At 46.0% G+C, this 141908-nt stretch overlaps 5 protein-coding genes across 16 annotated transcripts; 2 read left to right on the top strand and 3 right to left on the bottom strand.

Annotated features, from left to right (window-relative positions):
- Positions 1 to 27169: 27169 nt before the first annotated feature.
- HSD11B1L (hydroxysteroid 11-beta dehydrogenase 1 like) lies at positions 27170 to 47469 on the bottom strand. Of its 3 annotated transcripts, none has more exons than XM_008168810.4 (9): positions 47328 to 47469; positions 42314 to 42459; positions 41274 to 41457; positions 36068 to 36198; positions 34503 to 34614; positions 32462 to 32553; positions 30777 to 30870; positions 30042 to 30207; positions 27170 to 29684 (listed from the first exon to the last, which is right to left on the bottom strand). In XM_008168810.4, the coding sequence occupies exons 3-9, from the start codon at positions 41356 to 41358 to the stop codon at positions 29498 to 29500; spliced, it is 867 nt and encodes a 288-aa protein (XP_008167032.2). In that variant the 5' UTR covers positions 41359 to 41457; positions 42314 to 42459; positions 47328 to 47469; the 3' UTR covers positions 27170 to 29497. The 3 variants fall into 3 exon arrangements, with proteins under 3 accessions (XP_008167032.2, XP_008167033.2, XP_042697448.2); XM_008168811.4 differs by having other exon boundaries at positions 42314 to 42412; positions 47328 to 47460; XM_042841514.2 differs by lacking the exon at positions 41274 to 41457 and having other exon boundaries at positions 42314 to 42412; positions 47328 to 47460.
- A 66-nt stretch (positions 47470 to 47535) lies between these two features.
- MICOS13 (mitochondrial contact site and cristae organizing system subunit 13) lies at positions 47536 to 50921 on the top strand. The gene is made up of 4 exons (XM_005281152.4): positions 47536 to 47711; positions 48719 to 48875; positions 49601 to 49652; positions 50701 to 50921. Exons 1-4 carry the CDS (start codon positions 47680 to 47682, stop codon positions 50796 to 50798), a joined length of 339 nt encoding a protein of 112 aa, XP_005281209.1. The 5' UTR covers positions 47536 to 47679; the 3' UTR covers positions 50799 to 50921.
- LOC101953463 (disintegrin and metalloproteinase domain-containing protein 10-like) lies at positions 50735 to 78303 on the bottom strand. The gene is made up of 16 exons (XM_005281259.5): positions 72938 to 78303; positions 70048 to 70198; positions 68183 to 68301; positions 67268 to 67426; positions 66689 to 66780; positions 64846 to 64968; positions 63488 to 63580; positions 63030 to 63198; positions 62188 to 62348; positions 60191 to 60362; positions 59245 to 59389; positions 57468 to 57651; positions 56437 to 56536; positions 55813 to 56033; positions 55306 to 55402; positions 50735 to 52135 (listed from the first exon to the last, which is right to left on the bottom strand). Exons 1-16 carry the CDS (start codon positions 73005 to 73007, stop codon positions 51999 to 52001), a joined length of 2193 nt encoding a protein of 730 aa, XP_005281316.2. The 5' UTR covers positions 73008 to 78303; the 3' UTR covers positions 50735 to 51998.
- Positions 78304 to 78441: 138 nt separating this feature from the next.
- Positions 78442 to 104589, bottom strand: LOC101953748 (scaffold attachment factor B1). 2 transcript variants are annotated; one of them, XM_065578407.1, is made up of 21 exons: positions 104252 to 104589; positions 103215 to 103302; positions 101869 to 101930; positions 101581 to 101787; positions 100485 to 100547; positions 99337 to 99364; positions 97952 to 98450; positions 97504 to 97550; positions 90560 to 90660; positions 88758 to 88907; positions 88581 to 88660; positions 86895 to 87034; positions 85721 to 85812; positions 85323 to 85429; positions 83346 to 83639; positions 81991 to 82128; positions 81271 to 81313; positions 80557 to 80678; positions 79347 to 79456; positions 79133 to 79212; positions 78442 to 78810 (listed from the first exon to the last, which is right to left on the bottom strand). In XM_065578407.1, exons 1-20 carry the CDS (start codon positions 104438 to 104440, stop codon positions 79157 to 79159), a joined length of 2616 nt encoding a protein of 871 aa, XP_065434479.1. In that variant the 5' UTR covers positions 104441 to 104589; the 3' UTR covers positions 78442 to 78810; positions 79133 to 79156. The 2 variants fall into 2 exon arrangements, with proteins under 2 accessions (XP_065434479.1, XP_065434478.1); XM_065578406.1 differs by having other exon boundaries at positions 79161 to 79212.
- A 32-nt stretch (positions 104590 to 104621) lies between these two features.
- LOC101954033 (scaffold attachment factor B2) lies at positions 104622 to 129464 on the top strand. Of its 9 annotated transcripts, none has more exons than XM_065578401.1 (21): positions 104622 to 105101; positions 106167 to 106254; positions 108535 to 108599; positions 108687 to 108965; positions 110178 to 110240; positions 111464 to 111491; positions 112416 to 112905; positions 113314 to 113360; positions 114352 to 114452; positions 116602 to 116751; positions 116858 to 116958; positions 119168 to 119313; positions 120482 to 120573; positions 121130 to 121266; positions 122987 to 123280; positions 125576 to 125713; positions 126704 to 126743; positions 127615 to 127736; positions 128541 to 128650; positions 128832 to 128898; positions 129113 to 129464. In XM_065578401.1, the coding sequence occupies exons 1-21, from the start codon at positions 104913 to 104915 to the stop codon at positions 129237 to 129239; spliced, it is 2874 nt and encodes a 957-aa protein (XP_065434473.1). In that variant the 5' UTR covers positions 104622 to 104912; the 3' UTR covers positions 129240 to 129464. The 9 variants fall into 9 exon arrangements, with proteins under 9 accessions (XP_065434473.1, XP_065434476.1, XP_065434474.1 ...); XM_065578402.1 differs by having other exon boundaries at positions 104762 to 105101; positions 108687 to 108893; XM_042841511.2 differs by lacking the exon at positions 104622 to 105101 and adding an exon at positions 105225 to 105252.
- Positions 129465 to 141908: the final 12444 nt, after the last annotated feature.

Below are 141908 nucleotides of genomic sequence, written 5' to 3'. Positions count from 1 at the left end.
GAGAACCTCTGCACTAGCCCACACCACTGCACATCCTCACCTCAAGTACCTATCTTAGTCACTGTAAACCCCCAGCCACTGCATGACTACCTTCCCCAGCTCCCTCAGAGAAACTCCGGTTCTGAACGTCCCAGAAACCCTGCAGTTCTGACTTTCGCACAGACCCTCCCACGAGCTGACCTCAACCCAGCTGTCTTTTGGACGAGACATAAAATTGAAACCCTGAGCACTTGCGGTCATTCAAGATCTCATGGCACCTCAGGCAAGACCAGGTGTTAACCCTGCCGGATTCCTGTTCGCATAATTACCTTCCACCATCTAAAATCCACCCGCTGCAACTTTATTTGGATACATTCTCCTTCACGCCTTATCCTATAGTGAACTGTTAAACAGCTGCCATGTTCCATTCCAGAGGTGACTGCATTTTAGTGGTTGGCGGAGTGACGACTGTGCAGATTGGGCCAAATCCTGAAGTCCTTACTCAGTCGTCACTCAGGTGCAACTCCCGCTGACGTCAATGGGAAGATGAGCTATTACCCTGCCCTTTGTAGTTCTGTTACTTTGGACTCTATTGCACCGACCTGCCTGTTCACTGGGGGGGCTGGTTCACCATTGCCCTGTAGCTCTTTTACATCAGCCAGGCTGACACAAGGGGGCCAGGAGGAGGCATGAAGACCACCAGGCAAAGGAGGCCTCTGTGCCTTTTCTGAGGATTGATTTTGGAGCAAGTTTCTCCCGTCAGGAGACGCCATACAGGGACCACTGAAGGATCAGATTTACCTCCTCCCTACATGGCATTCGCTGCTGTGAATCAAAGCGCTTGCCAAAACCCCTTTGTCTCCCGCTGGGTGGATACAAATAAGCAGCGTCGGGGGATCCGATCTCCGCACTCTCCCTGCAAAGAGACATTGAGTTCACATCTTCATTCAAAGCAGGCGGAGGTGGGATATGATGACCAGTCAGGAAGAGCCCATACAGGAAGGCTTTGGGGGGAGCTTGCAAAAAGTAATGCTGCGTACTGGCCTCTGTCCAAGCTAGGACTGATGGACAGACCATTCATCTTCTCCGGAGTAGCTGTTCTCACGTTCTTTGTCTCACGCCATCACCATTTTAGGGAATATTTTTAACTCCTCAGGCCAATTTTAGTCCTGGTGCTGTGCCTGCTCACGCCAGGGCTGATTTTGGTCCCCTGTCCTCAGGTGTCTCTGTGACGAAAGGATTGTTTCTATTACCCAGGGACCCGGATTATTGTTTGTAGGGTGCGAAGTGAAGTTGTGCCCTTGCATAAAAGGGTTAACGGAAGCCATTTGGAGCTGGAGGTTGCATTAGTTCTGCTGCGATTACTGGAAACGCTGGGGACAACTGTTTGACAGCACAGGCAAATTCAGAGGAGGGTCAGGGCACTCCTGGCTGATGCAGAACCCAGGTAGGAACTGTGACCTGCCCCCTCACCTTATAGGAGGGAAGGGCAGGAAAGTGAGACTCTAACGAGGAAGCCAGTGTGGTCTAGTGGTTAGAGCAGCAGGCTAGACATCATGAAAGCTGGATTCTCGTCCTCTGGCTTTGGGCAAGTTAGTTTCCCTCTTTGTAAAACAGCGATCACAATTCTCAGCCCATCTGTGTGGATCCCAGCCCCACTTTCTCCATGTAACTCACCCATCCTTTATTACCTGTCTCTAACCTCCCTTACCCACAGAGCCACGTTTTGTTCTTCTCTTCCTAACGGGGAATGACGCTATATGGTGGCAGCTTCTCTCTTGGTGCACCTAGTTACATCCTAAACTGAACTGTAACGGGACAAGCAGGGCATTACATCCATCCATGGCCCCTGCAGACTTGTCCAGGCCTCTGATCTCATCTCGCTGGCACCATTTTAGACTCAGGCTTGCCTGGGGACCCTTTTGTTTCGCAGATGAAAAGCCTTTCATTAATCTCTGCCTAGTCTTTTAAACAAGCTTTGCTTTAACAGCCGAACTCAGCCCCGCCTGGAATTCCTCTGCTTGAAGTGGAGTTCCAAAGTATCTATCGATCCACGCATTTATAACACGCTCATCCCACTCGTCTCTGAGCACCTAAGAGCTCCCTAAAATTCAGCCGGGACTGAACGTCTGTGCAGGAGACCAGCTGAGAAGCAGCAGCAAAGCCCTCACAGAGATTGCTACACAAATGAGCACGGGATGAAAGAGAGAGAGGGGCCGGGATGGAGGAGTGAAGGAGAGAGAGAGAGAAAGGAGGACACCTGTGATTATTTCCCGTGCCGGGCCAGCGTGGCGATTAGACAGACAAGATAGGTGTGAGGCTCGCACATCTACAAGGAGGTGCTGCAGACAAGTGGACAGAGGGAAGGAAATAGACCAATCTGTCCCAGTCAGCAAGGGGCACTGAAGTCAAGAATGGGGGGCGGAAGGCACAGGAATCAACCAAGTTCTGCCTCATTGTGCTTTTGGTCATTAGTGTCTTAAATCCCGTACGTAGACACTCTCCAGCTTACCCCTTGGACCTCATCTCACATCACATTCTCCCCGACCTCAACCCTCCAACATGCCAGCTCCAGTGCCTTGTTCATTTCCTGCTCCCACTCCCTTCTCCGGGCCTTTTACCAGACAACATCTTGATTCTATGCAGGGAGATCCCTCTGCATCCTCCAAACCAGCACTCTCCCAGTCATTCAAGCCCCTAGACTGTAAGCAATGTGGGGCAGAGACCGTCCACTTTGAGCCATGTGCAGCAGTGACCACAATGTCTGTGTAACACATTGATAAAGCGTGTATAGCATCCCTCTCTCGTGGCTGGTGCACACTGAGGATAACAGCCTACTACTCCTACCAGCTCTGGGAGTGGCTTCTTTAGCTCAGGTGGTAGAGGTCCCTTTCCCTGCAGCACCTTCTGCTAGATCTGCCTGTGTCCAATCCCCATGCTGGCCCTTCACTCCTCCATCCACACTCCTCTGTCTTTCATCCTGCACACAAACGATCACGCTCATTTGTGTAACGATCTCTGTAAGGCCTCTGTGGCAGCTTCTCAGCTGGTTTCCTGCACAGACATTCTGTCCCAACGGGAGATCATCTTAATTTTAGATACTCAAATATTCAGTACAAACCTTATTGACCACAGGTGTTGAGGGTCTTGACATCTGTGCTTAACAAATAATACTACCACCAGGCCTGGGGGTTACAGTCCTGGGGAAAGCCATAGTCTAACTCAGCTTAGTAATGAAGGCCATATTTCCCTCGTAATGACTGTTTTGGGGCCACCTGACTCAAACACCCGAGGCCTGATTTTCAGAGGTGCCACGTATCCCCACATCCATTAACTACACCTAGAGCTGTGGGTGCACAGCACCTCTCAACATCAGACCCTCTCAGGGGCCTGAAAAAAGTCCCTCCCCCCAAATAGAGGCAGACACTTCCCCAAGCCCCCAGGGTCACAATGGAAGCAGCTGAAACGCAGAGGAAAAGCTGGCATCATGGTGTTGAGGGATCAGGTCTGCCCCATGCTTTTCCACCTCCATCAAGCAGCCTTCCCACCCACCCCAGCCCCCTTTGCACACAAGGGAAAAAGCCAGTTACACAAAAAGACAGAGAAGGCAGTAGGGCCTGCCTGTTTATGAGGTTTTCCCTCTGCTATTTTCCAGGTCTCAACTGTGAAAGGAGGCTGAGCCCAAGAGGGCGTTCCCCCCTGTCCCACACCCCTGCGCCCCAGTGAGCTGCTAATCCCAATGTGCGGGAATATCAGGCAGCTTCCCTCCTGGAACCCCAGGCTGTTTTCCTCCCCCCTCCCGGCTGTAAAGCCGGACGACGGGGGATTTTCCACCTGACTCTGCACAGGATGGGATCCACAACAACAAACCGAGAAGGAAACTTCCATTCCAGGTGGAACGATGTGACCCAGCTCCAGGCAGGGTGGGAAGGGAGACGGGGAGAGACGCCCAGCAAGATGGAGGGCAGGCAGCGCTCCTACTCCAGTCTCTGCATTGACCACAACTATCTGCCTCCGCCCACCGCTGAGATCAGAGCCGGCCTCGTTATCTGCAGGCACCCTAATTTGCTGCAGGGCATGTGTGTGTGGGTAGGGGCAAAAGTCATCTCCTTCTCAAGGCCTGCTGCTCACGGGGGGACATGGGGCACTGTTCGCTTTCCCCCATCCCTGATCCTATCCCCAGAGGTAGAACCCACGCTGTGTGTATGAGTGGCAATGCCAAGCTGTTGCCTGTGCCCGACCCTGGGACACCGTGGAGTTGACATCCCGCAGTGATTTAGCGATGATGACATAAGTATAGATCTTAGTGGTAAAGGACCCAGCTAGCTCACCAATCGCCTCTTCCTCCGCGGCCGCTACCGTCAGCTCGGACACGGCAGATGATAATTCTCATAGGGTACCATTGGAGATCAGCTTGATAGATTAGCTACACACTTAGATAGAAAGGTATGGATGGCGACAAACAGATGGATACTCCAAACACAATATCCCCAAGCGCCTTCTCTGACTACTTGTCTCATGAGCAAGAAACCTGCGCCATGTACCCCACAGGATACAATGTTTAATTTCCAGAGGACAGCATTTTTTACATGGACTGGCCAGATTTATTGACATTCCGCCAAGCCTCCCATTCCCAGGCGGCCCTCTCTTTTTGTCTACTTGCTATCTGTGTGATCACAGGGCACATAATGGCAGGTCTGACGTCGGGGGGGAGGGATGGTTATGGGTGAGCTGCAGGCTGAGCGGCGGGAAGGGGCAACGGATGAAAAAGTGTGGTTATCATTTCTGAACTGCTGTCTGCGCTCCCCGTTTCTTCATGTAGGAGAAACAGCTCTAGGGGCCAGATCTTCAGTGGGGGAAACCGGACATTGCGCCGTTGAATTCAGCAGAACTATGCTGCATGACACCCGCTGAGAAGCAGGGCCACGAATTTCAGATACTGTCCCAACTCCTAATTCTTTCCCCCACCCCCTGCACTCCTCTTTCCAGTGGGTTTGACACCCCCATCTAGTGCCCAGTGGCCATTTGCTCCCCCACGACAGGCTGTCCTTTTTCACAAGGATGGGTGGGTCACATTGGAACTTGAATGGGAGATCTCCATGCTACACGAAGTGCTGATGGCGATTCTGATGAATCAACGCCCCCAGCCTGTGGGGAGAAGACACCGTGCTGATGGAGGTGCCCTCTTTCAGGAGAGACATCAAACCAAGCCCCATGTCACTTGGGGTCAGTAAAGAGCCAGCGGCAATTTTCATTGTGGCTGGGGGATTAGCCCCGGGCACGCTGGCCAAATTCCAAGATGAGCAATTAAATTCCGTCTAGCCATAGTCCGCCTTCTGGCTCCGGCTGGATACGTGTACTCTTCACTTCCTGCGCTAAGCTACTGCCATGCTTCACTCCAGAGGTGGCTGCCTATCAGTGGTGGGGGTGGGGTTTATAAGTGGATATTAATATAAATGATGCATCTATTTTGCAAATCAATTGCAGCCTGTGAATAGGAAGTCCAGCTTGGAACCCCACTTCTCCCTATAGGTCCTTCCTTCCCTCATGGAGGCCAAGAAGAACCTTTTGCAGCTCTTGAGGAATTCAACCGGAGGCAGTAAACTGGGGAATGCAGCGAAGGAAAGGGGGGGGGCATGTGTGTGGCAGCTGCTTCTTTCCTGCAGGTGGCCGAAGCATGGAGAAGGCGGGGGGCAGGGGAGGGAAAGTGGGGAGAAGGGACGTGGGAAAGCAACAGGAGAAGAACACGTCCTTGGTTGCAGAGCTGCCCAGCATGCTTGACCCAAGGAAAGAGCTGTATTTTAACCAAGGTGTCTTTGGGCCTCCCCGAGGGGAAAGGACAGAGAACCTGAACCCTCTAAAGGCAATGGAGACAAGCAGATCGGGAACCTGGAGCCCAAAGAAGCTAGCAACAAAAACCCAGACATCCCCACCTGTTAGCGTTTAAAAAGAGAAACCACAAAGCCCTGACATCACAAAGCATTAACGAGCAAAGGCTATTACAGGCTGCCTGGTATTCCTGCACAGGAAGTTAGGCCTCAGGAATTCTTAACTCACAGCTCTGCAGCTGTGCAGATGGTTTCCTCATAAAGCCCTGAACTGCAAGTGCCTCTGTCCCCGTCGGCTAACCTTTCACCTCCCGTTCTCCACGCCCCGCCAATGGCGGAGGGGACCGTGAAGCCGCGGCCCCGCGCTGAGGCCTAGCTGCGAGCCAATCTGTCACGCCTCCGCCCCGGGGGTCTCAAAGGACGGCGGTCGAGAGCGAACCGGCTACATTATCACCAGAGCGGCGATTAACCCAAATTAGCAAATTGGCGGCTGCCCTTGGAGTCTGTAATTATTGAAATCGGTTGCGGGGGGAAAGGAAAACATTAAAAACCCAGGCGGGATAGGCCTCACAGTTAGCCGGGATGGAGACGTGTGCAAAGCCAGATACCACGGCAGCCTGAAACCACAGGCCTTTAAATCACTGTCTTGGCTCCGCTTTCTCCCCACCTTGAGTTTCTTAGCTCTTGTTACTGTCGCCCTGCCAGGTCTCGCTTTAAACTGAACAGAAAAAAAGAAAAAGCCCAGCGGAACTAGCGTGTTTTGAAAGACCTGTCTCTCCACAAGGCAGGAGGCCGGGGAAGAGAGAGGAGTGCATGCCGGGGTGTGTGAATAAACTCAGACATCTGGAGAATGAAATCGCCTCCGCTGGAGTCTGGTTTCAACGCTACAAATAAACCTCCTGGGAACCTGATGTCCATCCCGCTTCCCCCCGTCCCTGGGAACAAAGGAGCCTGGCTTTCTGGCTCGTGATCGTACCACGTGCTTTGATGGTGGCTGTTGGTGATGGATGGAATTAACGCCGCTGAGCTGTTCACGGGGAAAGCTGTCACACGTGCAGCAGCTGGGCTGCACGGCTTGGGGGGACTGGCAAAACGGAGCCTTTCCCAGGATTCTGCTAGTTCAAATCCACCTCAGGGTGGTAGCAACTAATTATCGTTACGTGTATTACCAGGGGGTCTAGAAACAGCTCTGTTGTGCTGGGCGCTCCATAGCCCATCCCCTGAAGATTTTATAGTCTAAATAGACAAGACAACAAACTGTGGGAGAAAGGAAGTATTATTATCCCTATTTAACTGAGGAATGGAGGCACAGAGAAATTAAAGGCACCTCAGCAAAGGGGCCTGGGATTGAGTGGGCCAGGAGACGTGAGCTCCACCTAGCCGGGATAGAGGAGCTGAGAGTCACTCCTTGTTTCCTGAAGGCCTGGCGTCTACCAAACTTTGTCTAGAAACCAACTCAGAGATGATTCCCAGCTGTTCTCCTATCCTGCAACTGCCCCAGGATCCTACCCACCCAGGATCCAAGCCAGGGGACTGGTCTCAGTGGGGCCCTGAAGTAGAGGATAATAGGACGAATATTGCTCTGCCCGACTTTCACCCCCCACAAAATCCTCAGCCCCGTCCCTCCCCTCTCGAAACCACACTCAGAACTATGGGCCTTTTCTCCTCAGATGTTTGGTCACAGGCATTGATTCCCGCACTGCTTTCAGCCAGTTCTTTTAACCCTTGGCCCCAGGCGGGTCAGCTTCGCTTGGGCAGAAGGCTAGGGTTACAGCGCTGCCACTGACCCCACCATCACCCTTCCACAAGGCCCCTGTGTCGTTGCCAGCAGCAATGCCTCCAATTTATCCCCACTTGTCAAAGCAAAGCCAAATCCCCATATCAACCGCCCCACCCCGAGCCGCCATCCAGCTGCCTCCCCTCACCACCCAGGTATGGGAGGAGGAAGGAACAAGGGGCTTGGGTGAGCAGCGAGGAAAGCTGGAGACACCGTACCTTCCCCAGGCAGATTCCTGCTGCTTCCCTGCGGGTTGGGGCTATCCCTGAGGTAGGCGCTGCAGGTGAAACATGCCATGGGGCAGGGCTTGTACTGCTGAGAACGTACACGCTAGAGAGAGAGCCCCTGCCAAACATTGAGGGCCTCATTCCGCTCTGACTGCAAAGGGGCCTTGAAGGGGACGGGAAACACTCCCCGAGATGCCCACCACATGGGACTTCTCCGGGTTATGCAGAAGTGTTGTTAGGCTCTGGAGCAAATCAGGGGCCTGCACGGTGGCTATTCTCAGCGCGTAAATTAGAGCAGCCCCAAGACGCCCTATATTTTGCTGTGGCTCCATTCCCCCATCTATAAAACGGGGATAACAGTGCTTCCTTCCTCCTCCGGTTTCTGTCTTGTGATGCTCTTCAGGGCAGAGACTGTCTCTTATTATGTCTGTACAGCGCCAAGCACAACAGGGGCCTGATCTCAGCTGGGGCTTTTAATACTTACACTTTAAAACCACTATGTGAAAAGAACGTTAAGGTTGAAAAGTCAAGAACTTGGAATTATGGCCCTCCGTGCACCCTTAATTTGGCCTCCTTGTGCACCTGCATTAAAACCATCACAAGTTCACATACTATTTTTTTCCCCACAGGACCCCTGCCTCAGTCAGGGCACAGGGTAATTTCACAAGTTTTTTAAAACCTTAAAAACTGGAGGTGGTGTGTGTGTGGGAAATCATCACATAGGACCAGCCTGACCCCCTACATAGGTCATCAGCAGGGTGAGCTCTTTATCCACAGCACCGACCTCTGACACTTGAGCCAACAGAGTAAGTGTGTTTCACAGCTGTTCGCTAGACAGTAGAGGAATGCTGAGACTCAGGAATAAGGGGGCCAGTTCCATGTTCGGGGGGCAGCATGTCTAGTGGTTACAGATCCTCTGTGCCTCTCGGACTTTTGCCCATCCCAATTCCCAGCCCCTGGCCCTGGCTCTGGCTCCAGCCCGTTCTCATTTCCTACCATTTTCCTCTCCTGGTCCTCTCCTCCCCCATCCTTTGTTCCTATCCCCTGTTTTAGGTCCCCCTCTGCTCTTACCTCTGTCCCTTCCCCTGGCTCCTGCTCCCAACCCTCTTCCCCCCCACCATCCTGCATCTCTTTTCCATTCCTCACCCCTCTGCCTTCAAGTCAGGCTGTTTCCTCCTTCCCCTCCTCCATGGCACCAGGGGATGGTCTCCCAGACTCTCTGTTCCAGTGTCCAGCACCAAAGCTGGCTTCCGGGTCTCCATAGTTGAGAGCAATAATTGCAGAGAAAGTCCTGCTTAAGCCCCTCCACCCCCAGGCTGCAGCAGGCTCAGTGAGGATGGTGCATGCAGTCTGGTCACGTGTAGGAGCTGTGAAGGGATGGAGCGTGCTCAGTGCAGACAGACTCTTCAGAGAATGCAGCTGCAAAACTCTAACAAGTCTCTACTGAGCATGTGCAACCTGAGACGTTTAGAGACTTATAACTTGGCCAAATTTGGGTGCCTTTCACGAGGAAAGCAAAAGGCATCTCCCTGGCATAAAGATGACCCCCCGTGCCAAATTTCAGTTCCTTGCTCCAAAGCCTGGGGGCGCTAGACTTTCTCACCAAAATGGTTGTAAGAATTTTTTTTTAACATGGGCAAACATCATATTTTTCCTTACTTCGTTTTTCGAGATGGCTGAACCGTTTTAGCTGAAACTTTCCAAAATATTTCAGCCTAGGGAAGACACCTCAGGCATGGAAAATTTTAGTTTGACCCGGTTCAAGTTTGCCAAAGTTATAAACAACTGAAAACAAAGTCTTATAATGGAATATTATGAAAACAAAGGCTTTATAATGTGCCAGGCGATCTTAACTACAGGTGTCACTGCTTGTGCCACCGCTAATATTTTTAAAGTAATAAGCTCTTTGGGGACAGGAAACATCTTTTTGTTGTGTGCTCGTACCGCGCCTACCACCCTGGAGCCCTGACTCATGACTGGGGCGACTAGATGCTGCATCAATACAAATATTACAAACTAATATTTAAAGCATGCAGTTATATTGCCCAGTTGGTGGTCATTACGAGCCACAGAGCTGAGAAATACAGAGAGGGGGAAACAGAACTGCCAAATTATTCATAGACTTGGCGCTCAAAGGAAATGCCCAGGAAATTGGGTCGTGGGGGGTGGGCGGTGTTGGCGGTGGAGGGGATGTTTGGGGTATTAACGTACTTTGTACACACACACTCCAGAGTTGCTGTTAAATTATCGGGTCTCCTCAGTGGTGTAACGCAGCATAGCGCCCAAGTAGACCTGTGCTCCTTTACAACAACTGAGGATCTGGCCCCGATGCCGTCAATTAGCCGATTGATCGTTCGAAGCTATTTCTGAATGTCAGAACTTCTCCCCCTGCCTTCGAGGAAGAGAACGTCTCAGACCCCCACGGCAGCAGCACAATTTCCCCTTTCATTGCACAGCTGCCGGAGTTTGGCTGGTGTCTCCACGCCGCTACAGCTGGTTCACCTTTCGCACAGACTCAGCAACTTCCCATCCCGCCCCTCACCCCCCCCCCCCCAGCGCCGTCCCGGAGAAAATGGGTTATTTATGAGGGGCCAGAGGCAGGAAGAAGGGGGCCTGCAAAATATTACAGGGAAGAAATTCCTCGTGGGTGGAATGTGTGCAGGATAAATGAGGCTTTTTATGCCTCTTTTGTACGATCTTGGAACCGGTGGATTTCTTGCACCAGGGAGCAAAAACATAACAGCCGCTGCTGGAAATGGAGCTCTCTCCTCCCCCTCCCCCACCTCTCCCTAGCTCCCCTGGTTCACATGTGTTACCGGCTCGTCTGGCGTTTTCCTTTTCCGACCCCGGCTACACTTAGGGCTAAATCTTCTTGAGTCCCCTCGTGTCGCCATTTCCACCAGTGCAAAGGGAGCAGCGTTTCACACAAAGTGCAAGGCAATAGGGAAGCAGCTAAATCCCTTAGGGTCGAGTTCATCGCGCTCCCGCCCCTCACTCTCTGGCCCTCACTGGGCCGAGAAGAAGATGGGGAGGGGGGGTCTCTTCATGGCCAGGGGAGGGGAATCCTGTTCCCAAGGCTGTGGAGATGCTAATCTAGCATCAGGCTTGCTGGTTTTAACCTCCCTCTCTCTGCTAGGTCTTTGTGTGCCTGGCTCTGAGCAATGGCTCTTCAGCCCCACCCAATATCTCCTCCGGGCAGAGTTTCAGGGTGTGCCCCATGCGAGCCCTCCAAATCCTGCTGCTCCTGTGGAGGAGGGGAAGGATTTACTCGCCGGCCTAGGAGCTGTTGCAGGACTATCAAATCCATGACACAGGCGGTTGCCACATTTTTCCTTGTAGTCGTTAAGGCAACCACGTGCCAACATTCTTCCTGACTGACCCATCCATGAAATTACATCTGGGCCTTCTGGGACGCTTGAAGCATCTCTCCCATGATACCCGGTGCTGTTGCTGGGGAACAGTGGCTTTTGGGTAATTTCCAAAGGGGAAGCATTGGATGGGGTTCGGAGGACGAGATGAACTAATGCAGCTCTGCAATGCTTGCGGCATCCCGTCCGCCCGGGGATGAGAGCCTCGGGCACAGCTGCCCCTGAGTTAAACTCATCCCAGCCCTTGCAACCAACCGGGACGACCAACACTTGCCAAATGCCTGGGATGGATGGATGTTACGTGTGAACACAGCAAGCCCCAGCCGTTCCAAGCACTGGCTTTCTGCAACCTCCTGACGGATCCCCTCACTCACCCCACAGAGCTCTCCCCTTATCCAGCCGGCAGCTGGCTAGAGACACCTCCATCCCGCTTGAGGGGTAGGGGCAGGCTGAGAGGCCTGGGGCATGCAGACAGCAGGCGCAAGGTGAGGGAATCGCAGGGAGGTTAAGGCAGGAAGCGAGAGCAGCTGGGAGCAGAGAGGGCGGATGGAGGCCGCTGGGGTGGTGAGGAGCTCAGTAAAGTCTCCACTTTGCTGTGCACCGTTTCCTTTCTGCCTGCTGCTCTCTGCTGGCAGGCACCATCGCTCACTTCACACCCACCCTGCCCAGCTCCCCCTCCAGCTAGCAGGCAGGGGAAGTGCTCAGCTGGTGGGTGGGGACGGGGAGCAGAGTTGGCCCAGTGGCTAATCCGCACCTCCTGCCTCCGGGGCTGCTGCAGGGGTGCCCCTAGGGTGACCAGATAGCAAGTGTGAAAAATCGGAGTGGGGGGTAATAGGAGCCCATATAAGAAAAAGCCCCAAATATTGGGACTGTCCCTATAAAATCGGGACATCTGGTCACCCTAGATGCCCCAGAGATGGCAGAGGGTTTGAGTTTGGGTTTAGGTTGTGGATCTGGGTTAGGGCCAGAGGTGTGGGTTGGGAGGAAGGGACTGAGCTGGGCTTAACCTCTTAGCTACAAGCCTCTCTGGGTTATTATTCGCATGTTTCTGACACCGTCCTCGATTCTGGTCCCTTGTTCACGGACGCTTTTTCTTGCTGACTCTGTCCCAGGGCTTGGACGAGGGACTGGTTCAAAGCACCCTGTTGATTTTTTTGGAGGGCAGGTGGGGGAGGGGCTGACGGTGGGATTTCCATCCTAAACCAATGGGCAGCAGATGACATGGGAATGACACCCCTGGGAGAACCTCTCACACTGAGAGGCCCTTTCACCCTGGAGACGGGGGTGTGGGCTGACCCTATTTTGTGGCGCAGCAACAGGTGTGGAAAGAAGCCGCCTGTCACTCAGCTCTGCTTGTGCCCTCTACACACACACACACACACACACACACACACACACACACACACACACACACCTCACCCTCTCCTTCCAGGGACAACACAGCTCTGCCTCATGTTGGCTTCAGTCAGGCAACTGGAGAGAAACTGCCCAGAGAGAGAAGTAATTGTTAAAAAAAAAAGGGGGGGGGAAATCATCCATTGAGGTGCTCGGCCATGGAAAGAAAAATCCCAGGGACTGTCCCATCTGGAAATCCTGCTGAGCAGGGGGCCAAGTGGGAGAGGAAGAGAGGGGCAGGCAATGAGACCTTCATGGCCGGGGGCAGGAGATTATCCTACTGTGGGGGTTCTCACATATGCCTCTGAAGCATCTGGTGCTGGAGATACTGGGCTGGATGGACCAAGATTCTGATCCAGTCTGGTAGTGACCAGGTTCCTTTGAAGGCACGATCAGGCCCCCTTGACACGAACACAGGCTGGTTTAGATCTGCTGGCACCTGGCCACTGTGGTGTAATTTACATGCCAAGGAGGCAGGATCACAGAGCTGAAGAAGGCTGGAGGGAAGGGTGGGGGTTACTGCTAGCGCCTTTCCTTGCTATGCCCCTCTTCTCTGGCCCCTGGGCAATTGAGTTACACTCGCTTGGGCACTTTGACTCCGGGCACCAGCTCCTTAGCACAGCATCACAGAAATCAATGGAGCTATGCCAGCTTACACCCGCTGAGGATTTGGCCCGGCAAGCCAGATTCAGAGGTGATGTGTAGTTGGAGGGGGTGAGGTAGACGGTAGTCAGTGGCCCGGCTGTCATGGTGCTCGGTGGGAGGTGTAGGTCACACCAGCTCAGACTCCTTTTAGATCTCCTCCAACTCCCTCCTGGTTTTGGTTGATCACCTGCGAGAGGAGCGTTAAGCATCCAGGCACCATTCAGGCCTTGGCTTTCTTGGGAGTCTCTGCAGACAGGTAACCTTTGGTGGCGTTTTCTGCGGCACGGGCCCACGGGCACCAGATAGGCGATAACTCCTCTGGGTCACTGGGCTGGTGATTTGTTCTGCACCCCAACCCCGTTAGCCAGCTCACCCCACCCCTGTTCCTTTCCTCAGCGTCCACGGACCCACGGCAATGCTGAAACGAGAAGGGAAAAGCCAGACTTCAAACGACCCTTGAGTTCACACTGTCACGGAAAGGCTGGGGGCTCTCGGACCGACGGAGGCCGACACCGGGGCAAAAAAACGGAGCTGCCGCCGGTCTCCTGGGAAACGGGCCGTCCATCTTTTTAATGCGACGCCCCCTCCGCACAGAGTCGGGCCATTCTGGTGCAGCTGGGGAGGTGCCTCGGTGGGGTTTACACGGCGGCGGGATGAAAATCTGGGCCTCTCTGGCTCGTCTCCAGTGCTACTCAGCTCCTCGTGTGGGAGTTGGAGGTGCCTGAAGCCCTTGAATGGGACTGAATCCCAAGGGGATCCCAGATGGAGAGGCGAGGGGGGGGGGAGTTTCCCCTCTATTGCTGGGCTGAATACGGCACTGGTCGATGCTAAAGCTGATGACTCAACTCCCCTCCGCTAGGCATTACTAAGAATGACTCCCCCCCACATACACACACATTTGCACCCCATTGTACCCTCGTGCTAACCGCTACGAGCTGGAATTGCTGCCGGAAAAGCGAAACGATCCCAGCTACGGCCCCCTTGGGGCAGTGAGACACATCCGCCGGGGGGAAAGAGGATCCGAACCATTTGCTGCTGCCTCTGGGCTCCCGCAGTCTGCTCTCCTGCACTGGGCCTGCAAATGAAAAGCATCTGGGGAAGGTTTCTCTTGTACCTCGTGCGTCTCTTGTTGCCTCAGTATCTGGACGCCGGGGGCGCGGGTTTGGGAATAACAAAGAGGCTATTGAGAGGGGGCTGGGAGCGCTTCAGGGAAGGAGAGCTTGTTTCAAGGATGAATGAGATGTTCTCTCCGGAGCAATTTGTCTGCTCTCATCAGCATCTGCTGCAAACACATGGCAGCGCCCCATCGAAATCAATCACCCCTAATTGGCAGGGCCCACTCTAAAGAACACACAGGGGCCCCATCTCTCGTTGGCGTCACAGGGGCAGCCCCCCCCTCTAGCTGCTTATCTGGCACCCATCACCATCATATCTGAGCACCTCATGAACACAGACAGGTCTAACTGCACAACATCTATGTGACATAGGTCAAAATTGCCATGCCCATTTTACAGCGGGGTAAACTGAGGCAGCGCCAGTTTAAATGACTTGCCCAAGGACACAAAGGAAGCCTGCAGCAAAGTTGGGAATTGAAACCAGGTACTTTGGAGGCCAGCTGAGTGTTGTAACCACAAGACCTTCTTGCACACTTCACAACAGGTGGCTGAATAATACCTGTGATTTTCCATGGCTATTCAACTGCATTTTGTAATGCTGTCACTTCGTCTGTGCTCACACTCCCTTGTGCTTCCTTCAAGCTGAGTTTTACGGGCATGGGCTTCTGAATCCTCCAATCAGGGCAACAGAAACATCACAGCCTGTCTGAGGTAGCCAATCAGAACTGAGCAGATATTAAAAGAAACCGTGCTCAATCCAAAGGGCATCATGAATTACCCCACTCGCTGCCCCTGTGATCTCTCACCTTGGGCGCTCACATCCGGCCAGCCCTGGGCAACAGCAAGTTGTATGAGGTTTCAAAGTGGGCAGAGCTACTCAACCTTAAAGAACGGAGAGGGGGAGATCTCCAGAGGCCCCCGGTGGGGAAAGCCGGGCGTCATGGATGTGCGAGGACGGCACTAGAGATGGGCAGGGCAACACGGCTTTGGTTCTTTGCAAATAGGGCTGGTGAGGGGAAAATGGCATTGGAAGAAAAATGGGAAAGAAATGAAAAAAGATGGTATTTTGAGAGAATGTTAGATTTTTCGTGGAAATAATATTTTGGGGATAGGGTGACCAGATAGCAACTGTGAAAAAATGGGACGGGGGTGGGGGGTAACAGGCACCTATATAAGAAAAAGTCCCCCAAAACGGGACTGTCCCTATAAAAACGGGACATCTGATCACCCTATTTGGGGAAGGGTCATTTTTAGGGGAATTTGGGGTTCCCTCCCCCTTGTACAGAAAATGTACACATTTTGAACGAGAGGAAAATGGTGTGTGAAAAATTTCGTCTCATCCAAACAGCCATATTTTATCCAAAAAACCCAAAACCTTTTCAGCCCTCCCCCATTTTGACCAACTCTATTTGCAAATTGAAACCAGGCTGGTTCGATGTGAACCCCCACATTTTGAGGAAGTGGGCTGGATAAAGCTGATGGTTTTGTCTCATTTTGGGACAATGGGGCCCCCCTCAAAAGAATGGTCTAGGAAAGGCCCCTCAATAATCCTACCTAGGGCCAGCACTCCCTTTAATCACAGCCCATCCTTCTCTTCACAACACACTCGAAGAGCTGCCCTATGAAGTGTGCATATGTGACTGCATATTTGAGACTTTTTGTGTGTGTGAACATGAGAATGTCAGACGTGTGTAGATGAGAGTGTGTGATTGTGTGTTCGCTTGTGCATGTGTGGAAGTGGTTGTGTGTGTGTGACTGTGTATTTATGTGGCTGTGAAGCTATGTGGTGTGTGTACTTGAGCTTGTAGTGTGTATGTGTGTGCATGTATTCTGTGTGCGTATGTATATGGGTGGTGTGTGTGTGCGAATGTGTGTTGCGTGGGTATTTGCACATGTCAGTGTGTGCATATGTGTATGTGAGCTATTATGTTAGGTATTAGAGTGTGCAGTGTGTGCATGTGGGTTAGTTTATGTGCTGTGTGTTTGTGTGTGAATATAGTGAATGGGGGGGGTGTTGTGTGATGGGTGTAGTGAATGTATATGTGTGTGTGATGAATGTCTCTCTGTGTGTTGTTTTGTATTGCATGTAGTGAATATCTCTGTGTGTGGTGTTTATGTGTGTGTATTGTGTGTGGTGAATGTCTTTGTGGTGTATGTAGTGCAGTGGTTCTCAACCTATTTACCACTGTGGGCTGCATCTGCAGCTCTCTGCATGTTATGTGGGCCACATCCACACAATATATATACTACCCGTGTGGCTCTGAGGATGTCACATGGGCCGCAGCTGTGTGCTGATTGGGCGACAAGTGGCCCCCGGACTGCGGGTTGAGAACCACTGGTGTAATAAATGTCTATGTGTGTGTGGTGAATGAGTGTGTAGTGTGTATTTGTGTGTGGTGAATGTGTGTGTTGTGATTGTGTTCTGTATATGCTGTGTGTGGTGAACATGTGTGTGTCTGTGTATGTTGTGTGTGGTGAATGTCTGTGTGTGTGTGTGGTGAATGAGTGTGTAGTGTGTATTTGTGTGTGGTGAATGTATGTGTTGTGGGTGTGGTGGGTGTATTTGTGTGTGGTGAATGTATGTTTTATGTATATGTTGTGTGTGGTGAATGTCTCTGTGGGTGTGGTGAATGAGTGTGTAGTGTGTATTTGTGTGTGGTGAATGTATGTGTTGTGGGTGTGGTGTGTGTATTTGTGTGTGGTGAATGTATGTATTATGTACATGTTGAGTGTGGTGAATGTGTGTGTTGTGATTGTGTTGTGTATATGCTGTGTGTGGTGAATGTGTGTGTGTCTGTGTATGTTGTGTGTGGTGAATGTCTCTGTGGGTGTGGTGAATGAGTGTGTAGTGTGTATTTGTGTGTGGTGAATGTATGTGTTGTGGGTGTGGTGGGTGTATTTGTGTGTGGTGAATGTATGTATTATGTACATGTTGTGTGTGGTGAGTGTGTGTGTGTCTGTGTATGTTGTGTGTGGTGAATGTATGTGTTGTGGGTGTGGTGTGTGTATTTGTGTGTGGTGAATGTATGTGTTATGTATATGCTGTGTGTGGTGAATGTGTGTGTGTCTGTGTGGTGAATGTCTGTGTGTGTGAACCCTAATTTAGGGCAGCATTTACCCGCAAAAGGAATAAAGCTCCACCGGACAGGCATGCCAAGGGGCAGACAATTAAGCCCGGCAGACTGCAGAGCTCTGGGATAATGGGAACTGACAATTAGAGACATTTAATCAGCCAGTGTGAAGCCAAGCGAGGCTCCGTCACGGAACAAGTGTGAACCAAACTTGAACCCGTCCGGAGCGCCAAGGCCCCTGCTTGGTGGATAATTAGAGGGACCAAACTTGTCTCTTTACAGGGATCTTGGCTTGAACTTTTCACCTTCTTCACACACCAAGTGCTGGTTGTCTTTTCAGGAGGTGTGAGTTCTGAACAAAAGCCGGGAGTCAATATGGGACTGCCGTCCAAGCAGGCGAGGACCAATGGGGCACGGGCAGGGAACACATCTCCGAAACCTGAGCAGCTGGGGGACAATGCTATTTACCTTCCCTCTGTCCCTTCCCTTCTCTTTCCCTCCGATTCTCTTTTTCTCTTCCTCAGTCTCCCGCTGTTTTCAAAAGACAACCTGAAAATTAAGCTGGGGGGTCAGAGGGAAGGTGTGAATCCGGAATGCCTAGCACAATGGGGACCTGGTCCGGGACAGGGGCCCCTCATAGCTACGGCAATACAAATAAAATAATAATCATACTAATCAATAACAAAGGAAGAGGAGTCAGACACCTCCGCTTGAAGAAGCAACTAGGGAGAGGAAAAGCCTATAAAAGACATAGATGGAAACCCTCACTGATTATTTATTCAGAGTATTATTATTATTCATAGGGCAGTAGCGTCTACAGGCATCAACCCCCCCCCCAATGGAGCCCCATAGGATGGGAGGGGAAACTGAGGCACAGAAAGGGGAAGGTCACCCAGCAGGCCAGTGGCATTGCTGGAGAGAGAAGCCAGGTCTCCCAACCCCTAGCTCTGGGTAACCTCTATAAATATCACAGGGGCTGAAGTCATTGTCCAATGCTCTAGGCCAGCTGCTCAAGGATTCTGAGGGACGTCCATCCCCTCAAGGGAAGCCCCAACACATCTGCACGAAGCCCTAAGAACCATCCGTGAGCGTTTTTGTGTTCCTATGGCAGTGGGCAGCCCTGGGGCTGACACCCCAGCAGCAGCCATATTGTATGATGGGAACAAGCGGTCACGACTCTTATCAACTTTCCATCCCTGGCCATAGGTGCCGACTCCATAGGTGCTCCGGCGTTCAAGTCCCCATGGGGAAAAAAAGCGGTTCCGGCCCAGGGCTGGCCACCGATCAGCGGGCCCCGTGGCAGCCAGCGGAGCAACGAGTGCCTCTTGGGAGGCACTCGGGGAAGGCGGAGAGGAGTGAGCAGTGGCCGCGTGGGGAGGACCTCGGGGGAGGAGGCGGAGTGGGGGCAGGAAGAGGCAGAGCAAGGGTGGAGTCTCAGGGGAGGGGCGGAGCAGGGGCGGGAACAGGCTGGGGGCGTGGCCTTGGGCAGGGCAAGGGTGGAGCACCCACCGGGAAAAAAAAAGTCAGTCCCTGTGCCTGGGCCAAACTCAGGTGGTGGGGTAAGCAAGGGTAATTCCATGGCAATCAGCGGAAATGATCTTTCTTACAACCGGGCTGGATTTGGTTCTAAAACCTGGTCCAGGTCCTCAGACTCAATAGAGCTACACCACTTTACACTAGCTGGGGAACTGGCCCTCCGATCTCTGTGCCGCAAGGGGAACCCCACTCGATTCTCTTTCACCGCATACGGTACCTTCGTCTACTCTCAATCTGCCGACCCTTCCGAGGAGGGAATCTGGCTGCCCATCGTCTCTGCAGTCCCTATGGTACGTGCCTCTCCAGGCTGCAGTGGCATCTGGACATGGGGGTGATTTTGAGAGCTCAGCTGTGCAGCCCCAGAGAGCAGTGGAGCCGAATCAAAGGTGACTAAAGAAGTGGGGGGCTGCCAGTGTGCCCGTCCGCTGGAGTCTGACACTTCCTCTTCCAGATCAAATCACCACATGCAGAGGCCGGGGGAGAAGGGGAAAAAAGGGTAGGAATGAGGGGAAAAGCTATTGGCATTTTTTCAAACCTGAAAAAAGTTTCATTTGTGGCTTGGGGCAAAGGGTGGGTTCAAACTGGTTCATCTGTCCTTAGTTAGGCTTGTCTACACATATGAGCTGTCCCGTTTTAACGATACCAGTGTAATTAAAGCAATACAACCACCCTAGCTAGCGTGGTTGCAGTTATCCTGGTGTAACAGTGCTTTATTCCAGTATCGCTATATCGCTAACAGAAGGCGAACAACTACACTGCTATCAGGCGTCTTTATAATTGTGTTCACACTAGAGGCTGTGGCGGTATAACTATAGCAGTAAAAAAAAATCACAGCACTAATCCACATTGGCATTACGATATAAAAACCAGGTCTTAGTGACACTGCACCTTCCTCTGTCTGTTTCGAACAGGCCCCTCACCACAATATCTAGGGGTGAGATTTTCCAAGGTGCCCAAGTAATTTAGGAACACAGGCCCACCGATTTCCAATGCGATGTGTGCTCCTAAATCACCTGGGTGCTTTGCATCGTTCCATAGATTTTAAGTCCCAGAGACCATCAGATCATCCCACTGGTTTCTATCCCCTCATTTCTTATGATTTTGAGCTCCCACTCTAGGTGTCTAGTGTCCAGCCACCCAATTTAAGATAAAAGAGACAATATGAAGTGAGGTTGTTTCAAGGAGGAAACAGCCCCTTGGGGATACAAGAACTAGGGGTCACCAAACGAGATTAATGGGCATCAGGTTTAAAACAAATAAAAGGAAGTTCTTCTTCACACAGCGCACAGTGGAACTCCTGGCCTGAGGAGGTTGTGAAGGCTAGGACTATAACAGGGTTTAAAAGAGAACTGGATAAATTCATGGAGGTTAAGTCCATTAATGGCTATTAGCTAGGATGGGTAAGGAATGGTGTGTCCCTAGCCTCTGTTTGTCAGAGGGTGGAGATGGATGGCGGGAGAGAGATCACTTGATCATTAACTGTAGGTTCACTCCCTCTGGGACACCTGGCATTGGCCACTGTCGGGAGACAGGATACTGGGCTAGATGGACCTTTGGTCTGACCCAGTACGGCCGTTCTTATGTTCTGATGGATGCTTAGATCAGAACTTATCCCTCCCTAGCTAACTGACCTCCACTTTCCTCCCTTGTACCCCCTAATCCTCCTCCCCACAGTTAGCGGTAGTCCAGATTTTTCATCTGAAAAACTCCAGTGGTTTCACTGACATTTTCTGTGGGGAAACAGTGATGGAATTTTTTTATTTTCGGCTCAGGAGAATCAAAATGGACACATCTCGTTTTGATCGAAACGTCAATTTGAAAGGAAAATTTTCATTTCTCCAATGTGGCTTCAAAAGACAATATTTTGTTTCAATGTGTTGAAATCACTTCATTCCGATGGAAAAACGCAGAATTTCCCTGGTTTGACGTTCCCTATTGGGAACTTCTGGGGATTTTTTTCATGTTGCAAAAAGTTTTTCATGGTTCAATTTTCTGCTCCAACGTGGAACAGAAATTAATTTGAGATGCTGAGATTTCCCATGAAAGGAAAATTTCGTTTTTCAAACAGCTCTGCCCTTTTCTTGCTTGTCTTTCCTATTAACTAACCCTCTCACGCTCTCCTCCTTACCCCATTGAGTGTGATTATGCAGCTGTCAGCGTGTGTCTGGGACTGTATGAGAATGCGTGGTGTAGTGCATCTATGTTGTGTTTGTGCGGTGTGTTGTGTGTGTGTCTATGTTGTGTGTGTTTGGGTCTATGTTGTGTGTGTGGTGTACGGGTGGTATATGCAAGTGACTGTGTGACTAATGTAGTTTGTGTTGCATAAGTTTGTTAGTGGTGCTTGTGTGTCTGGTGTGTGTATGTGTGAGTGTCTATGTATGATTGTGCAAGTATGTGTATGGTTGTGTGTGTGTGTGTGTGTGTGTGTGTGTGTGTGTGTATTGGGGGGAGGGAAAGAGAGCAACAGAGTGTGTGCCTGGTGCATATTCATAAAGCAAAGAAAAATAAAATACCCTCCACAATCATCGTGAAACTAACATAATACTTACTAACCATCACTGATTGCTCTATGGGTGCATACCTCCCTTTCCCCTGGTCTCGCCTGTTTGATGTAAGCTCTTTGGGACAGAGACCTTCTATTGTAATATATATTTGTTGTCCAACGCCCAGCACAATCCTCTGGGTGCTAGAAATAAACACAACAACACTAATCATTTTCCCCCAAAGTCCCATTTTCCTTCCCTTTCCCTTTGTGATTTCTAATCCACGCAGCCCCCTTTGGCCACATGCTGAAGTGATCCCAGGAGCAGCACAGAATCCCAACAAAACTTTTTTTCTTCCTTTCTTTCTAAATAAAAGGGGAGGATGGTGGCGGGGGGAGGGGGAAACCCATGCTCTGGAGGGAAACGAGGCATTTCGCATGCCTCTGTGTTCCCGGCGTTTGATCCCTGTAGTGGAGCAAACGCCCTTTTGTGGCAGGTGCATTGAAACTTCTGGCGCTTCAGAGGGAGGCACCTTGTGAATGGCAGGAGAGGAATAATAAGTCATTCACTCACCCCGGTCGGCTGAGTGGCAGGAGTTGGGCCGCAGTGCCCCTAGTTTCACCCTCTGGTGCTTTGTCTGCAGCCACCGGGAGCCCTGGCTATGAAAGGAGGCTGCAGGAATCCGGCTGATCAGTCCAAAGGTTTGTAACGCCACAGTGGGGGATCTTTGGTGTGTCCCTCTTCACGTTAAGGACCAGCAAGATAATCTCTAAACCCTGGGCCCCTCACTCCCTTTCAGGCCAGTGGTGCAACACCCTCTGCAAAGACACAATTTCCACCCGCAGAGCTCGATTTGCATCGGCGCTGGTTACACCTCACCCACCAAGGTGCACTGGTGCAAATCATGCTGCACTGGTGTGAATTGTGTTTACACTCGGGGGGTTGCAGCATGCGGCAGATGAGTCCCATGGCTAGGATGTAGCCAGAGCGGTGCGTGCGATGGAGTTCCATTTTGAACAGTCCCTTGCAAGCCTTCGTCCTTCAGCAAGAGTCATTATGGGAGGATTTAGGTTCCTTAAATCCTTCCACGTTGCATCTTCCAACCTTGTTCGAGGTGGGCCTCATGTTCTACTTTCTTTGACCTCCGCACGATAAATCTTCTGTAAAAGCGTACTTTCTTCTGCGGTCTGGACATGACCCCCCCACACACACACACTGCACTCATCTAGTTCCCAACTGCTGCAAGACTACAGTGCGCCTGGATTGTCTAAGTGTCTCCTCCTTTGTGACAAAATCAAGCCAACTGATGCAATGAATATGCCGTAACTTTTGACACTGAAAACTGTTCCATTCCTCTCCCTGGCCATGTTTCTGCCCCATATGACAGTGTCATCATTACGCCATTGAATACCCATATCTTCCTTGTCACTCAGACATCCCCGCCACCCGAACAGAGGCCTCTGACACAAAACCAATCCAATGTGTGACGTCTTCAGATGTAGAACCTCCAGCTGGCAACTGACTCCCCAGATAAAACTATTCCCCCGACCCATCCAGTGTCACTGCCATGGGCTTACATTTAAGGGTTTGCACTGGAGGCTAACTCCCACTCTAGAAGACCATGCTTTACTTGGTGCTTTGCATCTCGAAGGATCCCAAAGCACTTCACCAACTGTGGTCCAGATCCCGCACCCATTGAGGTAAATGGCAAAACTCCCCAGCCATCACTTCTCCCAACTCTGGAATGCAGCCACCTCTGGGGAGGAATGCAACAGCTGTTCAACAGGCCCCAGCAACAGGCCAGGAATAGCCTATCTGGATTATCATACTGGAACATATGTATGTGATTTAGCAGGATGGGTCCCCAAATCTAATAACCTTGAGTCTAGATTTAAGCAACACAAGAAAACACACATAGGAAAGTTACCAGAGGTTGCATGAACCCTAACATCTCTTATTCCTCTTCCACAGGGAAACCAGCTCCCTGGGCTATGTCAGGAGCAAATATTCTACAACAGGAAACAGTTGAGACAAACTTTCAAGTGAGCCTGTTAGAAAAAGGTCTGCATTCATGAGAGCACCAAGTCCCTTTTTGCTGGGACAGATGGGCAAGCTGGCAAATCTGAACTGGCACATTTGAAAATTTGCCCCAAGATGGCACATGCAGCAAAGGTCTGTTACCACCCCAACTGCTGCCTTGGGACCCATGCGCTAGCCAGCTGCATTGACCTGCCTGGTCAGCCAGGCCCCGGGGTGAAACCCAGATCCTACTTAAGTCAAGGTGAATTTTGCAGGGGAGGGATAGCTCAGTGGCTTGAGCATTGGCCTGCTAAACCCTGGGTTATGAGTTTGACCCTTGAGGGGGCCACTTAGGGATCTGGGGCAAAATCAGTATTTGAGCCTGCTAGTGAAGATAGGGGGCTGGACTTGATGATCTTCTGGGGTCCCTTCCAGCTCTATGAGATAGGTGTGTGTGTATATGTATTATCATCGATTTGAATGGGGCCAGAGTTTCAGCCCTGATGCTAACCACCAGAGGGATCTAACGCTAGACACTTGTGAATGGATTGTGGTCCACATGGGGAATGCCCCACGCCAAGGACCAAGCCAGTGCTCATCGCTGAAGACACCCATAGACTTCACTGGGCAAGGGACTGAACGTGAACATTTTCGGGCCTGATCCCGTTCTCATTGCAGCCAATGGCAAAACTCCCATTGAGTTAGACGGGAGCAGAAGCAGGCGCTTTGTGTACGGAGGGGGCATTTACACGGTAGCTTTTAAAAGAAGGGGGGGGTAGGGAAACAAATCCAGTGTCTCCTCCCAAAGCGTAACTAAAGTTTGCGCCAACAAGGGATGAGAGGAGAAGGCCTGAGGCTGATGCCTGCTCGGTGAATTCAATAAACTCCTGGAATATTTTGGAGCCCAGCTCTCTGACAGCCCCCCTCACTCCCGTCGAGCCCGGAACCCTGGAGATCCTGGCCCTGCCCAGACCCATGCTGCCAGGAACCCGCAGTGGTTGCAGATAAAATAAATAAATGGAGATATCCTATCTCCTAGAACTGGAAGGGACCTTGAAAGGTCATCAAGTCCAGCCCCCTGCCTTCACTAGCAGGCCCAAGTACTGATTTTGCCCCAGATCCCTAAGTAGCCCCCTCAAGGATTGAACTCACAACCCTGGGTTTAGCAGGCCAATACTCAAACCACTGAGCTAGCCCTCAACCCCATACAACCTGTTGGGAGCGAGGGAAGGGCTCATTCCCCCAACCCCCTGCGCATTGTTCCTCCTGTTCACACTTACTCCTGTCCCCTCTTTGGCAAGACTTGCTTTTGATAGCTGGAGCAGGCACCGATACTGGTGGGAGGGGTTGGTTTTAAAATCCCCCCCCCCGGCTTGCCAACCCCCACCCCAAAGCCCCTCTCCTGATAACTGTATAATTTCTACAGCGCTTATTGTGCTGCCGCTGCACGATGGGGAAAGTCCCGTTTGATTAGCCTTTGAACGCCCAGTGAACTGGAAATGCGCCCCCTGAAACAAAGAGGAGAATTCTAATTCCCCCTGCAAAGCCCTTTGGTATTAACCCAGACACCAGAGCTGTCAGGGCTCTGCAAGGGAGGTGATGGGGAGGCGGCGGGAGGGGGGAAGCGATTCACTGTTAATTGGCACTTTGTAGGCTTTTCTCCTGCCTTCAGAAAAACCAGCCCTTGTTTGAAAAGTTTGTTGGGCCTTGCTGGGACAGCGTTCATGGGTCACTTCTTAGCCTTTGTCAATTTGCTTCTCTCTTACTCCCCTCCCCGCTCCCCCTCCTCCCTCCCAAGGCAGATCGCCTCCTTGCAGCGCCCGGGGAAAACTCTCCTTGTGTGCACAAGATGCTAGATTCCATTCTTTGCAGACGGGTTGCAAGGGAGAGCGGGGAGCTGGCTTCTCACCCGGGAGCTGGGGCGGGAGGGGGGGCATCGGCGGGCAATAACTGGTTCCATCCAAGAGAATCTCATGGAGGAATTGGGGGGGGGGTGAAATGAGCCCTCTTCCCCTCCCCATCTCCAGGGAACCAAGCAAGAAAGTTAGGCACTGGGCTATTACAGCAGCTGTTTAAAGTCACATTAGTGCTGGCCTGGTTTTTGCAGGGGAGCAAAATTCCCCAGCAAATGGACATCTCTGAGCCAGATCCTGATCTCTGTTACGCTAGAGTAAATCCACTGAGGCCCAGGGAGTGGATCTGGATGTACACCAGCATGACCGGGAGCAGAATCGGGTCTGGCACGCCGGACAGAAACAATCAGTTTCAATGCACTTCACTGGTGTGGCGAGGGATAAGAGTGGCAGTGGAGGAAAGTGGCTGGGAGTAGTGAATTGGGAGCCCCTCTCCCCCCATATCTGCAGGGCTGGGGACCCAACTGTGTATAGTGCAACAAGCCAAACCCTTGGGGTCTACTCCCCCAGACCCATCCTTCCCGGCCATGCTCCCTTTAGGGCCGGAGGCTTCCCTGCTATTGGTACCCACGCTCGCTAGATAAACATTAGCTTGGGAGTACATCTGCATGTGCTGCAATCCCATCCCCTCCCTCCCCAGGACTGCAGTGTCACGCTGGGGATGCCTAGAGTGTCTGAAGAGACTCCCCGCACACAGGGCTAAAATCCACATAAGCAAACAACAGGCTGCTTAACAAACACCTATTGCATCAGGTTTGCCCAGTGGCGGTGAGTCACCGCACACATTCCCTGTTGTTTCCAGTGTAAAAGGTTAGTGACTAAGGGCAGAGACATTCTTTCCATCCTGTGCAGCTTGGCCGGCCCCTGGGGCCACTTCCAAATCCCTCCGCACCTCCTTAAAGGGCATTCTCCAGCCTGCGTGGTGCTGCTGGAACGCCCCTGCACACAGCACAAGCGAAGCAGCAGAACTCTGCGCTGGATCCCTAATTCCTGCTCGGCCGGAAGACATACCCTCAGCCTCCCTGCTCACGGATGGAAAGACGGTTCCCCAACGTCCGGTTTAAGGGGTTGAATTGAATGATAGAGGCACTCTGGACCCGGCCGCGCTGAGACATCCGCAGCCTAGACCGGAAATGATGCTGCTTTTGGAAAGCCAAGCAGGGGCCGACTGTTGTTATTGCATTACTGGCGTGGGCCTAAGGTTGGACGTTTCTGACGGGTCTGGAAGCCGGACGGCTGGGCTCAGCATGCCTGCAGGAAACATAACGCTCGGGGGCTTTCTGCCCAACTCCGCTTTATTTCCTCTGCCTTCATCTTGATTGTGAACAGCTCCATTGGTAGGGTGGCCCTGTGAGTAAAGGCCTAAGACCCGGGCCTTGATTCCCAGCTCTGCCAGAATCCCTATAGGACTTGGGCAAGTCACTCCATCTCTCTCTGGGACTCAGTTCAACAGGGCGATAATAATCTACCTCTGCTCTGCTTAGATGGTAAACTTTTGAGGACTGGTATATTTAATCCTGCCTCAGCACCGGGGACTGGACGAGGTGACCACTTGAGATCCCTTCCAGCCCTACGTTTCTCTGATTTGACTACTGTCTCCACTCCCAAGTAGCCACGCACACTCAAACAGACCCTTCCTTCTTAAATCCCTCGTCCCCTGGCAGCCGGCAAAATTCCTTGGTGGCAGGATTTGGGGGCTGCCCTGTTTTTACTTTCTCCGTCTCACCCATCTCTTGCAAAGGCCGCCCCGCAGCTGTCCGCCGTCCCCCCCCCCCCTCCAGGCAGCGCACGAATGAATCTAACACAACTCGGCTCCCATGGGAACAACTCGTTTATTGCACGACCGTTACTTGTGCATTGTCAGTTACCTGAGTTACAAACACCAGACCCAGCACTGGTCTGAGGGTTAGACCCCTCTGCGGCCCAGATCACTGCCAGACTAGAAGCACAACGTGAATTCCTTGAGTTTCCTTGAATGGTATTCAGCCCCGGGCCCTGGTGAGAGCCACTGAACTGTCCTTGGCCACAGCATGGGTTCTGTGCTGCTAATTACTGCTAACTACCGCCACCTTGTGGTGGCCAAGCTGCCTCGCCCCATTCAAATTAGCTTTGCACAGGTCTCACTATAGCCTGATTTTCAGAAGGGCGGAGCACCCACAAAATCCACTGGATTCCATAGCAGCTGGGGGCGGCTGGCATAGGCCTGACTCCGTGGCTCCCCCAGGGCTGGAGCACCCACGGGGAAAAATTGGTGGGTGCACCCACCGGCAGCTCCCCGCCCCGCGCCCAGCTCACCTCCGCTCCGCCTCCTCCCCTGAGCACGCCGCATGCCCGCTTTTTCTCCCTAGCTCCCAGCGCGTACATCGCGAAACAGCTGATTCACGTGGCTGGGAGGGAGGGGGGGAACGCAGCGCGCTGGGGGAAGAGGCGGGGCCCGGGTGGGGATTTGGGAAGGGGTCCAATAGGGGCAGGGAGGGGGTGAAGTTGGGGTGGGGACTTTGGGGAAGGGGTTGGAATGGGGGCAGGGCAGTGCAAGGGTGGAGTCAGGGTGGGGTTGGGGGCAGGGGGGCGCAAGCTCCCACCGGCGCCGGGGCAAGTTGGCACCTATGGTGGCTGGTGCTGGTGACAATCAGGCCACTGGGTCCTGATCCCGTTGACTCCACCTGCGTTTGGGTAAGGAGCTTAGAGCGCAGCTGGGAAGGGCGTGCTGGCTGAACCCTGAACCCGGCCGGTAGGATGTGGTCACATGTTGGGCGCATACTGGTTCTTCTGCATTCCCTTTCATTACCAGCCAGCAGGCGGCAGGAGCTGGGAGCATTGTCTCTGCCTGTTGCTCTGGCCAACCAGGCCGGGGAGAGACCTCCAAGCAAATCCCCCCATCCCCGAGCGGAGCACCCCACTTTCTCCTTGCTCAGTGATAGCCGGGGGAACCCCCTGACTCGCACACAAGGGGGACTTCTGGGCTAGCACCCATGTCTTATTGGCCAAGAAGGGAAGGGGAGAAGAGGCCGAATGGAGCTGGCCTGGGGTTGGGGAAGGGGCCATCGTCCATCTTTTATGGTGAACATATGTCCCTCCGGAAAGGTGTCCAAGCCCCCTGCTCGCCAATCCCAGGGCCCTGAGCCCTTGGAACGGGGTGGGAGGGACTCCAGGCTTTACCCCACTGGGAAGGTCTGTCTCCTACGGAGGAGGGGGGATTGTCTTTGAGGTGGGGGTGACACAGCTGGGAGGATGGTTTCTATCCTGCATCGGAGAAATGGGGAGTCTTTATCCCTAGCCCTGGGACATCGTGGGCTGGGGCAAAGGGGAGACTCCAGCCCATATGAATGGATGGGTGAGGCCGCAGAGGCTGGAGTCAACGCGGCAAGGGGCAGGGGTATGAGAAGCTGAGGCAGCGTCGGTCAGACGACTGTGTAAGGTCTTTGGAGCATGCATGGAATATAAACAGGGAGCAGAACGGGTAAAGAGTTATGGCTGATGGGGACAGAGTAGGGGTCAGAGTTAAGGTTGATGGGAAGGGAGGAGCAGTCAGATGTTCAAAAGGATGGAGGGGGGGTCGGAGTTAAGGTTGATGGGGACAGAGAAGGGATCAGAGCTAAGGTTGATGGTGATGGAAGAAGGGTTAGAGACTGGTTGATGGGGAGGAAGGAAGGGTCAGACATTGATATGGACAGAGGAGGGATCAGAGCTAAGGTTGATGGGGACAGAGGAGGGGTCAGAGTTAAGGTTGATGGGGACAGAGGAGGGATCAGAGCTAAGGTCGATGGTGATGGAAGAAGGGTCAGAGACTGGTTGATGGGGAGGAAGGAAGGGTCAGACATTGATACGGATGGAGGAGGGATCAGAGCTAAGGTTGATGGGGACAAAGGAGGGGTCAGAGCTAAGGTTGATGGGGACAGAGGACAGGTCAAAGTTAAGGTTGATGGGGACAGAGGAGGGGTGAGAGATAAGGTTGATGGGGACAGAGGAGGGATCAGAGCTAAGGTTGCTACTGGACGCTTATCCAATGATTTCCTGACATTTTTTGTTCCAGATCCAAACGCTGCTCGCACTGAAGCCAATGGCTGACCTTGACCTCAGCAGGAGGCGAGGGCCTTGCGCCTGTATCTGCAGGGCGAAGGGAATGGCAGCTCTGCATCCCTCAGGCGCTGGTGTAGTTATAGAAGCTCTGTATAACGACATCCCTCTGGTTGGGGAACCAATCCCGCAGGTGGCACAGCAGCTCCAGCCACCAGGGGTAGAACACCTCCCGTGCCCTGGTGGCTCCGCCTTTGATGATGGTCAGCGCGGCTTCAGCAGCGGGATAGGCGCTCATGTACACTTTGCCCCTGGAAGGGAACAATGACCCGGTCATACAACCCCCCTGTCACTGCGCTGGCCTGCTCTGTGCGAACAGACATCTCAGGAGTGAAAGATGCAAACCAGCTCCACAGGGCTGTACACACTCACACGCGTGCACCAATCCACCCAGATGCACGTATCCAGACGCTCATGCCCGCACACCCTTCCACACTCATCCATGAACGCACTAATACATACACAGACGTGTGCACGCTACACTCACACTCATGTACACCCACGCAGGAATACACACACCGATGCAAACATTCTCGCACCATACATTCTCTTGCACACGTGCGAACGCCCACATACATGCGCACCCATTCTTGTGCACACACACGCACCTCGTCTTCTCCAAAGCCATTTCGGTGTCGATCAGCCCCAAGATGCAGAGGGTGATGCACACATCTTGCTTCTGCATGGCGAGCTCATGGCGCAGGGAGCTAAAGAATCCGTCCAGAGCGAACTTGGTGGCAGAGTAAGGGGTTGTGAAGGGAGTTGAGATTTTCCCTAGAAAGGAAAACATGAGGAGAGGAAACCAAGTGAAACGTCTGGCAGAGCCTGACTGAGGGTGAGGGCACAGCTGGGAGAGAACCCCCTGGAAGGAATACATAAGAACAGAGGATTTGCTACATTGCATCAGACCATTGCTCCAGCTAGACAAGTTTCCTCATCTCCAGCAGTGGATGCATCAGAAGACGGAAACATCCAATCCCATAATGCACCAGGACAATCGTCATGCATGTGGGCGGGAAAGATTCCTTGCTGTTCGGGCTGCCCCCCGCCTGTAGCAATCAGTTCACGCTCTTGGCCAAAATATCTAGTGTGGTGGTTTGGCTGCTGCCCTCCCATATACTCGGCCACAGCTGTGGGTATATGCCCCAGGAAGTGCTCTGAAGGTGGGAAGCCCTACAGGAACATGAAATGATGTAATCCAGAGACGCCCCAGCAAGGGCCGAGTCCCATTCACACTGCAATTCTGAAGACTGCTGCAGGCGGGGCTTAGAAACTCATTCAGGAACAAGCTGAGGCATTGCATCTTTATCAGCCACAGCTCTGTGCAGGTTTCAAGCACTGACCTGTGAGGGAAGAAACCACAATCAGAGATCCTTTACTCTCAGCCAAGATGGGAAGAGCTGCAGATGCCAAGGCCACGTAACTCAGGAAATTCACCTGGAATGAAAGGAGATGAGACGTGAACGGAATGGGAACGTGGCAGCCAAAGCCAAAACTCATCATCTGTTCAGTGGGAGGGCTGGGGATGGGGTCACCCACTCATGACAAAGGTCATGTAATGAAAGAGGCGGGGTGCTTGATTTGCTACATAAAGCATCCAGGGAAAGGTTGCACCTATCTGGGGGTCTGGACTGATAGGATAATGGGAACACTACATTTTTGGGCGCTTTAAGATTTCAGATTAACGAGGAGGGGGTCAGAGTTAAGGTTATTGCTGAACATATACCCAAGGATTCCTAACTAGCTGTTCTCTGGTTTTCAGCCTGCTAGACAGTGGCATTCCCCACCCTGCTCCTAACACCCTGGCTTTGGTCCAAAGTTACCCTCTTCCTGGGTTTACCTTTATTGTGAACTTAATTAACAAAGAATAACCATCAGCCTAAGTTTTCTCCTGAGCTTGACTGTTTTTTCCCCCTGCAGGATCTCTCTACCCCGACCCCTACTTCTTCTTCCGAGAAGAGGCTCAAGCCCTTTCATATTCTGGAATGGAGCTAGTAGGACTCAACTGATCTGGCCTCCCAGATGAGTCAGTAAAACTGCTCAGCGTCTCTAGGGTTCTAAAACCTGACATCCGTTGCCTGATCTATTGGTTAGGTATTATTTTGATTTCCCAATTTAACATTCCATGCTTTGGCAGTGTTTGCTTGCCTCTAGATCCATCACAGTATGATAATTAATTTCAGAGTGAGGGCCCTGGTATATGTGGGAGAGACACTCATACTTAGGGAAGACCTTTTGAATTTGCAAAAGTTTTATTAGCACAATCAGCACTATCACAAACGCTACAACATAGCAAACTAGATCTAGATAATACAAGCAGCCAGAACTTGCATACTCATACCATCCTTTGCGGGGAGCCCCATAGTAGGTAAGATGACCCACGAGTGGTCCTTGGCCTGGCACGTTCCAGGAAATCTCCCTGGAGTGCATGGGCCGAGTGCCACCTTTTAATCAGAGGTTACGCTAACGCCTGCAATGCCTAATGCACATTCGGTAGGTGTGTGAGCCCCTTTTCCTTATCTGTATTTCCTCACCCTACTAATGTTGGGGTGCCCTTCTCCTACTAGGCCTCTTAATTCAAGCTTATTAGCATATAAATCAGTCCGTTACCATGGCATAGGCCCATATATCTATAGAACAGCTGGCTGTACATTGGAGTGATTCAACAGAAAACCCTGCATCTGTAAGCAGGGTCCTAGGAGCCACTGACTGCCATGTTACACACCCTCACTAGCTACTACACTGATTGGTGCCCTAGAAATCAGAAAGACAGACAGACAGACAGACAGACAGATAGATGGATGGATGAGTGGCAATGACCTAACCAGATCACCTACCTGCCTCCACCTGCCTCACATCTCAGCAGCCTTCTCAATCAGCAGCAAAGCATTACGGACCTTTTCCTTTCACCCCTATTTAGAGTCAAGGGGCCCCACTTCAGTGGAGTTGCCCCCGGTCTGCATTTGCCCCGCGTCTCTGAAAGCGAGGCCGATCCCAGGAAAGCCCGCTCTCGGCGGCAGAAACCAACCTGCATGAGCCAGCGGGTGTGTTCCACGTCTCCATCCCACATCTGGAAAGGGGTCTCGCCAATGTGGTTCAGCACCAGGTGATCCAGTCCCCCTGCAAGCAGCAGAGCAGGATGGGGGTCAGGGTCAGGTTCGGGACCATCCTTGGGCCAAGAGATGCAGCATAAAGGGGGAAGCGAACCAGCCAGCTCTTTCCTTTGGGCTGCTGGGAAGAGGTCCATCAGCTGGAGCCCAGGATGTGCCCAGTCAAGGCAACTCCTCAGGACTCCCCAGGCAGCACCTAGAGAGATGGCCGTGGGTGTCTCTTTCCAGTGCCCCTTGGCTCCAGGTGAAGTATTGCACGGTGGGAAGTGTAGTCCCTGCAAGCTGCATCTCCATTTCGAAAGAGGAGGGCAGCTGCAGGCATCCCTGAGTGTCCCCTGGGGCACAAGCTGCGCCTTGGGCGCTAGGCAGCTGGAGTTGGCTAGACCCAGTTTGCACCCCACTATCAATCAAAGGCACTGCTGAGACTGCAACCATTACCAGGGTGGAATAGACACACCAGGCACGCTCCTCACACACCCATCCATCACTGGCTGAAGTGGGGACACCGAGGCACTCAGACACAACAGTGAGGGGGGGCTCCACAAAGACACGTCAGGCCAAAAGAGAATGAACCCAGGTCACCCTTGGAGCCAGGAGCGGAACCCAGGAGTCCTGACTCCCACTCGCCTGCCTCCGACCAAAGCAACACGGCGTCAACGGATCAATTGCAGAGCCAGCGCAGGACAGGAAAGCCACACACCGCCCCGCCCTCCATGCTTGTAGTAAATGAAAGCAAACCCTTCAAGGGAGTCACACAGCAAGGGAAGCCATGCTTGGCAGCTTGTGACCTGGGAATCTTGAATTCCCTGCTGCGTTACCTGGATCGAGGCAGGATGTACAGAGGGAGCTGGGGGCATAGAGACCTTCTCAGGACTGCAGCTCCCAGTTAGGGTGACGCAGCCTGAGAGCAGCTGGGCCAGGCACGATCCAGAGAAAGACAGAAACACATGAGGGCCTATCTAAGGTACTTTCTAATGTATTTACCCTCATAACGCCCTGTGAAGCAGGGCAGGGTATTATGGGGAACTGAGCCACAGAGAGATGAAGTGAGTTGCCCAAGGTGACCTAGGAAAGCTGTGGCAGAGCAGGGAATTGAAGCCAAAGTCCTAGGTTAATACTCTAATCACTGAGCCATCCTTCCTTTCCAGCCTTGGCATCCCGGGAGGACAAAGACCTCTGCTGAAGCCTGCTCCGGCCTTCTGCAGCCTGGCTTCCCTCCTGGCCCAGGGAGCGTCTGCCCGCATTGTCCCACCTATTGGATTCCACCTCAATCCAGAGGGACCCACTCCCAAAGGTTCCACCTCCACAGCCCAATGAGTCCTTGGCCCCCTGGCGGAGGGTACCAATGAGAAGGCGTACCTGGGATGGTGCTGTCTGTGATGTGGACGTGTGTCCATTAAGAACTGGACTGAGAGCTCATTACACACACAACGTACATGGGAACAACAGTCTCCAGCTAGGCCAGATCTGTCTGATCTACTCTCGCTGGTATTTATATGGTACCAGCCACCATAGTAACTAGGTATGAATTTGACCTGAACCACGCTGTGCCTCAGTTTCCCCATGTCAAATGAGAACAATACTGCCCTCCCTCCACCCCTTCCTCAGAGAACCGTCGTGAGGGTTAATCAGCTAACGCCCCTGAAAGACAGAGGGCTTGACTTTCGTTTGAGGCAAGGCCCCTTAACGCTGCTCTGGCAGGGTGCAATGGGTATGAATGTACACCCACTTCAAGGGCGTTTTACGTTAGCGGAGCCTTGGTGTGAATGAGAATCAGATCCAGGAATTCGGTATTATTAGCGAATCTTTCCCACCAGCCATTCAGAACAAGACAGCTGCAACCATATTTTCCTCCAGCCCTGGGGGACCTGGAATTATTATAGTCTCAGCCTGACTTTCACACGGACACCTGTTCTCCCCCAGCATCAATCGCTTTTCTTCAGACGGCCCAATACGCACCCAGTTTTTGCAAAGCAAACTGCACCACCTTTTCTGGGGCTTGAGGGGAAGACATATCGGCCTGGATGTAAAAGACTTTCTTTGCCCCTAGCTGCAGGCATTTCTCCGTCACCTAGAGGAACAACAACAGACAGATCTGAGTCTACTTTTTTTGGTGGGGGGAGACAAGGGGCTGTTACTTCATTCACCTCACTGTTTTCATGCCATGGTCAAGAAGAGCCAACTATGAACAAAGTCACACACTTTACACCCACATTTACTTCCATCCAACCCAAAAGGGACTTGTCTACATGAGGAAATTAACCAAGGAATAATTATAACACACTAAATTAACACCCTACATTAACCCAGACTAAGAGTGCCCACATGAAAAACTATTCCAGAATAGCTATTGTGCTTTAAATTCATGACCTACCTTAATCTGAGAAAGAGAAACAGCAGAACTAAAATTCATTTGCAAATTTAACACCATTAATCTGGGCTTGAATAGGGACTGGGAGTAGCTGGCTCATTACAGAAGCAGCTTTGCCTCTCCTGGAATTGACACCTCCTCATCTATTATTGGGAGTGGACCACATCCACCCTGATTGAATTGGCCCTGTCAACACTGGTTCTCCACTTGTCAGGTACTCCCTTCTCTTCATGTGTCATTATATAATGCCTGCATCTATAACTTTCACTCCATGCATCTGAAGAAGTGAGGTTTTTTACCCAGGAAAGCTTATGCCCAAATAAATCTGTTAGTCTTTAAGGTGCCACCAGACTCCTTGTTGTTTTTGTGGATACAGACTAACACGGCTACCCCCAATACTTAATGTGAACGAAGCCCGAACGAGACACTGCAACAGGCTTAGGTGAGCCCAGGCCTAGTGCAATGTTCTTACATTTACCTTCCCATCAGCTCAGAACCTTACACTGGGCCTGTTCTCACATGATTTCCGTACTCCAGAGATGGATGAGTTTGTATTTCCAACTTATTTGAGCTGGTTGGAAAATGTTTTTTTATCTCCTCAAAGAAAATTTTGAGTTTTCAGTCAAATATTTTGCTTGAGAACGGAAATATTTCAATTCCGAAATGCTGCTCCAGTGCCTCATGGGAGTTGTAGTCCAGAGTCACATGCTCCCATGTCTCCTCTATAGTTTGGGTTCCCTCTTGGACTACATCTCCCATGATGCACCACAGCATCCCCTCTTGGTGAGGGGAGGTGGTGCATCATGGCATTCATATGGTGGCACTGCATCATGGGATATGAAGTCTGGCTGGAGATTTTGGCCCATAGACAAGAATGGGAGCAAGGCACGCAAACTACAGCTCCCAAAAAGTACAGCAGAGGCATTTCAGAATTGAACAATTTTGATTTGGGAGTGTTTTTCAGCAAAGACAAAAATCGACATTTTTCTACAGTAAGCAGACATTTTTCATGTAAAAATTCATTTAGTCAAACCCCCCATTTTCTGTCAAAAGACAGTTTTGGTGGAACATTTCTGACTAGCTCTACATCCTATTTTTTTTAATGGCCACATCTTCACCCCTTCTGCTTTCTGCTGTGTGAGGAGGCGCTTACTTTCTGCAGCAGGGTTTCCCTCCTGGCAGTCAGAACTATTTCAGCACCAAACCTGGAGTAATGATATGCCATCTGCTCTCCGATCCCAGCGCTGGCTCCGGTCAGGAGAACTCGGGCACCAGAGATGCTGTCTTAAGGGGTGGGGAGGGGGAGAGAGCACAAGAAGAAAGTGTTAGTGAAAGAAGAATGAGAGGAATTACAATTACTGATGCAGGGAGCGCTCAAGATTGGAAACTATCCCACTGCGTAGGAAAGATAGGACGTATGGCAAGAGACCATTCCAGATATCAACCATCCCACACAGACACTTTTCAATAATCTTCTCCCGCACTACTTCCATAGCTTGTGACATCAGCTTAATTGGGAGATCATTAACACACCGTGTAATAGCTCCTTTGTGTTTAAAAGTAGGCACCACCAAGCTTTTATGCCACTCATCTGGCATTTTCTCTTTCTTAAGAATATCATGGAACAAACTTGTAAAAAACTTGATGCCTTTGCTTCTCAAGGATTCACCGCATCCACTGATAGCATCTGGCCCAAATGAAGTTTCTCCTATTTCATTTTCCTAAGCGCCTCTTCAACTTCTTCATTTATGCCTTCTAGTCCTGCTCTGAGTGCAGGGGACTGGACTAGAAGACCTCTCGAGGTCCCTTCCAGTCCTACAATTCTATGATTCTATGTAATTTATCACATCCAAGTTCAGCTTACATGTCCTTAATTCCTCATTCATCACTCTTGCAAAATAATCTAGGGTTACCATTCGTCCGGATTTACCCGGACATGTCCTCCTTTTTCTGCTAAAAATAGCGTCCGGGGGGAAATTTGTAAAGCACTCACAATGTCCGGGATTTCCCCCTCCCCCGGCAGAGCAGAGCGAGCGGCTGGGAGGGCTGCAGGAAAGTCCCGGGCTGGACTCCGGAGCAGCTTCCTCCTCCCACCCTGCATTCTGAGCCTGCAGCTCCTCCTCCTGCAGCCCGGTCCGGCAGCACTGTGCAGGGCCAGGGACCGGGTTTTGTTGTGCTGGGGAGCGCAGCCACGTGTCCGGCTCGCACAGAGCCCAACACCCTGTTCTGAGCAGCAGGGTAAGGGGGCCAGGGAGGTTCTGAAGGGGGCAGTCAAGAAACGGGGGGGGGGCTTTTTGGGGGGAGTGGAGAAAGTTTTGGGCAGTCAGGGTACAGGTAGGGGGTAGCGTCCTGGGGGGCAGTTGGGGGGGGTCTTAGGAGGGGGCAGTTAGGGGACAAGGAACAGGGAGTCTTAGGTAGGGGGTGGGGTTCTGGAGGGCAGTTAGGAGCAGGGGTCCCAGGAGGGGGCAGTCAGGGGACAAGGAGCGGGGGGGTAGGGGGCTGGGAGTTCTGGGGGGGAGCTGTCGGGGGCAGGAGTGGGGAGAGGGATCGGAGCAGTCAGGGGACAGGGAGCAGAGGGGTTTAGATGGGTTGGGAGTTCTGGGGGGGGGCTGTCAGGGGGTGGGGAGTGGTTGGATGGGGCGTGGGAGTCCCAGGGGTCTGTCTGGGGGTGGGGGTGTGGATAAGGGTTGGGGCAGTCAGGGGACAAGAGGCAAGGAGGCTTAGATAGGGAGTGGAGTCCTGGGGGGCAATTAGGGGCAGGGGTCCCAGGAGGGGGCAGTCAGGGGACAAGGAACGGGGGGAGGGTTGGGGGTTCTGGGGGGGCGGGAAGTGGGAGGGGCAGGGGCGGGGCTAGGGCGGGGCTCCTCACGTCCTCTTTTTTGCTTGTTGAAATATGGTAACCCTAAATAATCACTCCAAACTTTGTTGATTGATTCCCCATTCATTAGCAATATGCCATATTCATTTCTAATGTAAGCAAATTTGTTCACATCCCTCATCATCTTCTCTCTTGCCTTGGTGAGTCTACAGATGGTCTTCCCTCCCTCATGTCCTCCTAGTCAGTTACATAGTTTGTCACAGACCATACTTTTAGCTGCTGCAAAACACTTCTGTTAGCCTCCTTTTTTGCCTCAAAAGATGCCATCTTATCACTGCTCAAGCTATTGGCCTGCCCTTTTTTGAAGGTGATCTTATTTTTCCCCCCTCAATGGATTCTTGAACTCGAGGATTGCACCACCAAGTCTCTCTTCTTATCCTATCTGCCACTGGTTTCGTCACTCCTAGGACTTCATCTGCCGTTTCCAGCAGAGCCGACTTTAGTTTGAACCAGGTGTCCTCCACACATCCCTGTGTCAGTAAGTTTACGCCTTTCTCCTTGTTTGAAGGATTTTTCACTACCATCTTTAAGTTTCCAACACTTAGGCCTTTTTGGAGCCCAGGCGTTCAGGTATTTCCAAAGTCTCCGCATTCTGATGTCCATAAGGGGAAGTCTGTGCTGTCTCACAATGCACTTGCTGGGTATTACCTTCCAATTGATTATTCATGATCTGTTGCTTCTTCTCATTAAAAGGAAATCCATTTGGGACTTGTATCCTCCACCAGCATAAGTTACAAGGTGGCTTTCCCTCTTCTGTAAGTGTGTGTTTACGATCACTAAGCCCAGCGCAAGACAAGTCTGTCGGATCGTGCTCTCTTGGAGTTTCTGTTTCCAGTTCTTTGCCCTCCATGGAGTTTCATATCCAGTCTTTCCAGTTCCAACATGCGCATTTAGATCTGCTCTGATAATTATCTTCTCGTTGGATGGTATGTTTCCAATAAAGGACAACAACTCATCGAAAAACTCCTCTTTTACTCTTTGATCCTCTCCTAACTTTAGTAAATACCCCCGTATTATATGGCTCGTTACCTTTTCCCAGAACAGTCTGACACATATCAGTCCGTCTGACATTCTGGTAACCTCTATCACATGCTTCTTCATGGTTTCATCCAGAACAACTCCAATACCGTTTTAGGATGTTGAACTCCCTGAGGATTTTGTAACCCTCTGCCAGCATCTTGGCTTTGCAACCCTTCCAGTTGGTCTCTTGCACACGTCACATTTATTCTTCTCTCCTTTAAGACCAGACATAGCTCCAAACTTCGCCCAGTCAGCGTTCCTACTTTCCAATGTGCAGATCTCAGCTTACTCACTTGCTCCTTGCCCTGTTACAACACGCAAGGAAGGCTGTTGTGTGCTGCTCGCAGGGAACACCCTAGATATCAGTTCACATGAGCATGTCTTCACAGGCTTTACACCCGTCCCTGGCTATCCATGCCTGATGCCTTGGGTTTGAAATCGGCGTTTCCCTTCTCTTAGCTGAGCTCCCTGACGCGGCTGAAGAGTCCCATCTGCCCCAGTAAGACTTATATTAAAGCGGTCTTTATTCACCTGGACATCCTCATCATTGGGCCTAAGTAGCATTGTATAGAGATAGCTTGCCACCAGCTACGCTACCCCACCTGTGCAAAGATGTCACCAGTTGGTCTGTGACCACTCACTGAGCATTTGCAGCTGTCCTGCATATCTGCAGTACGTTCCCCTACCTGTTCCCCTACCCGGGGATGCACCTGATGGGAGCTGGTCACTCCTGCTGGCAACCAGTAGTACCTCTTTCCTTATTATCTGTGCGACAGCGACTGAGATCAGAGTTAGTCTGTGCTAGGCGCTGTACGTACACGTATTGAGGACAGTCCCTGCCCCAAAGAGCTCACAGTATAAATAAACAGCAAGCACTGTTATCACCTATTTTTAGGGCCCTTTGTTTTCAGTTTTTATTTTATTTATTTTCTCAGGAATTGATCTGTGATTATTTCTACATCAACAAAAACGGGTGAAAATTGGTGGAAAAAACTATTAATAATTGTTTCTGGGTAAATATCAGGGTTTATTTTGGTGGACAGAAAGACAGAGGAAAAAGTAGTCAGTAGATTAATGCTTTGATGCATGGAATTCAATGTGGTTTGCTGCAGAACTAAAACAACTCAAAACACCTCTCTGAGTTTACGAAAACAGTAGATCTCTAATCCCCAAATAAAACTGTTCATTTGAATAAACAGTTTTACTGTTGTAGATTTAGAACTATTAGCCTATAAATATTTACATTTAATAATTGGGATACACCATTTGCAGCACATACACTCAACTTCATCCTTTTCCCCTGTTTTTGTTTTTTTTTAAACTTTTGAATACTTTCTTGTGTTCTGAAACGTATTCTGTGACAGATTTTCATTTTCTTCCCATTTCAGTGTGTCATATCTTTAAACCGTTATCTGCTAACAGGTTGAGATGTGTATGTGGCGGGCGTGACATTCATCAGTACCTTCAGATGCGCACACACTTCAGAGCTTGCGTGCAGGCCTGTTTGTTTATTGTGTGCATCTTCTAGACTAATGCATAGTCTTATTTCAACCGGCAGCTTTGCATATACACACAGACTAATGTATTATCATAACACATAGATCTCATGCAGTGTATTGTATTTCCCTAATAAAACCAGTTATTTTTATATATTTGAATAATACAAGAGTAGGGTGAAAATCGGAAAAAAAGGAATAATACTTTTTGTAAAACCCGGGATTTTGTCAGTAAAAACGGGTTTAAACGGAAAACGAAGGGGCTTGCCCAGTTTACAGATGGAGAAATGAAGCACTGAGAGAGATTATGATCTAAAGAGACAAAAAATGGGAAGAGGGAGAACAGAGCAAAACAAGGAAAGTGACATACCCAAGGTCACACAGCTGGTCAGTGGCAGAGAAGGGAATAGAACCCAGGTCTCCTGAGTTACAGTCCAGTGTAGTACCCACTAGACTACACTGCCTGTCCTCTACCTAGCATATAGCAATGGCCACTAATAAATACATCTAGGTTGACTCTTTCGTGATTGCAGCTTCTTTCACAGGCATAAGAATGGCCCCACTGGGTCAGACCAAAGGTCCATCTAGCCCAGTGTCCTGTCTTCTGACAGTAGCCAATGCCAGGTGCCCCAGAGGGAATGAACAGAACAGGCAATCATCAAGCGATCCATCCCCTGTCGCCCATTCCCGGCTCTTCTCTGCAGGTGGAAACAAGGAGAGGCAGCTCCCTGTGGTCAGCCAGCTCTCTCTAGACCACAGGCAAGCGTTCCACAGACCACAGTTTGGGAACACTCCCCGTCCCCCATTCACCTTCCATAGGTGCTGGGAGAGGTGGTTTCCATCACAGACAAGCTTTACAGTTTGGTTCAATGGCTCTCAGCCACACCCACACACCCACCCACACTCTCTCCCACCCCCACCGGAAGCCTCTTTCCAAGCTCTGTCTGTTTCCTCTCTCCGCCTACCTGGGTTAAAGGTGTCTCTCCAGAAGAAAGCCAGGAGCCCAACTATAATCCCAGCAGTACAAAGCGCTTTCCCAGGTGGGATCATCCTCCCCAAAGCCTTGGGGGGAATGAACGAAGAGCGCCTCAAGGGTGAGTGCAGTGTCCCAAGCGCCGTCAACCTCCGCCCTGTGCGCAGGGAGCCGGCCTGTGTGAACAGCGTAATGGCAAGTGTGTGAACTGGCAAGGGAAGTCCCCACTGGCAGCTAATAATAGTTGGGGAGGCCCGGGAGCGAAATAGCTGCAGTTGATGGTTGCTGAGAAGGGGGTAAGGCCCAGCTGATCGAAGGAGCAGCTTCCACCAGAGTTCCCATGGGGTAAATTCAAGCTGCCCCGTAGGACCCTGCCCCCAACACTGCAGGGCTGAGGTTCCCCTTGGACGCAGTGCAAGCTGCTTGGCTTTCCAAGGTCTAATTCATTACAGATTGATATGGCCCTTGGATAAGTCAGGTTAACACTCTGTGCCTTTCTTGTTCACCTGGGACCTTTGATACGGATACAGGACCATAAATAACAACAAAGCAAGAAGCAAAGTCCTGTTGTGGTTAAAAACTAACAGGAAAGGAAGCAGAGTTGTGGGGCAATGGTTGCTCCCAGGGCAGGTCCAAGGGAATTTGCCCTGCCTCCCCCAGTAGCACCATTTGATTGGGTCCCTGACCTCCAGGCTCCAGATTCAGTCCCAGAGCCCCAGCTAATGTAAATCAACCCTGAAAATCAACGGAGCAGAGCCGATTTACAGCAGCTGAGTGTCAGACTCAGCGTGTGCAACTTTCCTCCTTGCCCTAAACTCCAGGGCAGCTGGAGGGGGGGGGTCCAGTAAGAGCAGCTGGAGGGATGGGGTGGGGGGCAGTCTGTGATGTGTCCTGGTGAAAGCCAAGATGAAAGAGTTCTGAGTGCCCAGTTATTGCCACCTTGGGGTTCTCAGTCAGCCCCAGGCAACTTGAGCAATGAACATCCCAGTAGCATTTTAGCTTGTCCCAAGTGGGATCAAGAGACAGACTCACCTGTTTAGATGCTACCTTTCGTCACTGGCCGGAATTTGTAATCTGCTCTGCTGTTACATGGCAATCCCTCCTAGAAGGTTGTCCTCAAAGGAGCTGACCCTGCTCGGGAACATGATGTTTGACGCAGTTGCACTGGAATTTGAGGACTAAGGACAAAGAAATCTTTGACAAATCAGATGCATGCTACGAATTGGCCAAGCTAATGACAGTGCCTTGCGTATGTAAATAAACAAACTAACTGTTTATATCAATCATGCCCTTCTTCACCACAACTCCTGGCAATTAGCTTGCCAATCTGTTACTCAGGGTTTCAGATCACAAAGGAGTGGTTATTTAACTAGCTTTTTCCCAGGAATAAATCAACAGGGACACCGTTTTTCTGTCTGATACATGATTGATACAAACCAGAATGCTTTTACAGCACTTAAAACGACTTTTTATTAAGCCTTAAGCGCACACACACAAACTTATATTACAGCAACAGGTTTAGAGCATTCCAAGACATAATTTCCAAAGTCTGACATGGTTTAGAGGCGGTGACAGCAGGTCGTCGATGGCCAGTTGCCTTCCTGCTGGGGAGTTTGGGGTGTCCGCCTCTTGCCCGAGAAAAAGCTCCCTCGGACTCCTCTGAGGTATTTACTTTTACTTAATTTTTTATAGCTATCTTAAACAGAGCGTGTCACTTTTAATGGGTTACTAGAGTAACCCCTACTGAGTGCCTAATTTTTTTAAATTTTAGCAAATGATTTATTTTTTATTATCAAAGCATTTCTAGTTATAACAACAATAAAATGTATATGTTAGGGGCACTTAAAACCAAGGTCGCTTGCATAATCCAGTGTAATAGAAAGGATTTCCTCTAAAGTCACTGGAGTCGCACCCTGGCAAATGTGGAGACAGATAAGAATCAGGCCCGTAGTAAAGTACTGTACATAGCAACTTCTAGACATTAATGAATTTGTCCTCGCAGCCCCCTCTGTGAGTTGGGTAAGTATCATTATTGCCATTTTACAGATTGGAGAAACTGAGGCACAGCGAGAGGACGGTCAGAGCTGGCAAGTGAACTCGGGAATTCTGACTCTCAGTCCTTAGCTATGCAACCATCCTTTCCCTTCCCAAATAGCTTAAAGGGTTGTTCTCTATCTGCCCATCCCTCCCTCTCGGTCTTTACAATGTGCTCATTGCTCGACCCGATCTTCCACTCTTGCCAATACATCACACTTCAACCCAAAACTCAGAGGAGCTCCCCTAGAGAAAAGGGCTACGGTTTCCTTAGCTCTTTCAGTCACTTCCCTCTCTGATGAGATTGTTGATGGTCTTTGTCATGCAGACACTTATCCACAGAGAAATAGACAGACCTACCAAACTCATAACATGCAGGACACCACACAGCCCTCAGACGCTGTTAACTTGCTTTCACTGTGATTTGTCAGTGATATGGAGGGGAAAGGCATTATATTCTCATCATCACTCAATCTTTCCAAAACAGCTATCAAAGAAACAGCCCTTTCTCATGCCCTGTATCTGTCTGTCTGTCTTGAATGAACAGGATTAAAAAAGAATCAAAAAGTAATTTCTACCCTTAATGGAACATCTCAGCAAAGAATTGCAGAATCAACACCAACTCCCAGTTTTAGCCATGAACTGAAAATCTAACTTTCCCTTAGATTCTAAATGCCCGACACATACGTTATGCAACTTATTGCCACGATCCTCAAAATATAACAAATCTGAAATGCAAAATAAATGAAACCCCATTTTTTTCAGCACCATAAACTGATTTCACCTCCCCCTGTCCCCAAAAATGTAACATTTAAAACTGATTCCAAACCCCGGTAAAAATATCGACAAGTTATATTTATATGTCACTTTCCATCCCAAAGGATCTCAGTGTATTAGGCACACTTAACATGATATACAAACTTACAGTGATGGACAAGAAGTGGGGGGGATTTTACTTCTTTACTCCTCCTTTAAGGATATGATCTGCAAAAGGAAAACTAAAGACCTAACCCAGCACTGAAATACTAATATCATCCACTTAGCAAACTGGTTATCACTTGCCAGAAACACTCCTCCCCTTCTTCTGACCTTTCTCTCCTCTCTCTTTCACTTACATAGTTTTAGCATCACTAGCCACTCCCCTTAACACTTAAAGAGACAGTCAACACAAGATCATTTTTTAGAGTTAACAATCCATCTATCCCTAAGACATGCTGTCAATGTCCAGGGCTTTGCAACCACACTTTCCTACATTTAAAAATTAGTTGGCCTTCCCGTTGAGGTGTGAAAGACCCAAACAAATGACGGGGGAAAGGCTATATGCAAAGTGCTGTCAAATGCCACAAAGTCAATCAATGGAAAAAAGGCAGTGACAAATCTTTTTTCTCCTGTATTCTCTTTCAGCCATAGTCACCTTAAGTGTTGTTGATAACAACCAAGGTAAAGAATTCAGTAGAGAAGGGTGGTTTTAAAGTTGTCTGTATTACCTTAATTTTAAGGCTTGGTAGCTATACATCTAAATCCTCTCAAATGTAACAATAAATATCTATTGGCAGGGTTGTGCGCTCTGACAGCCTCATGAGATAAATGTCCCATTTCCAGCAAGGCTCCAGGAGAGTGGTGGTCAGAGAGTCTTACTCCAGCTAACTTTGCTTTCACAGAAACTGTGACCCAATCCTGCAATTGGATCTGTGGGGATGGACCCCTTCATTCACATAAAGCCCAACTGAAAGGAACGGGGCTGCACATTGAGACACGTCTGCTACACACAAGGATTTAATTGCAGGATTAGGGCCATAGCATCTGTTCATGTTCCTATTGAAGTTAACGGGACTTTTGCCAATGACTTCAAGGGCAAACAGGATCAGGGCCTATACACAAGGCCCCATGTACTCTGTGACAAGCTGAACCTAAGTTATTTCCCCCCACTCACTCCAGTGAGAATGACCACGGGGGTTACAATCCCGGCTCACAGAAAGCCCTTTGCAGGATCGGGGCCCTAAAAAGTAAACAGGAGAAAAGATCATATCTAACTCTACAGTATGTTTGTAAATAACAAAACGAATACAGTAATAATAGCGGCACAGATTTTTATTGCAGATTATTAGATGGATTTCATTACTTGTCGCAGGGCTGCATTTACCTGCAGGTAGCAGGGATGACGGGATGTGAGTGAGATAGATACCTTTTATATCTTGGTGCCTTATTGTGAAATAATGGAGAGATGCAATATATTTCCATGCAGCAGGATGATGTCAGTAACAGTCAAATGCATTTTTAAGGCATGTAGCAGAATTGCGTCGCTAAGGGTGCAACGCGTGTTTAGTGCATGTTGCAAGATGGTGTGGCCACGTGAAATGTGATTTTAGTGCACGTTGCAACACTGCATGGAATTTTATATTTATTTTATTTATGTACCAGGTCTATTGGGCTGACAGCAAGCTGCATTTTCAGTGCATGTTTTTTGCAGCATACGGGGGCTGGTGGGATGCATCTTAGTGTAGACAGAGATTCTGGGATAGCAGCGAGAAGGCTGCTTATTACAGGGAGCAGGAATTGTGGCTGTGACGTTATGAGTGTAAAATAATATTTCATTGAAAGATGACAGGGCCAGAAAGAGTTAATTAACTCAGACTGACCTGACCCATGGGTGAATTGTAGAAACTGGTTAGGAAGATATGTTAATGAATAGAGCTTTGAAATGCAAGTCTGCATTGTTAGAGATCTCAAGGGTAAATGTTTGCTCAGGTCTTGTGATGTAAGCAAACAAGTCTTGTCTATTGCTGTAACTTTAATTTGAAGATCAAAAAGGAATATTAACATTTATGATGATACTTGAGTGAAATAGTATTATTGTCTATATGTCTCTTTGAAGGTTGTGGTAATCTGTATCTGAACTGTTTAATGGATAGATTAATCTGTGCTAATTGCCAGGATGTTTGAGAGAAGGAGAATTAAGCCTATTGTTTTCTCAGGCCGAAAGGCTGCTGGAAATGTATAAGAACTCTGGGACACGATCCTACTTCATCTCAGATCTGCTTTGGATTTCAAGAGGGGGAAACCTTAAGCCACAAGGATTGAGATCCCCAGTCATTGACTGGAGTCACCCTGAATATGGACATTGGACTATAACCTATGGACTATTTCTAAAAGGATTTTTGGCAACTACAAGCTCACCTCTGCTATGTATCTGAACCTCAAGAATTGAATTCAAGTCTGTATGTATGTTGATCTTTTAACCAACACTCTCTCCCTTTTCTTTTTTAATAAATCGTAGCTTAGTTAGTAAGAATTGACTATAGTGTGTATTTTGGGTAAGAGCTAAGTTATAATTGGACCTGGGTATGTGACTGATCCTTTGGGATTGGAAGAACCTTTTCTTTTATATGATGAAGTCAGATTTTCAGTCATCATCATCATATCTGGACGGAGGCCTGAGGCTGGGTACTTTAAGGGCGCTGTGTTGTTTGGATTTCTGCGTAACCAGTGCGGTACAACAGAAGCGGTTTTGTGCTGGTTGGTAAATGTAAATATTGGACTATCCCCCAGGGTTGGGGGTTTGGCGGCCCTGTTTGGTTTGCAGTTCACCCTGATTGAGTGACCTCAGCCGGCTCCCAGGGCAGCCCGGTCAAGGTACATTGGTAAAGAGCCGGCGGGAGTTCGCCTATCGCTTTAGTTCATGGTCGATGCGATGTCCTAGGCACGGGCATTGCGCGCAGCAGGCGGGCTGGGGGGCAGCGCGGGGCTGGGGGGCAGGTCGCAGGGCAGCCCCGGGAGCTGGGTGCGCGTGGCCCCGGGGGGGCGGCAGCTGGTTGCAGGGAGCCGGGATTGGGGGGGGCTGAGCAGAGCTGCGGGGCTCGTGTCGCTGGTTCGCTTTGCTCGCTGCCCGCGGCAGGTGCTTTTCCAGCCTGCATCCTGCACCCTCCCAGCTCCCACCCCGGGCTGGACCTGGACCTGGACCTGGACCTGGACCTGGACCCAGGCCCGGCCCATTCCCCCTCCCCCGACCTACCTGTCTGCAGGGGGGTGACCTTAAGAGGCGGGGACCAGTCACCGGGCGGGGAGGTCACGTGTCTAGCTCCGCCCTCACCTGAACCCGGCCTGGCCGCCATGACAGCTACCGAGGCGGAAGTGTGTGGGCGCTCCTGGTCACGTGATTACGCGGGGGGTGGGCGGGGGTGAGTGACGTACTCTGTACGGGTAACAATGATCGCCGCCCGCCCACCCGCCGGCGCTGACCACGTGACCAGCGGGCCCGGCAGGAAGCCGAGACTACAACGCCCGAAAGCCTTTGCGGCGCGGCGCGGCCAGGCCGGGCGCGGATCAGCCGGGCGAGCGCTCGCTGCTGCCCTTGGGTCGCTGTCATGGCTTCTTCGCGGGTCTTCCCCGTCGTCAGGTGAGGCGGGCGGGGCGGTTCGCGCCTCGGGGGTCACCTCGGTTCCCGCAGCGCCCCGCCTCCAGGCCCCCCCGGACTCCCGCCCTCGGGCCCCCCCCCGTCTCCTTCAACCGCCCCTCAGCGCCCCATGTCCCCTTCCCCCCCCATCGCTCCCCCATCCCCCCACCTGCCCCTGGTCCCCTTCCCCCCCATTACTCCCCCAACCGCTCCTCATTGCCCCCTTCATTCCCCCATCCCCCAGTCTCGTTACTATAGAGTCTTATAAATTAGACAGGACCTGAGATTGTAATGGTAAAAAACGAAGCATAACTCCCTCCCCTTCTCCCTTTTGACTGAGGAAAAATAAATCCTGCAGGCCTCTCTTATCCATCATAAAGAAGCAAATAGGGCCCAAGCCAAACATCTCCATCCCCCTTTTGCAGGATCGCTAATAGTTGTCCAGACTTGTGTTCCTTGCACACCCAACACTCCGTACGAGTCTTAAACACACAACAAATTCATAGCGGGTTGGAGTGAGATGCTCATCGCCATGTAATTCACTGCATCAGAAAGACACATTTCTACCAAGTAATCTGAGCGCTTATTAGTGAGATGGAATAGGAACCCTCATTAAATATGGATTTCTTACCCACATCTAGATCTGTTCCAGTCCTTTAAAAAAAAACACTGCCAACCATTTCAAGTCAAATATTTTCATGACCCCCTTACATTTATTATGAGGGTTTTTTTTAAAAAAAGTTGCAACAAGAAGCCTATATAATGTATTTGTGTGTGGCCTTAAGAGGTTGACAAAGAATACTTGATGTTGATGAGTGAGAGTAGTGGGGGATGGGAGAGCTAGACTTTCTTTGGTTTAGATTGTAATAAAATGTTAATGTCTTGTGACTACGTCCTCCTACCCCCGATTGCCTTATGCGATCCCCTCTGAGGATCGGGATCTGCTGGTTGAAAAGCACTGTTCTGTAGTAATGCAAACTGGGTTTCTGTTGCTTCTCGTTCCCTCTCAGGTTCGTTGTCAAAGGCAGCCTGGCTGGAGGTGCCATGTACGTGGCGTACGATCAGGGGCTGCTGGGGAATGGCAATCAAGGAGCAGAGGCCCTCAAAAAGGCTCGAGCAGCGCTGCCTCCAGCTATCCAGGAATGGACGAATTACACAGGCTGGGAGGTAAGGACTAGACCAATAAGCCTGGTTAGCAAATTGTCTTGGTGGTGACAGAGGAAGGGAAAGGGCTGGGGTAAAATTCTGGCTCCGTTGATGTCAATGGGAATTTTGTCATTGACTTCAATGGAGCCAGACTTCTCCCCAGTACTTATTTTTTAATAGGAGGGGAATGGAAGGAAAATAGATTTTTAAACTTGTTGGGAGGGAGAGAATTTATCTGAGGTGAGATAATTTGCAAAGGATGAGAGAAAATGAAAATGTCATCTGGGAGATTTTTTTTATATATAGCTGGTATTCCTGAGCCACGTTTCCTCTGAGGATCTCTAAGCACTTAACAAACACTAATGCGTCGAGCTTAAAGACCCATTTTGGCCATGGAGCTTATAGTTAATCAAGTTGTATATAAATTGCTTACTGTTTCTGTCGTTGTTCGGGGTGGTCGTTGTTTTTCCCCCTCACTTAATCCGGGTCCTTAGATTGTGAGCAACTCAGTCACCTTAGTGACTTAGGCACTTAAGCTGCTTTTGAAAATGTTACCCTTTGATCCAATTTAACAGCTGGGTCAACTGAGTCAGAGCTTAAGTGATTTGCCCAAGGTGACCCAGGGAGTCTGTGGTAGCTTCAGTTTTTCATTATCCCCTCTAAGCCATTATTTAGCCGTTTCATATATAGTTCATGTCCACAAACACTTCTGATTCTCCCCCACCCCTTTCTTCCTTTTTTTTTAGCTTCCATCCACTCCAAAATTTGACTTTTCTGTCTCTGAATCCTGGAACACAGGTAAGACTTGATCCTTTACTGTCTAAGCTATAGAATGGGTCTATGATCAGTGATACAATTTATCCTAGAATGCTGGCCCATTAGATTGAAAGAGGAAAGAAGGGTGGGAGGCAGTGTGGCCTAGTGAACAGAGCAATGGAGTCGAACTTGGGACACCTGGGTTGTAATTACTGGCTTTGCCACTGGCCTACTGAGTGACCATGGCCAAGTCACTGCCTGTCTGTGCCTCAGTTTCCCATCTGTGAAATGGGGAAAATGATGTTTATTTCCTTTGTAAAGCGCTTTGAGATCTACTGATGAAAAGTGCTGTGTAAGAACTAGGGATTTTTACTATTATTACCTATGCAGCAGGTAATTTAAGACAGCAAAACTGACCATGATCAAGGAGGTAGCAATATAAAGAGACACTATGATGACTTTTACTCCTGAGAAGTCCCGTCTCTGATGAAGGATTGAAGAGCTTATAAACACAACTGGCTTGTTGTATAAGGCTACTTAGTACAGTTGAACTCAGCCTTTGCCCTGCTAGGCTAGTGTGAAAAGGGAAGATGTTTCCCTTTATTCCTGCACCCCCTTAAGATAATATTTTGTCCTTCTCTAGCAATTTTTATCTGAGCATTTCAAAGCACTCTGTAGACACTTAGCAAATTAGTTCAGTGCACTCATGATGCAGCTACATTTCCTCATTTTACAAACAGGGAAACTAAGGCCCACTGAAATTAAGTGACTTGCCCAAGGTTACACAGAGGGAGTCTATGGGAGGACCAGGAATAAAACTCAGCTCTCCCAAGTTCTGGTGCTGTTTTAACCACAAAACCATCTTTCTGACCTGGTTTGAGATGGTGTGAGACAGATTTCCCCACCTCAGAGTCCACTGATGCCAGATGAGACAAGAATTATGCCTAGGTTTGTCTGAAACCTCCCTTCATAAGAATAGATCTCCCCTATTAAATGGGGAGATCTATGTCATCCATCATGAATAACAGTAGCAAGTTCAGCGTTGTGTTAATGCTCTTCTCAGGACATCTCTCCGCTACTTTTCCTGCAGGAGTTCAGGCCACCATGTCTGCTCTATCTGTAGCTCCCACCAAGGTCCATGAATACACCCAGGATGGCTGGAAGTACATGAAGAACCTCTTCAAATGAACACTCTCTCTCTCCTGCGTTTGCTGTTTCCTCCATGCTACAGTCTCGGAGATGAGATGTAGTACACCCCACTAGAGGGCAGCTCAGCCATGCAAAGGCTCCAATAAAAGACTCTGGAACTTCCCTTTGCTCGTGGGTTGGTGTTAGCATGCCGGCTCTGCTGTTATTGTTGGGTTTTATTACAGTAGTGCCTACAGGCCACAAAGGAGATCAGGGCCCCATTACGCTGGTGCTGTACACACACACACTCCCTACCCTAAAGCGCTTGCAATCTAAATAGACTGTTAGGAAACTTCGGCCATCTAGAAAGTGAGTGCCAACTATTTCAGTGCTGTGTACCTTAAAAAAAACCAACCTCCGACAATTAACCAGCCACTCATGGTATGAAAAGATCTGGCCCAAGAACAGATTCTGCAAATTACTGTAGAACTCTATCAAATGGAGAGGAAGGGGGCTTTTACCCCTTACTGCCCTAAGAATGTTAAACCATGGGAGTGACGAGGGGTTTTTGACACCTTATCCCAGGCCGTGACCCCCAATACTGAATAATTTTGTTCTTGCAGCATTGAATCTATTGATCATAATGGTCTCTTATGGCCTCACAATCAATGGGATTCAGTGGGATTACTCCTATAGGATGGCCTGTGAGTAAGGATGGCCGAATCAGACTCTTCTTTAGCAAAGGGGGGAAATTAGATATCCTACGTGAAAAGTGTCAGACTTTAAATATATATTTTTAATGTGAAATTCCTTATTTGAGAACGTGATGCACTAAATGATTTATTTGGCCCAGTAAAAGCAGCAGCAGATAACTTTTCCCTTCCTTCCTCCATTTCTTCTAATAGCTGATCTCCAAGTGCTTTACAGACATTAGCTCTCCCCGTCTTTTTGAAGCAGGCAGGTGAAGGGACTTGGCAGAGGTACCTCAGCAAGTCAGTGGCAGAGCAAGGAATATCTTTCTGCATAAAGCACTTATTGTTCTAGTAGCTGGAGGTAGAACCCAGGAGTCCTGACTGGGAGTAGCTGGATTTTCAGCAGCAGCTGCTGGACGCTGAGTATGTTTGAAAAATCTGGTCACTTCGTTTCGGTGCTTAAATGGGAGCTGAGCTCTTTGGAAAAAGCTGCTCCAAGGTGTTGCTCATGTGTTCTGGATGGTGATGCCCTCCAAGAGCAGACCTGGATCAGGATGACGTGCGTCTGCTATATTATGGTCTCGTACTCCTGGTGTGTTGTTTCAACGTAGAGCTCCTCGTGTTCCCAGTATATTAATGTTCGCCTTTTCTCAGGTTGCTGGCTGAGTGAGTTCTCCTTGACGGTGCACTTCATGCTTTTCTCCTCTAAGTAAAAGATAAAAATGCAACAATCATCATCGATGATTCTTGTAAAGCGGCTGGCCTATTGTTAGGTAACCAGGTGGTCGTCCCATGGATGAACTAACAGCTGCATCTCTAATTCCCCCATGGATGCGTGGCCTATGATCAAAAGCAACCAGTGGTGAAAATTTGGATCAGAATCTGGATTCTGAACCCTACCAATGACCAGGTGTTTGGAGCTAGGGTTCTTTTCTGAGCCCGTCTACTTGTGGGTTTACCCAGAGGCAGAGGCCCAGTTTGCTTCTGATTTGGAGGAGCATCTTATGTGGTGGCTTTGCTTGGCCCCTGGCAGAAGACAGAATGCTGGGCTAGATGAACCATTGGTCTGACCCAGTATTGCCGTTCTTAAGGGGTTGCATAGAGAATGGAGTCCATACCATGAAGCCACTGTGCACAGAAATCTTGCAAAGGGACAACTGTAAATGGCTGGACAGCTGAGCTATCCCAGACCTGTGAACAGCTACATAAACGTGTTAAAACCAGCATGGAACTTTCATTAAGGCCCTGGATTACCTGATATTAGAGGAACTCATAGAGGCTTTGATCTGTGTCCCCTTAACGGATTCTCTGCTGTATTCTGTGCTCAAGGGAGTGGCAAAGTGAAATGTGCTAGAGCCACCCAGGTCTCTGCCTGCCAGTCTGACTTGAGGAAAATTCCTTCCTGACCCCAAATATGGCAGTCAGTCAGATCCTGCGCACATGCATGAGACCTACCAGCAAGATACCTGGGAAACAGTTATCTGTGGAGTCTTAGAGCTTAGAGTCCTCCCCATCTAGTGTCCAGTCTCCGGCTGTTAGAAATATTTGCTAACAACTGTTGCAAATGGGCAACATGCCATTGTAGGGGACCTCCTACCATCCTCTCTATAAATGTCTTAAGCTCAGTCTTGAAACAAGTTAGATTGTTTTTGCCCCCACAATTCCCCTTGGAAGGCTGTTCCAGAACTTCATTCCTCTGATGGTTAGAAACCTTCGCCTAAACTTGATGGACAATTTATATCCATTTGTTCTTGTGCCAACATTAGCCCTTAACTTAAATAACTCCTCTCCTTCCCTGGTGTTTAGCTCTCTCATGTATCGCTTGCTGGTTTGAGCTAGAGTAACTAGTGGACTCTCTGTAACTTGAAGTCTTTAAATCAAGATTTGAGGACTTCAGAAAATCAGCCGGAGGTTATGGGCCTATTACAGGAGTGGGTGGGTGAGGTTCTGTGGCCTGTGATGGGCAGGAGGTCACACTAGATGATCATGATGGTCCCTTCTGGCCTTAAGATTTATGAGTTCATGAGCACAAGGGCAGTGGAGAGGAGCATACAAAGATCTCTGGTGCATGGTGCAGTACCTTCGGAGCACGTGACACTGGACCACAGCTATATGGGGAAGAGAGGCTGAGCCGGGAGAAGCTGGTCCATTAGTGGGGTGGGGGCAGGAGTTGTATTATGGGAGCAGTGGGCAGAAGGGGTGTGTGTGGATAGAGAGCGCGTGTGAGAGAGAAAGCGATTGTACGTGGGCAAGGCAAGGTCTGGTGGAGGGAGGGAAAGCAGGTGAATGGCCTTAAGAGCCAGTCAGTGGCCTCGGAGTGCAACGTTCAGCGAGGGAAGACCTCTGGGGAGCCCACCATGAAAGAGCAGCCATCCAATACGTGCAGCATCACAGCTGCCCCAGGCATGGTTGGATTTGGCACAGCCACACCTGCGTTAAGCCGGCTCCAATGATGGCATAGGCGCCCAAACCCAGGGAGCCATTTATCCGGCCTGGAGAGGATGTGACAGTTCCTGGTAGTGGCAGAGGTTCTCTCCCATTCTGTCCGCCACAGTGAGCTGAGGAGGTTACCAGCTGGATGGAGAGCGTGCAGCACTGCCCAGGTAGGGTTCCTGCTGCACAGTCCATAGCAGGAAGCACCTCCTGTATCCCTGAACGGGCAAGTGTGGTCGGTTTCTTGGCTGCGTTCTGACAAGGGGCGAAAGGTCGCTGCTTGCAACTATGCAGGTCTGAGGTCACCGCTGATGTGAGGGGAAGGCTGCAAGGGAAGCAGGCTAATGGGGAAAGTGTAAGGGAATTCACCTCCTTAACAGCTGGACCTCAATGGTTCCCCCTGAAATTTTCACCTGGGTGCAAGTTAAGGGCTCTTCACCCCCTAGCAGACATAAGCACAGTGGTAGCTTCCCTGTGTAGCCTACTGGATGTATTGAGTTAAGAAATAAGTAGAAAATAGACTTTGGCCTAAATTAGGCTAAGTACAGAGGAGTATGGAAATGGAGTTGGCGTGAGCAAAAGTGAGAGAGAAGTTGTAGCTAGTAAGGTGAGAAAATTGAAGGTAGCAAGGACCTAAGCCAGGGTTATGTTGTGGTTCTAGCTGGTTTTAGCAGGGTTTTTAATGAGTGTTTTTGAGAATTGCGGCTGTTTTATGAAAATGCTAGCTGTACTGAGAGTATGGGAAAGATGTTGGTGCAGATGTTGATTTCAATCATGTAATATAAAGAGCCAATAAAGAGGTGGTGGAAATGTAGCTATGGTAATAGGTAGGTTTTAATGTTAATTAGTCATAATGGGTTAGAAAAAGGAGTGGCCTTGCTACATTGGAGTGAGCTCCCGTTAACACCAAAAGGGTACCGGTAGGTTACAAGGTTATAAGGCTGTACTTCATTCTGTTAGTGGACTGATGGTCCATTGATGCACCATTCCATCTTTGAATGTAAGTATCAATGTAGTACCTGCATAAATGGTAATCGTACACCTGTTTGCTTAACTACTACTTTCTCTTTTAAATGAAGTTTGGTTCTATCATTCAAAGTGTCATCCAGGGTCCTCTACAAAATTATATTGTCTGTAACTGACCCTGGAAGCTCAAACCTGGAAACTAAGTTTGGTTGACTGCATCCTTAGCTTTAACAATATGAATTGGGAACATTTAAAAATCAAGGTTACGTGTGGCTCCTCTGGTGGTGCTGGGTTGTATGCGGAGCCCAACAACAGTTTTCAGTGTGGTGTCGGTTGAACAGAAGGTACCAGCGACATTGGGCTGTATTTTTCCCTGACCGTTTCCGGGACAGTGCTTGCGGACGATGAGCTCATCCTGCCTGAGAAAGCAAGGAACGGACTGGACGGAGCGGGAGTTGCTTAAAGCAGTTACTTGCCTTTTTCGCTGTCGAGCGTCCTTCCGAAGAGGAAGACGGTGCCGGCCATCACAGCTGCCAAAGTCAGGATCATCAAGAGCACAGCCCACCAGCGTGTCTGAGGGACGAAACCAGACCAGAACCCTCACGAGGGCCATCTGAGCACCTTCCACCCCAGCGGGAACCGACGAGAGCTCTGAAAACCAAGCCCTGAGCGTATGTCCCCCATACTCCCTTCCACCGTGATGCGCTTTCATCCACAGTGCTTTCCACGCAATCATTCACTCCTGGGAGGGAGGATGTTGTTACCTCCATTTAACAGGTGTGGAACAGAGGAGAGGCAGGTGAATTGCCCATGGTCACAGGCGACCCAGGGGTAGGAACCCCAGATCTCAAGCCCCCTGTGTTAACTGCTCACTCCCCCCAGACTTGTAGATCTACAGACCTAGGCCCAGATCCTCAAAGGGGCCTGAAACTCTGGGGGAGAGAGGAGATGAGGGGGCAAAAGAATCTCATGCAGCTGCTTACCTTCATCCAGGCTGATATATCCTCCAGCTCGATGAAATCCAAGATGGAGTTCTTCACCCTGGCTATGGGTCCGTCTTCGTCCACGAGCCGACAGACGTGAAACTTATCGCAGTAGCCCATCCTGTCCCTGCAGGGCGTGCCGGGGGTCAGCGGGATGTGTGTGCCGTTGAAGTAACGCTCCAGCAGAGCAGAGGCTGTACTGGCACATGTGTGCACTTGGCCTGGAGCAGGGGTTTGAAAAGCACGACTTTAGGGTTCGACACCGAGACGCGTGCCGTTCTGCTGGTTTGTCATATCCTGGAGCATCGGGGCTGTCTATCCTGCGTATAAATAGATCACCGAGCACCCTGGAGAGCCTTAATCCTATTATAAAAGGAAGCTTTGAGGTTGCTTTTTTACCTCTAGGGAATAGGGCCATGCTACGGCCAGCAAAGGTTACTGTGTCAGGGCATCCTGGTCTAATACGTTCCCCTGCGCTGCTGGCACTTAAAGTCCATTGATGGCACAGAGCTGACAACGTCGCCCCCAGCCCTTGTCCTCCCTTGGCCCCAGGCTGCTCCTCCTCCTCTCACTCTAGGAAGAAGCCGCGCCAGGGCTTTGCGGGCAGCCAGCCGGATTGCGTACCTGGCTGCTGGCAGCAGAGGTGGCATTTCTCCCGCCTGGACGTGCTAACGCAGTCGCATTGCTCCAGGCCGTGCTTGACGCAGAGGGATCCGAGGCAGAGCTACAGTATCATAAAAGAGCTGGTTTGAGGAATAAGCGATGGGATTTATGCAGGGGGAGGGGGGTTACCCAGGGTGAGGGATCTGTCCAGAGCAGAGGGTCCCAGACCCTCAATAGTACTTAGGCACCTAACTCCCATTGAAGTTGATGGGGAATTAAGCACCTAAATACCTTTGAGGATCTGTGGCAGTGTGTAGGCCTGAGCTTTTTATACAAATGCTGGTTCCATTTAATGGACCAGAACCAGCTACTTCAGAGGAAGGTGGAAGAAACCCAGGAGCAAGCACTTCTGGCATTACCCGCTCACAGGGAATGCTGATCCCACATTCATTAGAAGGTTGGTTTATGCCCTTATGCAGGACGGTTTAAATCCCTCCCAACGCTTTTGTTGTAGCTCTGGAAATCCCTGCTCTGCAAAGGTTCAATCCCCTTTTTGACTTCTGCTAAACTCAGCCCCAGAGATCTCTAGTGGCATTGAGTTCCGCAGGCTAATTGTGCCTAACAGGGAGGAAGCCAGCATTCCTGCTGCCCGTGCCAGACCTGCCCTGTGGATGATTAAAGGACGGCAGCCTCCAGGCCTGTCAGTCATGCATTAAGCACAGTTATTGTCCAGCCATTGCGCTTGGTCTTTTCCAGCTCTTAAAAAGAAGAACAGGAGTACTTGTGGCACCTTAGAGACTAACAAATTTATTAGAGCATAAGCTTTCGTGGACTACAGCCCACTTCTTCGGCTGCATAACGAAGAAGTGGGCTGTAGTCCACGAAAGCTTATGCTCTAATAAATTTGTTAGTCTCTAAGGTGCCACAAGTACTCCTGTTCTTCTTTTTGCGGATACAGACTAACACGGCTGCTACTCTGAAACCTTCCAGCTCTTAGTTTCTCCAACTGCCTCAGGCCCCTGGGGGTGCTTTGGTTGGCTCTGAGCACTAACCCCATTTAAGCAGATCCGTGTCCCCATGCTGCAGAGAGTGTAATTGGCTTTGGGAAGGGGAGCGGCGCATTCAGCTGTTTGCCCAGAGCAGGTGCTCTCAAAGGTGCAATCCGTCTCCTCGTGGCAGAGCTCCCCTTGGAGTTTATAGACACATTCATGGCTGCAGCACAGGCCCTGGCTTGAGCTGGAAGAGTGAGAAACGTACATATAAACACATGTAAGTAATCAACAATGTTACGGAGCTGCAGGCTATGACCTGAACCATAACCGCCCTAGGTCAGCTCCCATGCTGCTCTTCGCTCTGGCCAGTGCTTGACACCCTCCCAATTCATTTTTAGGTGGGTTTGGTTAGCCGAGGTGGTATTTGTCTGGCGGTTTGAGCGTGGGGCCCTGGGAGCCAAGACTGCTGGGTGTTATGCTCAGCTCTGCAAAGGGAGTGGAGACTAGTGGTTAGTGCAGGGGAAAGGCAGGCAGGGCTCCTGGCTTCTCTACCCAATTCTGCGACTGACTCGCTATCAAGTCCCTTCAACCCAGACCTTCCAAGGGATTTAGGCACCTACACTGATTTCAAGGGGAGTTAGGTGCCTAAATTTGAGGCGTGGACCTCTGTTTCTGCCTCTGACAAATGGGTCTAATACTACCCAGTGGGGCAGGGATTAAATAATGAAGGTTAGCTCTGGATGAAGGTGGTGTAGAAATGGAAGACAGTGGCTTCCGGAATCAAATGGGAGAAGAAGCCAAGACCCGTAGCGTAACTGTACCCAGAGCCAGCCTTTCTCCCAGTAGTGACTCAGGGAAGGTACAGAGACTGTAAAGGGCTGGGGAGGGGCAGCCTTCTTGGAGCAAACCCAAGGGGCTTTGATTGGACAGGAATTAAACACATCCTATGACTGTTATTCTGTCTCCCTGCCCTGTCCGGCTTGTTCATCTCCTCCGCCTGCCTTGTAGCCTGGAAGCTCTTTCAGGCAGGGGCTGTCATTTCCTAGATGTCCGTGAAGCCATCTGAGCTCTCCCAGGAGAGGATGGTTCAGTGATTTAAGCATCAGGTCTGAAAATGCCTAGACACCGTGGAATCACAGGGTCAGAGCCCAACAAGGGGTCAGATTCACGGTGCCACGTTCCGTGAGGTTTATTACGTGGGGGCCTCTTGGACACTTCTCGTAACTAACACAGCTCGCTCCCTGCAGTGTCCAGTGAGGGCAAGAACGCACCCTCAAAATGCACCTTTTAAGTAACCTTTGGCATCTCCAGCAAACTGCCATGTGGGGGATTTTGGAACGACTGTAAAACAAGTGCCCCCTCCAGAGTCTGCATGGGAGGGGAAAGAACCACTGATCAGACACTGTAGACCAGTGGTTCTCAACCAGGGGTACCTGTACCCCTAGAGGTACACAGAGATGTTCCAGAGGCTACATCAACTCATCTAGCTATTTGCCTGGTTTTACAACAAGCTACATAAAAAGCACTGGCGAAGTCAGTCCAAAATAAAATTTCATATGGACCCTGACTTGTTTATACAGCTCCCGGTGCTGTACACTGAAATGTAAGTACCATATTTATATTCCACGTGATTTATTTTATAATTATATGGTCAAAATGAGAAAGCCAGCCGTGGTTCAGTACTAGTGCGCTGTGACACTTTTGTATTTTTGTGGCTGATTTTGTCAGCGAGTCGTTTTGAAGTGAGGTGGAACTTGGGAGTAGGCAAGACAAATCAGACTCCTGAAAGGGGGACAGTCGTCTGGAAAGGTGGAGAGCCCCTGCTGGAGACGCCTACCTGCACTGCACTCCTGGCTTCAGCCTACACCGGATGCCGTTTGGCTCCTTGGCAGCATAGCAGCAAGGGTCAGAGTCATTGTTGCCCACGTCGCATTCCTCCCCTGGATCTACAATTTGATTCCCACAGATGGGGCGGTCAGTTTCTGCCAGGGGAGGAGAAAAACAGCCATCATCACAATGGTTTCCCTATCTCGAGATGCAGCCATACCAGGTCAGATCATTGGACCAGCACGTCTAACAGTGGCATACTTTTGATGCTTGGTGACAATAGCCAATGATGCCTTAAAGTTGTTTTTTACGATGATGTGTATTGCGGGAAGGGACGGGGAAGAGCAGAATTTCTTATCTGGCCCGTGTCCCCTCTGCTTGTGCCCTGACGTGTGAGCTTTGCTTGACCTTTATTTTGAGCATATTTTGTCCTTGGTCCTAAAATTACTCAGCACTTTTATAAAGTCTAGCTGCAGTGAGTCTTTCCAAATTTACCAGCTGTCAGTTTTATGGAATAACCCCTTATTCCTCTAATATGGTACTGCTAAAAAGAGAGACTGAACCATCTTCGTTGGCCCCTTCCAAATGTTAAATACCCCAGTCAAGGCCTCGCTGAATCAATCTATCTATCCTTATGCACATCTATCTCTTCTTCCCGCCCTCCCATACACACATCTGTTTAATCACCATAATATTCTATTCTATTTTAATCATGAATCATCACCCCATAGTTGTGATATCCAGCTGCCTCGCCCAGATTAATAATTCTAGATTTTGCAAATATTTTGCCATCTGTGAGACCTGCCTCCAACTCCGGTGAAGCAAAATTTACCCCTTTATTATAAAATCCTTCCCAGATTAAGAGCTCTCTTGGCCCTGAGCAAAGAACCCGTGAATTATCTGCAATGCATGCTGGGTGGAATTTAAACAATTCAAACACAGCTACCGGGTCTTACCAACAAAGCACCTGTCCTTCTTGGCTCTTAGGATGTTCCCGATGTATTCAATGCTGCACGGGGAGAATTTGTCGTTGTTGTACTGCCATCCGTCTGTGGCGTAGCTGAACATCAGGTAGTTCCCATGCGTGGTGTCGAAGCTGAAACGGGCGCACTCCTCACTCTCATCGTGCTGAAACAGAAGATCAGACTCTTGGAATACAGGAACAGAGAGCGCGCTGATTCTATTGTCTGAACATAAAAACGGGGTTAGAATCTTAGAGGCCCTTAGATGTTCATATGCAGTACAATCCTTTCATGTTATTAATATGTAACAGAATCATCATAATACATGGCTATCGCACATTTCATCTCAAATTGTTTCACAGACTTTATACAGTCAGTGTCATCTAGCGTCCTAGGCTTCAAAAGCCCTGGGTTCCAGTCCTGGCTCTGCCCTCACCTGCTGGGTGACCTTGGGCAAGTCCCTTCCCTGCTCTGTGCCTCGGTTTCCCCTCGCAGCCTTTGGCTTGTCTATTTTTAATAAAATCCAAGAAAACACCCCCCCCAAACTCCTCCCCCAAGCAGAGTTCTGACCCCAAAAAGGGAGAAGTGCCACAGACTCTGCAAAGTCTGCTAGGGACTTCGCTATTGCTATTGATTTGACGTGGAAGGTGCTTAGACAGCAGAATAAAACCCTGAGATAGACAAGACAGTAGGCTCTTCAGAGCAGAGTCTGTCTCTTCCTATGGGTATATACAGCACCTAACACAATCAGTCTCTGATCTCAGTTGGGCTCTGTAGCAACACTGCATTGTTGTTTATATAATTATCTTGCATATTAACAATATATTATTCATAATACAGTGTGTAATGAATAACAACAATAATAAAGCGACGGCACAGGAATGGTTCACTCAACCAAATGCAGCCACCTCTGGGGTAGAACACAGCAGCCCAACACCACCCAGTTTCATCATCCACCTGCTGCCATCCCTGATAGTTGCTCTCTTCAGTCAACTTTTCCAGCATCTCCGGGATCAGTGAGGGTCCTGAGGGAGGACAAAGGCCTGAGGAAGATCCCGCATCCCAGCCCCAGCCAATGCAAAAGACGCCATGGGATCTTTAACGCTTACCCCGAGCAGGCAAGAGCTTGGGTTTTAGCGTCTCGCCTGGAAGAGCAGCTCAACACAGCCCAGCAAGTCCGTGTATCTGTCTCATGGAATCTGAGCCTAGACTTAAACCTCTGGTTCAGGGGAGCAAGTTATTGTAAACCCGAGGTCAGCCCCTCTGACTCAGCGTCCACACAAGCAGGTAAATTCACCCCTCATTACACAAGCTAGTAACCCAGCAAATCCATCAATGCAGACTCCACGGTTCTTTCACGTTACAAATCCTAATTAAATATTACAAAGCCCTGGGCTTCGTGATACAAGCCAATAAGTGAATTCAACAGCAATATAAACCTATCCAGTCACGAACAAAGCCCCAGCCACGCACCCTCCCGGAGGCGTGCGAAAGCGTTTGAATGCCAGCCATTTGGCAGCTTGGCTGCTGCACCCAGCTTCCTCGAAGCAAGAGTTAAAAAAAAACTAGGGAACAAGCCCAGGCTGCAAGGTTTGGGGGTGCTCAGAACCCAGGGTTTGTTCCGGACACATTTCCAGAACTAAGGTGTATCCCTGTTTAGGGCCGGATCCAAAATCAATGGAAAGATACCCAGTGACTTTATTGGACTTTGGAACAGCCCTGTGGGAAATGAAGATGGGCCAGTTGGTAAGGTATTAGCACAGGGCCCCTCCAGACCTGGGTTCTATGCCAAATTCCCTGTGTGAGCTTGCATCTGCTCTGTACCTGTGTTTGTAAAGTGCTTTGAGATCCCTGGGAAATGTAAACTATTATTGCTGTTCTCTCCGCCAAGCAACTGGTTCGGCTGTTTGTCAAAGGGGAGGCTTTCAGGCCAACACCTGCCTTTGCTTTTCAATGTCACGCCCACTGTGTCATGCACCCGCTGTACTCACCGGAGCTCCCAGGCTGTGGCCAAGTTCATGGGCCAGAGTGATATGGAGAATCCTAGGAGGCAAATATTGGCCATATTTCTGCAGCGTGATCAAGCCAGTGTTCAGAGACACCTCCTTGTCCCGGAATTTCCTGTGTTTGGAACATATCCCCCCCAAGTCGCCTGAAACAGAAAGGAAAAACAGACGGTCTTGGTGACGCAAGCCGGAAAAGCAGGGAGCAAAGCACCTGGGTCTGGAAGCTGCTCAGAATGCAGAACTCCTGCAGATTTCAAGCCAGTGTTCTGCACTTGGACCAGCTACAGGTCTGGGGGGGGGGGAGGCTGTGGGATGATGTAAAAGACAAAGTCTCCGACTGTTGATCTAGCACAATAGGGCCCTGTTCATGGTTGCGGCCTTTAGGTACTACATGAATATTAACAGCAGTAGCAGGTTTCAGTTTCCTATCAGAGGAGAACGCAGTGAGGCAGAGGGCGTGCGCTTTCCAAGTGCTGCTGGTTTATACCACCTGCCCTTGAGCAGAGATGGTCACGAACAGCATGCAGGCAAGGCCTCTGTCAGAACTCTCTGCCCAGACTCCAATGCTGCAAGCAACTCGTCCCCAATCATCAACTCTAGTTAGAGACACTCAGAGCAGAAACTCTCTTGCTATTTGCAACAGCTCCCCCATGTGAATCTGCATCACAAAACCAAACACATTTCTGTAACCACTACACACTGAGCACATGCTAAGAAAAAGAACACTTAAGACTATGTGTAACAGCGCCACCTGGTGTCTCCAGTAATAATGATCCCACTTATCATTGGACAAAACATTATACAAATAACCAAAAGCTCTTTCTTACCAGCTTGTCCATTAAAAGCAATCCCAAGAACTCCGCTGTAATCCCTGTCAGTGAGGAGGTAGGAGAGACAATAGCTATTCCAGTTGGAACCGGAGTGCAGCATCAGCAGCATTTCTGGGCCGATGAAAGGTGACTTCATAGAGCCAGAAGGATGGTTCTCCTGGATTATCTGCAGAATGGACACAACACAAGCCAGCCAGGCAGGCGATTACTGCCTGTGACGCAGAGCAGGGGAGACGCCCAATGAAAACTGCAATTGCTACCACCATAAATGAGATTTGAATGCGCAACCTGAGAGTGAAAGACCCCTGACCCATCCAGGCCCCTTCAAATCACCTCTTGTCAGGCCAGTTTTCATTCACCTCCACACTGCCCGCTAGAAAATTCAATCTGAAACCCGTCTGCCCTGGCGTTTGAGTTTTGAGACAAACCCAGCTCTAAGTGCCCGGTCGACTTACATTGAGGGTTTTCACTTTGAAGTCGATGTGCCTGATACCGTCAAAATTTGCACCTTCGTAAATTGCATTCACAGCTTTTATGTAGCTAGCAATCTGCAGGGGGAGACAAATGTTCATATGACCAAAAAAAGCACCCACGCTTTTTGTGACTGGAGCAGGACTCAGAAGATCTGGGTTTTATTCCTGGCTCTGCTATGGGCCTGCTGGATGACCTTAGGCAGATCATGTCAACTATCTGTGCCTCGGTTTCCCCATCTGTAAAATGGAGATCTTGATACTGACATCCTTTGTGACGCGCTCTCAGATCTGCTGATGAAAAGCACTCGATGAGAGGGAGGGATTATTTTTATTCTCCTCACGTGTGAACTGATCGGAAGCATAAAGAAAAATGCGGGTAGCAGGTCTTATTGTTCTTGTTCTGATGGGGGAAAAAAAAGGATTCCGCTTTACAGAAGGTTAGTCCACAATCTAATGGACATTGTTTTAGCAAAAGGCTACAGCGAGCCCTACAGGGCAGAAGCGATCCCCCTGGCAGTTCCCCTGACAATAATATACCTAAAACGTCTTCTTATTTCTAGGGCACTTGTCCCTAAAGGCCCCATCCATGATCAGGGCCCATGGTGTTAGATGCAGGACACACAGCGCTCGTAATCTAAATGGGCAAGGGAGACAAAGGAATTATTATTATGCCCATTTTACAGGTGAGGAACTGGGGCCCAGAGAGATTAAATGACTCGCCCTGGGTCATCCAGGATGTTGACAAAGGAGACAGGAATTGACCGCAGATCTCCTGAGTCTAAATCCAAAAAAACCCCTCTCGAACATAAGTTGATGCTGCTTTGTAGTTTCAGTTGTACAGCTCACATCTGCAAGACCTGGTCCACACTTAAAATTGGATCGACCTAGCTAGGGGGCTCAGGGCTGTGAAAAATTTCACTCTCTGAGCACTGCAGTTAGGTTGAACTAAACTCTGCTGTAGACACGGTTAGGTCGACAGAAGAATTCTTCCATCCATCTCTTGGAGAGGTGGATTACCTACATCAATGGGAAAATCCCTTCTGTTGACGTAGGAAGCTGTGCCACTGTAACGTAGACATGGCCTAACCCCTTTCACGGTGTTGGCTTTGTACTGTTAAACAGCTGCCAAGTTCCTCCACCAGAGGTGGCTGCATTTCAGTGGTGGGTGAATGGATGGGATGCGAAGGTGCCATTTAAACACTAACATCATTACAATGGCGACGTTTTATACAGCAAGACAAGCATTTTAGTAGCATGATATTTGTCAAATGTTCTTTTTGGATTACACAATGAACATTAATAAATATTAATTCATTAATTAAAAACACCCAGTTTCTTACCTGAGCAATCACTGCTTCGATAGTGCCAAATCTTTGGTAGAACAAGTAGTCGGCTTGAAGGTACAGCAAGCAGGACGTCCTAGAGTAATCCAGACTCCTTCTCTGCCTCTCCAAGGTTTCTCCCTTTTCGGCAAGAGTTAAGTGCATAGTAAGATCCTCAGTTAAAGTTGAACAAAACAGCAGCAACTTCGGTTAGGAACATAGGCCCTGATTCAGCAAAGTCAAGGGGATTGATGCAGGTGCATAAAGCCAAATATGTGCTTCATGCTCCGCGGAACAGTGATGCTTTGCTAAATCAAAGCCAATGGCCCTGACTGAGTGGATCAGACCAGTGGTCCGTCTAGTTCAGCGTCCTGCCTCTGAGCGTAGCCAGAACTGGCTGGTCCGAAGGAAACCGCAAGCACAAATGGATGTTTAGGGACTAGCCTGCCATAGTTTGCTCACAGAGGAAATTCCTTCCTAGGACTCACGTTAACCTTTAAATTTGTTCCAGTTCATCTGGGTTCCCATCCTGAGACCTGCCTTCAAAACCAACCCAAAACTTCAAAGCCAAGTTCAGCTGAAAGCCACCCACGTTTTGGCTGGTGTCCGATGGAAGCCAGAGACAGATGAGCGGCTGACTGACCAACCACAATGAAGCGTGTTTCTAAGGGCTTTCACCTCCCTCTGCAGCGCCAGCATGGGGCACCGGCATAGCGCACCTAATCAATTCCCTGCCATTGCAGGGGCAACGGGCAATGGTGCACCTCAGTCTCTCCTGCTCTTTGCCTGTGGCACACAACAGTTTAGTCTCCTGAGGACCGGGGTGCTTTGATCTAACTAAGGTTACTGGGATCAATATAGGGGTCTCTGGGTGAAATGTAATGGCCTGTGATCTGGAGCGTCGCCAGCTTTTCTGCCGCCCTAGGCAGCGGAAGGTCCCGCCCCAAAATGCTGCCCCCCACAGAAGCGTCGGAAGGTCCCGCCACCGAAATTCTGCTGCAGTCGCCGCCCCCCAAATTGTAGCACCCTAGGCGACCGCCTAGATCGCCTAATGGGTTGCGCTGGCCCTGCCTGTGATACACAGGAGACCAAACTAAATGTATCTAATGGTCCCTTTGGACCTAAAACTTTATGAAATTATGAGATGAAACTGACGAAGCTTGGCCCAGGGTTTTGGAATTATAATTTGCCTCAAGACTCAGGGATTTTGTTTGCCTGGACTAAACTAAATATGGGCCCAAACAACTGCCTCTCTCCCCCCCCACCCCCACCCCGACCCACCCACATCTTAACTCTCCCAAATAAAACTGAGAGAAAAGTTTCACATTTTGAAATTTCAATGAACTTTTGAATTGGGGTGTGGGGAAAGCAGGAAAAAACTGTTGATGGCATGTTTGCAGTCTCTCTACCCCGCCCTCCCCCCCCGCACACACACACTTTTTGGCTCCAGCTTGCAAATATTTTTTTAAATTTCAGGTTTCGGACAAAATTGCAAATTTCAAAAATTCACCAAAAAACTTGGGGAAATGTTTAAATTTTTTTTTTAAACCAACCAACCAACTCTTCTCCCAAATGCAGAGGACGTTCTGAGCTGGACCCCGCATTCTCAGCCATATAATTAGCCTCCTGTCTCTTTCTCGCTGGGAACCCACAGACCATAACAGTTAGCTAGGAAAGAGAGATCCAGGCCTCTGAAAAGCGAAGTCCTTAGAATTCCATCATGTCACATTCTACACAGACGTATTCAGTGAATTCAAAGCAATCAATGCCCCCGGGCAGTCTTTTTTTTTTTTTTTTTTGCAGCACAATCTTAAAATTATTTCATTTCCACGTAAGATGCTTCTCTTCAATTTCACTTCACCTTTAATTTTAGCTCTTGCTGGAAATTCTGCAAGACCTGATGTGTTCTCCTTGTCAAAGGAGCAGAGTCTGGATCTTCTAAAATGGAATAATCTAGAGCAGAAATTCAGATGTTACTCAAAGAAATATCACAATGGGATGATACGCAAAACGAGCGACGTCACTTCCAAACACCCATGGGCAATACTGAGCGTGCTTGTGACAGAGGATTGGGGATCAGGACTCCAGGGCTTTATTCCCAGCTCTGGGAGGGCAGTGAAGCCCAGTGGCTAACGCAAGGGTAGATTGGGAGTCAGGACTCCTGGGTTCGTTCCCAGCTCTGCCACTGACTAGCTGGATGACTGTAGATGTGTCAGTTCATTTCGCTGTGCTTCAGTTTTCCCACGTGCAAAATGGAACATCAGAATGCACCGTTGAAAGGGGATTTGCGAGTCTTAATGACTGTATTCGGTGTTTACGAAATCCTTAGAGGTCAAGAGGGGGAAGTGCAAAGGGAACAGGCCACCACAGCAGGGGAGACTGAAGTGCCAAGAATCGTTTTACTATGCTCAGTCGTGCCAAAGCCGAGTTGAGGACTCACCAATGTCGCTTTCATGGTGGATGAGAGCATGGCCTGGCGACGTCACATTGCTGGCAGATGCACCAGGAGCCTCCACGTAGTAGGTGCCATTCTTGGTTCTGATAAACCCTTTGAAAAGGCCATTGATGATGGCACCATGGCAGAAAGATCCAGGCTCGTCTGTTTTCAGGCATCCAGACATAGACAATGAGAAGGAACCTTGACCTGGTTCTCCCCCCTGGTAACTGAAGGGCCTGCCTGGGGTTAATAACTATGGATCAGCTGTTCATATCTAGGCTGACTGGCCCCTGGATTCTGGGTATAGCTCATCACCAAGGTGTGGAGCAAAAGGCAACCTTATTCCAGAACCCACTGCCGTGGCTGTTGTAGGGCATGTAACCCTCTGCCCCTGCCAATTCTAGCACTCTGGGCTTGCCTCAGCATTCGGGCTCCAGCGTCACTCATTGCTGGGGGGGGGGGGGGGGGGGGTTGCCTGATACAATGGCCACGGGGGGTCACTCCAGAGCAAATCAACTGGCTCCCTGTCCTCTGGACTCCCTGCAACGTTCCCAGCCACTGCTGATCCCAACGTTCCAGGATGCACCAGACTGAACTCAGCCCCCCCATGCAATACTGCTAGTCCTGGGAACGTTGGCAGTGCCCGGCACAATCAAACCAGGTGCCCAAATCGCTGTCAGTAAGGATGGGAGCTGCATTAGTGTCTGTGGAACAAGTCTGATGGGGCTCAGTTAATGTGCCAGCAGGTAGGTGCCCACAGCACAAAACCACCAGCACAACTAAGCGGAAAGACCTGAAAGAGAAGGGGCCCTGGAGTAGGAGCTCCCGTCTCTTCCAGGTCGGAGGATCAGGCTGCATGCCCTGCTCTGACTATCCTATGGCAGGATTTCATTCTGCAGGGCTCTATCTAATTTTTACCTTGCAAGACACCAGAGTAAATGAAAGAAACATCTGTAGGCTCTGAGGTGGCCTTCCCGGTTATCTCAAAGTCTCTGGCGAAAGCACTCGTGTCCCTGCTTAACCTCAGCTTGAATGTCCTGGAAGGTAAGCGAAAAGGTGAAGAGTGAGTCACAGGACTTCAGGGATGCTGGTCTGTGACTGGAGCTCCCAGGCGCTACCACAGTACAAATGATCGGTACTAATAACGCTATGCATACAATCTGAAACAAAACAGAATAGGCAAAGGTATTCCCTCAGTTCCTGCAACAAAAGTGAAGGTCCCTACGGTACAGAGCCCCTTGATTTCCGATTATTATTGGGCTGCAAACCACAGTAACTTTAAGCCAAGCAGGATTTTACCCATATGCACAAAGACATGGGCTCACGTGACACGACACCCCATATTCATCCTAGTAATATTATGATATGATTCTGGCATAGCTGTGATGGATTTTGTACAAGACGGGTCATGTCAGGCGTCATTGGGAAAGTTATGATTTGCCGAATATGATTATCCTGTTTGTATGCGTGCATCATTTTTGGATTCGAAGTTCTGGCTATGGGTCTGCATTTCAAATGGGCTTACTCTGGAAAACACCCACAGCCAGCCTTTCAGGTACAACAACGAAGAAGTCAGCCAGTGCTAATGGCTCATCGACAAAGACAATGGGCTGTGGAATAGCTGAACCTTCCTGTGAACGTTCGGCCAGCCTGTAAGTTATGGCTGCTATAACTTTTCAAGGACATGTGACCCAGACCACATGACTCTGAGCTCCATTCTGGGGTGTCAGTTAGGGTGACCAGACAGCAAGTGTGAAAAATCGGGACAGGCGGTGGGGGGTAATAGGCGCCTATACAAGACAAAGCCCCAAATATTGGGATTGTCCCTATAAAATCAGGATATCCGGTCACCCTAGGGTCAGTATTTTTTTCACACACTGGTCTGGCAACCAAGTTTGAAACAAAGGGTTCCTGCCACATGCTAAAGCTATTTAAGGCAGGGAGTGACATCATCAATTGTTCTTTACTCCCCTAGGGGAGAGGGATAGCTCGGTGGTTTGAGCATTGGCCTGCTAAACCCAGGGTTGTGAGTTCAATCCTTGAGGGGGCCACTGGGGCAAAAAATCAGTACTTGGTCCTGCTAGTGAAGGCAGGGGGCTGGACTCAATGACCTTTCAAGGTCCCTTCCAGCTCTAGGAGATAGGTATATCTCCATATATTATATTATTAACTGGACACCTAAGAGGAGCGGCAAAAGAAAAGGACTCGGAAAGGGGGGTGGGGATCCCCAGCTGCAAAGCAAATGCAGCTTGTGCCTTAAGAATCTGCAAGCCGGCTTGTACCATCAGCCAGGGTGAGAATTTGCTAATTCCTACCCTATCTGTCTAGTATCTTAGGCTTAGTTTGCGTTTTTGTTCATTTACAAGGCAATCTGCTTTGATCTGTTTGCTGTCACTTAAAATTTATCTTGGTAATTCATAAACTTATTTTATGTTTTAATCTAAACCAGTAGGTTTGGAGTGAAGTTGGGGGAATCTTAGCTCAAGGGGCGGGAGCTGTTGGTTTTCCTCCCCACGTTGAGGGAGGGGCGAACTCTATGAGCTTACGCTGTGCAGTTTCCTGTGCAGCGCAAGACGGCATAACTCTGGGTTTATCCTCCAGCCGGCGGTGTGTGGCTGGTCAGAGAGTCTGCAGCAGGGTGCGTCCCTGCCTGGGTGAAGGCTGGTGGAAGTGTAAGACCGGGAGCGGGTCCAGCAGGTTGTCACCTGGGCTGGTGGGTCAGGGGGGCTCAGTGATACCCCAGTTCCAGGTGGCACCCCGGGGGGAACCCGTCACAAACGTACCTCTGATAGGCTTGGAATTCGAACTGGATGGTTTTTTCATGCTCTTCTGTGGCTCTTTTTGCCCTCTGATGCATCCATTCCAAAGCTGCTCTGTCATAAGCCACTTTCTCCTGGTACTTTACAAACGGCCTTAAATACTCAACGCTATTGACTAAAAAGGGAGGAAAAAGACATAAAACAGGAACGCAGGTTTTGAAATGAGTAGGTTTGCATTTGCTCTAGTCCTTGAGGAGGAAGAACTGGTCTAGTGGTTAAAGCACAGGGCGGGGAACTCGGGAGGCGTCTGCATTGCAGCTGTGGGCAAATCTCCCAGCCTGGCTAGACTGACTTGTGCGAGCTCCGCTCAAACTAGCACACTAAAAATAGCCAGGTGGACATGGCTGCCTGAGTCCAAGCCCACCTGACACCCTGAGTCTGAGCTCAGCTAGCTAGCCTGGGTGCAGCTGTCTCCGCCACCACGTCCACACTGCTCTTTTCACCCAGCTAACACATGTCCGTCTACCTGGGCTAGAAGCCACGCTCCCTTGTGCCGGGTAGACAAACCTTAAGAGGCTTGTGTTCTGTTCCTGGCTCTGCCAGAGATTTCTTGTGCGACTTCGTTGCCTCAGTTTCCCCATTTGTAACAACAGCAGTGCTCGTGAGACTTAAGGGCGACCTAGTCACGTACAGGGTTAGAGCTGGGTCAGACTTAAATAACCCACTTAATAAGCCCTCTCCCAGCCCTGCTCCCTCAACAAAAATCCGCTTGTCATGGATACACCTGACTTGCTGGTTCTCCGCAAACGGCGCATGACTGCAGTCCGTGCAGAAGCAAAACAGTTTTTCCCACACAAAGGCTGCAGTGACCTGGCACAAAGTTTCAGCTTAGGTGTGTGATCCCTGAATGCAATTCTCCCCTTTTCATCCACAAAGTTCCTGCAATACTCTCTCTCCTCAAAGACCCCAGTACGCAGATGGACATGGATACCCCAGCACGCACAGGAACCTGCGGTAGCTCCAGATGCTATATAAGTAAAGATGGGGTGGGAAGGTGGCCTGGGAGGGGCAGGGGCATGTTCTTTTTTCAGTTGGGTTAAAGAAAACCAAATCAGGCAAATTTCAATTTTTCCATGTGGCAGGACAATCCTCGGTTTATAACATTAAAATAAACCCGGGGCTAGTGTCAAAAATGGGACTGATTTTTCCGTTGCTGAAAAGAGCTGTTTGGAGTTATCAGACCCCCTCATGCACAGGAGCGCCATCCTGCCAGCTCCATGCAGGGGCCTAGACAGGCTGGGAGTGGGAGAAAGTCTCTAGCTAGCTACGGTCCTGACATGGCCCCCATGGCTGTAGTATGTGAGCATCTCACCATCTTTAATGTATTTATCCTCACAACTCCCCTGTGGGCTAGGGAAATGCTAGTGTCCCCAATGGGGAAACTGAGGCACTGACAGACCAAGGCCTAGATTCTCAAAGGTATTTAGGCATCTAAGTCCCATTGAAATCAGTCGAAGTTAGGCACCTAAATCCCTTGGACTTGCCCATGGTCACAGGGAGTTTGTGCTGAAGCAGGGACTTGAACCAGGTCTCCTAAGTCATAAACCACTTCATCGTCCTTCCTCCCTTCAGCCCCTATGCTGCTTGGTTCGGAGGCTGCTCTGCTCACCAGTCTGGGGAGCAGGAACCACTTCTTTCCAGGACAGTGGAGGAGGATGCAGACTTCACATGGACACGGGGGCTGGTCCCTGCACCTGAGTGCGGAATGGGTGAATAACCCTACTGTCCTGGCCTTTGCCTACATGCGCAAGTTACATGGGCTTAAGTAGAGGTGTGATTTGAAACTGATTTAGCGAAGCCAGTGCAAAGCCCTCCATGGGCTTATTTTGGTTAGGTACGGGTGTAAAGCAAACTGAAGGAAGAGCATCCACACGGGGGTTGGGCTAGTTTAAAAACCGATTGGCGGTAAACCAGTGCACCCATTCACCGAGTAACATTCTACAAGCACTTTGCACTGGTGCAAATGACAGCACAGGGGGGGCTAGACAATGGAGAATCTGAGTTCAGTCTTAACACTCAGGGCCCTGACAGTGGGCTCCGCCCCTACTTATCTGGTCCAGAGCTTAGGTGAATAGTCCGGACCAAATAGTCCAGGTTTGCAGCATGCCTACAAGAAGTTAACTTGTTTGTTGCCTCTTTGTTATTCTTCCCTCCATAACGTTTGCTACTAATTTGCTGAAATATTTCCTGCTCTCTTACTGATTCTCAGATCAAATGTGCACCATTTCCTTTCCCCTCAGGAGAGGTCTGATCCTGAGGCCCAGATCCCCAAAGGTATTTAGGTCCCCGAACGCCTGTTGAAACCAGTGGGAATTAAGCATTAACACTAGCAACTCCCCCCAGAGGTGAGTGAAAAGCTTGGGGGTTAACATGGAATGCCAGGAGGCAGGACCTTGGCTGGTGACTTCACTAGGGCTACACCAGTTTTCACAACTGTGGGCCAGGCCCACTATGTTTCAGATCAGGTACTTTTTTCATTATCTACAAAGGATACACTGGAAACCTCTAGGACTGGCCTCAGAAGTCTGTCTAATGAGCAGTTAGTAATGACGAGCCCGTCTCCTCTTATGCCCCTTTCACACTAGTCTTACATCATGGGCCGCAGAGGTTACTCCTCATTGAGGCCAGATTGCACTCAAGCGCCGTAACTTTGGCAGACTATTTCCCTCCTTGTACAGGGGCCGTTATGAGACCCAGCTAAGGAATCCCAGTGGGACCTGGCTTGGTTCCTTTGCGAACAGGGCTGCTGCTGGCCGGCAGCCCCTCTGCTGTGAGGAAACCACATTTGCAGTCATTCCTCGCTGCACTTCTCAGATATCAAACCACGAGAAAAACAAGCAAAAAATCTGCCTACCTGAGCCGCCGCTTTGGGCAATGACCAGGCTGCACAGAGCTAGACTAGCAAAGCACCGAGGAGCAATCATGGCGTTGGCAGAGGTACGTTCCGTTTGAGGTGCGTCAAGAGAAGGGATTCTTCACCCCAGGGCGTAGTTTACAGGGAAATACATCATCGCTCATGACCCTGCCTGCACGGACTTGCTTAGAAGAGCTGAAGAGTTTGCATTCTAGGGGTGAGATTTTTTCCAAAGCAGGCAGGCGGCAGCCCGCGCTCTGCTCCCGTTGACTTCATCCGGAGCAGAGCGAACCTAGCATTGAATTCTCAAAACACCCTTCAGCGTTGGTAGGGTGACCAGACAGCAAGTGTGAAAAATCGGGACAGGGGTGGGGGGTAATAGGAGCCCAAAAATCGGGACTGTCCCTATAAAATCGGGACATCTGGTCACCCTAAGCGTTGGGCCTTCATTCAGCAGTATAGGTCTGTCTCCTTTAACGGGAATTAGAATTGCTTTGTTTTCCCATTGGGGCTTTTACATGCTTCAGCCAGTTTCACGTGAGAAGAGGTACAGACTGTTGAGAAGCTTGTCCTGCCGTTGCGGAGGCGGCAGCTGGGTTTGCGGAGAGTAACTCAGCAGTACATGTGGCACATGGCAGCAGCATTCAGTTCGTCTGTATTTTGTTGGGTAGTAAATACACTTAAAATACAGCTGGTCTATATTTCCAAAAGCGATTCGTTGATCTGGGGTGCCCAACTTGAGGCAACCAAAAGGGCCCCTGTTTTCCAAGCGTGGGTGCTTGGAAGGTATCACACATTGGGCTTCTGAAAAATTATGTCCCCCCAAATCACTAGAAAAACGTAGGCCAACATAGAATAAGGCAAGGAGACAGTTTGATTATGTATTTAGCATGTTTGTTATGGCAGTGCCGGAGGACCAGCTAAGAACAGGGCCTCATGGTGCTAGGCACTGTACAGTGAGACAGTCCCTGTCCCGAAGTGCTTATACTCTAAATAGAGAAGATAGATTAGGGGGAAAGGATATAAAGAGATTTAAGTGTTGGGATATTTGCTGCAGTTGTTCAAAACAGCTGCCAGCTCTAACGCGGTTTGATTTCTCAGGATGCAACTGAGTTGGCTGCACTTTTTGGCATTTGGGGCATTGCAGAACATGTTGAACGGTTACTGGCTTGAATAAGGCCTTATAGGTTATCAAATCCACCATTAAAATATCACTGATTTGGTACCAAGTGCCACATGGACTACTGCTGCTATTTCGAAAAGGGATGAGCGTAGTATACATTGTTTGCAGTGTTGTTCTAGCCAGTTGGTCCCAGGCTATTAGAGAAACAAGGTGGGTGAGATCAAGAAGACCCTGTAGCTCGAAAGTTCGTCTCTTTCAGCAACAGACATTGGTCCAATAAAAAATATTGCCTCACCTACCTTGTGTGTATACGGTCTAATATGGCCACCTAATGGAATCAGGGAGAAATGCAACTTGTCTTCTGTAACCCCTCGGAGAAAAATCTACACTGAGCTTTCATCTTGAATTTAATTCCTGTTTTCAGATGCAGCAAACCCCACAACAGGGTTAGAAACGGCAGTGCCTTTTTGGAGGTTTGCTCTATAATCTAATTCACGTTGGAATGCACCTGAGACTGCAAACATTTATGGTTCTTTTCTGACTGAACAGTGTAAATAATAAAACCAACCAACCAACCGAAACAATTTAGAGTAAGTTGATTTTATTGGGCTCAGTATCCACTCCCTGGTTTGGGATAAACTAAGTCAACTTACTTGCCTGAGGGAATCTGAACTGTATCAATTACTAGATACAGAAGGATGCTTCTCATCTTTAGCTGTAGGACTTAACACCCAAAGTGCTACATGGTAATAACACCCATCTCCTGATAGTACGTTTCAGCAGTAGATCGCAACGTGTTTCCCTAAGGAGGTATCACTGGATTGTTCTCAAAGCCCTTTAATGATGGGGGATTCCAAAACCTACCTGGTCCAGAGCTCTACCAAGAGCCAGTAGCCCACCGGTCATCAATCATTGTGAAATGTTTGTACTGCTAATATTCAAGGAATTATGTGTCTATGCTGAAAATTATGGTCTTAAGGCAGGTAACCAGGTGACTTGTCTTGGACAGGTTCCTTTCAGGCAAGGGGTAAAAGCTGCTTATCTCCCTGTCTGGTCATTGTGTCTCTTACCTTGTAGGCCTATTTGCAAACTGAGCCAGATTAATAGATTGCAAAATCTACACACAGGAAAAAACAATGGGGTGTGAGGGCAGGGGAACATATTGTTCTATCTGGGGGTGCAAACAGGCATCCAGGATCTTTCACCCAGGAGACAAGCTGACAGCACAACTTGTCTCATGAATGGAAGATCACAGCCAAGCCTGGCTGTAAAACATTGGAAGGACTGTGGGTGAGCATTGTCCGGCAAGTCTAGCCTCTAGAATGCACGTTGATTTTATTTTCTACGTAACCATTTGTCCCCAATCACTTGAATCTCTGTACATCATTACATAAACTGTAAACACGGCTAAGGACTGCAGCGAAGCCGTGAATACTCTACAGTGAGTTTCCAGCAGCACAGGGGCTGGATGTTCAGGGACGTGCTTGGAGGTGCCAATCTGTAGAGAGCATACGGCCTGCATAAGGTCCAGAGGGGAGCTTTTGGGTTGCCAGGGCTGGTGAGTCCGCGAGCTGAGCCCTATCGTGCACAGTCAAGACTTCCCCCCAGCTAAGGGCAGATGGCAGAGAGGTGCATCACAACCCTAGGTACCTCCAGGAGGCATCACAGGAACTCCTGTGAGGGAGGGGGCCCACAGACAGGGAAGGGTCAGCAAGCAGGCTGGTTGGAGTGGGGAGTACTGATGAAGATACACCGGGGCGAGAAGGCTCCATAAAAGGCACTGGGACTTGGGACAGAGGGCTGAGGACAAAGCAGGAGGAGGGAAGGGACCCAGGGGAGACAGTTGGGCTGGCCAGGCTCTGCAGGGAAATGGTGACAGTGGGGTGGGTGTTGGTTCCCCAGCCGAGCAGAGCGTAAGGTCCTGAGACCACACAGTGGGTTGCCCCCTGGAGCAAATGCCTGATTCCCAGTTTTGGGCAGTCGTCAGCGTAACTGTGATGTGACTCATCCATGCACTGCAGTATCCTCTTGTATCTGTCCTACAGCTCATACTTCCAGTGCACGCAATGACGGATCCTCATGGTGTCTGGCTCCCGTTCCCTTCACTACCTTGGGAATGTGGAGTGGCACCTGCCACCCCCACATGTGGGAGCAAGGACACCCAAGCTTCCCTGCCTTATGGCGCCCACTCTCTTCTGCCCCTTTCAGTTTCTCTCCTTTATATGGCCCAGGTGCCTTCTCTTAAGCCCAGCTGGGAGGCAGCTGACAAGTCCCAGGTGGACTGGACCCTGGCCCGTCACCCTGTAATTAGGTGTTTGCAGCAGACGGGTTACTCTTCTGGCCACCAAAAATGTAAAAAAAAAACAAAAAAAGCCTCTAAATGTGTTAAGCTGAAGAGGCTTTTGCATGCAAGAGACACAAATACTACTGTGCCTGCACCAGAGTTCAGGAAGGACGCAGAAGCAGCCTGAGAGCGACCTCAGGGATCAGAAGAGGCAGGGAGTGAACCCAGCATGCAGAGCCCAGCTCCTGGGCCAGGCAGACAGCTACTCTCATGGAGACCTCCTGGAGAGATGAGAGTGGCTGGGCCCAGGAGGATGGGGGCTACCAGGCCACACATGGACCCAGCAGTCACCCATCCTCAGCTTGTAACTGAGTGGTACATACAGTAGCCTCCAACTTTTAAACCCACCCAACCCTCTCTTTCAGCCAGCCAGCCAATCGCAGGGGCACGATGTGTAACACCACAGGGTTACCAAGGTAAGGGGGCAGGGCCATCCCCCACCTCGTAAGCAATTTCCCAGGTTGTGCTGTGATTAGGATGGTAACCACTGCACAGAATGCATTGGAACCCACGATCTGGCCATCTAGGTAGGGAGAAGGGTGAAAATAAGCAAAGATAGGAAAGTTTCCATCTGTCCGAGTTATGTCAGGGATTATTAATGGCGCAGAAGGAAATTGGTATTAATTTAAAAGAAATTTTAATCCTCCCAAGTCATCTTATGAAACCCAACTCCCTCCCCACCCAGGTGCTCCTGGCGCTTTCAATCCAGGGCTTGCAATCCCTTTCATTACCCCCATGTTCCGATTTGCAGCAGCTGCTAAGCGCTAGGTTGATTTCCTCAGATTTCTGACCTGCTCCGGGTTACTGTGGTCACAGAAGCATCTTTTGACCAAGGCAGGGGCGGGCAAACTTTTTGGCCTGAGGGCCATATCGAATTTCCAAAATTGTATGGAGGGATGGGGGAGGCTGTGCCTCCCTAAACAGCCAGGCATGGCCAGGCCCTCACCCCCATCTGACCCCCTCCTCCCCCATCCATCCCTCCCTGTCCCGACCTCCCCGGATCCCCTGACTGCCCCCTGCCGCACCATCCAACCCCCGCCGGGACCCCTGCCCCATCCATCCACACCCCTGCCCTCTATCAAACCCTCCCTGCTCCCCTTACCGCGCTGCCTAGTGCACCAGTGGCTGGCGATGCTACAGCCACGCTGCCCAGAGCACCAGGACAGGAAGCTGTGCTGCCCGGCTGGAGCCAGCCATGCCACCGCACAGCACCGAGCACCGGGTTGGGCAGCACAGCTGCAGAGCCGCGGCACACATTCGGATATAATGTGGTAAAGCAGTGCTGGGGGGGGGGGGGGGGTGCGCACTCTGGTGGATCAAAGCAAGTTCGATATAACGCGGTTTCACCTATAACACGGTAAGATTTTTTGGCTCCCGAGGACAGCGTTATATCAGGGGAGAGGTGTAGTTGTATTGAGGTGGATGTGCGGCCATAACCTCATAGCATAGATGCAGCCTACCCCCGTGGAAGGGGGGTTACTGGTGATGTAGGAACATCTCCCAAAACAAGTTTGTTTCTACTGAGGAAACCTTTGTCCAGCGACACAGCTGCATCTACACTGGGGGTGAGGTCATCATAGCTCTGTCAGTCAGGGTGTGTTCTGTTCACCGCTCTGACCTACATAGCTATGGTGACCTAACCATAAGTGTAGACCAACCCATAAGAATAATGATCCTCTGCCTTGCTTGGGGGCACCACTCAGTGTTCCCTATGTGGACACACACTATTCCAGAATAAAAGTGAGTTCATTCCAGTAAAATTATTCACAAGTGAATTTTGAGAGACCTAGTGGAAATACAAACACTGGACACAAATCTCTGCCTGTTTCCTCATCACTCCAAGAGCCTTACGGGATTTGGTCAGTGTCTGTTCTGTGTTCCTGGACCTTCCTCTCTTTCTTCTCCATCTAGCCTGTTTCTCTGTCCCTAAAATGGCTGGTAAGAGAATCCTCCTTTTAAGTTGCAGTCCCCTTTGTCAGATGACCTCCTGGTCAAATTCTAACTCTGGCATTTGCAGTGCATTGGGACAGAAGACAGTTAACTGTAAACTGGTTTTATTTATGGAAAATGGAATGCTTCATCGACTAACATTTTAAATGGGGTATGAACAACACATTACAAAAACAAAGGAGTTCACATTGCAGTGAGCTATATAATATGGCAGCAGCTTAAAAAATTACACATTTACGGTAACCCATCGGTTACAATTAACGGTAACCCTGGGTAATAGAGAATTCACCTCTGTTGCCATCTCACATTAAAAAATTAAAACACATTCAGTAGCGACGGTTGAAACGAGGGTCATTGGGTCTGTTTGCTCTCTCCTGGCCTGCAAATCCTTCCCCTTGAATCCCTCCGCCATGCACCATCTGGCCTTGACTGCCACTCTGCATGAAGCCGCCACGCCTACAAAGAGATTCACACACAAAGTTTTCTTCAAAGTGTTTAAGTTTTCACTGCAATCTCGATTATCAAATTGATACAATTGGTGCCATTTGCGTTTCTTGTATGATTTTTGTTCAGTAAGATGCACCAGATAAAAATCATGGGAATATTTATTACTCACTGACATTGGATCAATGACAAATCACAAACGTTCTTGAATTAGTTTACTTTGCATAACTCCAAATAACTTTTGTTTTCTCACAAAAGATTCTGCTGAATAATTTAAACATGCAAAGGAATGACTGTTACAAAGGGAAGGGAATGGGAATAAAAAGGTACAAACCCCAATTATCCTTGATAAAGCTGCTTACCCTGACAGGCCTCCCCGATGCACTGCATGGCCTGGTCTGCCTCTACCACCACCTAGAATTAAAAAGAATGTTCAAGCATTCCCTTTATTATTCCCCCTATTCCAGTTTTGCTTTCTTTATGCTAATAATGCTCTATGTTTACCAGTAGAAGTCTAGCAGCAATTAGCAATAAAGCAGTAAGTGTACCTTGCCATCTCTCATGATCCCGTCCCATCATTCCATCTGCACTGCCCTGCCACGAACGATCTTTATGTCCCTCAAACTTTCGACCATGATCTCCCCAATCACGTCCATCTCTGGAAGGAAAGAAAGGAAGAAAAATCTTTAGGTATGTTTCTTACCAGTTTCATAGCATGCAGTGAAGCCAAACCTAACATCTCATTCATAAACATATTAGTATCCTTTACCAAGATACAAGCTTACCAATCCTGAATCTACAACGTTCAGCTGTTTAACCATACCTCAGTAATAAAGTTGCTGAACAATCCACCTAATGTAACAAATGAGGAAATAGCATTTCCTTAATCCTATTTATGCAACAGGGTATATTTGATGCACAATGACTTCTTCTCCGGGTATCCAGGCTGGCCATTCTGACCAACCCACTAATCAAAATTCAATCTGAGAACAATGTATGTTGTCATGTTCTGCAGAGTGGCTTATTCAGAGGAAATAGTATCTAATTTTAAAGTTAACAAAATGTTCAGCTTTGGAAGCGTTTTTAACTGGGTTGTTTTCCTGAAGGGAGTTAAATGCTCTTCCAGGCTGGTCCCTGCCACTTCAACTGAAAATCAGAGGTAAAACCCTACTGTGGAACTGACAAACGTGAATAGACACAGAAGTAACAAACAATAAATCTTAATATTGCGATAAAAGGAAGATTAATGAAGTAATTTCACTGAATACCTGCGAGTGCTTCAGTTATACAGTTGGAAAATCTTAATTCATACTGAGACTGGCATGATGGTTAAACAAGAACTGTCTGGGATTCCAGGTTTGTCCCATATTGGGTTTTCCATTAAGATTCTGGCTTCTCTTCCATTTAACAGTCTCAAATTCAGTCCATTAGCTAAAAGTTACTCACTCTTCAAAGAATTTCAGGAGCACCAGGGTCATAATCAAATTTCACCCTTAGAAGAGGAAGCCTTAAAGAGAACACAGGCAAAGCACAGCAACTCCTTACTATAGAGCTCCATGATGCCCAGGGGCGCTACATGTGTAAATCCATTGCACAGCCAGGAGAGAACAGACCCTCAGTGAAACTATTTGGAGAGAGGATTTACTCTGGTAAAACCGGTTCCCTACTATCACCCTTCAAAAAGTTCATTTGAAGTTTCAAAGAAGCGTGACCATTGCAAGTGCTGGTGAAAGACTGCCCTCATTTCCACATACTAACCGAGACTGTGGAGGAATCCCTCTCCCTTCACTCATTCTTCTGTCAGACCCATATCCACCCCAACTGTCCCGTGAGTCTCGTGAATGACGATCTGGTCCTCCATGGCGCTCATCTGCATAATGCTGAAAGATGAAGGGTACACGTTAGAATGCTGTAACCTGATCCTCAATTTGGTAAGAGCTGGTCAATAGAATTTACCCAATTCAATAACCTATCCATCAGTACAGGGCACGTTAGGATCGCAAGATTTCAGAAAGCCCATCTAGGAATGTCACCACTAGAGCAAAAATTTTCCTCTAAACAACTTCAAAACTTTTTTGCTAATTTCATTTTGGTCTGAAAGTTACTGTGTGAAATTAAATTCTTCCAATGACTTCCTTACTCACTTTTACCTCTATGTTGTGCCTTTGCATTTTCTATGCACCCTTTTGGTACATTTTACCATACCGAGACACTCACTAGTTGTGTTTATTGTGCCAGAGGAATTACTTCTGATGTATTTGTGTACCAGTAAATAGAACAAGCAATCAGATTACTCAAGTGTTTTCATTTTTACCTATTTAAAAAAGAAATTAAATTTTATATTGCATACGTTTTCCTTTCCTTATCTGCATTTCTTACACTAGTTCACTATAAATTAATCTGACATTCAGTATAGGAAATCAGTTTATAAAAATTAAGCTACTCTAGGCCAATATACCCAATACAACTCACCTGCCCATCGCGATCTCCCATCACTGTTCTTGATCCTTCTCTCCTGAAAAGGAGCAATTTGAATCAGAATCTTGCAATAACATTATTAAACTGTAACGTATACAAAGTATTTAGGGCTGTATTTTCACACAGGTTTCTGCTGGAATTGTAGATTCTCAATCTTTACAAAGTATCAAATTTCACCTGCACATATGGAAACTGTGAAACATTCTGGTCAGTCTCAACAGAAGAAGGTAAATAGAATATTCATTGTAGAGACATTTATCTTGTCTACATGTTAGTGTGAGCTTTTAAAACATTTGGCAACTTTCTGACTTGCAACACTGGGAATATATAAATATGAAAGAAACCAATTAGTCATGGGAAAAAAGTGCTGGGTGCTCACAATGCTGTGTCAGGGACTTTATGAGTCCTATTGCAATAAGTTTTGCTTGTAATGCTATTTCTCACATTTTGAACAAATTTGTTGGAAGCTTTTAGTTGATGACACAGTACATTCAAACACCTTATTTTGTAAGGTTTCTTCTGGTTACACAAGTTTCACAAGTAAACCCCACAGACACTTACAAACTTCAGCATGGAACAAGAATAGACAAGCTCTGAGGTCCTTTTTTAAAAAAACAACAACAGTATTTATCAAACAAATAGAGAAAAATGCCATACTAAATATATTATTGCCTTTACCTGATTTCAGGCAATGCAGGAAAACAAAACACTAACCTGTCCATAGAATGGTCTTGGTATCGGCCACGATCCCTGTGGTCATAATCATGGAAGCGATCTTGGCGGCTAAAATCAGAATGGTATCTGTCATCCATCGCCATTCGCTTTGCCTCTGGCCAGTAGGAGTCATCTCGCCTATAATGAAGTAGAGATTTAATACAATATTGTAGTCCAGATAGAATCATCTTTCTGTTTCGTTCTCTTCATCTCTAGTCTCATTTAATTATTACCTTTTTTTTAAAGATAAGCATAATTGTTTACAGGATAAGATATTTTCTTACAGAAGAGGAGAGGTGACAGATATGAGAAAGGAATACAGCAGAGTTGAGGCAGTACAAGTTATGAGTTACAGTACGTGTACACAGAATTACAAAAATGATATGAATTACACTGTTAATCAGTTCTGTCCATGTTTCTTTGAATCTAAATTAAGGAAATACATTATTCCATTTCTATTCTGTGATATATCTGAGCAGTTAATAATTAGATTTGATTATTAAAATCTGATCTGCCAAAACAGTATCTGAGTTTCAGAAAAAAGACTGCTTTGAGTTAACCTATATCAATCTTTGCCTTATTGTGCATGTGCTGAAACAAGAGAAGAAATATTTTCTTCTATCTGCATTTGTTTTAAGATTTTCTACAGTAATTTGTCCATCTGTCACAAGCCCTGTTTATATGAACTATTAGGGCAGGGCACGCTGGGATGTAAATCTACCTTGTACTAGCCTGCCATGCACTAACTGTGTAGACTCTGATGCTGTGCACTAAAAGTTCCCTACTGTGCTTTGATCTACCTGTCTTCAGTACACCTGGAAACTTTTAGTGGGCAGCAGCAGGATCCACAGAGACAGTTGGTGCATGGCAAGCTAGCACAAGGTAGCTTTACATCCCAGCGTGCCACACACAATCCCTCAGTCAACTTTTCCCTGAGGGCCTCTTAAAACAGACTGCCTGAACTCCTGTCAAAATGAGATTCCTATCAGCAACAGAGGGAGAAAGATAGATTGAAGTAGGTTTTTTGAAATTACATGGATCTTTTAATCCATGTAGGGATTTAGGGGAATTTACTATATTTTGAGTTTTCTCAATTCAGAGTGAACTGTTATAGGTAACTCTATGAAGAGTTTAATGTGTTTAAGAATGGTTACTGACTGAACTGTTTAATAGTGACAAGCACATTTTTGCATGTAATCTAGTGGAGCATTTGACAGAAAAGCCCATCAATGACTGTCCGCCTACGTAGTTCTCTCCGTGGTTTGGGACTTCCAGAGAGAATCTAAGGACTGCTAGCTTTTCTACTTGCATCAACAAACGGGAAATCATTAACTCACTGTATTTGGAGTTTTTACCTCCCATCTATGTCATATGGTCTTCTCAGTGCCGATCGCCGTTCCTGTTCATAGCGAAGTTGCTCATGCTGACGACGCAGCTCCTCTCTCTCTCGCTGTATGCGATCCTGTTCTCGTCTCCTTTCATGTTCTATGTGCATTCGCTCTCGCTCCAGGCGCTCTCTTTCCATCCGCTCTCGCTCCAGGCGCTCTCGTTCAATCTGTAGGCGCTCTCGAGCGATCTCAAGCCTGTCTCTTTCTTCTCGTTCCCGTATGGTTTGCAAATGCTGCTGTCTCTCCCGACGCTCACGGGTGCTATATAAAACAGCAAGGTAAAAGGCGTAAAGATTTAACCCTTCAATGCTGAAAATGAACTACAAAGCAAAAATAGGAACTGCAATAATCCTAGATTTGTGTTGGTTCCCTCTAACAGGCTACGGAGTATTCAGCACTGAGGATGGCTGCTCACCTGTAACTGGAGTTCAATTATATCACCGCCACAGTAGCATGCACATCCTCACAGATCTGAACATTAGGTGCGAGGTCAAGGGACCATGATCCTAAATGCCCTAAGTTCATTCCTATTACTCAAAATATCATCCAAGGACTGTGAAGAAGCAGGAAAGGAGGGTGGGTTAGTGTGAATCTGCAAAGGCTAAGAACTGAGTACCCTCTCTTCCCATCAAGAACTACCTTGGAATATCCACTGTTAAGAGGGCTGAAAACTGAATACAGAGTCTAATCTATTTAGATCTATGAACAGATACAGATTCTCTGGACTTATAAAAAAAAAATTACTAAAAACCATGCTGAAGTCTTATGAAAGGGGTTGGTTTTTTTTTCCCTACCCAGATTTAGCTTTCCCTAGATAAGCTGTGAAATTTTGCAAAGGATGGGAAATGGATGCACTGATTAAGATGGAGTAAAGATCAAGGAATTTAGAATGTGGACACAATACTACCTTTATCCTTTTATAGAACACTATGAAAGGAGTATCAGAAATAAATAAGCATCTGCACTAGGTCCCTCTCTGAGCTGAAAGGACACAGAGAATGCAGCTTTGAGGGATGGTTGGTAAACCATCATTTATATTTCTATACATAGAATCATAGGACTGGAAGGGACCTCAAGAGGTCTTCTAGTCCAGTCCCCCGCACTCACGGCAGGACTAGGTATTATCTAGACCACTCCTGACAGGTGTTTGTCCAACCTGCTCTTAAATATCTCTAATGATGGAGATTCCACAACCTCCCTAGGCAATTTATTTCAGTGCTTAACCACCCTGACAGTAGGAAGTTTTCGCTAATGTCCAACCTAAACCTCCCTTGCTGCAATTTAAGCCCAACTTTGCATACATGCATAACCAGCTTTTTTAAAATTTCAATTTACTTGTAAACTTTGAATGGTCTGACAAGGTTAGTTACCTAAAAGGGAGCTAAGATTCACGCTGCTAGATGGAATGAGTCTGGATCTGCCCCTGATTTTGAGACAGAATCTTCCTCTTAGGCACTTGCCTGAAAGCACTGAATTGGGTGGGATGGAATTGTTTTGGGGGATTTTCCTCTCTCTTGCCCGATCATGTGTGTGCCTGGAGCCAAGCAGCAGAGAATACTTAACATTAATTAAACCTATGTACAAAATGGAAAAGGCAGAGAATGACAATTTGAGCTAGGTTTTCACATATAGCTCAAATTGTCACCTCTGACTTTTCCATTTTGTACATTTTTTCTGTTTTCACATATGTTCAGATCCAAAGAGGGTACATGAATAACCTCAACAATCAGTGCTTTGCAGTCTCTTCTTGGGCTTGCGGCCTCCAGATGTGTGACCTGACAGTGGGCATTTACATGGGCAATGCTTAACTGAATAAAAAAACTATAGTTCATATACCAACGATAAAAGGACTATGTCCCCTTTAAATAGCTTTAGTGAGAAGTCAGTCACCACAGTTCTAAAAAGAAAAAAAAAAATTCCAAACAACTTTGCCATTGAACTTACCGGCGTTGTTCTGCCTCTCTAATTTTTCGCTGTGCTTTGATTTTGTCGAATGGCACAATACCTTGTCTCTCTTTGCTCTCTGATTTGCGGTCCTGGCTCTTAAGGCTCTATAGTAAATATAGAAGTTGATAAAGGCTTACTGGAGTGCATTTCTAAGAACATAATTATGATAACAGATCAAACAATACTCAAAATCCCTTCCTTTCACAAATAGTATGTCTGAGAGCTTAGTCTCTGCATGAATTTTTTTAACGTATTTATTCCTTTTATAAGTGCAGACAAAAAACTCACAAAAGAAACATGTCTTAGCTTGAGTGCAATGCTGGAGTTTTGTGATGTCAGCCATTTAAAAGCTATTTTACTAATGGGAATTTTGAACCCAAAAAAATTAAACTTACTCTCTCTTTTGATGTAGTTGAAGTTTTCACGCTAATAACAGGTTCTCCTTTGGATTTGTCCATTACTACTATCCTCTCTGCTCCCTTACTTCCTACACAAACCACAACAAAAGGAGATTACATAATATAATGGGAGCTTTGACTTTCAATGGCACAAGTCCTCAAAACGTGAACATTTTTAACATTAACCGCCTTTTCAAAATGCTGTTTCACAGAAATGACTTCTGCAATTTGTACCCATAACATAAAGTAACATTTTTAGTTTATCTTTGCTACTTTACAAACTGAGTTACACCAGGGGCAGATCCCTTGTAAGACTTTTAGATGCTACTTGATATTAAAGAGATATCAAAGTGATCAGGTACATAGTGAATACATTTTTATACAACTGTTTCAATTTCTAAAACCAACAGATACTAAATATGAAATGCACTTGTCAGCATAACCTGAATCATTCAATAATGATTGTTATAACAAAGAAACAGAATCCATAAACAAGATACAAGTTTTATAATTTTGGCAGTATCCATCAGATACTAGTTATGGTTAAGTGTTACTTACTGTTTAGTTTACTACTAAGTTATATTTGATTAAATTACCCACCCTGTGTGTTCACAAATATGTCAGGCATGGAGACATAAGAAGTTGAAATAGAAAAACAAAATCCTATGTTTTCTCATTCTACCCAGCATTTACTACGTAACGAGGGCGATGTAAAAGTCCTGTGTGACATTTTTTGACAACACATCCTATTTCTAATTGCATTCACTTGAAGTATCCTAACATATATAGCAAATAGTGCTTGTTTCTAAACTTCCACCCTAAAAATGGACCCGAGAGACATCAAGGCTAATAATAACATAGGTAGCTGTGTAACTGACTATTTCACATATGTGCATGTATACTCTATTTTTCAAATGATCAGTTCCACAAAGTCTTGACCGAACACCAGCAGCATTTCATCACCCAAAATTATGCACAATAACTCTGTTTAATAGGATGACTAAAACTTAGTCAGCTACAGCAATTTTTAAAAAAGCACTATCCTACCTTCCATCTTACAATCCCAAAAGATTTTACAAAACATTTAAATCATTTGGTTTGGGAAGACACAATTGTAAGCATCCACACGAATCATGCCTAATACTCTATAACAAAACAGCAGTTAAATTACCTGATTTTGTAGTCTTCAGTTGATCTGATGACCCAGACTTCAGCTCATCTTTATCCTTCTCTTCTTTTTCATCTTTTCCTTCTGCTTTCTTAGCATCATCTTGTTGGTCAGTCTTCTCATCCTTTTTAACACTGCCAGACCTATAGAAAATAAACTGATTTAAAACTGAAGGAAAAAACTCAACACCACATTGACAAAGAATGATATGAATGTGCAGAAAGTCTGAGCTAAAAGCAGCTTGATATAAATGTCCTTTTGCATATAAGGGATTGGCTTAAGTCTCTGGAAGAGATGCACATTATGTTCAATGGCACTGATACTGAAGATGCTAATTTCTCTGTTGGCACGAAGTGAAAAAGATCAGAACCTACTGTACAGCTTCAAAGAAGTTTTGGCCTAGCATAAGATCAAGATAACTGAACTATACGCAATAGGAAAACACACACTATGGTGTGCCTAATGCCACAGAAGATTCCTGAGAGAAAACATGGCAACCAAGGTCAAACTAGTAGGGTTTTTGTAGCATGGCTGCTGAACCCAACAAAACGGACACTATACAGTAGATGGGCAAAGCCTCTCATAAAATTAAGTTTCCAGAGGTGAGGGCTAAATTAAACAAAGCCAAAAACTAGTTATCAAATAGCATTTGACAAGAGAGTTATGCTTCAAGAAAACATTTAAAGCAGAGGACTTATCTGAACCCTCCTGGCTACTCTAAGTATTCCTAAAATGAAAAGCAGTGTGGCACTGACGAGAACAAATGGTGGGAACAGAATCTTGAACATCTGCTCTCCAACTGTTGGTTATCACAGTAGCACTAGGTAGCCCTGTTCCATGAGAGAATCTCTCATGTGTAAAAAGCTCTAGTACGGGAACATACTAAAGAACGGATCAGAACTCTGGAGTGGCGCTCTTTATAGGTTTATGATATTGACGTGTAGCAGGCTTTATTGCAGGCTGCCATAAGAAGATCTAGACATACCAAAAAGCCTATGACTGAGAAAACATGGGTCTTATATATGCCTAACCAGGCATGCAATTGAAATATCTGCACTTCACTCACTGTTAACTTTTATAATAGTATATTTGGTAATAAAGATCAGAAAGAACAGTCATTACGATAAAACATCAGAGAGCCCCCCCCCCCCCCCCCCAAAAAAAAACAACACCACACCACTGAACTGGAAAATGGAACTGAGAAATGCAACTGAGGTAGGGAGTAAGGTTCCAAGTGCATACAAGGGAAGTTAGCATTCAAGGAAAATAACCAATTTCTGAGATTTCTCCACCCCCAACAATAATCAGGATACTTCAAAGTCTACACAGGGGAGTCAGGGTGGAGACCTTTTAATGAAATTCAATCAGGGATTTATGTCTTCAGTGTTTTTTTAACTCATTTTTACTGTTGGTTTTTTTTTTTTTTTTTTGCTACTTAAGCCTTATTAGTTCCTAGATAATCAGATACAGATTTGATTTGTGACTGCATACTGCATACATTTGACCAGAAATGTGACAACGAAACACAAATATTGCTTCCATTCATATTCCTATTTTTGCATGCATCACTCCAGACCTCTTTGTGTATTCACCTTGCTCACTTAACACAGCTTTGTTTTTCCAAACAAAGCAGAAAATACCCCAAAAGAATCAAACTATTTTTCAGATATAGAATCTATAGAATGATACCTCTCACTGACAACTGTCTCCTTCTTCACTTCACTCTCTTTTTTCTCTGTAGGTTTTTTTCCAGCAGGTTCATTTTTTGCCTGAAATTATATTTGACAAACACCAGTTGAAACATTTCAGTAGTTTAGGAATTCTTAGACGGGGTTATTCTATCTTTTGTTGAGAATTATCACTTACTTTTTCTACAGAAATTATTTTTCCATGTAACTCTGTTTTGTGAAGGTGTGTAATACATTTTGTTGCCTCCTCAGCTGTAGACATTGTAACAAACCCATAGCAGCGAGAACCAGGACTGCGAGCATTGGTCACCACTTTTGCACCAACCACCTTAAGGAGGACAATTATAGTGTCACTCTAATATAAGTACACAACACACACATACACAGCCCATTTATAACCTTAAAATATTAGCTTCTTTCTCCCCCACCTCTTTTACCTACTCTAATGCAGCCTATCATACCTGGAACATCTGTTTTTACGTGACAAACAACTATGAAAACAATATCTTTTGGAACCAAGCATTGTAAGTGCAATGTTGCAAAAGTTCAACTGGTGAAAAGCAGACAATGTAAAATCTATTTATAAGAAATCCTCTAAAATCAATTAGCTCTTCTGTGCATCACCACCATCATTTTGATGAATGACAACAAGAAGAACAACGGTCAAGGGCAAGTGTAATTTCCACCCGTGTTGATACTAGTTCAACAATCTCCTAGGATGAGTCCCAATGTCAATATCAAAAATGTAACTTTTCAGTCATTGGTAGTCGTACGCACAAAATATTAACTCATTTTATTTTTTTTCAAATACAATTCAGTTTGAGAGATGGGAAGCACTCACCAAAAATACGATTTTAAAAAGCCTACTTATATGCAATTTTCAAGTACGCTACAGAAGACCGGGAAGAAAATGTTGAAACAGCACGTACAGATAAGTATTTCCATAAAAGCAGATAAAGTTTATACAGCACATTTTATACTGGGGGAATAAATCAGAAATTCACATAGGCTTCCCTTTTTAAAGTGCAGCTGAAGGTGGAATATGCTTTTAACAAACACATAATTTACCGCAGATGTACTTTTTCCTCTTGTAAGTTTAACTTTCTCCATAATTAACATTCCAAAGAAGAACGTGGATTCTTTTGTTTGAATTACCGTCACTGCTGTCAGATTATTCAGGCAAATACAAAGACAGCTGTCACCGGTAGTTTGGATTCACATTTGTGTCATTTCTCTAGAATCATCTCCTCCCAGATCATCAGATGAAATTTTGGATTAAAACTAAGCAAAATGAGTACACCTCGTTTTAATAATGTCGTTTGACATAGTTAATTTTCTTGGCATGAAATGCAATAACCGCATGCAATTCAAACAAATCCCCGGATGTGCTGAACTTAATTCATTTGATTTAATATAAGATCACAATATATTAAGTTTTGCTTTTTCTCAAGTTAAATTTGCGGAAAGCCATTGCCACCGCTTCCAGTGGGAACAGTATTTAAGCATTATCATCTGACAATGTCGTTTTAAAGTACACTACTGAACCTCTGAGAAAATACTTAAATATTCCCTCAAGTATGAGGGAAGTTACTAATGTTGGCATCCATCATCTATTAAATCAGCCCTTCCAATTTTCCTCTTAACGGGTTACGGGATTTAATTCAGCACACCATTAACAGCAGCATACAAAACCTTTTTTCAGGTGTTAAAGCCATTAGCCTAAATTGATTCAAACTAAAATCTGGAGAGGAAAGGATATTTTTTGTATTGGGTGAGGGACAAAATACAAAAGCTTAAATGGCTTAGATTAGTACATCTTATTTGCTGTTGTGTGCACCAAGAATATTTTTGACAATTTACGCTTCCAATTACCTGTACTTCATCTGTGGTACAGGTATTCCATTAAAATACTTTAAATAGCAAACACCAAGAGAAGAAATATCGTTAGCTAGTTTGGGGTAAAAGGATCAAAAACCTTACCTTTCCGTATTTGCTAAAAAGATTCTTCAAGTCTGTAGCTCTAGTAGTGGAGGCAAGTCCACTCACCCAAAAGTTTCTACCAGAACTGCTACTAGCGCGACCTAATTAAAAAAAAAACCCTCATTATTTCACCATAATTAAAAAAAAGCAATTCCAGTTCACATTCTTTAGTCACAGGTCAACTGAAATATACTGTAAAATTTACCTTCACTGATTGACATTCTTCGAAGTATATAGTACATTACTTTACAAACTAAATAGAATGGTTACTCACCTTAGATAACTGTGGTTCTTAAGAGATGTTTTGTCCATGTGGATCCCACTTATGGCACAAATATTCCTCATGCGTGAGAGATTGGAATCTTTGACCATTCAATCTAGACTCCTAAGTGCCTAAATCCCTTTAGAAAATGAGATTTAGGCTCATAAATTAGCAAGGTGTTGTGGCGCTGAGTGCAGCAAAACCTAAATACCTTTAAAAATATGGGCCTACGTGTCTTAGGAACCTAAGTGACTTAAAAAAAAATGGATTTTAGGTATTTCTAAGGTAAAATTTTCAATCACCTAATGCAGGGTATAATGGCTGTTAAAAGTATGGGTTGAGCTCCAAGTGGCAGCTTTGCAGATTTGATATAGGAAAACTTCTTAGGCATCCTGAAAAGGGTGTCTCGCTTTAGTTGTGTGGGCCTTGAGGCCCAATGGAGGGGGCCTATCTACTCATGGGTAACAAATTGCAATGCACTGAGAGACCCACTTGGATCCATCCACATAAGCATAGCCCTGAAAAACTGGTTCTACTAGCTGTTGAAATGCTTTACTGGCTTCCACTTGAGCTGTATTCTGCACACAGATCTTCCAGCTGGCAACTCTGCCTTGCAAAATCCCTATACAGATGCGGGTCTACTCTGCTCTGATTACCTGATGTGCTGTCAATGCATTAAATTGGGCTTGGGAGAGTTTTCAGCCACCTATGAAATGTCCTTGCTGTCCATAACTGAAACATGTCTTTTTATCAATCCTAGTACCACTTGCTTACCAATTTCCTTAGGCTTCTGAGTGGACAAATGTCCTCCTTAACTGGGTGCAGCAGATCTTGATCTAGCTATCTGCAATTGAACCAACAGTTGCTCAGTTTGGAGATATTTCTCTTTCAGTCTCTTAGAACTGCTCTAATATTCCTTTCAGTTCCTTTACCAAATGCAGGTTAGCTTTAAAAATTTTATTAAGATGATGTTAAAAAAAAAGTGAACAGAGTTTGAGGATAGATGTTTCTGGTTATCAGGGAATAACGTACAGATTATTGAGGGTGCAAAGTCTGGTTTAAGATCAGGTGGCATAAGGAATACATAATCTGCAGTATCCTTGATTGGGGGTAAAAGATTGATGGGTCAAAGTACAGGCATTGAGATATGAGGGTATGAAGTTCATATACTAAAGCCCTTCTCTTCTCTTGACAAAGTTCTCTTTTCCAAATCAGGTTCTCACTTCCAACAAGAGTTGTGCACTGGAAATGTTTCTCTGTCGACCATCTGGACTAAAACCCTTGTGGATCCTCAGTGTGGTTAGCAATGATTTGTGCCAACAACCTGGTCTTGTATACAAGAGTCTAATTCTGCATCTTTCTCTCCAGCTCAAGAATTTTTTGGACTAATGCATGTAATCTGCTCAGGTATACAGGCTGTTCTCCAGTATGTTGATCAGTTTCAGAAACTGAGCCTTAAGCTCTGATGCTCTCTCTACTCTTCCATATGCCTTTTCAAGACTCTTAAAAACAGTCTCCAGCACTTGCCTGGATACCAGCTACTATAGCTATCCTCACTGCTGGGGTCAATGCATTCTCAGTGATATCCCCTCTCTTTATCTTGTCAGAGATTTTAACACCTTCCATAAATTCTCTGGTTTGAGCTTGCCAGGTAGGATAATCAACCCCTCCACTGAGTCTGGGGGACCTGTCCGAAAAACATTTCAATTTAAAACTTTACATCTGTCATTCTGTCTCTCATTGGCAGATTTCAAAACCTGCTCTTAAGACAAAGATTTACAGCAGGAACAGATGCTTCCACAGAATGACTACCTGTTAACCCTCTAGTCTGTCAGTATCAGATCCTCCATCAGACTGTTCAGGATCCCCATGCTCATTGTGCTGGGAATCTGTGAGCAGTTCTAGTGGATACAAGTAGCACAACCCTATGGTGAATAGATATCACAACCCATTTCTTCACTAATCTGTATTTCACACAGTCTCTCCCCCTCTGTGTATTATGGAGGCAAGATCTGGACATTCACAAAGCATATGAAACTGTTCTCCTTCAAAGCTCTGTATATCAATTACCTGACCATATGCCCACCTATCAGCCCGCCTTACTGCTTCTGTACTATCAGTATGAGACACATCACTGATGAGAATGGGTGTGTAGGAATTCAGCCCAAATGTCTGCAAGTATCCATAATGCTAGACAACAGAATCAATACAGTACATGCACACACATATACTACCACTCTAATCTCTTTGACTGAATGATACTGATTGTCTCAGAAAGAGAAATCAGTTAAAACCGTGCAAGGCTCAAGTCCAATTTTTGGCACCATTTGTGTAACAGGAAGGGGGGCAGATGAAGAAATATTACATATAACTATTACACTCCCCTTTTTCTTGCACCTCAGCATAACATTTTTCTGAAGCACAAGCCAGAGTTCTCTCTTTATGCATTATGCAGTTAAACCTCATGGCTATTCTATGTAAAACCCTGAACAGCTGTTAACTGTTCCCAGTCAGCTTCAAAGAGAGTACTATACAATTTCTTAGTAAACAAAGAATTAAGACACAAAAATATCGTAAACAGTATTTAGAATACTTATGAATATTTTTAAATAAAGCCTTTTAGAATGTAATAGAAACATCGGTAGATTTACAAACTGTCCCATTTTGTTGCTGTTATATGTATTTAAATGTAAGGTTTCAACATAACATTTGCACTTCTATACTTTAGCACGCACATATAAACAAAACCCCACTGATCCTATTTCAGAGGATTTTTCAGTCTTTATAGTGTGGCCCTAATATGTATATCATCACCTGGATTCTTCAGAGCTTGAGAAGAATGGAAAAGAATAGCGATATTGCCAAACACACCAGAGCCTTGTCAGCAAACAAAAATCTGTGAATCCTTACAGCTAGAAGGATTCCAGCCCCTGGATTAATAGTTCCTGATCTCAGTTGTTGGTGAAATAGAAATCTGAAGCCTATAACCAAAGTGGTAGAGGTACAGGGGTCAACATTTAAAATATCTATCCCCTGCATTTCTCTGAAGCGCTCACTCTATAGGGTACTATCTTTCGCCCCACAAACCCAGCTAAGTCAGGTAAGAATTTACAAACCTTTACCTCACTGAGCTCTGCTCTGTTCTCTCTCAGACAAACCCTCCTTTTAACCTCCACCTCCTCCCTCACCTAAACTGCGATTGGCACAGCTCTCAACTAGTGAATGTGTGGGACCTGAACAACTGCTCGCCCTAAATGAACGCTACTCCCGCAGCTTCAGAAGCAGCTACTGAGCATGTCTATTAATGCCACATGTGCTTCTGGATGTCCTGGGTCCTTCCACCGGCCCTTGGGTCTCAAAGTTTCGAAGGAAAGAATCCTGGAAGGATCCTGGGCTGGTATTTGCTTTGAGGAAAAAGAAAGCATTTGATGTTCTTGTGGGCAAACAGGTATACCATGGGAGGGCTCTATTTGCAGAATAGAGGCTTTAGGATGGAGTCCGTCAGCAACTACTAATGGTTGGCTGAATACTGAATGTTGAGGCAATTATGCCAAATTGTTTGTTCCTGGTAGTTATCCTGTAACGATGGCACTAATTCCATAGCTTGATTGTCTCCTGACAAAGAGAGGATGAGTTGGCACCCTCCTGCCTACTGATATAAATTACTTTACCGAGGTGTTGCTGTACTGTGGTTCTTTTCAGGAGCACCAGAAAAGCTCTTTAAGTTAGTCAAAACGTCTCGAGTTTCAGCACATTGATATGGAGTAAGGATTCTTCCCAGGACAACACGCCTTACATTTGTAGGTAGTTTAAATGGACCAGAGACCTGCTATGGAGACACTTGTAATCTTTATCGCTGTGGGAGGAGAGGTGCAGGAATGGTATCTCTTCTTTGCAGCCTAACTAGGGACAGGTCCACGAGTCCAAGGAAACTACTATACGAGCTGGAAACACGAGGCAAATATTTGTATTTGGTGGGTTGGTAAACAAGACTTCAGCCAGCCTCGAAGGTGAAGACTTGCAAGAAGTGTCACATGAGTGCATAAGGCCATGTAACTTAACAGTTTAAGAGATTCTTGCTGTTGTTGCAGGGTTTCCCTGAGGATGAAGATCAGGGATATGACAGCCTCAAATCTGTCTTGAGGAAGGTATTCCTTTGCTGTATTGGAATCTAGAAAAGCCCCTATAAAATACTATGGACTGGGTTGACCAACCTCAATTTGGAGGATCCAGAAAAGCCGAACAAAGGGTTTGCTGACTCTGTCTCAATACTGGTAAGGAGACTTAGCACAGAGTCCCTACTTACAAAGGCATAAGAATGGCCATACTAGATCAAATCAAAGGTCCATCTAGCCCAGTATCCTGTTTTCCGACAACAGCCTATGCCAGGTCCTCCAGAGAGAATGAACAGAACAGGTAATCCCGTCCCCCATTCCCAGCTTCTGGCAAACAGAGGTTAGGGACATCATCCCTACCCATCCTGGCTAATAGCAATTGATGGACATATCCTCCGTGAACTTATCTAGTTTTTTTTTAACCCTGTCATAGACTTGGTCTTCACACATCCTCTGGCAAGGAGTTCCACAGTTCGACTGTGCATTGTGTGAAAAAATACTTCCTCTTCTTTGTTTTAAACCTGCTGCCTATTCATTTCATTTGGTGACCCCTGGTTCTTGTGTTATGAGAAGGAGTAAATAACACTTCCTTATTTACTTTCTCCACACCAGTCATGATTTTATAGACTTCTATCACATCCTCCCTCTTAGTCGTCTCGTTTCCAAGCTGAAAAGTCCCAGTCTTATTAATCTCTCCTCACAGGGAAGCCATTTCATACCCTAATAATTTTTGTTGCCCATTTCTGAACATTTTCCAATTCCAATACATCTTTTTTGAGATGGGGCGACCACATCTGCACACAGTATTCAAGATGTGGGCGTACCATGGACTTATATGGAGGCAAGATGATATTTTCTGTCTTATTACCTATCCCTTTCCTAATGACTCCCAACAGTCTGTTTGCTTTTTTGACTGCTGCTGCACATTGAGTGGATGTTTTCAGACAACTATCCACAATGACTCCAAGATCTCTTTCCTGAGTGGTAACAGCTAATTTAGACCCCATCATTTTATATGTATAGCTGGGATTACGTTTTTCCAATATGCATTACTTTGCGTTTCTTAACACTGAATTTCATCTTCCATTTTGTTGCCCAGTCATTCAGTTTTGTGAGATCTTTTTGTAGCACTTCGCAGTCTGCTTGGGACTTAACTATCTTGAGTAGTTTTGTATCATCTGCAAATTTTGCCACTTCACTGTTTACCCCCTTTTCCAGATCATTTATGAATAGGATTGGTCCCAGTACAGAGCCCTGCGGGACACCACTATTTACCTCTCTCCAGTCTGAAAACTGACCATTTATTCCTATCCTTTGTTTCCTATCTTTTAACCAGTTACCAATCCATGAGAGGATCTTCCCCTTTTATCCCATGACAGCTCACTTTACTTTTTTGGTGAGGAACCTAAGGCACTGAAGAGGTGGAATCTCTGGGAATCAAAGTCTCTTTTTGGAATCAGAGGAACGTCTTTCCAAACCCAATGCTCCCTATATGAATTGTTCAAGAAGGTAGAAATAGCTACAGAGTGATGAGTTCTGGTGGGAAAAGATCAGCATATCGTCCAGAATGTGGCCTTCAGAAAAACAGATAATACATTAAGAGTGTCTATCCTTTAATGGAATAAGTCCATTTGGCTCGATGTCAGCGTTTAGGCTCAGCCACTAGGTGAAGAGGTGCCAAAAGTAGGAGTCAGAAGGAGGAAGAAAATGTAAAGAAAATGAATAAGACTGCCAAAAGGGCAGAAAAGTGTCCTTAAATACTTACAGCAATTACTAATATTTACAGAACTGATTTGATGAAAGGGTGCCAGCAGGCAGACACTGCCAAGTTCTGTTTTATTGCTGGAGTGGTCAGAGCTAACAGAGAGGCAGTTGGATCCGCACTGCCCTACATACCCTTCAATGGGGAGGTGAGACAGAGGTATAAGGACATGCACAGGCAATGAGCTGACACTCCTGGGTGAAAGATCATGATCTTACTTGCATATGGTGTGTACATGCCCCATAAGTGGGATCCACAAAGACAGATTCCACGAAGAAAAAAGAATTTGACTGAGGGAGGCACCCTTTGAAGATTGAAATGGAAGTGTACAGCTATTGCAATTTAGATTTATATGCAATTATTAGAATCCTTATTTTAGCAAAACAGTAGATTATATATAAATATATGAAACAAATGTATCAAACTGAGTAGAATTATGAAAAGCTCTTCACCCAATGAGGTGTCCATAAGCACCTTCACTGGCTGAAGGACGTATTTGCCACGTATTAAAGGTTTTCTTTGAAGTCACTGTTACAATTTGTGGGATACAGTCACCTGATATCTACAGAAAATGATTAAAACAATAAGCTTTCCATGGTACACACTAAGTATTTTTTTAAACAATGGTTACATAATGCAGATAGAAAGACAAACAAATCTTGCAATCATTTAAATCAATAACAGCACTTCCACTGATTTCAATTATGTACATTTACAATAACCTACTCTGCAAAAAAGGCAAAGAAATTACACAAGTTTTACCAAATGAGTCCTAGGATGAAGATTATTTTCCTTTACAACATACCTTTCTCATCTTTTGACACTGTCTTTGTATCTCTGTCCTCCTCAGGGCTAAAGACAAAAATTAATGTTAATCAATAAGGAAACAAAAAGGAAAATTAACTCTAAATTATGGTATTAAAATACCTACCAGAAACTAGTTGAGAAACAAAAGACACCTTTGCAAACTTGTATTAAGAAATCTGACATGAAATAAGGGAAGTCAGATTCTTAAACTTATGTCTGGCAGAAGATAAAAATAAGAATTTAATAAAACAACCTTTGAAGGTTGAGGAAAGGAAGGAAAATCAAACCATCAGTTAAAAATTGCACAAGAAGAAATAAAAGATTCTTTAGGAATAGACTACAATTTCATCAGTCTTGCTGGCCAATTGAAGGAAACAGCTTACTTGCATCACTTAATGACCAATAAAAAAAGATAGCATCTGGTCTAAAACTGAGAAAAAACAAACCTCTTTTTCTGATCACCGCCCTCATTGGTAGAGGACTCTTTAGTAGCAGATGATTCTTCAGAATTAGCTTTGTCTTCTGTTTTCTTGGCATCTTCTTTACTATCTTTGATTTCAGGACCTGCATCTTTATCCGCTGTTTCCCCACTAGAGGCTTCCAGATCTTGTGATGGTTTGCTACTCTGATCACTTATGTTTTCTACTACTAAAGATTCAGAGTCCATTTTCTCTTCATCTATTGTCTGTTCACTTGTCTCCCCTTTTGCTACAACTAAATGTTTTGCTTCCTTCCTTGAAAGATCTTGTGCTGACTTGCTGTCCAAATCTAAAGCATCTTCCTCCGACTGACTGGCAGCAAGAGCGTCCTCTTCCTCTGCTAGCTTTTTGCCTGCCACGGCGTTACTTGCTTCTTGTGCATATGGCTGCTCCACTTCGGAAATTTCTTCTTTAAGTGGTTCAGATTTACAAGTTTCCCCCAAAATCTCGAGTATTTTCTCATTTTCTACGGATTTAACAGGAATAGAATGGCACAAGATTTAATCACCAGGGAAATAAAGCAATCACAAATGTGGAACTGGCATGGCTGCCACACTAACACCAAGAGAAGTTCTAAGCTACACAGAGATTGGAAAACCCTAATGTACACAATATTAAAGTTCTAAACTATTTGCAGCCTAACAAATTATATTAAGCCCAAATGTTATAGGGAAGAAAATGCCCCCACAGATTTAATAAAAACCTTCTGGCTGGTCCTTGACATTCTTCATGAAATTGTTCAGTTCTGGTTCTTCTCAATTTAACTTCCACAATCCAAGATGTTTAACTGAATGTATCAATGCACTGAAAGTTCAATTTTCTAATTTCTGTGAAATTCTTTTAGCAGACACTCCAACATGAAAACTGGGACATCTTCTGATGTATATTTTCAGTCCAGAAAGTGAATAGAATCTGTATGGAATTTCCATGAAGAAACTGTCTTCTTTCTTCTGTATCCAGTTACTAATTTTTAAATTTTAGGTCCCTACAATGGCTTTATACTGCCTTTTCTGCTCTACTAGTTAAAAAATTAAGATACTCTGATATCACAAGATCTGTTTCACATGTAGAATCTTTAGCTTTTAAACTGAAATTAACTTTTCTAGATCCATTTACGTAGTTTAGGAGGCTTTTAAATAACCACTTTATGTCAGTGAAAATATTTAAATGACAGACATTAGTTCACAGATCTGGGGATATGATTGGGTTTCCAATCTCTATGATCCTTGCATGATCTGGATTGTCCACCATAGGAATAATGCAAACTATAACATTGCATTTTTTGTTAAAGTAACTAGTGTTTTAAAAAGGGTTAGTTGAAAAGATGGGATTACATTGTTCTTTAATAGTACCTGGCTCCAAGGGTGATTCCTCGATTTTCTGTAAGAAAAAAAATAAAACATTGCAAACACTTTTATAAACCTAATAAACTGAGTCTAAATTACAAAGATAGAATTTTAGACTATTTGAAGTTACAGTAATTCAGATACTGTATTTAAAACTGGCTCATCTAGAACCATTTCAAATGACTGTTTATATAAATGTGTATTTGCTTAAACAAAACCACAAAATAAATCAAAACTACCTGAGTTCAGCTACATTTGTTGTGTATTTCTAGCTAACTCAGGCCTTATCTACACTATGGACTTTACAGTGGCACAGCTGTGCCCTGTAAGGTCTCCTGTGTAGCCGCTCTATGCCAGCAGGAGAGAGCTCTCCTGCTGGCATAATTAAACCATTCCTAACGAGCAGTGGTAGTCATTTTGGCAGGAGAACATCTCCCGTGGACACAGCGCTGTCCACACTGGCGCTTTTGTCCATGAAACTTTTGTTGGTCAGGGGTGTGTGTGTTTTTTTCACACCCAGACCGACAAAAACTTTACCCACAAAAGTGCTAGTGTAGACAAAGCCTCGGAATACTAAAGGCATTAGAAAGAATATTTATGTCTAACATGCCAAAAATAATAAATATGGAGAAAACATATTGCACATTTGTACTAACCATTGTAATTCACAATGATGAAAAAGGAAATGAAGTGAACTGAACATCAGATTATGTAATGTTAGCATTAATGCGGTATTTTTTTGTTTCCTCTCTAAAAGAAAGGAAATCAAAACATGTACAGCGGGAGTATTTCAGTTATATTGGTGCCTACACAAAAGGAAGTTAAAAGTGGTTTTAGTTTGGAAAGTTTATTTACAACTCAAATAGTAGAGGATGATGATTTCTCAAAGCGGGCAGCAAACACTGGCAGATGTGCTCAGTTTATAGATATGAGCAAAGGTAGTGTCCAGACTCCAAAATAAGTAGGCACTGCCTTGCTGTGACCACACTGTCATTATGACTTTATTAAGCATCACAACATCTATACTAAATCATAATATGAACTACAATTAGAGTAAAAGAGTTGAGTTGAGTTTTATTACGTTGAGAGGCTAACTGGCAATTTACTATGTAGGATTGAAAATAACCCGCAGTAGAGCTAAAATTTCAATTTACCTTCATGATATTTAAATCAGATGAGGCAGCATCTACGTTGTTTCCAATTTCCTCACAGTCTTCCTGAAAGATTGAATGGAAAATATTTCACTCCTTACAAAAGATTAACTACAGCTTTACAGATAAAAACCTACATAACATATTGGAAGGTAGGAGAAACAACACTACTTTATCTGACTTTCCCAGGGAGATAGCATTGGTATAAATATTTACCAATAGTGAGAGGAACTTTTGCTCCCAAACCTCAAAATACTACCCAAGAACGCTGAAAAATGTCAGGATAATTTTTCTAACAATTTAATGAAATTTTCATCAGCAATAAACCATCAGTTTACAATGGTCTTGTGCACTTAAAAAAAAGCTTCTGATCTGAAGAGAAAATGTGTTAATTTCTTTGATAGCTTTAAACATTATGTCTCATTGCCTTGCTTCTCCTGTTTCTAAAGGGAAAAAAGTAATCTGAATTTGTTAACACAGGACTCATACTCCGGGTTTTTTGGAAACAAAGCATGTCCTACAAGTAACATTCTTGGACTCTGCTGAGAGATGAACAATAAGATGCATCCTTCAAAGCCCCACTATATGATTTAGAGCAGTTTTAACTTGTAGAATACCAGAGGTTTTGCCTTCCAGATTAAGGGGCCAGCACTGCAATGGCAGAATTTAAGATGTAATAGTAATGTTAGTACAAAATTGGCATTCCCAAAATAGAGGAACATAACATTAGGGAAACCCTGAAGTGAGCAAAATATTTAAAATTCTGTGTCAGCCCAGTGAAAATATACTGTACAATAATGCATATTTGGGTCTCTCACAAGGCTCTCAGACATACAAAGGTACAATTTAAAAGAACGAGAACACAGAATTAGGGCAAAATAGAATACGCAAAGACTTAAAACCCAAATATTTTTAACAAGGACACTATTTACATAGAAGGTGTGGAGGAAATGAAAAAAGTCTGACCTCCAAATTATTTCCATTAAGCGGAAAACTAGCATGCAATAAATAAAATTTGATTCCTGACATTTAAGTGAGGCATATTATCCACAATTTTCAGAAATTAAATATATGAAAAGTCATATCTCCAGTTACCTACCTCATTTTCTGTAAGTTGGTCTGGAAGTTCTTTCATTTCTGCATCAATATTGTCTTTACTATCAGACAGTGAGTCAAGAATATTATCAGCACTGTAATCCTCTCCACAGTCTACAGCACTGCCATTATCTATTTCAGCTTCATCTAACACACTAATATCCATCATGTCAATATCCTGCAAGTTATCCAAACTTGCTTCAATATCCTCCTGTAAAAAGAAAAGAATAGTTCTATATTCATTGTGGCTTGAAAGCAACGCTCTTTTAATCTTCATCATGGTTTCACATACCTGTTCATCTCTAGAGTTTTCCTCCAGTCCATTGTCTTCAATGCCTTCTTCTGGTTTTCGCCCTGAAAACAGCATTATTCAAAGGATTAAGAGCAATATGTTCTTCAGAATACACACCCTCTTTGCTAAATTAGCTATTCAACCTTGAGTTTGTTCCAAAAATTAATCATTAAGACCCTGATTCTAGCCTGCAGATAATCTGGACTGTATTTACCACGACACTGTCATTAAATGGCATCAACTTGAACAAGTGTAGTGTGTCGAATACCTGGTTCTCCAACTAAAACTTAGGTCGACCTAGCTATGTCACTTGGGGCTGTGAAAGATTTCACACCCTGAATTCTGTAGTTAGGTTAACCTAATCCCCAACGTAGACATGGCCAGGTTAACCTAGCAACCATCTCTCGGAGAGGTGGATCAGCATCAACAGAAAAACATTCCATTGATGTAGGAAGTGTCTACACTATGCACTGCTGCAGCATCATAGCTATACCACAGATGACTATTTAGATTTCCCTACATCATTCTCTCATCCCTATACCCCTCAATAAAAGGGCAATATAAAGATACATTTTAAAAAAAGAAATTTTAAAAATCAATATAATGAACAGAATCGTAATATTTCGCTTTTTCCATTTATGTCCTGCTCATCTCAAAAACAGATTAGTCAATTATCAGTTTATAATTTAGATCCCAATATTGCAAGCAGGCCCACGATATCACTTTGCAGGATCAAGGTCTTTAGGACATGGATCATGTTTAGCTATGTCTGTGACTAGACAAACTTATGATGATATAAATGTTAAATAGTCAATTTCACTTTCTGGTTCTCAAGTACTACCATAATGGATATACGGACAACTGGCCCAATGCAATTTCAGAAAATGCATGCCCCAAGCCAATTTTTGAGGTTTTGAAACCACACAGTTTAATTATGAGTAAATTAATTCCTTTCAGAAAAGGAGGGATTTCTTTCTAAAACACAAACTCTGCTAAGGGGGCTTTCAGAGCAGCTGTCTCTCCTATGCCTGGCACAATCCTGTATTCACTGTCGTGAGTGCTAAAAATACACTTGCAATTTAAGACCATGTCCACTTTATGGTTGAAAGTGTACTAACATAAGGTATATTTGAACCTCATAATACAATTTTAAATGGTCTTCATTGGTCAAGGAAACAGTGCTAAGCTTAAGTTGTTGATAGCATGATTTCAGCTGTACATTAACAGAAACTGGAATGAAAAACAGAAAATTACAAGTAATCTTAGAGAAAACTAACAAAAGAAAGAAAAGCAAGACTATGTAGACACAAGTTACTTGTGAACCAGGAGTGTCAACTGTTTTGTACCTTTGCTAGTTCTCTTTGGTGTTCTTTTATTGCTAACTTCTGAAGCCACTGGCATTTCATCAGGGTCTCCCCCTTCTTCCTCAATGGCCTATTGGAAACAGAGAAAGTCATTTTTGGTTTGATGAGTTTTCAAGAGCCCGTTTCCATTTTCCCAATATCATCTCTCATATAGGGGAGTCAGCTATTGGCCATCAGTAAACAGCCGGAGTGAGGAGGAGCTAGATCAAGGTGCACTGCTCACCATTTCCCAGAAAAACCAGAATACAATCAGCAGCAGGACATTTATTCTGTAAATGACAGCATCATATCTAAAGGCTCGGCAGATTACTTAGTAACTTTGGGGGGCAGGGACCAGCTCTTTATGGGTTTGGACACAACCTAAAACAGGTGCCATTGGACTACAAATGGGTAACAACGTTTCCTCACCCACAGTCTCGTGGGAGCTCAGCGAAGGGATAGAGGGACAGCAGCACCACAATGGCCCCAAGGGGCTCAGTGAAGGGTGTGCACCTGGGAGAGAGGGGGGCTAAAGGCCCCAGAGAAGGGGGTGGGTCGGGAGGAGGGGCTAGCGGCCCCCAGAGAAAGGGGGGTCCAGAGGGCGGGGCCAAGAGAAGGGGGGGTGCGGAGGGCGGGGGGGTCCCAGGAGAAGGGGCTAGCGGCCCCCAGAGGAAGGGGGGGTCCGGAGGGCGGGGCCCAGAGAAGGCGAGGTTCGGAGGAGGGGGTCCCCCGAGAAGGGGGTGGGTCGGGGCGCTAGAGGCCCCCATGAAGGGTATCCGCACCAGGGGCTGTGATGGGGGCAGTCAGCGGTCCTAGGAGCGGAACGAGGGGCCTGGGCGGACGCGCCCCAGAGGCCCAGCTCCGCGGGGAGGAGTTGAGCGGCTCGAACCGGGCCTGGGTTAGCGCCATTTTCCCTCCCGGGGAGAGCGCTCCGCCGGGCCCGGGACGCGCATGCGTCCAACGCGCCTCAGCGCGGGGACAAAGGAGCCAGACGGAGCGTCCCCGCTCGCCCCCTCCCCCTCCCCCGCCTCGCCCCGCACCTTCCTGAGCCGCTCCATCAGCACGCTCTTGTTGCCGCCGCTGTCCAGGTTGCGGCGCTTGAGCTCGGCCCGCAGGTCGATCACCCGCAGCTCGCTCAGCCGCCGGGTCTCGGGCTCCGAGCCGGGGGGAGCCGCCCCGCCCAAGGGCGCAGACTCCCCCAGCCCGGCCGCTGACTGACTCTCCGCCATGACGCCGCTGCTGCTCCGGCTCTCACGCGCGCGGGACTAGGCAGGGGAAAGCAGCCAGAGCCGCGAGCGCCAGCACAAAATGGTGGCGAGGCCGAAACGCACTGGGGGGGAGGGCGGGCGCGGCGCGCAGGCGCAGTAAGGAGGGAGAAAGGGGGATGCGCAGGCGCACGAGTTTCAAGAAAGAAGGGCGGCTCTCCATTGTAGCACCGACACGCCGTAACCGTGCATGCTGACTGCGCATGCGAGTTACTGCGGCCCTGAAGCGGCTCGGGCGCATGCGCTAGGTTCAGAGTCGTTTCAGGCTGTCAAGGCTATGGCGCTTGCGCGCAGCCCTGATGCCCTGTAGTCTCTCCCCAGTGCGCCTGCGCCGCAGCCCCCGTGCGCGTCTCTGTCGGCTTCGTCACCACCATTTTGTGCTAGGATCGCGGCTCTTGCTTGGGCGCGTGAGAGCCGGAGCAGCAGCAGCGGCGTCATGGCGGAGAGTCAGTCAGCGGCCGGGCTGGGGGAGTCTGCGCCCTTGGGCGGGGCGGCTCCCCCCGGCTCGGAGCCCGAGACCCGGCGGCTGAGCGAGCTGCGGGTGATCGACCTGCGGGCCGAGCTCAAGCGCCGCAACCTGGACAGCGGCGGCAACAAGAGCGTGCTGATGGAGCGGCTCAGGAAGGTGAGGGGGGGGAGGGGCGCTGCGGCTGAGGCGCGCTTTCGCGGGCTTAGGGGCGACACTGGTGAGAAAATGGCGCCAAGTGGAGAGCGCGAGAGGCGTCACGTGACTCCACCGGGCCCGGCGCGAGCTGTTCCTGGAGCGTTCGCTTCAGGTCACGTGCTCCCCCCCTCCTCCGCCCCGGCCTTGGGGTCTCGAGCCCCGTCCGATGGCAGTGGGGGAGCCCCGCACGGGCTCCTCGAGTAACGACACTCAGACCCCTCCCCCCCCTCGTGCCCATGGCACCTGCTGGCTTAGGCCGCGGGTCCCGTGTTCGAGTCTCTGCCCGCAGTCAGAGGATGGGTGCCCAAGGCGTCGTGCAGACCTTAAATACCACGAGGCCGGGCGGTGGGAGCAGGGAGCGCGACACGTGGCTGTTCTGCGGTGGGAGTGTTGTGGCACCACCGACTAAAGCCACCCATGGCTGCCCTTCTCCACTTCCTTAAAACGGAGATCCTGTCATTGCTCTGATCACGCGGGGGCAAGGGGAGGGTTGGGTGAGAAGGGGGGTGGGGGTGCGTTCTAGAAAGCACTGGCACACGTTTTCCTCTTTCACCAGTGCCTGGGAATTTTTGTCAAGTATCAGGGGGTAGCCGTGTTAGTCTGTATCTACAAAAACAACAAGGAGTCTGGTGGCACTTTAAAGACTAACAGATTTATTTGGGCATAAGCTTTCGTGAGTAAAAACCTCACTTCTTCGGATGCATGGAGTCTGGTGGCACCTTAAAGACTAACAGATTTATTTGGGCATAAGCTTTCGTGAGTAAAAACCTCACTTCTTCGGATGCATCCGAAGAAGTGAGGTTTTTACTCACGAAAGCTTATGCCCAAATAAATCTGTTAGTCTTTAAGGTGCCACCAGACTCCTTGTTGTTTTTTTGGGAATTTTTGGTATTTCACTTTCATTTGGTCCCACTTGTATTGCATGCAAGGTTCTAGTGACAGCGTTTTTCTCTCTGGTGTGTTTTTAATGCCCAAGACCAACAGTGCTCTGTAAATAAATAGTGGCTTTATATCTTTTTCCAATAGGCTATTGAGGATGAAGGGGGAAATCCTGATGAAATTCCAATGGTGTCAGAGATAACTATCAAGAAAACACCAAAGAGAAGCAGCAAAGGTACAAGGGAGTTGAGAGAGGATTTTTTTTTCTTGGATCTTGCACTTACAAAACAGAATCTAGCTTCCCTTCCTTCTTTTCTTTCCCTCTGAAAAGTAGTTGTGTCTTAATTTTGGCAGTGTGCGTGAATTTATAGAGCTGAATTTGTGATTAATAGTATTTGGTTGAGTCAGATATAGCACAAACAGGAGCACTGTAAGATAAAATGTACGGTTTAGGCCAGTGCAGATAATATTACCATCAACGTCTTGTGTTACTGACCCTCTTCCATACTTATGTGAGTGAGTTTCAGTCAATCGGGTATGATACCAAGTCCATCATTAGTGAATTGCACATTTTGTTCAATATTAATCACAGGGCCATGCATAACTGGGAATACTCCCAAACAAAGTTTGTTGGATCGCCAATCAAAATTTCCCGAAAGACCAGCTTAGAAAGGATTGACTTCTACTGCCAAGGCAGAGAGAATTTATCATGATATCATGTCTTTGCAGGAGGCTAGTTTGGCATTGAGCCATTTTGAGGCTGACATTGCTAGCCCTGTCCTGGACAAATGGGGAACAGGGTGAGACAACCAAATTAATTTATGCTTATGACCAAATTCAGAATTTGAGACAAAGCCTCTAGAGGTGAAAGGTTAGGGTGTTAACTTATTTCAGCATGTAACCAAAATGCTAACATTAAAATGCATTACTCATTTGGTGTGATAAATTTAATAAATATATATGAGCTCCCCCAGGTTAGTCTGCAGCAGGAAGTTAATATATGCTTTTCAAGTATTTTTCATGTTCCTGTTGATATATGCAGATGGCTACCAGCTACATGACAAGTCTAGAATAGCTGTTTGTGTGATGGAAGGTGAAATCTCAAACAGAGTTTCTAGAGATTTTACAACAAATAGCATATTGAAGACTCAAACACAAACTTTTAAATATAAAATAAATTGATTCCAGATGAAACTTAATTCAGTATATACTGTTCTCCCTGTTCTGCAAGGCAGAAGGGAAAGTCATTAAATAGGTGTGCTACATGTGAAGACATAAATGTAGTACTTCAAGTTAAAGTTTCATACCCCAGGTTTAGAGTTCCTTATAGTTTTAAAACCTCTAGAGTTTATAATAGTGATGCATTTGCACTGCTGTAGTTAAAGGGCTGTCAGGGTTACCTTTAATTTCCTATTTACCTGGAAAGCTTGCTTCAGATTTCAGAGTGGTAGCCGTGTTAGTCTGTATCAGCAAAAAGAACGAGGAGTACTTGTGGCACCTTAGAGACAAACAAATTTATTTGGGCATAAGCTTTAGATGGTATTTATAATTACAGAATACCAGGTTTCACTTGAACAAAAACAAGCCATTAGATTTCTAATGGTCAGGAGTCATTTTATGCTGTGTATGAAATAAATTTCTCTACTTCTGAAATGAGGGATGGGTGTTACTGCCACATAATTAATAAACTAAAGATAGAATCTGTTTTAGTACTAGAATTGTGTACAACAGGGATTTAAAAAAAACTTCTAACTTCCATTTAAATGCCTAATATAAAATTGTTAAAAGCTTTGAAGTGTGTTAGAGGTGGAGGAGTTGGTGGTGATGCACAAATGCTCACCTAACAATACTATACTAGCTCAGACCAATGCTGTTAGTCACTCTTAACGTTGGGTGGATTAAATTCACTTGTAAATTATTTTGGCTAATTTTTCCCTTCCCAGAAAATACCTAAAACGTGATTGCAACATTTCAGCATGTTAATAGAATGAAAATGTTCAAGCTGAGATGTTTCTCATTGTAGAAGGCCTATTTCTAAAACCTCTTTCCCTTTCTTGTTCTACTGTGCTTGTATTCTTTGAGGAAAATATACTTGTAAATGTGTGAGAAATTGTCTGTTTTCATGTGTTCCCTGTGTTAGACCTGAAGTGTGTTTAAATAATGAGTGTTACTTCTAATGTTATGGATCAAGCTGCTGAATGAATTCCTGATGTAGTAAGACTTTTGAAAAGAGAAAATTAATGGTCTTTGAGATACTTAAGCACTGCAGTCATGCATAGTCAGCCTAAGTGTACTGTTAGCTTAGTCTTGTACAACTTATGTTTTGTTGAACATTCTGAACTTTGATTGTGGCTTACAAAAAGAAATGTGATGTTCAGAGTTATAGGACTGTTGAAAATAAGGCAAAGTATGTTACTCTTCTGTAAGAAACTGGATTTAATACCTATTCTAGGAAGAAACATCTGAAAAATAGCAATGTATGAATTCATCATTCTAATAATCCTAATGTTACTAGGGCGTAGACTAGAAGAAGAGGGAGTTGAAGATAATGGACTGGAGGAGGATTCTGGAGATGGGCAGGTATGTGAAACCACATTTGAGGTGAAAAAGAATAGTGCTGCATTCAAGTCACAATGACTATTATATATACTTTTTTTCTTTTTACAGGAGGATATTGAAGCAAGTTTGGATAACTTGCAGGATATTGACATGATGGATATTAGTGTGTTAGATGAAGCTGAAATAGATAATGGCAGTGCTGTAGATTGCGGAGAGGATTACAGTGCTGATAATATTCTTGACTCACTGTCTGATAGTAAAGAAAATGCTGATGCAGAAATGAAAGAACTTCCAGATCAGCCTACAGAATATGCTGTAGGTAACTTGGAGGCATCTCCACAGTTTTCAGAAATTAAAGAAGAATCAAGAGAAATACCAGTAGTGATGGTATGGATCTCTTACATGTGTGGAATCAGAATTATTTTTCTTTTTTTTTTTTTTTTCAAATTAAATAGTGCACCATTATCTAAACAATAGCAGAAATAATTTGGGGATCTAAATTTGTATGGCCATTGATTTTTTTTCTGTTTGTGGAAATAGCATTCTTGATTTTAAAACATTTAGGTTTTGTTTGCATGCATCATATTGCTACCCACAGTAGTAGTAGTCTAGAAAGCATCATTTTTAAAAAAAAAACTTTGAATTCTCTGTTTTGCCTTCAGTTTACGTTCCCATTTTCTCTTTTTTTCCTTTGTTCTGGAGGGCATTGAGGGATCCAAATGCTTTAGTTGATTGACTTCATAATTGCACAGTATGTTGTTTCTGGACTGATTCAATGTATTTCAAATTTCTTGTTAGCTTTGGGGCTCCCATTCTGACATTTGGAATGTTTTCATGCTGGCTTTCTGTGCTTATCATCTGGTAATAGACTGCCATTCCAGCTTTGTCCATTAATGGTTGACTATAATCTGTCTCATGAATCTACAAGTTAAAACTCACTTGAAACATACACAGGGGCAATGAAAGATAGTTACTATTGCCCAGCCTCAGATAGAAAGTACAGATATTACCTCTGACATGCATTGTCTCCATCCTGGGTTATGGGGCTCCAGGGAGCTGCTTTTGGTTCACTTTAGAAACAGCAGGAGTAACTAAGAAAGTTGTTAAATAATTCAGATTTGATTATATTGTTAAGGTAAAACTAATGAAGTCTGAGATTTTCCAAGCAGTATTTAAATAGATCAACTTGTTGTTTAGAAGTTGACTGACTTGCTTTGTTTTGTAGCTGTGATTGAAAGGCAAATAAAAATGCCATATAGAATTCTCTGTTAACATTGAAAGTTTTTATTTTTTTAAAAAGCTCAGACTTTTAAAGTAGGCAAGCAGAGCCTGGAGACAGAGAGAGCTCATTGCCTGTCTTTTTTATTATTATTATTATTATTATTATTATTTTCTAAATGCAATCATCCGTAACCATTTTTCACCTTCTTTGTTGCTCTGTTGAATGCTAGCAAATCTTTGCTTAATAGCAGTTATCTGGAAAAAAATCAGATAAAATATTTTGCCAACCTCACAATTTCTCATTCAGGTTTCATTATCAATAAAGCTGTGATGAATCTTCTGTATAGAGTGACCTATTTTTCCTATTGATTCTTTTAGGCAGAAAGTGAGGACGCTGGAAACAGTTTAGATGTTTCTTCTTCTGATTTAACTGTAGTGAAGGTAAATTCTTTTTTAATCTTAAATTTAATGTAAATAATGACATGCTGTATAAAGAGCTAAAAAACTCTTAGTTTCGGAGGGGAGGGGAGAATACAAACACCTAATTCTTATATTCAGAAAACTTAGAATATGTTTTTGTGATTCACTGTTATCATAGAATGCATAGTAACAAAATTATGTACCTTTCCCTATGTTGAATTTGTCTGCTGATCGGAAGAATCGAGCCTTTTTTTATGCTTTGTTCCAAAATAATTTACTGTCAAGATATAATACCGTCAGACTTTTGTATACACTCATTTTTATAATGTTCATTGTTACCATAATTGGGTGTGATATAAATTAACTGAAACATAGCGCCTGGTTTCCAGAAGTCTGGAGGATCTACAGCTCTCGTTGACTTCAACAGGAGTTGTAGGTGACTTGTACCTGGGCAAATCAAATTTGTTGTAGTTACATAGTGTTGGAAAAATGGTATCTCTCACATAGGCACATGTATTTATAAAACTGTTGTCTGCTGATTTGTTTGCCTGTATTTTAAAGGCACTAGAGTGAACAGTACAGTGTACATTTCAGCTGACTAATAGCGCTATTGTGATTTTTTCCTATCCTTTATATGTTGGATGTGGCCTTAGTCCTGTAATATGCTTTGAGTGCCCACAAAAACACTTAGGGCAGGTCTACACTAACCCCCCAATTCGAACTAAGGTACGCAACTTTAGCTACGTGAATAACGTAGCTGAAGTTCGAAGTACCTTAGTTCGAACCTACCTCGGTGCAGACGCGGCCGGCAGGCTCCCCCGTCGACTTCGCGGTACTCCTCTCGCCGAGCTGGAGTACCTCAGTCAAGTCGAACCCGGAAGTGCTCGCCGTCATCTCGTCCAGACAAGACGCGATAAGTCGAACCCAGAAGTTCGATTTGCTTGCCGCCGCACTACCGGGTAGTGTAGACCTACCCTTAGTGTATGTGTCTGATTCCAATAGTCTTAGAGGTTTTTTGTATTTATATTTCATCGGTGGAAATTATAATGTACTTACCTTAAAATCTTACTCTAAAAATGATTGTTTTAAGGAAGTTGTTTTAAAATCTAACCTTTTTGAGGTTTATAAGAGTTAATAAAACTTAAGTAATTTTTTTCCATACTCTCTTTTGTAAATAATTGTAGCCAAGCTCAGCATCTTTACATAGGATGGTGTTTTGTAATATATGTATTTTTTCCTTATAGGAAATTGAAGAACTACCTTTGGAGCCAGGTACTGTTTTGGGGGGGAAGAAAATAAAAAGTTAGGCTTTGAAATGGTTTCGCTCTTGCACCAAATTCCTCTTGTACCCTTATTTGTTTTATTTAACTGAATTACTATAGTGTGCATTATTCTAATGGTGCACAGTCCCGATCATTCAAGGATCATAGAGATTGGAAACCCAGTCATATCACCAGATCTGTGACCGTGTCATCTCTGTTGTGTGAGAAATACATTCAGTGTGATAAAGTGGTTGCTTTAAAACCTCTTTAAGGAAGTATGTTAATTAACCTAAGCCTTAAAACTTGAAGGTTCTGCATGTAAAACAGATCTTGTGATATCACACAGTACATTAACGCTGTAATTTTGAGTGGAGGAGTGCAGGTAGTGTAATACTATAGTAGGGAACTAAAATTAAAGAGTGCCTGGATTTCAGAAGAAGGAAGACAGAGTTTCTTCATGGAAACTTCATACAGATACTGTTCACTTTTCTGGACTGCAAATATACTCATGCACCATCAGAAGATGTTCCGGTTTTCATGTTGGACTGTTCCGCTAAAAGAATTTCACAGGAATTTGGGAATTGCACTGTCAAAGAATTGATGCAGTCAGTTAAGCATCTTGGACTTTGGAAGCTAACTTAGGAAGAACTAGAACTCAACTTGAAGAAGACTGTCAAGGACGAGACAGAAGGTTTTGTGTTTAAGTTTATTGGGCATTTTTCTTCCATGTAGCTTTCAGGCTTTAATATAATAGTTTGCTAGACTGCAGATAGTTTAGAACTTTAATATTGTGTACATTAGGGTTTTCCAATCTCTGTGTAGCTTAGAACTTCTCTTGGTGTTAGTGTGGCAGCCATGCCAGTTCCACATTTGTGATTGCTTTATTTCCCTGGTGATTAAATCTTGTGCCATTCTATTCCTGTTAAATCCGTAGAAAATGAGAAAATACTCGAGATTTTGGGGGAAACTTGTAAATCTGAACCACTTAAAGAAGAAATTTCCGAAGTGGAGCAGCCATATGCACAAGAAGCAAGTAACGCCGTGGCAGGCAAAAAGCTAGCAGAGGAAGAGGACGCTCTTGCTGCCAGTCAGTCGGAGGAAGATGCTTTAGATTTGGACAGCAAGTCAGCACAAGATCTTTCAAGGAAGGAAGCAAAGCATTTAGTTGTAGCAAAAGGGGAGACAAGTGAACAGACAATAGATGAAGAGAAAATGGACTCTGAATCTTTAGTAATAAGTGATCAGAGTAGCAAACCATCACAAGGTCTGGAAGCCTCTAGTGAGGAAACAGCGGATAAAGATGCAGGTCTTGAAACCAAAGATAGTAAAGAAGATGCCAAGAAAACAGAAGACAAAGCTAATTCTGAAGAATCATCTGCTACTAAAGAGTCCTCTACCAATGAGGGCGGTGATCAGAAAAAGAGGTTTGTTTTTTCTCAGTTTTAGACCAGATGCTATCTTTTTTCATTGGTCATTAAGTGATGCAAATAAGCTGTTTCCTTCAATTGGCCAGCAAGACTGATGAAATTGTAGTCTATTCCTAAAGAATCTTTTATTTCTTCTTGTGCAATTTTTAACTGATGGTTTGATTTCCTTCCTTTCCTCAACCTTCAAAGGTTGTTTTCTTAAATTCTTCCTAATTTTTATCTTCTGACAAACAGAATTAATTGTCTGTTTAAACATCTGACTTCCCACATATCAGATTTGAAAAAGTTTGCAAAGGTGTCTTTTATTTCACAACTAATTTTCTGGTAGGTATTGAATTCTAGCACACATAATTAAGAGTTATTTTCACTTTTTCCTGGTTGAATAACACTGTTTTTTGTCTTTAGCTCTGTTGAGGATGCAGACACAAAGATGGTCTCAAAAGATGAGAAAGGTACGTTGTAAGATTAAGACTGATTTGGAAAAATGGTATAATACTAAATCTTATTCTTCTACATTCATCAAAGATCCAAGGGAGTAATTGAGAACACATTTCAGTTGCATTGTTTAGCCATGATTCTGCAAACACTTAGGCATATTTTACTACAGTGCAATCCTATTGAAGTCAATGGGACTACTCCCATTAGTAAAATTAAGTGCAGGTGTGTTTATAGGACTGGGGTGCATCTTTGAAAATATAATCTTGGCTGTAAAAAGTTGCTTCCTACTTTTAATATAGGTTCTGATTATTTCTAATCAAGATTGTCAATGCAGTGAATCCTTGAGCTTTATGATAATTGAGGTTAGCTTTTAGTGCATGGCAAACATTGATTCCATTTAAAGTTACTAACATAAGGTGGTTTATTTCATGGTACTATCCATTTCGCTTTAATGTAATTCTGTATAAAAACTTCTTGCTTATTGATTAAAACAAAGGCAAGGTTTTCAGAAATTTTATCTAATACTTCATGATAAGACTTATAACCTTTGTGGCACTCTTCAAAGGAGTTCAAGTATCCAACAATATTCGCCATTGTCTAGTAGAATCAGTAGATGAAAATTTCTTATACTTTCATTATTCTGCATGTCGTAAAAACATAAGAATGGCCATACTGGGTCAGACCAAAGGTCCATCTAGCCCAGTATCCTGTCTTCCGACAGTGGACAGTGCCAGGTGTCCAGTGAACAGAACAGGTAATCAAGTGATCCAACCCCTGTCACCCATTCCCAGCTTCTGGCAAACAGAGGCTAGGGGCCTTGATATTAACCATTTCATACCAATAGTTATGTCAAAAGAAATAGTGTGTTTGAAACTTCATGTATTTAAAAGTGCTCAATATTTTTAAGATCAAAATGGTGTGTGACTGAAGGAAATGGAGTTTCTAGGACAGTTGCTTTTCACTGCCACATTTTTCTGATACAGTAGTGATTTATTTTTGAATTAGGTCGTACAAGTAGCAGTTCTGGTAGGAATTTGTGGGTTAGTGGACTTTCCTCCTCTACCAGAGCTACAGACTTGAAGAACCTTTTCAGCAAATATGGAAAGGTATGTATTTTTTTATACAGTGCTTTTACATTAAATGCAATTTTTTTTACTTAATTTATTAAAATTAAATGGTGACTTAAAATCTCGTAATTGTTTATGTAATAATGAGCATCAGGTTGAAATAAATTCTGTCTTCTGCCTACTTGTGTAAAACCTTAGGAGGAAAATAGGAGTGAACTGGCTGTGTGGCTGAACAGGCTAAGCTGATAGCACATAGAATTGTCAATTATTGAGGGTCAGATTTCCAAAGTTGGAGGCAAAGGGAGCTGGCTCTTGGCTGCCTTTTAGGCCTTTGAAAATCTCCCCTGAGAGGACAGACCTCTATCAAAACGTTCTCAGAAACATCCAGTAAAGTAATGCAATGGTTGCCCAGATTGACCCCTCTGCAGAGGGTGTCCATGAGAGGTGGCATGCCAATACAGGAGTGGCAGGGCTGGGGATCTGGCACCTTCCACATCATAGTCACTGCTTCACCACCTGGTTATCCCCTTGAAATCTAATGCTGTCTCAAACAGTATTGGCTTAGGTGGTGATCCTTCCATAGTTGGCTACTCTGAGAAACCCAGTCAGTGACAGAATGGTTCCTCCTGGAGCTTTTTAGTGTCAGCAAGGAAGTGGAATCTAGAACAGCTGGTAGCCACTTCTTCCCCCTCTCCTCAAATGGCTTTTCCCCATTTATAGAAAAAAATTTACTGGGATGCTCTGAAAGGTCAGCTGGTGGACTTCTTGGATCCGCTGCTACGTGAGAGGCAGTCGGAGGATATGTCTACACTGCTGTAGTGCTTCAGTGTCGACACCTACTACAGCAACAGGAGGGATTCTCTGGTTGCTGTAGTTAATCCATTTTCCTGAGACGCAGTAGCTAGGTCAATGGAAGAATTCTTCCATGGATCTAGCATGGTCTACGCTGGGAGTTAGGTTGCCTTAAGTATATCACTCAGAGATATGAATTTTTCACACCCCTGAGCGACATAGTTGTTTGACCTAACTTTTCAGTTTAGACCCAACCCTAAGTCATTGAGGTTTTTCTGACTCAGTCATTCCTTATGCCATTTATCTGTTCAGAAAAGGTCAACTTTGAGTTGTTGAACATGCTTATAAATGTTCCAGTGAAAGTCGTACTACTGCAAATGTATTTTGAGATGTATGTAAATGCTGCATTGTGTTATGGGATTAAACAAAGAAATTGGTTATGTTCATGTGGAGATTTATGCCTCTAATTTTTTTATATAATTTAAGTGAAGTATATTAATGGTGATGTTAATAAGGCAGTGCACTGATATTGGTCAGTGCAGCAGAGAGGATGTTCATTTTGCAGTTATCACGTCCCACTACATAAACCGAATTAATGGTTTTGTGCACACTACTATAGTAACACTATCTAAGTTTTTTGTATTAATTTTGGTACTGTCAGGATGGAAACTCCAGCATAAGATTGCTTATTTTAGCACTAGAATATGCTCTAGAATTTTAAACTCTGGTCTTTTCAGTAATGTTGGCACTGCCATTGGCATCTAGGGAAACACTGTTAATATTTCTACTTCACTTTGGAAAGTACTTCTCAGCACAACATTTTTAGAATACTAATGGCCAAATTGGATACACCTCTGTTCCAAAGTGTAACCGTGATGCCATTGTCAAAATCTGGACAACTGAAGTCAGGTGGTTTCTTAGAAGTGCTGTAAGCTCTTTGGGGCAGGGACTGTCTTTTTGTTCTGTTTGTACAGCACCTGGCACTTTGGGGTCCCGGCCCATGCGTGGGGCCTCTAGACGTTATGATAATACAAATAATAAATAATGAAAATGGTGTTCCAATGGAATGGTGCAAAACTAATGTTCCTGGTACACGTGGCATAGCTGGCATTGTATTCTGTATGCCAAGTACGTTGTATCAATGAAGTGATAAATGGTGGATTCTCTGTAACTTGAAGTCTTAAAATCATGATTTTGAGGCCTTCTATAACTCAGCCAGAGGTTTGGGGTCTATTACAGGAGTGGGTGGGTGAGGTTCTGTGGCCTGCAATGTGCAGGAGGTCAGACTAGATGATCATGATGATCTCTTCTGACCTTTAAGTCTATGAGTCTAAGTCTGAGGCTGTATGGTTGAAGGTGTTGCAAAAACAATAATAAAAAATACCATTTCTTAAAGGTGGTTGGTGCAAAAGTGGTGACTAACGCTCGCAGTCCTGGGGCTCGCTGTTACGGTTTTGTTACAATGTCAACATCTGAGGAAGCCACCAAATGTATTGGTCACCTCCACAGAACAGAGTTACATGGGAAAATGATCTCTGTAGAAAAAGTAAGTGGTAATTTTCCAAGATGGATCCATAATGAAAATATAAGAGTGCATGCATTAATGACCTCAGACTTGTAATTGATTATATTTTTGGCAAATACTATTCCAGGCAAAAAATGAACCAGCCGGGAAAAAACCTTCAGACAAAAAAGAAAGTGAAGCGAGGAAGGAAAGAGACAGGCACCATTCTACAGATTCCAAGTCTGAAAAGTAAAGTTGGTTTAAAAACAAACTAACTGTGAAAGACAAATAATAGTTTAACAGAATTTAGTTTTATTGATATTACTGTTTATAAAGTACCCAAACATGTTTTGTTGTTTCATGCTGCACCTGAAGTATTGATTGATATCAAGGAAGAATAAGCATTTTTATTGCATTGCAAATCTTGCTTCATGGATCCTGTATTTGTGACCTTGAGAGTCCATGAAATGGAAATATCAAGAAGTTATAACCTGTAGTTAGTTTCTTTTAGATTGTAGATTCCCATTTATGCAAACTTGTGTACCTGCTTCAGTTCAGTACTCTACATTTGCTTTTACGGCCTCAAAGCTGTCTCGTTACCCTGGTGCACACATTTCTGACTTAGTTATACAATTCGCTTTTAGTGATACAGTTAACTTTTAACTTATGTGCATCAAGTCAGTCTTATAAGATCCATATCTGATACTTCTTTAGAGTCAGAAAAGGTCTCTCCTGTCTAATCTACATTGGAAAAGGTTTGCTGGTGTAACTAGTGTGTCAAATCCTCCTAGTGTAGATGCAGCTTTTATCAGAAATGTGCTTTTGCCAGTATAGTTTATACCAGTTATTCAAGTGAAATAAGCTATGCTGGCAAAGGCACTCTTGCTGGTACAACTATGTCTGCACTAGGGCTTTTGCCCGTTTTAAAATGTCATAAAAATCACACCACTAACTGACATTATTATAGTAGCAGAAGTTTCTAGTGTACACCTGGCCTTGCTTAGATTGCAGTTCATACTTCTGTTTCCAAATCCTAGCTCTGCTTTCTCTTTTAAAGTGGTGCAAACTTTACTTCAGTATCTTAGGCCTTCAGGGCGCGTCATGTCAGATTTTTGACCCCTGTAATGATCGTTTCTTTTCTTAGGCCTGACCAGCCTTGATAAATCTTGTACTTCTTGAATGTGACAGTTCAGTACTACTTGCAGTAACTAACATCTGGAGCTGTTATGTTCAATATCACCATGATTGTTTCCTTTCGGAATTATTCATGCCCTTCAAGGATACTAGAAAGATATAAGTAGTGTCTTCTGGGAAGCTAGTATGCTGAATGTGTGAGCCAGGAATCCTCAATGGCAGTAAAGCGCTGCGTAGTGTGGCTTTTCCTTCCATATTAGCTTAGTCCAGTTATTTGTAGCTTGGGACCTGGTCATATTGTTTTGGGCCCTATATTGGTATCTCATGATCCAGTTCATTTTTATGTAAACCAGCATAGACACCCTGGTCATCATGATTGTTTCATATATGTTGTCCTCATAAATGAAGTATTAAAGGGCCTTCCTGTAATCTTAATGGAACTGGGTCAGCTCTCTAAATTTTCAAATCTTCCTGTTATTTAGGCAAAGACTAATCCCAAGCTCTTAAAGAGCAGCTACAATGGGTCATGAGATTCCCTGGGGCATGATTGCCTCTACTGGTTATTTGAGGGGTATTCCATTTCACAGTATTCTTAGGGCTTGTCTACACTGGCACTTCACAGCGCTGCACCTGTCTCGCTCAGGGGTGTGAAAAAACACCCCCCGAGCGCTGCAAGTTTCAGCGCTGTAAAGTGCCAGTGTAGACAGTGCACCAGTGCTGGGAGCCATTCCCCTCGTGGAGGTGGGTTTTTTGGTGGAGGGGGTGTTAGCGCTGGAAGAGCTCTCCCCCAGTGCTATGCCACGACTACACAGCCACATTAAAGCGCTGCCATGGCCAGCGCCTTAACGTTGCTAGTGAAGACATGCCCTTAAATGCTACACTGTTTATTTAATTTACTTGCCAAAGTCCTGATTACTGATTTGACTTTTACTTGAGCAGTTTCTTACAGCAGAACTTATTTGCAAAAGCTTTTATCCTACTCTAGTTCACTCTGTATGGATGTCTGCTTTTAAATGGCACAGAGTGAGCTATATATGAAGATTAATTATGGATGGAATTAACAACAATTTGGAAAACTGTTAATATTCAAAAGGATCACCTACTATTCTTCCTAATTTCTTTGGATCTTTCTAGCTTTCATATTCAGTAAGGAAAATGTGTGCAACTATATGTTGCATTCAGGATTTGACAAATTGGAAGAGCTTACGAAATTTCAGTTTTTGGATGTCTTTTGTGGCTCATGTAGAAATCCAAAAGAAGTGGATTTGTATAGATAACTGTGTGTTCCTGTGTACTGTACTATTAAAGCTCAGTTTGTTTATAGGTCTGTCAGTATTAAAAAGGACGAGAAGGCAGATAAAAAAGATGATACTAAGAAAACAGAGAGAGATGGAAAAGATGAAAAAGAAGGAAAAGAGCAAGATGAACAGAAAACTACATCCTCCAATCGCTCTAGGACTAGCAAATCAGGTAATGTAAACTGCTTTCTAAATAGAGAACTGTATTACAGACTTTGTTCATATGGACAACTAAGTGACAAAAGATTGACTTTCCCGACATACAGATAGATTAGATTGTCATGTCGTATCCACTGAAATCTGTGGGGAAAGTGATAAAACATGGAGAATTCTTCCTCTGTGCTGGAGAAGTTTTCATAATATTCAATACCCTGTGTTTTAAAAAGGAGTACAAATAGGGCACTGTTTGAGAACTGTTGACTCTTTGGAATTTAGACCTGTAATCTAAATATTTGTGGCTATTTAGTGTCCTTCAAAATACTTGAAATTGGATTACATTGTAGATAAATGCTTTTAGGTTTTTGTGCTCCCCCCCCCCCCACCCCCCCGATTTTTCTGTTCTGAACAAAGTATGTTTCTACATCGTAAAAAAACCTCACATGTAGTATAAAATACATTTTAATTATGAAGCTAATTTAAAGAAGTCTTTATTATTCTACTTAAGTTATTGCAATTTAGAATATTTAGTATATTCAGCTACAGATGGTATTTCAACAAGTTTAACATTCCATTAAGATAAATGGGTGACGCTAATTCATACAGCATTATGCTGTTTCTCTGTCAGACTCTCAACAGAGCAGCAGCTATTTGATTTAGGGCATAATGGGTTTAGATTTATAAAACGGCAAAATTTGTGGAAAGAATAAAAATTTAGGATTTTTGCATCTTTTTTATTTGTGAAACTCTTGTCTCTGGTTATAAGCAAGAAGCAAATTTAGTCTAAAGTTTTGCTGATATGTATAGAATCTGGTGCAGTTCATCGTCTGTCTTTTGAATGAGAAACATTTTAAGGTGCAAAAGTGGACTTAAATTCACTGTTTTGAATTTTTCTTTGTCCTTTACAGTAAGACTTCTGATGTTATTTGAAATCTCCCTTTTTTGTGTTTCCCAAAGTTCACAAAAGCATGCATTCTGAATTACTAATTTTACTCCATTTTCTTTGATATAAATCTCATATTCAGGCTAAAAATACTTAACCTCCAGCCTCTCACTTCAAAAAACCCGGTGAACATAGTTCTGCGGTTGTAATATTTATAAAAAACATCTAAGGTATATTAGATTGTTCTTGCCACAGTTTGTTTTATTCATTATACAATCTTTGTTTTTTTTGGTTCATTTAGGAAGTCGAGGAATTGAAAGGACAGTAATAATGGATAAATCCAAAGGAGAACCAGTTATTAGTGTGAAAACCTCTACCACATCAAAAGAGAGAGTAAGTACAATTTCAATAGAAAACTTTTCCCTGAAAATAGATTTAAACCAACTTTCCCTGTACGTCTGTGGAGTCTTAGACTTGCATTTTGAAAACTGTGGTTGTTCTTTGTAAGTAAGGGGCTTTGCCTAGTGATATGACACTATATTGGTAAATGATCATGCCCTGTCTATGCTACAGCTGTCTTCACTGCTACTTTAGGCAGAGTTGCACATATTGAATGGAACAAGGCCATTAAGACACCATGCTGCCCCAGATGTTTAGTGTGGGGAGCAGTGGGTGTCACTACACTTTTAAAGTGGTATGGTTTGTGTTGCACCAGAGACAAAACTAGCTAGCAGACTCGCTCCCCAAAAATTGTAGCCAAATTATTGGTGCTTCCTATGACTCTCTTCCTTCTAGTTCACCTGCAAAATGCCTACAATTATTTGTCCCTCTGGTAAGGAAGGGGGGATGATAGTGGTCGTATTTGTGGGCATTTATCTTATCTGGTCTCTGGAAATGTAATCCAAACACTTTTTTATTCTGGTTCATGTATTACTTTGATTAAATGCAGAATACTAAGAGCCAGGATCGCAAGTCAGAGAGCAAGGAGAAACAAGATATTTTATCATTTGATAAAATCAAAGAACAGCGAGAGCGTGAGCGACAGAGGCAGAGAGAACGAGAAATCAGAGAAACGGAGAGACGCCGGTGAGCTTAGTGTCATCACTACTCTGAGCATCGGGAGCCCCACATGCCCAGACTCCCACCCCACTGAGCTCCAACCAGCTGCACCCTGAGCCCCCCACCCCACCAAGCCCGACTCCCCCAGCACCCAGATCCTCCGCTGAGCCCCCTACACCCAGACCGCCCCCGCGCTGACTCATAACCACCTTCAGCTGGAGTCCCCAGCAGAGTCCCATTCCCCCTGCACCCAGAACCCCCCAACGAACTCCTGTGCATCCAGATCCCCCCAGCACCTGGACCCCCCACTAAGCTCCCCATACAGTGATCTCTTCCCCCGTGGCCAGGATGTGGGGGAAGAGGTCATTGCATGGGGAGCTGCTCCCCTGTCCACCCAGACCCCGTATATCCAGACCCCCACCCCACCGAGCCTCACCTCCTGCAGCCAGACCCCCCACACACCCCCATCCCCCTCCAGTGCAAGCTTCCTGCAGCTGGGTGAGGTTTCTGGGGGTTGATCTGCCTGAACAGATGCACCTGTGCTGCCAGGGAGGGGTGAGTGAGCACTGGTGCAGCTTCTCTTTGCTTCCCCACAGAAACCATTTTTCTGCGGGAAGCAAAGAGAATCTGCAGGGGGCATGTTTCTGCACATGCACAGTGGCACAGAATTCCCCGAGGAGTAAAATATGATGTCACTAAAACCTGATTGAACTATTAATTTAAACAATTCAGATTTGGCTTCTTTTTTCTGATCACAGATTGTCTGCAGAAACGATGGCTTTTTATGGGTTTGTGATTCATAGTGGTTTAGTGTACAGTTTAACAAATTTAGTTAGGCGTAGTGGGTACTATATTGTGAATTCAATATTTAGAATGTAGTGAACTGTCCCTAATGCACCAACATGAATCATTTGGTGTAATAGAGAGAAATTAAACGTATTCCTTCCTTGCTAACGGGGCAAAACTGGAATGTTTTTATATGACTTTTTACCCTTACTGCTATGCAAGGGACGAATTGTCATAAATATGTTACAGGATCATTTATCCTGCTTTGAAAAATCTCTGCATTTATGTAGTAGCAAGAGATGATTATCCTGTGATGATACTGTTCTGTTGACAGTCTGTTATGAAAATGACAATTTAGTATTGGAGCTATCTATCACCTCATGCATAGTTATATTCAACTTCAAAGTTTAGTCTCCTGTATCTTTGTCCGTTGCTCTGGGTTTATATTTTTCTAGTGCTATTTATTGCATGAGCTTTAATAGATTCTGCAGTAAATCTTTTGAACAGAAGCAGAATCTTTATTTGTTATTCAGTAACAAATTATTTCAAATTTTGCGTTTAGCTTTGCTAAAATACCTTTGTTTTAATTTTGCTTGTATTGAACTGTCACCCTGAAGGGAGAGTAAAATTACTCTCTCCCTTCTATTAGGGAGTTGTATACCTGCTGCCTTTTCTTCCAGAAGAATGTAAAGAGGGACATAGAACTCTTCCCCTTACGGGAAAGCATTTTCAAAACTGCTCCCTGGGAAAGGGGTGTTATCACTACTAAATTCTTGCCTCTCATCTCGTGTGTGTATATTGTTACTTTTTAAAAAACTATTTTAAGTGGCTGTGATGTTCGTTTAGTAGAAAATAACAGTCAGCTGAGTTGTGGGAGAAGATGTAGGAAGCCTTAAAAATATGTCACTTGAAGGTGTAGAGTACTTTTTAAAACCAACAAACCGCTACTTCCCCTTTTCAGAGAACGAGAACGGCGAGAGCGAGAGCAGCGTATTCAAGCCATTCATGAACGGGATGAAAGACAGAGGCTTCAGAGAGAGCGCGACAGACTTGAATTTCAAAGGCAGCGGCTTGACAGAGAGCGTTTGGAGAGGGAGAGGCTGGAGAGAGAGAGGATGCATATCGAGCAAGAAAGGAGGAAGGAACAGGATCGCATACAGCGAGAAAGAGAAGAGCTGCGTCGTCAGCAAGAACAACTGCGCTATGTGCAAGAACGGCGATCGGCAATTAGAAGACCTTACGACACTGATGCAAGGTAAGTGATTGCGGTGAGATTCCAAATTGTAGAGTGTGTTTATAGCAGGAAGTTTAAGGCTGTAATCAGTGAGGTTTTTTTATGCAATTAGTAAGAACTCTTCTTAGAACAGCTGCTAAACTTCTGAGCACCACCACTGTTTCTAGCTCGGTTTGTTTATTTTATTCTAGTTAATTTGATGTTTTTAAATAAGCACAATCAGCAAAACACACAGATGTGTATTAATAAACTCAAAAAGCAATAAATGCACATCCAAAGTAGGTTACAAAACACAATGCCGTCAAACAGCCACAGCAAATGATGTAGTTCATACTTTTCTAAGGCATCCATTACCATGGGGTGTGAAGTGCAGCTACATGAATTAAAGTTAAATCTATGATTCTTAAGGAGAAGGAACTCTTTTCTCTCCCAGCTCTTTGAAGCAGCCTTTTATCTACCCCTACCTTGACCTGTAGAATGGTGGGAGTATCTTCCTCATTGGCATTAAAGCTGCTCTTTTCTAGGTAAGGACCTGAGGAAATTGTATTAAAAAAAAAATTCACAGTAGTCTCATGGGTAAGTATTTGAATTTCAGTGGATACACATGGCTGCCAAATCCCCCCTGAAGTGCTGCAGTTTTTCCAACAGCAGGGAGGCAGAAGCAGGCATCCCTGTTTCCACTTCCCTGCTAAGGCTGCAGCTGCTCCGGGGGGGGTTAACAGTTCCCGGGGGGGTTCCAATCCTGGGTTGGGCGGCAATAGGTCAGTTGGATCCTGGGGAGTAGGGTGGGTGGTAGTTGGGGTAGGCGTGTCTCAGCCGATGGCTCTATGCACCCTGGCCTAGTAGGGATTGGGGCCTGGCTTTCTTTGTGCCCACCTCTGACCCAGGCTGTCTGCCATGCATTAACATTGCCCCCCTCTCCCCACCCGCTAGGACTCAGCAGCAATCAGGATCCCCATCCCATAGTGGCCCCCCACAGGTCCGGGGGAGATACTGCAGCTCTGGCTGGTAAGGAGCTGAAAGTGTGTGTGAGGAGCCCTGGATCAGGGTGAGACAGGATCCATCCCCCATGCCACTCCTCTCTGCCAGGGCAGGATCCCGTCCCACCCATGCTCCAAGTGGATGATCCTATTCTGAGCTCCATGCCAGCCCGTGCTGTGGTATCTCCCCCGGACCCGCTAGGGGAGCCGTATGGCAGGCTGAGCTGGGGCTCCTAATTGTTGTGCGTTGTCAGTGCTGCCAGACCCTCCCTGCCCCCACCACACACGAGCAGCAGAGTCCCCACTACTGCCTCTCACCTGTAGGAAAAATCATGGTATTGGGCTAATTTCATGATTTCTGTATGGTCTTTGAAATCTTGATATACATATAAGGCAAGAAGCATTTTAATCACTTTAGCCTTGCCAGCTTTTCACCGTGACTGTCTGTTTCTGGGGCAAATATTCACAATAAACTTCAGTTTACATAGCTAGGTGAATGCCCAGTAAGTTAAATTATATTGTTAGCGTCTTTTGAACTCTTAAGATTTTAGAAAATGAGTTAATACAATAGTGTATGATGTTAATTCCAAATTAATTCTTAACCAGGTATCCTGAACAATATTAATTTTTGACAATCCAGCCGCACACAGCTTTACAAATGATGATAGTGCTCTCAAATGTGTCTTGTCTGCTAGATATCCGTTCACCTTTGTAGTGTCGGTCTGTCTGGGACTGCTGCAGGCTGATAGAGGAATATCAGAATGAGTTGCCTGAATTTAACATGTTCTGAAAGCTGTTTCATACCTATTTTTTTGATGATATACCTGAAATCTAGTCATCTGGGGACAAATTCAACCCTGGTTTGATTCTGGTGAAGTGCTCCTGGGGGGTTACACCAGGGGTGAATTTTGCCCTCAGTCACCTACATTCATGCAGAAATAAAAAATAGCCAATTGGAAGCAGTGTTGCGATGTACATAATACTACGTGACAGCACTCAATTATTCCTTTGACTCCTACAGAAACTAGATTCTCAAGGGAAGTTACATGAGAGGCTGTAGAAATTGTGGACTTGAATCATAAAACACAAATGTCAGAAGGATTAAATAGTCTTTCTACTCTCATTTCAACATATGCTGAGATTAAGGTGTGTGCTGTATTGATGCAATTAACTTCTTTTCTGAAATTGAAATGAGAAGTCAGTTTGGCACTTCAGGGATTTTAATTATCATATCAAAAATATAACTATTGAATGTTCAGCTTAACCCACAGGTTGCTTTATGTGAGACTTGGTTTAGAAAGAGCAAGATGGAAAAATAATGTGCACTTCCTTACAGGCGAGATGACTCCTACTGGCCAGAGGCAAAGCGAATGGCGATGGATGATAGATACCATTCTGATTTTAGCCGCCAAAATCGCTTCCATGATTTTGATCACAGGGATCGTGACCGATACCAAGACCATTCTGTGGATAGGTTAGTGATGTGGTTTTTTTCCTCCTGTATTAGCTGAAATTAAGAAAAGACAAAATATTTAGTATCGTATCAGCTTTACTATTTGCTTGTAAAATAGTGCAAAAAAAGTAGGTATTAGAACTTATGTGTTCTTATGGCTGTATGTGTATCTGCTACTTGCAAGCTTGTGTATGTTACTTACGAAAATATTGTCAGACTTTGAAAAAATTTTGTTTGCCAATGTGAAACTGAAAAGCATAGTGAACTTGTGTAAGACGTGGAAATAAGCACCATAAGGAAAGCCACTTTCTGTACTATCCCACAAAGCATGTGTGGAAATCTAGAACATGTAGATAACAACTGTACAGGATGATCACGCCTGATTCCTAGCTCCTTGGCACAAGAGTAATGGAACTGCCTTTGCTTTTTTTAACTGTTGAAGGCAATGATAGAAGGGTAGAGCGTGAACCAGGCTCCTTACTGGCTGTTTTATACTTGTATACCTCTTCTCTTCTCTCTCCTCTCCCCTCTCTCTCCTCTCCCCCCCAATAAAAAAAGATAAAAATGTTGCTCTCCAGATGCTGCTGTTAGGGTGTTTGTTTTTTACTGCAATTGACAAAGGAATTCTTTGTGGGAGCTGCGCCACTTTGCTTGTTTTCCAGCTCTTGATGTTTATTGTGTACCCTTTCTTGGGCCCCATCCTTCCTTCCTGTCAGATCTGATACAGAGCTATCGCCTCAGTTGCTTTGGCACATTTCAGTGATACTGCCACTTGTGTTGCACTGGCACATAACATTTTAGTGCCCTGGTATGTGTTTGCTTTGGTAAACCAGTTTCTCCAATCCTAATATAATATTTCTAATAAAATAAGTATTACCATTTCCATACTTTACAGTGTAACAAATACCAGCATTCAATGTAGATTACTTCTTGGAAACCCCAGTGTAATTTAACTGGAAGATATATCCATTGTTACAGAAGTGCTCTTTTTTTATTTTTTTTTCACCCCAGGAGAGAAGTTTCAAGGGCAGTGGCAGATCGAGATGGGCAGGTAGGTTAAGTTGAAACTCTTGCTTCATAAAAATGTGCATTTAGATGGCGCTTTCATTTGGAAGGATCCCAGGGCGCACGGGGCTTAAATGCAGCCGCCACAGGCATGAAACACAACAGCTGTTTAATAAACAACCGATTTCACACACTGAATGTGCAATGCATAAATCAGTTGCTAACTACAGTAGTTGTCATAGATTAGGAAAAAACACATGTCTAAATGATTTAAATTACCATATGGATTCTCTTTTTGTGCCTAGTTGGTGAAAAGAAAGTGTGTTCTGGTTATTGGTGTCAGATGTATTATCAGTAAATATAACATGTGTAAGGTAATTATTCTGGCACTCTATCCATGAACAGCAAAGAAGCCAGTGTCTTCAGTATAGCAAAATGGTCTATAGAAAATGCAAAGGTGCCATAATACAGAGGGACAAATGTAACCATGCAACAAATATCACCTTTTTAAAAACATTGAGGTAGTGGCTGGATTGGTACTTTGGAAATTTAAGAATTCTGTTGACGCTTTACCAAAGTGGAAGAGTTGAACTGAGACTAGTTTATGTAAAGTTATTTGAACCTGGAGGGGAAAACTGAAGCAAAGGAAAATTGTTAAAGGGATTGGAGTAAAATTGCATAATACACAGAATGAGCCTTAGAGTAGTAAGGGAACCAGTGAAGAGTTTTGAAAGTTATTTGAAGGAGAAAATATTGCTCCAAGAGCTTACACAAGTAGATGGTCGTAGAAGGGCTGTGTGGAATCCTGTTGTCAAAAATGCTCTAGTGACTTAATAGGTTGTGGCACTGGCTAAACTCTGTTGACCAGCATTTACCAATTTGAGAGTTAGATTACAGCATTCCTGGGTGTCTTTCAGCATTATGCAGATGAGCGCCATGGAGGATCAGAACGTCACTCGCGGGACTCACGGGACAGTTGGGCTGCCTATGGGTCTGACAGAAGAATAAGCGAAGGGAGAACGATACCTCCACAGTCCCGGTTAGTACATGTAAATGAGGACAGTCATTCACCAGTGCTCATGCTCTTTGAAATGTCAAATGAACTCTCTGAAGGTTCATAGTGGGAATCAGTTTTACAAGTGTAAATCTTCTCTAGATAGTTTCATCGAGGGTCTGTTCTCTGCTGGATGTGCAGTGAATTTACACAGCGCTCCCCTGTGCATCAAGAGAATAGAGCTCTCTCGTTATTAAAGAGCTGCTCTGTCAGTGTAATCATGGTTCTCTTGTAAGGTCTTCCTCTTCTAGGGATAAGATCCAGTTCTTTCACTCACGCTCCGGAAATTCTCTGAAAAGGGGCTAATTTAGGGCTGGTGGTGTGGATTTGAGATTGTATGTATTAATAGAAATGAAAGCAAGCTAGACTCTTGGTGGAAAACCTGAGATAAGACTAATATGAAATCCCAGATGTTTCTTTTTAAACCATCCATCCAGACTTTGCATTAATTGTTCTGTATATAAAATATACATCTACACTTGTCTGAAGTGATACTACTCCATTAATAGCTCCATGTTGTTAAATATTGAGTGTTGCTGTATATTGTAATATTAACTGATTATGTCTGTAAATCAATTAAGAAAATTCAGTTTTCTATGTTAGAAACTTGTTGAACAATCTTCCTAATTCGATTGTATCCACTGTAAATGTAGGATTTGCATAGCTATAGCTTGGTAAATGATTTTAATAAGCTTATGTATGGGGTATTGTATTTGGCTTCACGGTTAGCTATCAAAGTAATAATGGACACACTTAGACTTTCATTTTTTTGTTGTTTTGTTTTTTAAGAGATGGACGTGACTGGGGAGATCATGGTCGAAAGTTAGAGGGGCATCAAGATCGTTCATGGCAGGGCAGTGCAGATGGAGTGATGGGACGGGATCATGAGAGATGGCAAGGTATACTTGCTGCTTAATAGTGTGATTGTGGTTTTTCTAGGCATTACTGCTGTTGAACTTTTAGTGGTAGTTAAAACTCATACTGAGCTTTAAAAGTATTACCAAGCAAGCAAAATTCTGGGAAGGTGTTTCTTTTTAAAAATGCTTTATTTTTATTTAAATGTTTTCCCCTTTATTGCAGGTGCTGATAGGAGCATCCCTGGTCAGTCCGGAACAGGCCATGTGATGAATCGAGGAGCAATATCGGGGTAAGAAGCTTTTGTCAAAGATCTTTTCCTTTACTTCGTTTCCCTCTGCATGTTGTAATTGAATCAGTTGAGTAATGTTTCCATGATGTTATCTGGTGCATTTTATTTCAAGAATAAAAATCATTAAAAAATTGTAAATACTACAAAATCACAGCAATGTTACAAATTTGCAATGAAGATTAAAACATTTTAAAAAGTTTGATTTTGTTCCTAGGCGTGGAGGCTTCATGCAAAGTGGAAACCAGAGCCAGATAGTGCAGGCTAGTGGAGTGCCAGGAGCATTTGCAAGCCAGGACAGAGCAAACAGACCCAGTGATCCCCGCTTCACCCACCGCTACTGAAATTTTTAACTTTCTCTGAATGCAAGATGGCGACAGTGGTGAATTCTGTTACCCAGGGTCACCTTGAATTTATGTAATTAAAAATCTGCCATATTGTAATGGAAAACTATGTGAACTCATTTGTTTGTTTTTTTGTAATAAATGTGTTCTTGTTCAAACACCACTTAAGTTTCTGTTAATGAAACATTCCATTTTTCATAAATAATAAAATTAGTTTACAGCTAACGCTCTTCTTTGTTTTCATGGTCTTTGGCCATTCTGTATCACAAGAGAAGTATTAAAAAAATGTGAATTTAAGAACATAAGAGCGGCCATACTGGGTCAGACCAAAGGTCCATCCAGCCCAGTGTCCTGTCTTCCGACAGTGGCCAATGCCAGGTGCCCCAGAGGGAATGAACAGAACAGGTGATCACCAAGTGATCCATCCCTTGTTGTTCATTCCCAGCTTCTGGCAAACAGAGGCTAGGTCACCATCCCTTCCCACCCTGGCTAATAGCCATTGATGGACCTATTCTCCATGAACTTATCTAGTTCTTCTTTGAACCCTGTTAAGTCATTTACTTAAATCTCCTGCAAAGTAACCATTCCTCTGAAAGCACCAGGAAATTGTGTGTGTTGTGTATACCTGAGAGAGCTCTGTATTGGTACAGTACACGATAGCTTCTTTAGGTGAAGAAAAAAAATAACTCCTGCTCTTAGGGTATTTTTGTAACGCCTTTAACCACAAGCAGGCCAGGGCACCTGTTTCATTTCATCTGGAAGATGGTGCACAGTGCTCTCTACCCAAAGGCGTTTGTTCCCTTGCTGACTGCTGCATTGACTGCACGCATGCACAGCCCCCATTGTAGTCCTTGGGAGTGGCACACATCTGTAAGAGGCATTGAGCCCTGGAGACTTTCATGGATTGAATTGCCAGCATCTGCCTCTGGGTTTCATTGGAGGTCTCCAAGTCAAATATTGAGCAGGCCTACTTCTGCTCAGCAGTGAGATCTGACGAGGTGATGCTAATGGCCAAAACGCCCGTAAACAGGCATGTCATCACTGAAAGTCAGAGGCTGATGTATTCTTCAGGGAACTTGTTATGTGTCTGCTGGAGCAAAAAAGCCCCAAGTGCTTACAAGTAAAAACAAAAGCGAGGATGACAGTTCACATTCTAATTTCATAAGCCTTTAGCCCTAACACGCATGTGTTATATAGCAGGTCAGAATAGATGATCAGAGGCCATACTAGCCTTCAATCTTGGTAGGACTGAGTCACTCCTGCAGGGATGACTGAGTTAGCAGGAGTTATGAGTGTGGTCAATCAGTGTCTCCTAACACTCAATTGCAGAGAGCAAAAAACCCCTTTTCAGTTTCTTTGAATGAAAAAAAGAGAATGTGGCCAATCTTTATATCTGAACTGGTTCACCTTAGTACGGGGGCCAAGCTCATAGGAAGCAGAAACGAGGGGCTGTATTGGAAAGTGAAACGGACGTTGCTCTTATGTTCTTCCCCAGAGAATGGCAGTCTGAATACTGGTTGACTATTCAGAGAGCAAGAAAGGTACATCTTGTGAAAGCCAGGCCCTGTTCCTACAACTTGTTCTACACAAGTGGGCACCTGAATGCTTCTTGAAGTCCATGGGATTCTCTGAGAGTGCAAGGATCAGATTGTGCAGGGTTAGTTGCGGGATCGGGGCATATTGCTAATTTATAAAGACAGGTCAAATGCAAGTTAGATCTTGAGAATATGGGGAACAGACCAGCTGTGTCACTGCACTTTATAATCTCATAGTGGTTTCTGATGTAGCTGGGAAAAAAGAGCTAAATTCACCCAGTCAAGCGAAAGGGCTAATCATATAATCTACAGGCAAAATGATTAAACTTGCATGTTACAGCTACATTTCTCCCACTATTCCACTAGGTGGCTCCATTTATAAATGAAGTGCAGTGGGTTTCCAGGTGGTACTGAATGACATTTTAAAGTGGGGTTTTGAAGACTGACTTTTCACAAACAAGAAAACCCAAGTGGTGGGTGCTTTTCCTTTACATAACTACACTGTAAAATAACTGCTCTGTCTAGTTCAGGGGTTCTCAAACTTTTGCATTGCTGACCCCTTTCACATAGCAAGCCTCTAAGTGTGACCCCCCCCCTATAAATTAAAAACACATTTTTTATGTTTAACACTATTATAAATGCTGGCGGAGAAGCAGTATTTAGGGGTGGAAGCTGACAGCTGGTGACCCCCCCCCCCCCATGTAATAACCTCACAACCCCCTGAGGGGTCAAGACCCCCAGTTTGAGAATCCCTGATCTAGATCTTTCTAAACTCCTTGGGCCAATTTCATCCTTTAAAGGATTGACTTCTTTAGCTGGCCTGTGCTACAGTTGTGTAAGTGTGTGTATAATGTATGTAGTTTATTTAGGAATTTAATTTAAAATCTCTCTGCTTAAGTGGTACAGATGCAGATATAGAATTTCAGGGTTGGAAGGGACCTGAAGAGGTCATCTAGTCCCACCCCCTGCTCAAAGCAGGACCAATCCCCAGACTAATTTTTGCCCCAGATCCCTAAAGGGCCCCCTCAAGGATTGAACTCACAACCCTGGGTTTAGCAGGCCACGAAGGGCTTAGGTGGCACTGGAGTTTGTTCTGCGCAGTGGTGTAGAATCATAGGCTATCAGGGTTGGAAGGGACCTCAGGAGGTCATCTAGTCCCACCCCCTGCTCAAAGCAGGACCCATCCCCAGACATATTGCGGTAAGCAATATGAAGGTGGAAAGGAATGCATAAATCTTTTCCCCCATGGGTGGGGGGTAAAATAAGCCAGGTCCTGGCCCCGCCCCATGCTCCTCTCTCTCCCCCAAAGCTGGCGGGGGCTCAGCTCCGGTCAGAGGCCAGCAGGCAGCTGGGGCCAGCCAGCAACCTGGTGCTATGGCCGCACTGGGGTTCGCGGGTGACCCAGTGCTGGTGCCAGCCAGTGTCCTGAGATGGTTTGTCCAGGACTCCTCTGGCCTCGGAGATCTGGTGGATGAGGGGGGGCAGTAGGGGCAGGGCCTCAGTCTGAAGGGGCGGGCCTTGAGGCTAGCCTCCCCAAAGGCAGGGCTCACACGCTGCCCATGCTTCCCCTTTAACTTATTTCCACACTTCTAAGGTTTTGGATGGATGGATATCTGTGTCTTGCTGTTCCCTGAACTCTCACTATATGTAGCTTTTGTTTACAAATATATGTGCTCTCTGGCTTGCAATCAATGGAATTGGAGAATTTTAATTGCATGACTCCTTCATTCATGGTCTGGTTTGTTGTCTATTCCTGGCCTAACACATCCCAGTCTTCACAGTCTCCTTAGGACTGTTTCACAATGCGAACAATGCGAAGGCCTGGTTTTCAAAGGTGCTGAACCAGTTGGAAACTCAGGCCATGGTGTTCGACACACTTGAAAATCAGACCACTAGTAGTTGGGCACTCAAACCTGCTCCCCAAATAGCATGAGTCTGTGTAACTGCCCCCGGTGGAGTAAACATGTGAACCCAAAACCTTCAGAGCTGAATGAGCCCCTGTTGCACCAGCTAAAAGACACTGTCTGCTAATGGAGGTAGCAGCAATCATAAATATTTTATCTGTACTAGCCATTAGAGGGAGACAAAGATAGTAATTCCCCTCGTATAAGAACACCTAGTTTTAGGGTTACCATATTTCAACACTGAAAAAAGAGGACGCTCCACAGGGCCCCCGGCTCCGCCCCTTCCCTGCCCCAATTCCAACCCCTTTCCCAAAGTCCCCGCCCAAGCTCCACCCCCTCCCCTGAGCACCCCGCATTCCCCCTTCTCCCTCCCGCCCCCTAGGCTCCGGCTACTGCTGTGCTGGGGAAGTTGCTTCGGCCCCGGTGCGCGGTGGAGAGTGGCGGGAGCTGGGAAAGTTGGAGCCCGGGGAGGAGACGGCTGCATGCTCGGATGCCACCCGCCACCTCTGTGCCCCGACAGATCGGCAGATCGGGGGAGTTGTAAGTTTTGCTGCAGCCACTCGTCCCCTTACCATGCCTCCCTATTTTCCCGGACATGTTCGGCTTTTTGGAAATTCCTCCCGGACGGGGATTTGAGGACCAAAAAGCCAGACATGTCTGCGAAAATCCGGATGTATGGTAACCCTACCTAGTTTTATATGGTGCTGCTCATCTGTAGATCTCAAAGCACTCACTCTCTTTCTCATGCATGCTCTCACATCCCAACATCAATCTCTTGTATTCCTGGGCTTCCGCCCTGTTCAGTTAAAAACAACAAACGCATAAAACCTTCATCCTCTAAGCATAAAATTCAGGCTTGGCTTGTCCTTAGGTTTCTCCCTGCTAGACCTCCTCTCTTGCTGTGCTTGGTTCAAACCATTTCTTATATATACTCTTGGGCTGGAGCTAATGGTATTTGCCTGGTGAACAAGCAGAAATATCTCTGCACCTCTGAATAGGGCCCTGAGATCCTGCCCCTTTGGGCCTCCGTGCTGATGTTTCAAAGGGCATGATGTGGTCAATCCCACGTTCTTATCTTCTGAGAATCCCACCTGGTCGGGCAACCGGTCTGTGAGTGCCAACATCTGAGACTTCAGAGCAAAGCGAATCCCCTCCCGCACACATACCGATGCCCCTGGCAAATAGTGCAGGCATTGCTGTACGTAGAGAGGAAAGGCCTGCCAGAAGTGACTCCTTCATCAGCTTATTTATTCAGGACTTAGGCTGTCCTTCTCCTCACTGGGCTGGTTCCATCCTCTGCATCAGTGATGCCGCTTACATCACGAGTAGGAGGGACACACCTACCTTTATGGCAAGGGCAGGTGGTGTTTCCACCACCATCCTCCCTTGAGATTTAACTGGGTTTCCATTGGGGACTTCACTGGGCTCCTGCTAAATGAGGCCTCTAAGGAATATGATACCCTGGCTAGGCAACCCCCAGTAGTCAGCCTTGCCTATAGGAGGTTGTGGCAGCCCTGTTACTATTGCAATCTTCCCCCTCCCCTAGCCCCAGGCTTTCCACTGCTGGAGTCCCTGGCATGATTTACTTTAGCAGGAGGTGGTGTAAAGTGCAGAGAATTTAGCCCATTGCTTTAGCGCAGAGAGGAAAGATGAGTTTGGGGTTAAGGGACTGGGACTCAGGAGTCAGGGTTCAATTCCTGGCTCTGCCACAGACTGCCTGTCTGATCTTGGGTAAGTCATTTAATCTCTCTGTGCTTCAACATCCCCATCTGTAACAACCCTTCTATTTGCTGTCTTGTACCTTCAGACTGTGAAATCTTTGGCAGCAAGGGCAATCTCCTTCTCTGTGTTTGTACAGCCCCTCGCACAATCGGGATGTCATCTTGGTTGAGGTCACTGGGCACTACTTGTAATATAAATAATGAGATTCTCAGTGACTCCAAATGATCCGATCAGACTCCTGCCTATTGTGCGTACAGCAAGAAGGGATTCGATTGCTTTGGGCTGGGAGAAGGGGAATCTGCCAAGGAGGAATGGGATGAAACTAGGTTGAATATCAGAGGAAACCTCTCGACAGCCAGTTCTACTAGTCTGTGGGGGAAAACCTCCCAAGGGAAGTTCCCTGGGACTTTAGACCAGCCATCTGTCTCTGTTCCTATCGATCTATGGCCTCTATTCCCATACCCTGTGTGTACGTCTACCCTGTGATAAAAGTGCAGTTGTATACTGCAGCACAGCTGTGGCTGGCCCGGATCAGCTTATTCAAGTTTGGAGGGTTTGGGCTGCAGGGATATAGCCTTGCAGTGTAGACATTTGGGCTCAAACTGGAACCTGGGCTCTGGGACCTTCCCCTCTCGTTGCAGGGGTCTCAGACCCCAGCCTCCAGCCCAAGCCTGAATGTCTACCCTGCAATTTTATAGCCCCACAGCCCAAACCTTGTGAGCCAGAGTTGGCTGACCCTGGCCAGCTGCGGGTCTTGCACTGCAGTGGAGAGACTTCCCCTCTGAGTACTTCGCACTCTTAGGGAAGAGCTACGCTGGTAGGGAACAGACACACAGAGACTCTAAGGCCCAGGTCCTCAAAAGTATATAGGGTCTTAAAGGATGTCCGAGGATGGTCTTGCAGAAAGACGGGGAAGGCGGTGTAGGGAATTGAAACCAACTCTCCCAATTCCCAGTGAAATGTTCAAAGCCCTGAACAATCCTTCCTCTCTGTCAACAGGACTATTTCCGTTAACTCCAATGGCCTTTGGATCAGGTCTTAAAACCCCAGGAGAAGTACTGCAGGGAGCGAGCTTTCCCTGGTTAGGGTCCATGAACCTGCTGCAGCTCTTAGTTTCTGGGACTGGTGGAACTTCTGCTAGGCTCCTTTCTGGCCACCCGATGGCAGCACAGATCAACAAATCCGCTTCCTCCCTGTGCCGCAGGATTACCATTTTGCTGCTCTTGGAATAGCTGGAAGAGCCTCAAATTCTTTATTTCTGCCCACTTCACTTTTTAAGACCAACGCATCTCTGAATCTGTTTTGCCCGTGGATGAAATGCGCTGCCTTAACCTTCTACCCCAGGATGCTAGAAACTCTCCCGGCCCTGGGGTGACGGAGCAGCTTTCTTCCCCGCCTGGGGTTACTTCAAGACTCTCCAGCGACGAACCGTTGATCTCTATTTCTGGTGTTTCTGCAAGACATTTTGCAATTTCGCTTGTTTTTCAGCTGCCCCCAGGCTTGGCAGCCCTGTGAGTCATGTAGCTGCCACTGCCTGAGCCATAGAGTGTGAGGGTTCTGTCTCAGGCTCATGAATCTCCGATCCGGGGAGTTATAAAGAACCGCAGCAACAAATAACCACAGAAAAATACTTTCCCCCGATCCATTTTTCAGCCTTCCCGTTGTCTGCACTTGACTAGTTCATTTAACATGGGGGTTGTTGTTTCTTTTTTCCCCCCTACACCAGAAAATTCCACCAAGTAACCTCTAACTCTTGCTCTGTAAACTTGCAGGGGGTGTGTGTGTGTGTGTGTGTGTGTGTGTGTGTGTGTGTGTGTGTGTGTGTGTGTGTGTGTGTGTGTGTGTGTGTGTGTGTGTGTGTGTGTGCGCGCCTTTCTGCTATTAGTTTTAAATTCAATCCCACACCATGCAATTTCCCCAAACTCCCAACAATGCAATATTGATGCCAGGCAGTGGGCCAAGGAAGTTGTGAGGACTTTCAGAGCCTGATTCTGATCTCACGCTGGGGTTCACCTTGGTTGTAACTCCACTAGCTTCAGCAACATTAGTCCTGATCGGCACCAGGGTGAATGAGATCAGCATCAGGCCTCCTTTTTTGTGAGTGCTATATTTTTTTGCTGGGGATGGAGAGCTCTTGATGGCTTGCTTGCCTGTTTGGAGTAGGGCAAAGGGGAGCTTTCCATATGCACTGGTCAAGGATGGTGCACTGTGGATTAATAAAGTTGAGTAAGGTTATGTGGCACTAGGGCACACGCATTCTACAAATCCATACTAGCTTGGCAGTGTGATAATATAACTAGGGACTTTTCGCCTTTATCCCGCCATAGTTATCTGCTTCTCTCACAGAAGTTACAATGAGCACATCGTGTCCAATGCACCATTGTGATCTGTGTGGTATATTTCCTAGTATTCTCACCCTTCCTGGTCTGAAATATCCTAAGCAATGGGAAATCCACCTATTCCCACAGGAGATTATTCGGTTCCACTTTATATTCAGGTTCTATTTATTAATGATTTATAAAGTTTTAAGAAGTGATTAATAGTAGTTATAAGCATGTTACATACATGAGCAGTGTATGTTCTAGTTCAGGGGTCGGCAACCTTTTAGAAGTGGTGTGCCGAGTCTTCATTTACTCACTCTGATTTAAGGTTTCGCGTGCCAGTCATACATTTTAACGTTTTTAAGGTCTCTTTCTAGAAGTCTATAATATAGAACTAAACTATTGTTGTATGTAAAGTAAATAAGGTTTTTAAAATGTTTAAGAAGCTTCATTTAAAATTAAATTAAAATGCAGAGCCCCCGGTACCGGTGGCCAGGACCCGGGCAGTGCGAGTGCCACTGAAAATCAGCTCACATGCCGTCTTTGGCACACGTGCCATAGGTTGCCTACCCCTCTTCTAGTTGGTTAGAAATAGAGTTGGCTGGGAATTTTTCAACAAAACATTTTTCATCAGAAAATGCCAATTTGCCAAGATCAAAACTTTGCACAGGACCATGTTGGTTTTGATGAATGCTTTTTGTTTTGAAGGGGGAAAAAATTGAAACTGTCTCGTTTTGACATTTTTGGAATGAAATGTTCCAATTTTCAGCTCACCGTTTTGTTTAGAAATGTGCATTATTTTACATTAGTGTTTTTTAAATAAGAACAGTTTAGGTCTGAACACAACGTTTCAAATTTATTGAAATGAAACATGACGTAAAATAAAAAAAAGTCTGGATTTTTGGTTCATGAAAAATTTCAAGACTGTGGCTTGCACCCTGATTTGGGATGGAGAAAAATTCTGAAAGCTTGACGTTTTTCATGGGACTTTTCCTGACTTGCTCTAGGTTTAAGCACAGGTTTAAGCTCTAGGTTTAAGCACAGGTATTATAGTTTATACTCTGTTGGGCTCTAACAATTTATCCAGTTGATTAACCATTTATTAAAATATTAATCATTTATTAGTCCTTTATATTTGTAAATGGAACCCTAATATACAGGGGGACCGCTTATTTAATAAATGAACAGATCCCTGTCCCAGGAGAGTATTACATTGTACAAAGCAAGGTCTGTCATTGAGTTTGTAAACTGTTTGGGGCAGGCACCTTCCTGTTTTATTTGTGGATAAAACCCCTGGCACAATCTGCCTCTTATCCTACCTGGGGGTCTCTGGTTGCTACTACAATACACATAATGATTATTTATGCTGTCCCATAGCACAGGAGATTGCAGCATTTGATGACCTAGCTGGCAGGTTACATTTTAGATGAAATAAAGGGAAGAGCATCTTCCTGTGGAGTGCTATTGGCTATGGCATTGACTGCAGGAGCAAGCCAGCAAGTCAAATGCTGGGACCCGATTTAAAGAAGGGCTGGATAATTTGGGGATCGATAATAACATTTGTAGTTATGCAGAGCAAGATAAGGGCAATCGAATCTCAAATAAGGGAATCTTCATCCCCTGCTGTCTGCCTGCTCCCAGTCATGAACTCACATGCAGCAAACACTGGTGAAAATCCTTACTGTTCGGCTTTATTGACTGCAAGGCATGAGATTACAAAGCTCCGGGAATCAGACAAGCCTCCCCAATGACTGACAAAGTGGCTCGGGTGGAAAAGTCGTATGATTTTGCTGGACTTTCCCAGATGTGGGTCTCTATCCAAAAAACAAGAGAGCTCATTGCCCTCTGCAGCAACATCTTGGCTCTTACGTCATACTAGAATAAGAAAACGGCAGCTGGAAAACAGCCTGGCAGGTGGCAAATTGTGATCACAGCTACTGAAAAGCTAAGAATTGTGCCCATCTATTATGGGGATAACGATCCTGACCTCCTTTGTAAAATGCTTTGCGATCTACTGAGGAAAAAGCACTGGATAAAGGCTAGGGATTATTTATTGCTATTCTATTTGTTCCCCTGGCTCCCCTTCTTTCCCTGCCCTGTTATGCCATCACTGCTGAGCTGATGGCGGGGAATCAAAGAAGTAGATGGCAATATAAATGTACAAAGTGATGATAATTAATAAATGAACTCTGTCGTTCTACATGTTATGGAACTGAATCTACTACTCTGGCAAGAGAAGCAAGTAGGCTACTTGGACCCTATGCCTCACTCTGCCAGTGACTTCGGGCCAGTTACTTTCACTGATCTGTGCCTCAGTTTCCCCTATGTAAAATGTAGCTCATACTTATAAAAACATAAGAATGGCAATACTGGGTAAGACCAATGGTCCATCTAGCCCAGTATCCTGTCTGCCGACAGTGGCCAATGCCAGGTGCCCCAGAGGGAATGAACAGAACAGATAATCACCAAGTGATCCATCCCCTGTCGCCCATTCCCAGCTTCTGGCAAACAGAGGCTAGGGACACCCTCCCTGCCCATGCTGGGTAATAGCCATTGATGGACCTATCCTCTATGAACTTTTATGAACCCTGTTATAGTGATTAAATCCCCTGGCTTCCTATTTGCCATTATGCTGAATTCAGAACTTCCTGCCCAAAGGCACAGTCCCTACCCATTGAGCTAAAGGAAAATCTCTATTAGCTGTTTGCCAGATAGGACCTATGGCCCATTTCATAGAGTTTAGGGACAGAAGGGAGCATTAGGTCAGCTAGTCTGACCACCTGTATACCACAGGCCATTACATTTCTCACACATACCCTATATTGATCCCAATAACTTTAGTTCGACTGAAATATTTTGGTCTTCAGGAGACTACACTGTAGTGTATCATAGGCAAAGATCAGGAGAGACCACGGTGCCACCAGGGTGTGAGGCCCCTGCAATAGCTGAGAATTGATTAGGTTGGATATACCCAAATGATCCCAGCAGGCAGTCCACGCCCCATGCTGTAGATGAAGGTGAAACCCTCCCGGGGCCCCTGCCAATCTGACCTGGGGGGAAATTCCCTCCTGACCGCAAATCTGGTGATCACTTAGACCCTGAGCACGTGAGCAAGACCCACCAGCCAAGCATCTAAGAAAGGGGATTCTTTGTACCACCTCCGGAACACTTGTCCAGCCCGTCCTATGTCCCATTTCCAACTGTGGCCAATCTCTGATGCTTTGGGGTTAAAAAATTCCTTCCTGACCCCCTACAGGTGACTGGCTGAAGCCCTGAAGCATGACATTTCATTACACATATTGGCTTAATGCAGAGCTACAAGTGTTATGAGCATACTGAGGGCAATGCAGGCAATCGTATCCTCCCAATGACCCATGAAGGATGGGGTTGAAGAGTGGGATTAATAGATTTACAGATTCCAAGACCAGAAGAGACCACGATGACAGGTCAGCCTGACCTGCCGCGCACATAGGCTACAGAATTTCTCTCGGCTGCCTTTGTTAAGCACATTTAAATGTTCATATGTAAAGCTCTTTAGAAGCATAAAGTTCTTTTACTATAGTGTTACCTATGCCATTTTGTTACTTGTATATGAGTGTTTATGCCACTGATCTATGTGATACAGACATAATTTTTGCTTTCAGTTACATGTAATCATTATTCTGTACAATGGGACCAATTCTGCTATCAGAGGGGCCAGGCCCTGCTTTCATGTAACCCACCTGAGGTTGCATTTGTCCCAAGGTCTTGTCATCCAGTGTGATATTTATATACATGGTATTCCTGTATATCTCATCATAGATATGCTCTCACTCTCATGCTTCAGGGCTGATCTCTTCACGGGTCAGGTAGGGAGTCCTCTCCCTCCCCCATTACCGCTTCTATGGACAGTGTTGCATCACTGGGGTATCATGCAGCTTCTTGTTTTTCTGGGCACCGATGGCAGAGGATCCTTGCCTTGCTGGACAACTGGTCTGACCAATACAATGACTCCTAGGTTCTTGTATCATCTCTGAGGGTGAATTTCACCCTGGTGCAAGGAGCCAGCACCAGGTTTAGCCACCCTTTAAGACCCACTTAAACTGTAGCGAGCCCTATGGGTCTGAGTGGGATGTTAATAGTCCTTGCGCTTGCCCTCCACATAGGGGTGAATTTCACTCTAAATGATGACAAGGGAAGTGACTTGGTGTGGCTAAATGCTGCTCTTACGTTCCATGGGTGTAAATCTGGCATAATTCCACTGAAGCTGATGGAGTTACTCTGGATTTACATCACCATTACAAAGCAGAGAATATGGCCATTTGCTTTTTAACCAGACAAATGCTCTTCCCAAAGTCCTGTTTTACTGATACTCAGGTGTTTTGCTGCTGACTTCCCCGTGTTTTGGATATGGTCCAAAATTCATTTAATTGCCCAGCGTACTTTGTCCATTCCCTTATAGAAGAACTGGGCCAAACTCTTTACACTGATTGAAGTTGCAAATCACAGGGGAATTTTTCTTTTTAGGCATTTTGTAAATGATGACAGAGGAGCATGAGTCCCTTTCAGGAGCAAGGAGACTTGCCTGACTTTTAAATATATTGATGTTTTGTTTCATTTAAAAAATATATTGTATTTCATAGCCCGCCTGCTTTTAAATTGCTTTTCTTGTTTTCCTAATGTGTGTTTCTTTGGATGTTTGCGCGTCTTCTGTTTGCCTTCGATATGGGAAAAAGTTTAAGTCAATAAGGTTTGATTTGATTTGTAAATAACGCTGGGGTTATGTATTATCACACAGTCACAGAACTCTGCCTCCCTGTCTTGTCCTCCAGACAGATATGACAGGCCAGACACATGACCCAAGCAGGATGAGCAAAGGAGAAAGATTAAAATAACTTTGAGGGACGCACATAGAACTTTATCCTGTACCTCTGTTTAGCCCACAAACCACCAGGAGCTTGTGAAATAATTACCTTAGACAGATAATAAAACATCCTCAGGCAAAACTAAGGTACTTAATATACTGCCCAAGTCAATTCCCCTTATTTCTGCTGTCCTTCTGCTTTTAATAATGGCTTAATGAAAAATTCAAAATTAATTGGAACTGGCATTAGACATTCACATGGCCCAGCGTGGGCTGCCGAGCTTAAATATTTCATCACCCACCTTCTCTGCCACACTCTCTGCTTCCACAGGCTGGGATGTTGG

Source organism: Chrysemys picta, chromosome 25 (genome assembly GCF_011386835.1).
Source record: "Chrysemys picta bellii isolate R12L10 chromosome 25, ASM1138683v2, whole genome shotgun sequence".
NCBI classification, from domain to species: domain Eukaryota; kingdom Metazoa; phylum Chordata; order Testudines; family Emydidae; genus Chrysemys; species Chrysemys picta.
The sequence above is the reverse complement of the archived record's forward strand: the minus strand, read 5'-3'. Positions and strand labels throughout refer to the sequence as shown.

Coding starts and splice junctions, on each gene's coding strand:
- LOC101953748 (XM_065578406.1), bottom strand. CDS start 104,440: ATGGCGGAGAGTCAGTCAGCGGCCGGGCTGGGGGAGTCTGCGCCCTTG. Junction 85,430..85,720: donor CAACTACATCAAAAGAGAGA/GTAAGTTTAATT, acceptor TATTTACTATAG/AGCCTTAAGAGCCAGGACCG. Junction 83,640..85,322: donor AGAGAGGCAGAACAACGCCG/GTAAGTTCAATG, acceptor TGTTTTATATAG/CACCCGTGAGCGTCGGGAGA.
- MICOS13 (XM_005281152.4), top strand. CDS start 47,680: ATGGCTTCTTCGCGGGTCTTCCCCGTCGTCAG. Junction 47,712..48,718: donor CGGGTCTTCCCCGTCGTCAG/GTGAGGCGGGCG, acceptor GTTCCCTCTCAG/GTTCGTTGTCAAAGGCAGCC. Junction 48,876..49,600: donor CGAATTACACAGGCTGGGAG/GTAAGGACTAGA, acceptor CTTTTTTTTTAG/CTTCCATCCACTCCAAAATT.
- HSD11B1L (XM_008168810.4), bottom strand. CDS start 41,358: ATGATCCCACCTGGGAAAGCGCTTTGTACTGCTGGGATTATAGTTGGG. Junction 34,615..36,067: donor GGGAAACCCTGCTGCAGAAA/GTAAGCGCCTCC, acceptor TTGTTCCTCTAG/GTGACGGAGAAATGCCTGCA. Junction 30,871..32,461: donor ACACCCGCTGGCTCATGCAG/GTTGGTTTCTGC, acceptor CTTTCATTCCAG/GTGAATTTCCTGAGTTACGT.
- LOC101954033 (XM_065578401.1), top strand. CDS start 104,913: ATGGCGGAGAGTCAGTCAGCGGCCGGGCTGGGGGAGTCTGCGCCCTTG. Junction 108,600..108,686: donor AGGATTCTGGAGATGGGCAG/GTATGTGAAACC, acceptor TTCTTTTTACAG/GAGGATATTGAAGCAAGTTT. Junction 110,241..111,463: donor CTGATTTAACTGTAGTGAAG/GTAAATTCTTTT, acceptor TTTTCCTTATAG/GAAATTGAAGAACTACCTTT.
- LOC101953463 (XM_005281259.5), bottom strand. CDS start 73,007: ATGATTGCTCCTCGGTGCTTTGCTAGTCTAGCTCTGTGCAGCCTGGTC. Junction 59,390..60,190: donor GAAGGACAGGTGCTTTGTTG/GTAAGACCCGGT, acceptor CTCCCCTGGCAG/AAACTGACCGCCCCATCTGT. Junction 52,136..55,305: donor GACGCTCGACAGCGAAAAAG/GCAAGTAACTGC, acceptor TCTTTTACTTAG/AGGAGAAAAGCATGAAGTGC.